Source organism: Tympanuchus pallidicinctus, unplaced genomic scaffold (assembly GCF_026119805.1).
Source record: "Tympanuchus pallidicinctus isolate F22 unplaced genomic scaffold, pur_lepc_1.0 scaffold4, whole genome shotgun sequence".
NCBI lineage: Eukaryota > Metazoa > Chordata > Aves > Galliformes > Phasianidae > Tympanuchus > Tympanuchus pallidicinctus.
The window spans coordinates 30143976-30288154 of NW_026294758.1; the positions used below are offsets into that span (position 1 = coordinate 30143976).

A 144179-nucleotide genomic window follows, 5' to 3' on the forward strand; every position below is an offset into this window, starting at 1 on the left:
ATCAGTCACCAAGAAAGAAGCATATCAATAAAGTGAGCATTTTTGGTTTTATGATGGCATCTCTTAATATGTTGAATGCTTGTGATTTTTTGTCTAGCCCAAAGCTGCAAAAAACAGTATAATTCCTGCTTTCCATCCCTTTTGTAAGAATTTTAGTTGGACGACCTAATAGATGCAGAACAATGTTGGACTTTTTTTAATGTTTTCTTAGAGAACTGTGAAATTACATATGACAATACTGCTTGTGTGTTTATTAAGCCAGAAAGTTATTTGCTATGTATGGCACTTGCTACTTTTTCCTCTTTATCTTAATTTGAAATGCAATTAAAATATACAGCAATACTTATTACACATGGAAACAAGACGCATGAGGGGAAATAAATGTCTTGTAAATTCCCAAGAAGTTGCTCCTTAACTTCATAATTTAACTAAATAAATATAATTAGCAGTGTGCACATTCAGCACAAATGCAAAATAATATACGCTTGCATGTAATAATGTATGTAATAATATATGTATCAAATGCCAGCTCTTCTTTTGGACTCGTTGGCAATAAGAATCTCAGTATTACTCATTCTCAAAGTTGGAACAAATTACAAACTTCTCCTAGTGCTTCTACTTCAAGAGACGAAGTCCTAAACAGGAGCAGAACTGTTGATCCTTCTTTCCCATATCTGGCTTTAAAAAACAACAATAATAATTAAAATTAATTAACCAGCCAGAATTCATAATTCCATTCCAGGCTCTGAAAAGATGAAGCCTGGTTCCTCCACAGATCCACATGTCACAGAGCAGAGACTAGTAGTGCTCCAGGTACACCTGCATGAGCATGGGTCTGGAAAGCAACCAGGAGTGCTGTGGTCCTTACAGGCTCAGGTTGGTGCAAGATGATAGAAAATTAATCTCATTTTTATGCTGTGCTGTCTTGCAGATACTTCTACTTTCATTTATACCAATTAGCACCCAGGCTGGACTTTTCCTGGGCTTACCCAGTCTCCCCAGTTTCCTATTTTCATACTCTGATGAGATTTTAAGGTGGGCAAATTAAGAGAACTGTTAGAATATTAGACAAACTGCCCTGCATTGGTAGCATTTTGCTCACCAATCTGTCTGCAAAAGCAATGTTTAAATGCAGTTCTTTGTACATCCATAAGAAACGGCTGTTGGACTGAGCTTGTGGTACTCCTAGGACCTTCCTGCCTTTCCCATGCACCCATACTGGAGCCAAATTCTTGGTGGAAAGACTGGCAGAACAGGAATTAAGAAGCCGGTTTTCTGAGCAATGAGGTCCTTGGAGTTTTAAAGAAATTGAAGCTCATCTTCCTTCAGGACAGAAACTCACACTTTCATAAGGGCCATTCCTAGAAATAGCAATCCTGGGAGCTTTTCAGCCCTCTGAGGGACCCTGGCTGTCACCAGGTAAAATGCTGGATGCCTTTCAGTGTTTATTTCAGTCAGGAAGGCTGTTCTATGAAAAACTATGGTCATTTTTACCCTACGTTGGAAATGGAGGAGCTCTGCTGTCAGAAGGTGACAACTATATAGACTATACAACTATATAGACTATATTCAGGCTTAGTCTGAGCAAGGTGATTGAGCCCAAGAAATTTTCTGGCATTTAAAAGAGAATAAGGCTGTGTGAATGTGCCAAGAACAAGGTTAAAATGGCCCACAAAACCCGAGGAAAAAATCATGTGAAACTCTATCGCTAATGAAGTTATGAACACAATTTACTTTGTTCTGCCTTCAGTAATATATTGCAGGTATGACTGTGATGTTGGACTTCAAGAATGCAAAAATGCAAGCAGAGCACTACACAGCTGACTTGTAATCCTGTGCAGATAGGGTTTTCTCTTCTCTCCCCCTTAAAAGATATAAAGTGCAAGATAAAAAGAGGGCCCAAGTGATTAATGGTAATAGTGTAGAGCATGACTAGCCTACATCCCTGCATAACATTGCCTTTCCTGTCTTTGGAAGGGGGTCTAGTTTCAAGCCACCCTTCTGTGCAGAAAGCAACTTGTCCATGGCTCCTTTCAGTCTGGGAAGGTCTTCATCAGAGCTTTGTCCTCTACCAAAAGAACAGAAATCCTGAGCTGCAGATTCCCCACTTGTCCATTGCTCTGCATTAATGGACTTGGTAAAGCAACAGGGAGCCGGTCCTTCACATGAAAGCATGGATCTGAAAACCTTGTCATAAACTTGATTTGAGCTGAAGAGGTGGTAATGGTTATCCCAAAAGGGCATAATGAAGAACCAGCTTCTTAGTGCTTGTTTTGGTGGTCTGAATCCTGGCTGCTGGAAGCCTCCCAAAGATGTAATTACTGGGGACTTTTTCACCATTTTGTAAGCTGAATCCTACCTACCCAGAGCAGACAATGTCCCAGATTAGTTCCCACAATTGTAGCACTAGGTCCCACCTGGAATGTTCTTTGATCTTAACTTCTTTCTTGTTGTAGAGGCTTAGAGGGGCTAGGGGAATCAGCATAAGGATGTTCATAACTTCACTTGAACATCCATTCAACGCCTTCAGCTTTCTTCAAGACCAGACCAAATAATTACTGCAATAGGTATTGTACAGTGATAGGTACGAAGATGAGACTAACACAGCAATTCAGAATCTTGGGAGAGCCTGCTAATTGTCTGGGCAAATGGAGAAAGTTACAGCAAAGAATATTAACCGATCACAACAGTGGCCCACATGAAAAACCTTCCTGAAAATAAACCAGTGTGATTCATGCAGATATCATCTCCAACTCACTGTAGCACATATATAGGAACTCACTTGGGAAAGGCATCTACTGACATTTATCACTATGTCCTCTTTGCTTAGCAGCACCATCCCTAGCCAGCAGCAGGGCCTGGTGCCCTTCCCTGGGGACATGGTCAAAGACCCCTGTGTCATGGAAGGGAACAGCACACATAGGCAGTGGGGCTGTGAGCTCAGGGCTCAAACCGAGGAAAGTGGCAGGAGAGAACAGCCCTGGCTGCAGGACTGTAGCTTCTCCAGACAGAGGATCCATGCCTCAGCCCACCTGGGAGAGGAAGAGGGCCCATGCCTCCTGCCTCATCGTGGGGGATGAGGTCTCCCAGAGGGACACTGCTGCTGCTGCTGGCAATAATGGTGGTGACCTTACACTGCTTCGGGTCCAGCACTGCCAGCCTAACAAGGGAAGGAACTGCCTCACTCTGCTCCATGCTGTACAGGCTCCCCTTGAGCACTGGGTCAGTTTGGGCGGCATAATGTAAGAACATGAAACTGTGAGAGAGCACAGAAAGGAAGGTTACAAAGATGGTGAAGGAGAAGATGCTGACCTTTTGTGCACTCAGCTCAGAGCAGAGGAGCTGAGGGGAGCCCTCATGGCGGCTGCAGCTCCTCACAGGGAGCAGAGGGCAGCGCTGAGCTCTGCTCTGCTCTGTGTGACAGCGACAGGGCCCGAGGGAACGGCATGGAGCTGCGTCAGGGGAGGGCAGCTGGGGGTCAGGGAAAGAATCTGCAGCAAAGGGTGGTTGGCATGGAATGGGCTGCACAGGACAGTGGGCACGGCCCTGAGCAACAGACAAGAGGGAATGGCCTCAAGTTGCACCAGGGAAGTTCGAGTAGCATATTAGGAAACATTTCTCCTCAGGAGTAGCGATGCAATGGCACAAGCTGGCCGTGGAGCTGGTGGAGTCACGGTCCCTGGAGGTGTTCAAGAACCGCGTAGATGTGGCAATGAGGGATGTGGTCAGTGGGCATGGTGGGGTGGGCTGACGGTTGGATTCGGCGAGTTAGAGGTCTTTTCCTTAATATTTCTTTGATTCTATAACCCTTATGTCCCCCCCTAATGGCAACATTTTGCGGTGACTGTCACGCTGCAAATGACACTCGCCCCACCCCACTCAGGGTCGGCTCCCTACCGCGACCGCGCTCCTCCCAAAGGCTCGGGCAGCCCCGCCCCGCCCCGCCCTCCCGTCCCCTGCCGCCCCGCCCCGCGCAGCCGCGTCCCCCGCCCCGCTGCGTGCTGAGGTCAGGCCGGGCTGTGGTGCAGGCACGGCGGCGGCGCTCGCGGGAGCGGAGCTGCGGCGCGGCCGGGAGCGGCTGCGTCCCGCGGGGAGCAGGGGCGTCTCGGCGGCGGGGAAGCCGCCGGTGCGCGGAGCGGAGCGGGGCGACCGGCCCGCCCGCCCCGCCGCCCAGCTGCTCCATGCGGGCGGCGGAGGGCGGGGGCGGCGCTAGGCGCTGAGGGGCCGCGGCCGGCGGGGACGATGGCTAAATGGCTGAATAAGTACTTCAGCCTGGGCAACAACAAGACCAAGAGCCCCCCGCAGCCTCCGCGGCCCGACTATCGGGAGAAGCGCAACGGTGCTGGCGGCGCGCCCCGCCCCGACGGGCCGCCGCACCTCCACCGCCACCAGCACCACGCTTCGCCCGGCTTCCCGCACCGCCACCTGCGCGACGACACCAGCGAGCTGCTCCGCGCCTACCGCGCGCAGAAGGACCGCGACTTCGAGGACCCCTACAGCGGGCCCGGCTCCTCCTTGCGCAAGCTGCGCGCCCTGTGCCGGCCCGAGCCCTGCGCGCCAGACGAGCCGGGCCCGGCCGCCCCCCGCGCCTTCTCCTCCGCCTCGTGCGGTGCCGCCGCTTCCGCGCCCGCCGGCTCCCCGCTGCTCGCCCGCAGCCAGAGCGAGCGGCGGCCCGGCACGCCGCCCGAGGTGCGGTACATCTCCCCTCGGCATCGCTTGATCCGCGTGGAGATCGGCGACGGCGGCAAGTTCGGCCGCGGCGGTGAGCAGCTGGCGGCTTCCGCGCCCGCCAAAGAGAAGGTGAGCGCCGGGCCCGGCCCTGCCCTCCGGGGCTGGCTGTGGAAATGGGGCCGGGGAGGCGTTCGTCTGGGTGAGCTGCTGGGATGGAGGAGGCCTTTGTGCGTGGTGCGGATCGTTGTGTGCGGGGCAGGAGCCTCCGTGGCGGTGCCTGTGGATGCCTACCCCGCCGACAAGCTCTGGGGCGTGTCGTGGAGTCATAGAATCGCTGAGTTGGAGAAGACCTCTAGGATAACTGAGTCCAGACATCAGCTCACCCTCCCCATGCTCATTCACCACGTCCCTCAGTGCCATATCCACGTGGGTGTTGAGCACCTCCATAGTTGGTGACTCTACCACCTCTCTGGGCAGCCTTTGCCCTGCATCACCATTCTGAGAAGCAGTTCTTCATAGTATCCAACCCAAAACCTGTCTTTTGCTAGTACTCTGGTATGTCTTAGAGTAGATGTGCTGTGGAGGAACATGGACTGTGTCGCCCGTTCTCAGAGCGTACTGTGATTATAATCACACTGTATCAGCTCAGCTTCTGGGGTGACAGCAGGCCAGGGCCAAAGGCTATTGAGGGCTGCTTGGCCTCCTGGTGCTGCAGTGTGAGTGGCAGGGAGTGTTCCAGGTGTGGTTGTAGTGGTTTTTTCTTCCTCTCTCCTTTCCTACAGTCGCTCACTGCCCCTTGACAATTTTGCACAAGTCAGGCTGTGTACCAGCATCGTGCTTGTTTTGGCATGTGAGGACTAATTAGTTGGTAAGATCTCGAGAGCAGGGTACAGGCTGTTCTAAGGTCTGCATAAGCTGTAACTGTGTACAACATTAGAAGAGGTTTTCTTTATGTGTTACTAATCCTCTGCAAATCTGCGTACTTCAGTGCTTGCTACAGGCTTTGGCTGTAACTGCTGGAGGAGGTCTTTATCTAACATATATTTACAGGAAAAATTTGTGTCAGAAAAAGAGTACTCCTTGCTTTCCTTACTGGGGAAAAAAAAAAAAAAAAAGCCATGCTCTAACTTCTTCACCTCCTTGTTCACTGCTGAAGGTGAGGTTGTTCAAAGTCCTGTGTTACAACAGCACAACACTTCCCTGGACATTTATGTCTCCAGCTGACAGCTGAAGCAAGCTCTGCAGCCACTGGCTTGGCTGCAAATGCTCTCTTGTCTTTCGTAGTGTTCTCTACAAATATTTACAAAAACACTGTAGGAACATTGCTGGGAAGGTTCCAGGTGCAGGAACTCAGGTTACAGGGGAGGCTTAGGAGAGGCTAGAGTAGCTCTGCTGTTGTAAGTACTGTGCCTCTTTCTTTAAGTACATTTTTTTTTGTTGTGGTGTGTGTGTGTGTTGAAAATCAGTTTTTCTGCAGTTTGTAAATTGGCTTGTGAAACTTCAGCATTAGAGTCTCATCACAGGAATTCTAAGTATGTGCTGAACTTACCAATTTAAATTAACTGTGGGTGCATGTTTAAGTATGTAAAAGGATTGAATTGAGTGGTAACACATTTCTGCAACAACGTGATAAATTATATCCTGTCCAGGTGGAATTACCAATGTATCAGTTTGTCATGATGATGACAAGATATTAAAACACTAGCATTTATTACACAGTCTGTCACTTTACAGGTAGCTCCTGACTGGAAGCAACTTCTTTCTCGGAAGTGAACCATCATTAAAGTTACAGTCTCAGTGTATTCACTCTTCTGTCAATTACCTGTGTTCAGACCAAGTGCTCTCAGGCAAATACTTCCAACAGCCTTACGCTGTAGGAAAAATAACTGCTTTGCTTGGGGCAAAACTATTCCAAGTGCAACTGCTGTTCTTATGTAGAACAGGATTTACTACTATTATCTTTATATTTTAGGCCAACTGATTCAATCTGCAAAATGGAAATAACATCTGTTTCAAGTAACCCTCTTTGCCAGCTTCTGTGATTATAAATGTATGCTGCTGGTTCTAAAATTCGCTTTGAATAAGCAGCCTGCACTTCTGTAAGATAGGATGATTCCCCAGAAAAAACAGAGTACTCATACTGCAACCACATTCCTTCTGGTTTTGAGAGAGAGTATACATGCCATGCAGGAAGTCTTAGCTTTCTGAAGAGGCAGATGTGCTTATCCTCACCTTGCCACAAGGTTTTTTTCATGTTCAGATGGAACTTCCTGTGTTCCTGTTTGTGGTCACAATCTGTTGTCCCGTCAATGGGCTGAAAGAGCCTGCCCACCTCTGGCTTCATTCCTGAACATTAGATATTGGTAATCTCGGTCTTCTCCAGACTGAACTGTTCCAGGCCTCTTTGCCTTTCCTCAGAAGAGAGATGCTCCAGGCTCTTAATCATCTTTATAGCCCTCCACTGAACTCTAAGTTCCCTGTCTTGAACATGGGAGTCCAAAAGAAACCTCATCAGGTCAGATCAGAGTAGGAGGATCACCTCTCTTGACCTACTGGCCACGCATTTTGTAATGCGCTCCAGGACACTATTGACCTTGGCCACAGGGGCACAGTGCAGGCTGATGGCCATCCTGTTGTCCACAAGCTGCCCAGGTCCTTCTTTCCAGAGTTCCTTACCTGTACTAATGCATGCAGTCATTTCTTCCTGGCTGTGGTACTCTGTACCTGCCCTTGCTTAACCTTATTAGATTCCTCTCCACCTAACTCACCAGTCTGTCCAGGACTTGTTGAATGGCAACACAGTTTTCTTGTGTGTCAGTCATTCTTCCCAGCTTTGTATCATTGGCAAACTTGCTGAGAGTGCTTTCTTTCCCTTAAACCTGGTCACTGATGAAGATATTGAACAAGGCAGGGCACAGTACTGACCTCTGGGGAGCACCAGTAGTTACAGGCCTCCAGCCAGACTCTGTGCTGCTGAGCTCTACCAGTCAGCCAGTTCTCAATTTACCTCACTGTAGATGTCCACTCATCTATCTCACATTTTCTAAGCTTACCTCACAAGAGTGTTGTGGGAGACATTGTTGAAAGCCTTGCTGAAGTCAAGATATGCAATCTACTGCTCTCCCCTTATCTACCTGGGTAGTTGCAACTTCCTAGAAGGTTGCCAGTTTGGTGAGGCATGATTTTGCCTTGGTGAATCCATGTTGACTACTCCTGATAACCTTCCGTGCTTTCTCTTGCTTGGAGATGATATCCAGAACAAGTTGCTCCATCCCATTCTCAGGGATGGAGATGAGGCTGACTGGTCTGTAGTTTCCCAGGTCCTCATTCTTGCCAATTTCGAAGACTGGAGTAACACTGGCTATTCTCCAGTACTTGGCCACATCTGCTGTTCTCCATGACCTTTGAAATAGAATAGAAAGTGGCTTAAGTCACTTCTGCGAGCTTCTTCAGCACTTGTGAGTGCATCCCATTGGAGTTCATAGATTTGTATGTGTTGAGTTTGCCTAGATGACCTCTGACCAGATCCTCCTTGACCAATGGGAGTAGCATAACTGAAGTACTTATATTATGAATGAAAGAAAATAAAATTGCTGTATAAGGCTCTTCTCACAGAAAGATATTAGTGTTTAATAATCCAGGAGTGTTCATTAAAGTCTTGTGGTCTGTTCCAGCACCTCTAATCTTTGTTTTTCTTCTTTTTGAATATACAATTATAATGCTCTGCTTTCTTTTACAGAGAACTATGGTTTCCCACAAATTCCATGGGTGGTTTTTCAAGCTTTGTTTCTGATGTCTGGGTAGGACTGCTGTGGGTTAAACTTATGAGAGATTCTGGAATGGGTAGTAGATCTAGGAAGATGCCTGTTCAATGTACAGGTTTAGGTTACATGTAAAGGACAAATGGCAAAGTGTAAATAACAGCAAACTAGATAGTATAAATTTCTAGGAAAATGATAAACCAGATAATCTGAGTAGTAGAGGAGATACATACTAAAAGTAATGGCAAGCCTGGCTGCATCTGGCAAGATTGCAGACATAGGCTGTAAAAGTAACCACAGAGGTGTAACTCATCTGGGCTTGAAGAGCCTTAATAAGCAGAGGTAAAGATGCTGACTGAAGCCAGATTGGTAGCAGGCCGTGCACATATAATAGTGAGGTGAACAACCTTCACAAGAAATACACAAGGCAGGGTGTCATCACTGCCAGGTATCTTTGAATTCAGAATGGTTTGTGGACTTATTTACCTAGGTGGTACAATCAGACATATTTGAGGGCTTTAGCAGTGATGTGTAACTGAAAGCAAAGGAGATTGGGCAAGGTTATAATTTGTGGCAGATTTATCTGAATAGCTCTAGTATAGATGATAAGGAATGACTAGCTTCTGTTTTCAGTGTGGGCCTGGGAGAAGTTAAATACTCGGTTCTCCTGGAGCAGAAAAATGAGGTTAGGTGAGTTGGAATGGCGTGTGCATACACAGCAGCTTCCAGGTTCACGCATCTGTGTAAGAATGGATGTGAGACTCAGCTTGCCATCAACTCAGTGGACAAACCTGTTAGTAAAGAGTGAACTGATGTCCTCTAAGTGATCTTTTTTTCTGGTGTTAGTCCATGAAAGTAGTAATACTTAAGCGTATAAAAGGTTGTTTTGTATGTTTTCTTACCTAAATACTTATATGTGTCTTTGGATCTGAAGAGCTATTCAGACAGCAACACTCCATTGCAGTAAGTTCTTAGTGTTTAAGAGGTGGACCTGTAGTGTACTTGTCTTGTAAAAGATGATTATTTCATAATAATGAGCAATATTTTTCCCTCTCTGTGTGCTGCAACTAGAACTGCGTAACCAATCTAGTGTGTGCAGAAAGCATTGCAAATTGTAATATCCATTTCTGCAGAAGAGACTGTGAGAGAACCTATAAATGTCGCGTGGCAGCAGGAAACTATTGAAGGCAGTATAGCTGCTGACTTGATTTCCAGAGGTCTGAAGGCTTATGTGAATCCTGCATTTGTGCAGGAAGGGAAAACTTAGTTTCCATGGAATCCATCTCAGAAGTGTGTGGTGCAGAGATTGAATGCTAGCTAAGTGTGAGGGCTAAAGTTATGTTTTGCATCAAACATCTGCCTTTCTTACATTACAATAGGCTATGGAAAAGCTGTTTGAACTTTCCAGCATTAACATCTGTGTATGATTAAAACCTTTTAGTTTAGAGTTTTACATTGAGAAAATGTAAATGTTGAGAAGATGTTTGTTATATTTTTGTATCCAGGTCTGAGCTGTATTTGGTCTTGCAAGTAGGAATAAGTCAGGTGTATTTAACAGAATCTTTCAGCTGGCATTTCAACATATCTAAGCAGTGTTAGGGTTATTTATTTCAGGTATATACTTCTCAAAGCTTCTAAGTTTCTGATGAGACTCTGCCGTGTTCCTGTGTTCAGTCCATTTCAGCAGATTGTCGGGCTGCCATTCTTTCCAACGGGCTGTACTCTGAAGCTTACCTTCTCCATGTGGTACTTATTGCCATACGGCTCTGACTTTAAGCCACATACCTGAGAAGAAGATACCGGAGGCTGCTGGTCTTGTGAGTCTTCGAGAGTGGCTTGTGCAAGGCTATACAAGCTATATTTTTTCTACGTATCTCACGATGCTATGGCAGTAAGACCCTGCTAGAAATGTGTTCTTCTAGAAATGTGAGCACCATGATCAAGGGATTATCAAGAGTCTTACGGTAAGATACTTAGTTGTTACCTGAACCTGTGGAGTGCTAGAAATTTTAGGTCTGTTACAAATATTGAGGTGGCCTGTTTGGGTAGAAGTGGGCCTGGCTTCTCATTGTATTGCCCAGCTGGGAACCATCTTAGGTCTGGAAATGATCATATTTTCATACTCTCGGACAAAGAGAATTGAAGCAGAAAAAGGCTAGCTGAAGGGAGTTTTGAAGCTGTTGGAAACATGGAGATGGGAGAAGGGTGTGGTGATCTCCTGAAAGAGCATGGTATGTATACCTTTACAGTTAACAGATCCAAAACACTGAAAGCTCCTCAGTTACTTGATTCAAACAAAATGACCAACTTGCCCTTTTTTTGAACTCATTATTGAATCATTTACTGGAAGACTTTTACATGTTCCATGTGGCCTCATTCTGAAAAGGGCTAATGTTACAGCAGTGGACCTTTGTCCAGTTTTAACCCCCTACTGTGCAACATCAGTATCTAATATACATGAACCATGCTCACCTGGTGCTCAAGAAGTAGAAAAATATGCCTGCAGTGCTCTTTTGCATGTTCCTTCTGTTGCTTTATGAGGAAGCAAGCAAGACTCGTGTATATGCTGGGATATTATTCCAGTGGCCACTCTGTTTCTGGTGATGGTAGCTCTGATTTGTCATGTGCTTAATCTCTGCACTCATGAATTGAGGTGAACTGCTTATTCCCTTTGTCTCATCCTATGAGGATGAGACAGAATATTAATTGGGAGGTTGAGGCTGCAGGTTCTAGACAAAAACTCAGACAAAATTGTTTGCTAAAACTGCTTGTGTCTTTCCTAGAATTGCCCAGTGTAAGGTTTTTGATTGCATCTTTAATCATAGACAGTTCTGTCTTGATTTTATGTGCCTGTGCTCTTGCCAGACAACAGGGTGTGTGCTTTTCTGTTTCTCCAGGCTGTATTCTGAACATCCTGTGGCCTAAGAGCTGACCAGTATGTGTGCTGGTAGTCTGTGCTTGGTGCTTTGATTTTTTTTTTTTTTTTTTGTCTCCTCATCTGTATTCATAGTCACATTTTCAAATGGTTACCAAAATACATGAAGTTGGCACCAGGACTTCATCCTTTATTGCAGGCGACAGAGTTATAGAATAGATTAGGTTGGAAAGAATATCTCAAGGATATCTAGTCAAACAGTATTATTGCTGTGGCTCTCCTCTTTGCACTTTCCCTTCAGGTATTTATATAAATTGATAAGATCTTCCCTGAGCCGCCTCTGTTCCAGTCTGAACAGTTCCTTAGTTTTCTTGGTGGCCCTTTGCTAGACTCTCTCCAGTGTGTCTTTGACTGTTCTCTACTGGGGAACAGTGAAACAGTGCTCCAGGAGTGGACTCACCAGGGCTGAGTGGGAAGGAGGGCTCTTCTCCCTTGTCCAGTTGGCAATGCTTTGCTTCATGCAGCCCAGGTTATTATTAGTCTTCTTTGTGTCAAGGACACTTTGTGGTTGGTGTTCAACTTCATGTCCACTAAGATTTCCAGATTCCTCTTTGCCAAGCCTTTTTTCGTCTGTGGGCCCACAGGCAGGTCTTGGCACCTGGTTCCTTCCTAGGAGCAGGACTTGAAGCATCTCCTTGTTAAACTTCACGTTGTTCCTATCAGCCCATTTCTTCAACCTGTTGATGTCCCTCTGGATGGCAGCACAGCTCTCTATTATATCAACCTCTCCTCCCAGTTGAATCTGCAGACTTGCTGAGAATATACTGCCCCATCATCCAGACCATTAATGGAGATGTTAGACAGAGCTGGACCCAGCATTGACCCGTAGAGCGTGGAGCAGAGTGAGGCTAGGCAGATAATATTCACTCTTCTTCTTGTATACGAGGCCAGTCATCTTCACTTCTTGACCATGGTATTTTATTTCTAACTGAAAAAACAGCAGAACTACTCATAGCTGCTGTGGCCTGCAGGTACTTGTGTTGCTTTCTCAGAAGGGATGGAAGCCAGCATAAGGTGAATAACTTGTTAATCTTTAACTCTTTAAAAAATAGTTGTGGTCTGTTTGGCATGAGTGAAGAATACCTGCTGAACTACTTTGTTTTTTTTGTAGCTGAATTCCAGACTTTGAAGTCAAGCAGTAATGCTTGAATTTTTTTGTGTGATTTTGCAAAAATACTGGTTATTGAATTACCAGTGACTACAGTAATCTTGAAAGTATTAAAACATTTAATAGGCTTCATGTATGGGAGGGGTATGATGGTGACCACTGAGGGGCTTCAGCCACTTACAATTTATTATGTGATGGTTATTAAGGATGGTGCACTATATGCTGCTGAGGTACCACAGGAGGAGCATCTTTGAAAGATTACTAAGATCTTTGCTCTTCTGAGATGGTCCAGGATGTATTTTAATTTTGCATGGTTTTTGGTTTTTTGAGGCTTTTTTTTTTTTTAAATAGAGCTACTCTTCAAAGAAAATCACAACAGTGTGACAGACATAGTTTTGAAGATCTGACATGCACTGTCTGAATGAGATATGATGGACCCAGTACTGTGTTACCTACTTACTCTGTGAGTAGTTTCTATGGACTAATATTGTAGAGATTGGTAAGTGCTGCATTGCAGTGGATCCTCCTCAAGTGATGACTTAAAGAAAGAGATACTAAAACAAGTAGAAAGCATTGGTCGAGCTTGCTCCTCTCCTGTCTTCCATCCTCTGACATGTTTGCGTTAAATAACATGGTTAGCCACAATGCTTGCCACAATTGTCCAGCAGTCAGTGTAAGACTTGAAATTCATTTGAGAAGCTGTTCTATGCCTAGCAGACACACAAAAGCAATGCAAAATTGACGAGACAGCAGCAGCAGTGAAGAAGAGAAGCTGAATGATTAGCCAAATAGTGGGGAAAAAAATATATATATATTTTTCCCCACTATTTGGCTAATCCTCCCTATATATATATATATAGGGAGGATTAGACAGCTTGAAGGTGGATAAGGATCAAAAGATATGACCTGCCACATGCTCCAAGATCGTGGTTAAACAGTTGAGAGCTACCCAAAGTACTTACTGCATTCTGTCTTAGGAAGAAAAAATCATCCCCAAAGCACCAGCCAAACGCTTTTGATTTTTCCCACCTACACTCTTGTCATGAAGCTCACGTGGGAAGTTCTAGTAGGGGACTTGGAGCAGTCTCTGGAGGCTGGGCCTCCTGCATAATACAGCACTGAAAATGAATGGATAGCTGATTTGGCCTGTTCATCATTGTGGTTCTATGTGTATTGAAAGGTAAATTGATGAGTCTCATAGTCTGGGTTGTCTGAAGTGCAAGTGCACAGGTGTTGTTGAAAAGTTTCCAGCTGGCTTTCAAGGGTGATGGAGAGCACTGGAGGAAACACAGGTGCTGTTAAATTAGGCTTGCTGTCAGTATATTTTCTAAAAGGGTTCTTTGGATACTGAGCAGTGAAATGATACATGAGGCAATACTGGATTTACAGTGATTTATTGTAGGGGTAAAAGACTAGTTTTGCCTTCAGTAAGCTAAGCGCATAATCAGATAACAAATAGGAAAAGTAAAACATTAAGCAATTGCTAAAGCTCAGATTGATGAGATCTCTCACCCCCCTGGGGTGGACTAACAGCCAAATCCATGCTGCATACCAGCCTCACACATCTCCACCAGGATGTGTCCTTTGCTAGGCAGACCCTCCAGTTCAGCTACCAAAATGAGTGGTCTCTCAAACCAAATATTCTTTGTGTGTTCAGACTGGGAGACCTTTTTGCTCACTGGTTTATTCTGTAATCTGTTTTTACCGAGAGAATGGACATGCTGCCTTGCGAGCCTGCCTTGTTTTGGGTTGCTGCACTGAATTTGAATGAAACAGTGTGAACCTTAAAGAGGAACAAAATGGCACATATTATGGTGTGAACAGGCACACTTGACAATGGCATTTGTTGCCATCATTGTGTTACTGAAAGAATTGGAGGAGAGGATGGCAGCAGGTGGGGCATTATTGTTCACTGACACAAAGTTTGGAGAATGTTATGGCAGTGGGCAACTGTTGCTGGCTTGATGTATTCAGGTTGTGATCTATTGTGCAGGAGACCATGTGCTCCTGATGCTGGAGGGAAGGTGTAGAGGGCCGCATGCTGCTGTGATGGTATATGGCTGTGAGGTGAGATACCCTGTTTGGGAAGTGGCTATCTGCATACAGGGCAGAATGGCATGGCAGAGCACTGGCTGTATTTCCTTGGCAAGGTATTAGACTGGAGCTATACTTGGGCTTCTGCGAGCTGCTGGGAGGACTCAGCTCCCACACTGCTGGAGAAAGAGGAGCCCTGCAGCCCCTTTGCGGCTCAGCAGGTTGCTGCCATATAGCTGAGGAATCAGCAGGATGCAGAGATGTCCCTGCAGGGAGATCACTGCACCAGGGGCCTTCTAGGCCCCAGCACTGGCGTGCCCTTTATGAGCTTGCCTTAGGAGTTTCACGGTTGGTTTGCATTTTACTTCTGCCGCATAAAGCCACCACTTAATCTTTCTGTCTGGTGATTGCTGTGATGATGTGTGCTGAAAAAGCCAGCTGGGGGAAAGAGTGAAGAAACGTATTACTGCTGGATGCCTGTTGCTGATTCAATAGTGATGACTTTGACCTCATTCCAGTAGCTGACAAATGCATGGGGACAGAAGAGAAAGCTGCTGCAAATGCAGTGCTTGTTCTCCCAGTCTCTATAGATTGTTCATGTCAGACAGGGGGCCCTGAAGCATTTGGTTGAAGTTCACCTTGCTTCTGTTACAAGCCTTAGCTTACCAGAAGTTTTAGAGGAACGAATAATGTTAATAGTAGTGGTGAGACTTGTCCCTGTGGTTACACTTCTGTCATTGTGCTTGTGTGTTGAGATATCAACTCTAATTGAATCTGATCAAACTAATAAATGTAGCAGACAAGGGTACATGGAGAAGGCATGCTGTTTGACCTCAGATGTTAGTAACACAGTTTGCATAAGGCTGAACGTGTCTAGTAGATATGAAGGAAAATATTACTAAAAGATAATGCAATACTGGGATTTTGCATGGACAGCAAAAGGCAGATGAAAGGAGATTTATTGTCCTGCAAGTTCCAACTTCAGATAGAAGTGAAAAATAAGCGATAGATGCTATGCATTGCTTGTGAAAAGAGTTCTCTAAACTGAACGAGAGCAGAGTGGGAACTGGGGCAAATATCCAGCACAGTCTATTGGACTGGTGCTTGCATGCCTTCCATCTTCAAGGAAACTGTGAATGGAATCCAAATACACACTTGGTGCTTCATCTGGTGCACACATCTTCTGTCTGATCTAAAACTGTTGCTGCAGTCTGTCAATTACACTTGCATTCTTCATTTGTTTTGTCTCAAATGTAGGTTTCCCTGTTGCTGCATATTTAAATAACTTTTTATGTTTTCATATTTAAAAGAAGGCTCTAGGGAGACCTTGCTGCTCTCTAGGACTCACTGAAGGGAGATTGTAGTGAAATGGGGTTTGGCCTCTTCTCACAGGTAACAGTGACAGGGATTGTTCTTAAGCTGCATCAGTGGAAGTTCAGGTTGGATATTAGGAAAAACTTCTCAGAAAGAGTGATGAGGTATTGGCAGAGGCTGCCCAGGGAGGTGGTGGAGTCACCACCTCTGGAGGTGTTGAATGTGGCACTAAGGCACGTGGTCAGTGGGCATGGTGGGAATGGACTGACAGTTGGACTTGGTGATTTTTGAGAAATTTTTCAGCAGTAATGATTCTGTGATTCTGTCATAGGTATATACACGTAAACATGGTGTATGTATTATGTAGCTATAATCATTATGCTCTATTTTGTATACATAAATGTACATTCTGCTTAAAAAGAGGTTATGAAACTTCCATCTTTAGAACATTTTAAAACTTGTGTGGGCAATACCCTGAACAATGAGCCCCTGCTTTGAGCAGGGGATTGATATAATTGTTTTCAAAGATATCGTACAACCCAAGCCTTTGTTTCTGTGTCTATGCCAGATGCTCAAAACCTGCCCTGCAGTCTGAGTGCTGCGAACATGTTAATGTAGTGCATTCCTGTAAGAAGAGTAGTGTAGGATGCAAGATACTGCTCTGTCAAGCTGGAATGTTTTCACCATTCTGCAGTTCAGTCTTTGCAGCAGGTGAAGGTGGACTTACAGCAACTTTGGTCTCCCTGGTTCAAGCTTACTTTCTTCTGCAGAACATAAAGGAATGAATAGGGTTTTGTTCAGATCAGGTGTGTACAGTTGGGCATGGCAGGGTGAGTCACTGGGGGAGAATGGTATTGTGAGGACACCAAAGCAGGGCTGAATACTGAGCAGCAAGAAGGAAAGCATTGTGCTTGCTTCTGTAAATTGTCCTCTGAACTTCCAGGCGGGTGTGTGCAGGAGTTAAGTACATGTTAGTGCTGAAATACTGAGACATTCAACATCCGCTGAGGCATCAACGTTACACAACTCGGTTTCTACAGTTAGGCCACCATAAATCTGGCATCCTTATTGTTGCCTGGCAGCACAGATACTGTCTTCAGTCTTAAGCTGCTCAGATAAGGAAAGAGGTCTGCAGTACAGTTATTTACACATGCAGCTTTAGGGTGACTTGCAGAGAGTTAGGACTGCTCTACTGCAATGTGGATATGGACAGGGAAGCTTTCTGCAGACTGAAGAAGGTTAGTTTCTTATGATTTAAAGGGCCTCTAATGAGAAAGCAGACACAGTAAGAACATGTGTAGAAATTTAGCTAAGTGGCTTTTAACCCAATTAATGAGAAAGAAAGTCTAGAAAAGTAAGAATTAAATCTGTTTCTTTTTAACCATGAAGCTGTCTAGTAAACTTCTGGTTTGCAATTTGACCTAGTGCTGATGGCCAGCTTGCTGTTGTGTTTGCTCTTATCCCTGTCAAAATGCCTGTTCTGTATCTTTACAAGCTCCTTTTCTCCTCAGGTTCACTGAGACTGTTGGAGGGACTTATGTCTCTGAACGTCTTTGGACAAGTCTTGACCAGCAGCAGTGCTTTTGGTGCCTGGTCCCCGATGTTAGTACAGAACTGTGGTCAGTTTTGCCATGACAAAGAGAAGGGTTTGACTTTTTCTTCTCTTTGCTACATTGTATCAATGTGATTGTATCTTGTAGCTGAGCCTAAGGCACTGCTGTCCTAGTGGCAGAAGAAATGCCAGCCCTGACAGCTGAAAAGGTATGTGGTGGATTCTGGTGACAGACTGGAAAAGGACTGCAATCCACATCTCCCTTAATATTCCATAGGTTACAGCAGGACAGCCCATTAACATGGAAATGGATGCAAGCCATGATTTTGGAACAGTTGTGCATTGTGTATGAAATATGGAGAATTCTTATAAAAATTCTCATAACAGTGGTCCATGAAATATAAGCTTTTTTGGGGGGAGGGGAGGGAGGGTTAGGATTTTGTTTTAACCTGGTATTCCAAAGGAAGCAAGATACATTAAGCTGTATCTGTCCACTCTTCTGTAACTTTTGTAACTTATTGTCTGGAAAGTGTATTTTCAAATTTAAAATAATAGAGAATAGCTCAAGGTTGGGCCCTTTCACTGCTGAAAGAAAAACAGAACTCCTTCTAAGCTTTTAGCAGCAGTTTTTGGGCCTGTGTTGCCCTATGTGAAGTAGGGACACATGGAGTATGAGCAACCTGATGTAGTGGGAGGTGTCCCAGCTAATGGCAGAGGGTTGGAACTAGATGATCTTTAAGGTCCCTTCAAACCCAAGCCATTGTGATCCTGTGCCAGGGAACTACAGGCTGACAAGGGATATGAGCAGACAAGAAGGCAAGAGTTATTGTTAATGTCTCAGATTGTTAGTGGTTGGGTTCTGTTAGTGTGAGGTGGAGGTTAATGCATTTGTTTGAGATTTGGAAACTGCAAACTGCAGTCTCCTGTGAGAATGGAGCCTTACAGATGGGTGAGTGTTACTAAACACTTTTTTTTCAGTGCCTTACCATCCGTCCACCCTCTGTCTAAGGGTAGTATCTGTCTAAATTACTCTGTCTGAATTACTGTCTCAGTAATTTAGGAGCTACCTTCCTGAATTTGTGCTCCAGTCACATTTTAGACCAGAAGTGCATTTCCCTTTTGTGATCATAGCTATGAATAAGGCCTCTTATTCCGGGGCAGAGCTGAAAATGGTCTTTCCAGCATGCAAGATAAGGTGTGGAAGAAATCACCCTGTACCTACACAGAGCCATCTGTGGGGCATTCCCTTAGTATCATGGCCTAAAATTCTGAAGTCCTTCTAGAGCTTATCAGAGACCTTTCTGATGTGTAGCTGCATGGGCATTACTTGAAAGTATTATTTTTAAGGAGACATCTGTCTAGGCCATGTTTGGGTTGTGAGGCCTGGAAGTCTCTTTGGGACAAGGAGAAATCTGGTTATGCCAAAAATATCACATGGTAGTTAAAAGAAGCAAACAAAAAGGAAAGCAGCATGTAACACAGAGTGATTTCTACTGTACTTAATGACTGGTCTTTTGTGACTGTAAATTCTCAGAGAAGATGAAGAATTTTCATTGGGTTCTGTTAAGTGTGTGTTTTCTGATGAAATGTGAGAGGGCTCATTTTAAATGAGAGCTCCTTCTGTATCTGCTGCCAGCTGCATGTTCTTGTCTGTGATATTTGTAGACTTAATTGCCAGTCACAAAAACTGGAAAAGGCAGACTGTGCAGTCTGTTTTTTTCTGCAATTTTTCTACTAGGGGATTTAATTACAAAATAATGGTGAATCTCCCCCCGCCCTCCCTCTCCCCTTTCCCCCCAAAAAGGATCTTTAATAGTAAGTCTTCCAAAGGTTTGGCTACCAGGAGAGGTTTTTAGTGTTTTTAATGAGATAAGGATATTTGCAAAATCATGCATTAGGCTTGCTCTTTGTTTTCTTCCACTGATTTCTTATGCAAGTCATGCTTTTTTCATATAAAAGAACACAATTAAACTTGTATAGAACATAATGACATATGTAGACTTGTACAGTGTTGTAAGACTGTGGGTGAGAAGGACAGTGATGCTTGCAGCTTAGTTAGTACATGCTATAGGATTAAAACTGAATTTCAGCTTTATTTAATTTTCTGAGTTTTGTTTTTGAAAACATCTTGTAATTTCTAATTGGCTTCTTTACTGATGCTGTTGCTTGGAATTTGCTTACCTTGTGACTAAACCACGCTCATTTTCTTTTGCCTTTTAAAAGACTACCTGCCTGGGACAACTCCTGGAAGTGTTCCCTAACTCCTGGTTGATGTCTCTGATGTAGTAAGGTCAAATATAAGATTCACTTAATTTTATATCATTGGACTTCTATTTATATTTCAGAATTTGTCATACTTGTGTTTATTCATACCTTAAGTGTTACTAGATCTATGTAATAGAAAGCCAAATTGTTTTTCTTCTCTTTCTGTTGAGGAATTTTTAAACATGTCTGGAATTTCCGTCATATGATTGATACTTGGTAATCCTAGTTTCTGAAGATGTTGGCTATGCTTCTGGACTTTGTCTTTCAACTGACTTTTTTTTTTTTTTTTCCTGTATACCATTCTTCCAAAGGCAGCATAGATTCACTTTTGTTGAAAAGAAAGATTAATGTAATCAGATAAGTGTAAGTACCTGTAAATGGATTACACTGCAGGAACATTCAGTGGATAAGTAGTTTATTTAAAAGATTGAAAGCAAAAGTTGTTTGTTTGTTTGTTTTGTGGGTTTTTTGTACAGACCAGTAGGAAAGTGAGTTATGTAGCTGGCTTACCTCTTCTGTCTGCCTGCACTCTGCTCAGTTAAATGATAGGATTACACTTAGACAAATTCTTTCTAAATTTATTTCTGAAACTGGAGTTTAAATGGCCTCAGTGTTGAGGTTTGTTCACTGCATAGCATCTGAAATACAGGCTTCCCAGACCCTGGCTTCCTGCAGTAACACAACTCAGCCCAGTTTTCCTACACAGTGTTTACACTGTTAAAATTCATGGTCTTCCTTTGTGGTGGAGGAACCAGTCCATAGTGTATTAGGGTCTGAGCTGTTATACTCAAAACATTACTTCCATTTTAAAGACAAAGACTGTTACTGAGTTAAGTCTGAAATTCATCAGGCATCCTGAATTATGCTGAATGGATGGAATCTCAGCCTTTGGTTTGAGTAGGTGTAATATTTGCCAAGGTTCCTCCTTTTATATGGAGCTGCTTTTGAGCACTCTAGAATGGTTAAGACTTGAAGTGCTCCTCCTTTGCACTAGGAAAACCTGGTTAGATTTTTAGTCACTGATATAGTTAATCATTCTGCTGATGTTTGTAATTTGGGAAAACCAGAAAATGTTGAGACAGGTGAGTACCTTCAAAATAAGGCACATGCCTCAGGATCTCTTGTTGCTGTCTGCTGTGTGTTGGAGTGCTTCTACCTGTTTTGTAGGGTGAGAGTGTAGTTTTATTGATGTTTTTAAGTGTTGTTTTTTTTTTTTTTTTTCTGTATACTTTGGCTTGAAGATGAAGCAGAAAGTTTTTGCTTTAACTCTAGGGAAGGAAAAGGAGAACAATACTGGTGGTGTGACTTGGGGCTGGATGAGCTGGCATGTAGCAGGTTTGGAAAGTGGTCAGCAAAACCTGTTCACTCAGTGTCCTAAGAGCTATGATTTGGCACCCTCTTCCCACTGTACGTGGTATTTGTTTGCTCATCCCTTGATCATGCATTGTGTGTCTAAAGTGGAATTGTCAAATTCCACTTTCATCACATTTTTCTGTCACCGGTGTTGGCCTTGGCCCCTTGAACTACAGAACAGATGACTGAGACCACTTTTCTAGGCAGTAGATGGAAGGTTGTTGAGATAGAAATGCATGACACTATCATCTCCATCTGAAACACTGAAGAGCATTCGTAAATGCGGAGGCGCTTCATTATTGTATGGAAAGGCCTGTTCCCTCGTGCCTATGGTGAGAAGGATGGCAGCATCTTTTCCATGTGGCGTAAAGGTAGAGATTATTTAGATCTCGGTCTGCAGAGCCTCACAGCAAGGCGTTTACGTGGTGAATATCAGCTGGTAAGCAGAACGTGCACCATCAACTGGCAAGATAGTTCTTGGTGAGATTGGTACTATTGGACTAACAAATATATTAATTTAAGGTCTTGATGGCATTTTTGAATTAAACTTTTTTTGGAAAGAAGTGTAAAATTGGTAGCTGTTAACAAGTACGGAAGAAATCAAATGTTGTTACTGGCCAGCTGCCATATCTAGGTTGAGAATTTATACATTTGAATATAAACAGAAACCATAACAGTCACTTGAAGCTTTCTTACAGCTCCTATCTGTAGAGCTATTTTTAATAGAGAAGTACAGGTGCACAGCTTGAGGAGGGGGAGGCAGACTGCTATTTCTGTGCTGTAGAGTGGGTTGGAGATTTATTTGTGTTTTCTTCAGAGGCCTTTTGTAGAGAATTTTGCTCAGTCTGATAACTCTTATAGGTGATCTGATTGAAAACATGATTATAATTTGCTGTACCCAGTTGCTTAGTGCTTTGACGCTACTATTCCTCTGGATGGGAGAAATTGCACCACTGTTCAAGCTAGGGGAGATTTTCACACTGGGGAACACAAGTTCCCTGTTCTGGGACAGATTCATGAATACTATGTTAATTATAAAGAATATAATAATGAAATAATGTGGATTTGGACTTTTTTTTCAACAAATCTTCTAATTGCAAGGAAGCAGATTTTGTTTTATTAATCTCTTCTGAATATCAAGTTAGTTGCTGAAGTCTTTGTGTTCACGTTAGGTATCACGAGGTCTTGACTTTTAACATTATCAATCTAGATTTTTAACTCATTTGACAGCATTTTGTCTGCATAATTTTCCTTCTTCCTAATTTGCCAAAAAATATACTGGGAGAAATATTGAGAAACTGTAAGACTGTTTTCTGCTTCGTGTTCTGGCATAGTTATGCTAAGGATAGGCAGATATTACGTGTTGACATTTGTAATAGGAGAACAGCAGGGAGCCCATATTACAATCAGCTCTTGACAGGATTGCATCAGAAGCGTAAATGGATGGGCATTTTCAGCTGCAGGGCTTTTAGAGATAAATCTCGCCTTTTGAGGAGCAGAAATTAGTGCTGCATGATGCACATTGTTGCCTTTGTCTTAAGTCTGCGCAGCAGCTGACACGTCTCTGATTTGCAGCTGATTTGCTGCTTGGGCATATGTCGCCTGTGATGGGGGGAGGGAGCTTTTCTCCTTGGGGTTTCACAACAATGAGACCATCATTTTGGTTCCTACCAGAGAGATAAGTATTTTTTCCTCCCTCTATTACCTTGTCAGTCTGATGCTTTCATCAAACAGATTTCCAAGCACTTTCAACTCTAAGTGATGGAAACCACACTTGATTTCTAATTAAAATGTCAATCCAGGACTGCTTGGTAACCCAGCTGTGAACCTCTAACTGGAGGACAGCTAAGCCTTGCTCTAACACTTACGCCTTTGTGGTCAGTGGTAATAAATGCATCTTCAAAAATCTCCTGCTGGGACATGCTTGAGAGTAGTGTTTTTCCTCTATCTGGTGGGATATTCTGGCAGGAGGAGTTGGAGCAGATGCAGCTTCAGTCTGAGAGCTGGCACTGAACCCCTGGTTCTTTGTTTAGAAAAATTGGAGTTGTTGGCGTAGCAATCTGCTTTCTGTCCCGCTGTTACTGGTCTTAAAGATGTAAAACTGGTGGGACAGGAGGAGTCGTGGTTGAAAAATCCCTCTGGAGGAGACTTGTCTTCAGGGCAGAATCCTTAAGGCTTTCCCTGCCCTGAACAGAGGACTGGGCAGGGTGGGTTTGATCCCATCAGAACGGTTGCACAGTTCTTTGATTTTTGGCAGTGAGAGATAGTAACGTGCTGCTGCTTTCTCAGCTGCAGACTCATTTTCCTGTCCTGCTTTACACGTGCATGCTCTGCAGTAACTTCCACATGAGGGCTTCTCTCATTGCTCTGGCTCCCTTGTTGGCTTCTGGAAACAATATTGTTTCAGCCCCTTCGGTAACAGGGAGAAATGATTCCTAACATCTGATAAATTGTTTAGTAGTATTGTGAATTGTGTGCTTTTTTTTTTACGAAATAATAGCAAAAATCTTTGTTAAGAGTTATGCTGGATTGGATATGGTGAGTGGTTGGATCCTTCTAGTTTGCCCATCCTAATTGTTCTGTATCTTCCTCTAATTGGATAACTTTTGACACACAGCCTGTTTTTTGTGCACTCTCTGGGATGAAAAGAAGCAAGCATATTTCAGCACCATTTTGTCAATGGTCCACAGCATTTCTATCTGTCCTCTGAACCAAGGTTGTAATTGTAATCTGAAGATGGCATATGATGCATTCGTCTGAATGAAACTTCAGATTTTTTGCTCTTAGGGTGATACTGCATTCTGGTTTGCAAGTCTGCCTAGAGATCTCGTAACAATTACTTTCCTGTCTTTCAGGTCTTGATAGCTGATGACTATTCAGATCCATTTGATGCCAAAAGTGAGTTGAACAAAATGGTTAAAGGAGAGAACACTGGCTATATGGAACCATATGAAGCCCAGAGAATAATGACAGGTAAGAAAAGAAAATTGCACACGGAAGATTTAGCTGCATGACAGTTCACTTGGATATTAGAACTGCTGTGAAACAAAAATGTCTTTTGACATGCAAAACTGTTTTGTTTCTGAAAATGTCAGATAGTAACAGTAACTGCTGTGAAGGCTTTTCATGTGCTTGAACCTGCCTTGATATCTGAAAATACTGCTCTGGAGCTGGCTGTCAAATATAGATAGTTTGTACTGTCATGTAGTGAAGTGAAAAAGTGATCATGGACGCTGGAGTCTGCGTTGCCCTGCTTGGTAATGACAAGGTTATCATCTGTGTACATAGCAAGAATAGCTAAAGCACAGTGTTGAATTAGAAGATTACAATAGGGTGAATTAATGCAACAATTGATCAATTTGCTTATGGCCATTTTTTCCTCCTTCACATTCGGTCTTCTCAGCTTTCTCTGTTGCAGGAAAGCTGCAGAGCTACATCTTTGTTTCCTCCTTCCTTCTCTAGTGGTTTTCTGTGACCATGCATGAAATGAGACACTTTAGGATGCTTGTGAGCATTTTAAGTGATGTTCTTGGTAGTTGTCTTCCTACTGTGTTACGAAGGGAAGTGGTTTGTAATTGCAGAGTTGTAGGAATTTGGAGTGATCCCTTTGTCCTGTCATCATATGCTATCTTGTCTGCATGTTTCTCTGATATTATCTGCATCCATTCCCTATTTGTTGGCTGTGTAGTCTAAAAGTTTCTGAAGTCTGCAGACATAAATTTTTAAACTTACAATGATTTCATGCAGTACATACCTTTGTGCAGATAGGTTGTGCTTTTCTTGTATTTCTGCAGCTGATCCTTTTACTGTCACTGTGAAGTGAAAGTCATACGTGTGCCAGATAAGTTCATTGTATGCTTTCCTTTTCTGTTGAACAGCTCCTGTTTTGGGCATTCAAAACATTAATCCATGGGGAAAGACAAAAGGGTGTTAGATACAGAGATCCATTTTTCGTGCAGATGTTCCCCTTTTTCCCTTCTTAAGTAGATTTTCTGATAGATTTCTCTGATGAAGAAATTTCTTGTTGACTGTATTGCTTGAAATTTCCAATAGACAGACTGGGACATCTTACTCCTTCTTGCTGTACATTTATTCATTCTAGCTGAGTAATCTCAGAAAAACAGATCGGTTGAGATGAATTCTTGCTGCTTGCACACCAGTGCAAGCATCAGTAATTTCAGCTTTGAAGTTTACAGTGCATTGATTTCTCTCTTTCTGTGCTCCTAACAGAAACTTATGCCATCTTCTTTTCCAGGATTAGCCATAATAAATGGATGGTTTATTGTACAATACTGAGTGGCATAGCTATAGTGGATAGTAGATGTGCGTACCCTTGCAAGAAGCTGTCACCCACCCCCTTCACCAACCGTAGTGTTTGTTGCAGCTCATAAACTGTCAAATTTGCTTTGTATTAAAATAAACATTTGTTACAGTCAAACATTATAAGTGCTAAATGCACATTTGAAACTGTGCTCTAACCATGGATAGTGATATAGCAAGTGTTCTAAATATGTTTGATTGATCCAGTAGAAAACGCGTGAAACTTTACTGAAGACATTTAGTGTGTTGAGATCTGGGTGATTAGATTCCAGTCATCTTGCCCAGATGTGGGTAGAAATAAAGTCTCTTTGTAAGTCTCTCTGAGATCAGGTTATATTCCATTGTTTTCAAGCATGTGTTTTTATATTTGTTTATTGGAATTTACATTTGTTTTACTTGACAAAGGAAAAAATAAAGATGTCTTTTTGGGCAGTTCTTGTAGTTTGTATTTCCTGGGTGAATTTTAGTATTTAGTACTTGTAAAGAAATCATTTGGATTATAGTCTGGCCTCAGCGTTTGGTTTGCTGCTTTGTTTGTGGTGTTTGTTAGCCATACTCTCTGATGTGGATGTTTATATGGCTGTCTGTTCAGCTTAACTTACATAGTGAAGTGCTTCTTGACTGTGTTAAGGATGGGCTAATTCCAAATGGGGGCAATCTGCTTACTGCTTCAAAATGCAATTAAAGGGAACCAGTTAAAAGAGTTTGTCTCCATGCTTTGTGGTCGTTAATTGAAAATTTTAAATTGTTCTTGAGATGCAGTATTAAACATGCAGAGGACAGTATAAGGGAAACAACCTGTCTTGTGGCTTGATAGAGAGGAGTATGCCCTAATTGACATGCGCTAGCCTTTCACTATGAGCTAGTTAAAAAGCTGAGAGAAATCTAGGTGATTTCTTTTCCCTATCAAAATTCCATACGACTGTATCACTGCCACGTAAGCTTTGCTGTGGGGAGCTCAAAAGGGGGTAGTGCCTTTCCCCCACCTTATGACAACTACATGTGGTGACTCAGCTCTTCCAGGTATCTGTGCTTCTCAGAAGGAATTAGTCAGATCTTCAGACCATGTGCCACGCTTCTGATCAAATGCCAATTCAAAGCAACACATAGCTATCTTTTTGTTGGACCACACAGCTCATAAGAACCTCACATTATATTGCTTAGATGGAGTGTCAGCCTTTCAAGGTATCACAAGGAATGATGGCAACAAGAATGAGATAAAAGGGCAACAGATAGAGTCTATTTAACTTACTGTTTGGCTTTGGAGGGAGCTTCTTACCTCCAACGTATGATTCGTGACTACTCAGTGCCTGACATGACAAATGCTGTCATACAAAAAAAGAAAAAAAATGTATTTGAATAATTCGAAAACGGAGGATAGTTAGTCTCAAACTGGTTTGGAATCAATTTATCCAAAATGTGTGGATTGTTTTTTTTTTTTTTTTTTACTAGAGAGGAAGAAGTACTATCAATGAGGGTATGGCTGTGTAAAAGCACACTTTGAGAAATGTGTTGGCAGCAGAAAACCACTGTCCTTTCCTGATCAGAAGCACTGTTTTCTCTGTGCTGGAATGGGGAATTAAGGAAGATTTGGGCAAACAAGGCCTTTTAGCATGGATCTTGGTTAGGAAGTTGAGATAAGCATGTAGTAAGTACATCAGTGCTCTCATTTCTTAGAGGTTTTAATAGGGCCTTAAGACTGTGCTGTGCCTTGCAATTTAAATGTGCCCCTTGTTTTTGTTTTGCTTTTTTAGACATCACTTAGTACTCTGCCAGAGGCTTCGGTCTCTGCTTAGGGCTGTGGTCTCTCTTTCATGTATCTACCTCGGGGAGATGCAGTAGACAGGGAGAAAACCCACCTCTTGTATTTCAGACTGCTACAGATTACAGTGGATGGCATTTCTGAAAATAGTCACCTTTTCTGAGATGCAGCTTGCCTTGTGTTCTATGTATAGTAAATGCTATGTTGTGAACAGGCTTCAGAAGTCCGTCACAATGCAATTGGTAAAATACACACTGGGACTGTCTTCTCTGGAGGCATTCAGGCTAGGTTGGATGGGGTGCTAAGCAGCCTGATCTAGTGTGTATTAGCCCTGCCCATTGTAGAGGGTTGGAACTAGGTGATGCTTAAGGTCTCTCCCAACATAAGCCATTTTACAATTCTGTTAGGGATAACTTCAGAGGCAACTCAAGGCTATTTCAGGAAAATTAAAGGCAAATGTTTGATATAGGGCAGTAGGAATTCTGCTTTGTTTTTTGATGTATTTCTTGCAAGAAAGTACTTGCTTAGTTGTCCTTGAACTGGACGTGTTAGATCTTGTAAGTAGGATATGCTGACTCACAAGATGTATGGAGGTGCCAATGTACATGCTTTTGAGTTGGTCCTGAATCAGCACAGCAGCATGCTAGACTCAAGGTGTTGGAAAGACTTCCAGTGAATGCTTTAGAATATTTGATTCAAATGCCTGTTGTCATCTTACAGTCTTGCCTGTGGTTTTCAACAACTTCAAGCTGGGTGATGGCACATAAAATCACTGTCATAGAATGGCCTGGATCAAAAAGGATCTCAAAGATCATTCAACCCCCCTGCCACAGGCAGGATCGCCAGCTGCTAGGCCATGCTGCTCACAGCCACATCCTGCCTGGGATCTACACCATTAGTAAAGCTTTGCAGGTGATACTAATGAGGATTTCAAGTAAAAATTCACTGGTTTGTCCACAGGCTCACAGCATTACCATTCTCCTCTCTTTTCTTTTTTTTTGTATATTTATTGCCTGGTTTCTATCCACGTCATTCTAACTATGCAGCAGAAGAACAGTGAACAAGTTTGACTTTCTGACACCAAGGGTTTTTGTGCAGAAAGCATGCAGCCAGTGCTAGAACAGCAGACACCTTCATACACTTCATTGCTTTCTTTTCTAGGTACTGAGGACTAGGTAGGAGTCCATGCCTGAGTTATGGCAGCATCTCCAATGCATGACAGACAGCCTAGGAAGAACAACCTCATCTGTCTTAACTGGGAGCTCCCCATGGGGCATCCTGGGAGCAGTAGGACTGTCTTCCTTCAGGCTATCACAGAAATGCTGGGAGTGTACAGAAAGCAGCATTCCCATGAACCTGCACCTACTTCAGAAGGCCTTGAGTGTCAGTTTCCCCTGTAACTAAAGAGGCTGTTTTTTTGTTCAGACATGTAGCTTCATCTGAATAGTCACTACAGCGCACTGGTGGTGAGTCAGGTCTTGTAAAATCCTTCTTCCTTCACCAGGTTGCCTCTGGCACGTTGTTTGCTGGCGCCAAGTTTCCAGCTGCAAATAATGCAAAAAAGAACAATGATAATTGCTTTGATAAATACTAGCCTGGATATAGTAGTGTATAGCATGAAATGTTTAGAAAAAAAAATTTCTGGCCTCTTCAAGGTGGCTGAGCTGAGTAAACCAACCAGTGATCTTTCAGCATTATAATGGCCCTGCAGTTTAAGAATTGCTATTTGCTTGCACTCAAATACTGAAATCAGCTCTAGCCAACATGTTAGTGTGCTTATCCACTAAGCTTTACGGTGGATGTAGTTTTGAAAAAATCTTCAAGTTGGTTCTCTTGCACCTACATTTGTGTGTGCTCCAGTTATAGATTCTGCTTGAAAGTTTTATATTGTGCCAGTCATGGTTAGAAGTTGGCCCCAAGTGGGAATTTAATCCGTCATCAATCCGCCTCATATAGTATTGTGGATTTGTCACTAGGACTTACATATATATCGTCCTGTTGCCAAATGGTGTGGCTGCACGCTGGTTGTTCTGGCACAGCAAGATTTGTTTTTCTTCAAGTACAAGGTGGAAAAAATGCAAGGTAACTTAACTCTTGAAATTTGATGTGTATGTTCTCTCAGTTCTTGGTTTACAGTTGCATCTGGTGAAGTTTGAAGTTCAATAGCACACTAACAAGAACTTTTGACTAGTAATGAGGCAGAAGTATTTACGTGTTAGGAGCCCTATAAAGGACTGCACTCGTATATTAAGAAAACTTAATGTAGTTAGACACCTCCTGTGCTTTGGAATCTATTTAAAGATTAAATAATAAAGATTAAAGATTGTTTCTTGCTCTGTTACAAACATCTTAACTATCTTGTTGTTATTGTGTAGTGGAAAGCAATACAGAAGACTCCTTACTTTCCACTAGGCCTGATTTGCCTGAGTTGAGGCAGAGCAGAAATAATGCTGGGGCTGCTTCAATATAAGTCCTCACCTTCTCTCTAAGAAAAGCAGCTGATCTCACATGTGCTGTGAAACTGCATCACTTTAGATTTGTGGCCAGTGGCCACCACGAGCACTTTGCACTCCATGGTGACTGCAGGGAGATAAAGCTAGAAATTCTTTTGTTGGGAGGGAATGTGATGTGTTGTGTTTGCTATAATTGGCTGCATAATGGGGGTGGAGGTGGAAACCAGCTGTACATAAAATGAATAGCATTTCTCTATATTTAACTCTGTCTCCTCCTCTAAAATAATTTCAAGCATTCTTCCTAATGTTTAACATGGTGTTGCTTGCTGCTTAGAGTAGTGTATACCAGCCTACAAATATGTAAAAATAAAAAGAAACAAATCTTCTCTTCTATGTGCAGCTGAGTAAATATAAAATATAAGGCTTGGCCTTTTCCTGAAAGGGTAACCCTTCCCCTCCAGCTTTGGTCTGGAATTGGAACTAGGAAGACAGATCTTATGTATTGATTGCCCATGCATAGGTTTTATAGGCAAGAGCTCAACAGTGGAGTCAGAATTGCAAAGGTACCAATTCTTATGGTAATTTCTGGCTACTAATTTGGAACAAAGAATGTTATGCTGATGCACAGGATTCTGTTGCCTTGCAAAAATGTACTATGCAAAATGGGTTTAAGGTAAGACTGAAAAGTTGTCTTTTTTTCTTGGGATTTTTTTTGGCCCTTTTTTGTTGTCTTTTTCAACACTTTCATCTTGGTAGGACTAGATGCAACCTGGAAATGGACTAAGTGGTAAAATTTGAATCACAAGTCTTCAAAGATGTTAACTGTTGGTTATTTGTTGTTGCTTTTTTTTTTTTTTTTTTTTTTGGTGGGGGTGTTTTGTCATTTCTTATAAAGATGACTTTTTGACTGTTGAAATAAAAAGGAATTTCTATCCTTTGCAAACGGTTCTGAAGAAAAATGTCCTGCTGGAAGTCCTTTGTATTTTCTTCTTTGTTGTTAAAACTGGTGAAGGTTTCTGTTTTCTGAATACTACACAATCACTCTTACCAATTCTCTCTTTTTCCAGTTACTGCTTTTCCACTGTATTATAGTGAAATGGTAAGCTAGCTCAAAGTAAAACAAGTTGTTACACTAAATATTAGCTCAGCATTTGGTGAAAAAAAACACAATAGTTTTTAGAATGAGAAAGTGCTTCTGCAACTGTAATATTTTGTCTAGTTTGCAGGTAAACGGATAGAATTTCTTTGTTTGCTGGCTTTTCAACCAAACCCTGAAAGTCTGTAATGGCAATACATGAGTGAAACCTTAAGTAAATGTTGTCTGTTTCTGAAATCATTATGATAAATTGATAGCTGCAGTTTCTCCTGCATCTTTTTAGGGTTTTTTTTGTGGTCCAAACCAGAGGTTTTCTTTGAAAGTAAAAGAAGACTGAAGATTCAGGCATTTCTGTCTGCTTGTTACAGAGGCATAACCTCTTGCTTTATCAACTTAGCAGCCTTTTACTATGACTTTACAACATTGTCACAGAATGGTTCTTAAACTTCAATGGGAGCTGGTCAGAAACTCAGTTTTTGTGCTCCGTGTGTTTTATGTGGACTGGTAGTGCAGCGTACAGCTTCTTCTCTGGCTTCTGGCTATCAAGAGTTCTGCTTGAAAGAGCTCTTCTGGAGGATCTTAAGTACCTGTACAAACTCAGCTACTTCTTGATTTTATGCTTGCTGACTTTTGAGGTCGTTCTCTGCAGGAACAGCCTGTCCTTTCTTGGTAGGGGCAGATAAGCCTCTTCTGGTTCTGATCTGTGTTGATGTGCTGATAAGAGCATTTGTTTCTGTAGTACTTCCACAGACAAAGATCTAGTAAATGGTTGGTATGTTTATGCTGGGACCATGATGACTGGATTTCTTGAGCTATATCAAAATATCCAAAAAGAACATGGAAGAATTCAAACTTGGTTTGAGTTTTTTGTTGGTTCTGCCTAGCTCAATGTCATAAGTTAGTGAAATTGTGATGAGAAGTTTGTGCACAGCTTGGCATCATGAAGCAGGATGTAGGTATGCAAAACACTCGGTCTTGTAGGCCAGGCTAGTAATTAACAACAAACCAGGCAAACTGCAGGGAAATAAGGGCTTGCCTGTAGGAAACCTGGACTTGTTTCGAATTCTGCATTTATTTTCTGTGTAGTAGATAATTTTGAAAGCTGTGTGAAAAAGCACTGGATCTTGTAGCTCTAGTGCTATACTTCTCTTTCCTATGGTTTGTCAAACCATAGTGCACTTGTCTAGAACTTGCTGCACAGCAGTTAAGTGTGATGGCAGAGCTGAGTCTGCTGGAGATTTCCTAAAGGCCTGGAGAAGATGTTACAGCTGTAATGCAGTCTCTGGTGGGCAAGATGATGTCTGTGTTTCTGTCTCAATTAAAATGAAAAGAGAAGGAGAGAAGTGAAGAAAAATATCTTTCACATCCATCATTACTTTTGTGTATCTTATGTGCTCCTCTCCTTGGGCTACAAGATGCACCACCACCAAGAAAACTTGGAGTTATAGTGGAATATAGAGCAGATTAACAGGCAGTTTGTCCTAATCTCTTTTTGGGGATCTTCGTGTGTCTTTCTTTAAAAGCAGAACGTAACATCTGGAAACAAATACAGTTTTCTACAGTCATCTATTTGGATGCAGCTCTGTGCTCTAGAAATGTTTGCATGCACTCTCGTTGGTTTAAAGGCACATACTGGAAAATAAGTGTAACTGGAGAAATCATCAGAAAGTGTCGATTCAGTAATATGCAGCAGGATTGTGGCTGGAATGAATTTTAAAATATGGTGTTATCTGACCTGACCTCAGTGGAAAATACCAGATGTTACTCTTCATGATTTGTGATGCTTCTGTTGCAAGGAGGAAAGAAAACTGATTAATGGTGTTTGCATGACTGTGGTTTGGTTTTCCTAACAGTAGGGTCTGTTCTTAATGATGCTTTACTGAATGCTAGCCAGATTTACTTGCTGTTGTTAGGTATTTGTGCAAGCACAGATGCTCTTGGATGATAACGTAAAAGACTGTATGCCTTAGTGTGTTTTGTCAATAGCTGCAAACATTCATACAGAACACATCAGGTTCCATACTGTTGTACGAAAGTGTTACCCCTAGGGGGAAAAAAAAATAGCTGCATTACTAACAGATTTCTTTGTAAGAAGGCTTTCAGCTAAAAATTGGCATCTAATCATGGTTTGTCTGAGTATCCTAACAACTACAGTAAGGTTGCAAACAAATGCAAGGTATTGAACAAGAGCAGCTGGATAGTTCCATGTAAAACACTTGAGGCTCATAGATGCTTGTATTCTAAGTCAAACTATCTTTATCTTCAGAACTGAACAGCAAATTTAGCCCTTCCTTCACTGTGTACGTTGATGACTGTTGCTGTATGAACACGTAGGACTGTGCTAGACACTGAGCTTACTGAATCTCCTAACACTCTGAATTGTATCTGATGGCATTTACTTCCAACAGATGATGACTTATCTTTATTACAAGTCCTTGGGTACTGAACTCTTGGGTTGTACTGGTAGCTCAATTTAAATGACAGGACAAAGACTGCAGCTAGGATGGCATTCTCCTTGGAGGAACAAACCAAGTGGGCAAAACTGTAAATAATTTCTGTATCTGATCCACATGTCTTGGCAGTTTTCAAGATCGCAAATAACTGGTGAACAATCACTGTGGCTGTTCCTTGCAGTGAACAAGGTAAAAAATAGACAGTTTAAGATGACTTGAATACTGATAGTGCTTGCTGTTGCTGGAATCCTGCTCAGAAGGAAAGCTCTCTTGCATCATATATCACTCCAAAGCTTTGACTTTTTTGTTTTAATGGTGCTTTTATGAAAAATTGCTAACAAAGAGAAAATAAATTTTAATGGATGTTAGTCATCTGAGAAGCTTCAGGCTATGTGTTTGAGCTTTCAGTTTTGTTGTTTTTAAGTTATAACTGGCAAAATTGTTCACTAGCTAGATATTTCATTTAAAAATATGTTCTAGTCACGTTTCAGTGTAGCTTTTGACTGTGTAGCCACCTGTCTTAGGAAGTAATCAACTCCAGGAGTTTTTGAGCAGAAACCCTTCTCCCTACACTGTATTCTCAACAGGGAATGTTGCTGGGTGGCAGAAATAAAATGAGAGTGTATCTCAACTCTGAGAGCTAACCTTGTTAGGCTTTTCTTAAACCAAAGATGGCAACTGTTTTGGTTAGGTGCATCTACTGCCTCAGTCTGCTATGTGTTTTATTCTTGTAAATGACTTTGTCCTTACTCTGTATGACTGGGCATTCAGGTTTGCAAGGAAGTCTCTGTCCACTTCTCAGTGTTCCCTGAATGAGACTAAGTTTAAAGAAAGAAGATATCAGGGAACAAGATAAATATTGTCATGATTTTAATGAAATAACTTTTTGCACGTGTGTGAAGTCCTGCACCTAGGTCTGAGCAATCCCAAGCACAAATGCAGGCTGAGTGCAAAATGGAGAGCAGCCCTGTGGAGAAGGACTTGGAGGTTTTGGTGGATGGATAGCTGGACATGAGTCGGAAGTGTACTTGCAGCTCAGAAGGCCAACAGTATCCTGGGCTGCATCAACAGAAGGATATCAGCAGGGAGAGGGAGGGAGTTGTTCCTTTGAGGCCTCATCTGATGTACTGTACCCAGGCCTGTGTCCTCCTGAATGGGAAAGACATGGAGCTGTTGGAGCAGGTCCAGAGGCAGCAAAGTGATGAGAAGGCTGGAGCATATCTTCTACAAAGAAATGCTGAGAGAACTGGGCGACCTGTTCAGCCTTCAGAAGAGAAGGTTCTGGGGATGCCTGGGAATATATCTAAAGGGTGCCAACCAGAAAGCCAGAAAATGACTTTACAAAGTCATGCAGTCACAAGTTGTCCAGAGAAGCTGTGGGTACCCCATCCCTGGAAGCATTCAAAGCCAGGTTGGATGGGGGGACCCTGTGCGTGGCAACCCTGTCCTCAGCAAGAGGTTGGCACTGGATGATCCTTAAGGTCCCTTACAATCCAAACCATTCTATGATTCTGTGATCCCTTGCAAAATTGTTTGGAATGTATAAATGTAGATACATATTTATACCTGCTAAAAAGCTCATTGCTCAGTCTCATTCCATGTTTTGAGTAAACTATCTGCTCATCAAAGTGTCTGATTATTTGTGAGTTTCAAGAAGACATTTTAGTTATATGAAAGCAATGAGCTGCGTTTACGTTATGAATGGAACCTCCTTCCACACCCCATGCCTCTCAAGGTGATTTCTGTCAGGGGTGAGATTCTCTGCATGAAGAGAGAGGGCAGGAAGTTGTGAGCATTGGTTGTAGCCATGATTATTAGGGCTGGCTGATCTAAATTCAGGAAATCATAGCCATCTTTGCTCAAACCTTCTCTGTCCTGATTCTGGAGTGTATTAGTTTTTTAAAATACCCCTTGCATTGATATTAAAATGTCATTCAGTGAATTCATTCTGTTTGTGCAGATTGTTTTTTCTGGGGGGAAGATACTGTCATGTATTTAATGAGGCAATGAGAACAATTGTGCTAATGGGTGTCCATGAAAATACTAGTGCTCTGTTCCCAAGAGTTCTTCCATTGCCACTTGACATAAGAAATATATCCTCTTTTGCATGGCTTAGAAGTTTCTGCGTATGGAGTTGACAATACGAGTTTTGATTTAAGCAGTCTCTGTTTTGCTTTATTGCCACTTGAATTGTGCCATTTAACTCATGGAACATTGATTCTTGATTCCTGCAGTTCAGAAAAGGTCAATAAATCCTACAAACACAAATGTAGAGCAGATGATGCAGCTGGCTTTAGCAACATTCAGAGCTGACTTGATCAAACTACCAGTAAATGAAGAGGGGTTTTTTTTTGAGGGGGATTCTTCCCCCTTCCAAAAAATATTAAAAAGAACATCCTTTTTCTTCTTTAAGGTCTCTGAGAAAACTGTAATGAATAACTGCCTAACCAACCTAAAGCATCTCTTATGCAGACAATGTCTGCAGAAATTTTGAACTTTAAAATGTCAGTAATAATGTTAAATCTCTGCTTATTTAGTAGAAATTTTTATGTTTGGAGGAGGACTTCATAGAATAAATTCCTGCCTTCAGAGAACTGAAGAAATTAAACTTCACTGCATCTGCCATAAGAGAAATACAACTCCAAAGGCAGTTTCACATCCTTTGGAAACAGTAGTACTGTTATTCCAGTCCACCAGGATTTAGTCTTCCTATGTGTTTTGTCTTTTAATCAGTATCCTTGTACTACCTTGGGTACCCCCAAAAGAGGAACATGTCTTTTGTGCCATCTTTGACAGGGTGAATTTCCCTATTTTATTTCAATGCATACCTTCTGTGGAAGATAGGAATCTGTTCTGTTGCTTGTTTCTTGATACTGAATCATAAAGGGACTTCTCCCCTACTCCCTTGCTCGCTCTGTTGGCAATTATGCTCTTTATTACAACTGTTGAAATGCAAAGTTGCTTTGTTTCCTGGAGTAATGAGTCATACCTGGAGTTCAGTAGGATATCCGTTACAGTGCAAGCTGTTTCAGGCCAATGCTTTTCACATCAGGAGGTTATGCCAAACTTTCAAACCAAGGATGGACAGTAAAGGTCTGTTGTTCATTCCTGGAAAGTGGCTCACTTGTGAGTCATTTGGCTTGTGTTTAGAAGGGAAAAGGAGGAAAGAGGTTGCAATATCCTGCAGTGCTTTCTGGAACAGTGGGAGTTGGGAGGCAGCTCTTGCAGTCTCAAGCAAAACTATCCTTGCTGTATTGGGATGTTGTTGACGCTCTCTTCTGTCCAGTAGCTGGAGGCACCTGGCTGGTCATGGAAACATGGCAGAAAGCAGTTTGAATTCCAGTGTTCTGAGGTGAAATTTGAGCAGAGGTCAATTTTAGCTTCTGTTGTGTATAGACTCTCTGCTGACATGATGAGAACTCTACGGACTGAGTTCTGGAGTGTTTTCAGATGATCTTACTGAGGTAGCTGTGAAAATAAACATTTACAATGAGGCTTGAAAAAAGTAAGCAGCTGCCTGGCCTGTGTACGGAGAAGAGAACATTCGGTGAGAGCAAACCTTCTCATGGCAAGGTGATCACTGTAGTAGCATCTGATGCCTCTGGGAAACTGGTTGGTTGATCTGTTGCCTGGTGTGAACATATGCCCAATGGAAACAGCTCTGTAACCTCCAGTGGGTTACAGGTCAGTAGCTCTCCATTGGAAAACTCAAAAGCTATGCAAGCAGAGAACAGGAGCTTAGGCTGATTCAGTCAGAACTGTTCCCTAATGAAGAAAAAGAGAGAGACTTCAAATCAGGGATGACTTCCTATGTACAGATCTGGCCCTGATGTGGCATTTCTCTGCCAGAGACAGTCGTGCTTTAAGGATAACGTCAGGTTAAATGCATCAGGTATTCATCAGTACCCTTCATGTGAGCCTGAGCCTTTCTGAGTTTCTTTCTGCTCCCACTGATAACTTTTTAGTGGCAGGTGAGAATACAAGTGGCTATTGTATACAAACAGGCTTGTTCTTCAGTTATGTACTCGGGTACTTTTTCTTTTTTTAAGCATGATGGTCTTCTGCTTATTCCGGGCTTGTTGATAGAAACCAGTGTACTGCACCAAGTCCTCCAAACACCTAACCTAAGTTGCTACTGTGGAGCTCTTAAGTATAAAAAGTTCAAATATGCATTTTAAAATCTGTGCTTCTCTTTGGCTATCCTAGCTGAAGAAAGGTTAGCCTTTTCCCCAACTACTGTAATGTTACCTTGCTTTGTAGTTCACTGTACTTATGCACTGAAAGAACAAGATGTAAACAAGGGACTCTAAGTATTATTTGCTTGTTTTAATTAAACTTTCAGACTATTTTGGTGAATAAATGTTTGGGGTTTTTTTTTCTGTGTTCCTTGAAAACTGGATGCCAGAAAGAAATTACAGAAATTGTAGAAATCTGTAATTTCCAGATACAACTGTTACAATGCTAAGATCCCTGCCACTGGAATTACCTAGCAGATTTAGGTAGTGCAAATATATTAAGCATCACAGCAGTATTCACTGTAGGTTGGTTATGGTTTATTTTATGTAGCTGGTGGTAAGTTGTGTTCTTGATGTGTGTGAGCAGGAAGCCAAATCTAGGTCACTAAGATTGAAGCTATTTAAATGCTGACATTTGGGAAGAGTGGAGCAACTATCCAGAAGAGATTCTGAGCTCACCTGTATGGAGAGAGAAATTTTTAAATATCTTTTCTATAAACAGCCCTGTTCTGTATAGTCCTGCTCCGGCACAGTACTTAAATATTTAATTGTATGTGTAAAGTAAATGAACTTGAAGTACTGCTGTGTTTACGTCAGATGGCCATGTATCTGATGAAAGTTATGTGCATTCACAAATGACTTTAAAAAATCATTGTGCTTTCATTCAACTGACGGCTATTGATTGCAGTAATTCTTTAGGAATAGTGCAAGGCTCTATCCACCAGTCTGATCTACATCGATTTCTACTGTTGAAAGGAGATGGGTGTAACTACAAGTGCTGTTCAGACTCTTGATAACAGCATACTGTCTTTGTCCTGCTCCTAGGTTTGTCAAGTACAAATGATGTTGATAGTCTTTTACTCTGGTTTAAAATTTATTTTCTCTGCTACCTGTTAGAATCTGGCACTGAATATCAATGCCATTTCCAGCATGTTTTCTTCATAGCAGATCTGGCACACCAGGGTAGCACTTCAGTTATAGAGAAAGCAGCTGAGGAGCCATTAGGACTATTATTTTAAATGCTGCATCAGTCCTGACATTGTTAGCTGAGGTGGAGATGCAGTTGTGGCTGATATGTGTGGATCTGTACACTTTGGAATCTGACATAGTAATGAGTCAAAACAGCCTTATTTTACTGCATCTGGTCAGCCCACAAGTTAATGCGCCTGTATCTAATTACGCTATCTCTTTCTTAAAAAAGCATGCAGAAGTGTTATTATCAGAATGATAAGGAAACTCATACATCTATGTTATCACAGATGCTGTGAAGTCCTTGCATATAAGGAATTGAAAATACTCTCTTGTGGAACTTAGGATTGAAAAAATAGGGAGATTCATTTGATTGCCCGCACTGCCTCTTGCAGGCTAGAACTAAGCTGAGCCAGTATGAGGATTTTGTCCAAAGGCAAGAACTCTATGTGCTAGTGCCACTTCTGTCCTTTATTAAATAGCCCTCATAGACTGCAGGAAAGTTATATCTGATTGAACAGCAGCCTCTCTTTTGGCATATTGGATGCAGGTAAGAAAGATATTTCTACTTCAGTACAGTAAATTGGTGTTTTTAGTCTGACCAAGAGTCTTTAGCTCACTGCCTTTTGTGACACAAGAAAGAAAAAAATTTTTCTCAGGTGCTTAATTTCATTTTTCTTTACGCTGTTGCGGGAGGCCTCATTTGCTTTGTTTTTGCTCCAAATAAATGTTACAAAGGAGGGTGGGGGGGTGAAATGGTACATCAGTTTGCTTTGACTTTATTACTGCCTAGTGACACAGGCATAGTTCATTTGGGAAAATAATTCTTTTGTTGCCAGAAATTTTATTTATGAATGCAACAAGATTCTTTCACCGCTTATTAGCAGGCACTTCAAGTTGAGATGCAAGAAATATCCAGTGGCTTCTGTATACTGTAGGAGGATCTGCAGTTTTGTTGCATCCTCTTGGGCAGAGACCTTTGATTCTCTCCTATTGGATTTTGAAAGCAAGAAGTACTGCCTTCAGAATTCACTTTTGTTTTCTGCATAGTTGTTTTCTTGATGGCATATCCAAATTCTCTCCAAATTCACCTCAGGAATACAGCATATCAGTGAGTAGTGCTTATGATGGATTTAAGATTATTAAAAGGTTTACGATGACCTTACCATGAGGATATCCGGTGCAGCTCAAGGTCTGCTCTGTATGTGCATTTTTGCTGAATTTGCTCACCAGCTAGAAGGAAGAATGTCAAATTCGGTCATGTATTACAGAATCTTGTGCTACCAGATGCCTCTGTTGCTGTATTTTACTGGTCAGGTTCTCTGGTTTACAAAAGACTCCAGTCTCCTGAGGCCTTATTCTATTATATCTGCTAATTTGAGAGAGCAAGAGTTACCATGATGTTTTCCACTCTACTACCAAAATTAGTTCTTTCAAACCGTCAGTTGTTTTTCTTCTACTGAGTAACAAAGAACATAATTCTATAGAAATGTACTTTTCTGTATCGGCAGTAATATTTCAAATAATTAGTAAATCGGAATTTCAAAACACTAAAGTGTGAACTGAGAACAGCCTGTAAAATCTGCACTGTGTTTTCAATGTACTTTTTGTTGCCCTTGCTACTTGACCTTTTAAAGGTCCAAAGCCAGTGCAGTAATACAGTTTTGGACTCCCTCGTCACTAACTATGACTATTTTAGTACTTAGAGCTGTCATTGATGGAGATTATGCAGTGCAGTCTTGACTGAGCTATGAGTGTCTAACACTGCTCATATTATAGTATCAACTTCGCTGCCTACAAAGGAACAATTTTTTTTGTGTTCTGCTTTCAGTAGAATTACTTCGTATGTACTTCCAGTATATTATGTAAAAGATAGACTTTCAGACAAGTTTATAGGAAACTGTGAAAAGTATATATCTATATGTACACACATACGTTTTCTCCTTCCACTTCTTTTCTCTCCTGAGTCTTTCCTAGGTAAAATTTTCTGCTTCAGGATCAAAAATTGATGTTTTTTTTTCATTGCGGTTTCTGACCACAAGACATGAAAGGCCTTCTATTATGAGGTTATCTTTTCTGTGCAGACTGATGCTGTAATTCTGTGAGTAAATGAAAAATGTTGATCATGGACTCCTGTTTTCATATAATCTTATATGTGGCAGCTATCGGTGTAGATGTCTTTGGTACTTAAAATGAAGATAAATTATACAATTTGGAATTCTGGTTTCTGTTCGCAGTGATGCAAACTTCCTGGGATAGCCATGGGTGGCTTCGCAGTACTGGAAGACAGACAGGCATGTAAGATTAGTGACTTAGAAGAAATACTATGTTTGTCTTTGATCCAGGGGAGTTCAGGAGAGTGTCAGCCATGTGTTCTTTCTAATGCAGCATACTTTTTTTAATGCAGCATTTTAAAAAGATAGTTGAAACAAGGACTGTGTTCTGCTTCAGGCAGGTTGAAAGCACAGTTCTTTTGAATGCCATTTTCTAGATTTTCCCAGTATTGGACTGTGTTAATGTGGTTTTCGTTTGTAACTAGGAATCATCCTGACCTATCTGATGTTTGTATTTACATCATTGGCTGTGATGTAGGTTTCATCAGGTTTAGTATATTTATAATACACAAAGTTTAGTTGTTTGTTTGTTTTAAGCAAAAAGGGTGTTGTCCTCTTACAGATATTTCACGGTATTTTTTAAATAATCTGGAACAGTTATTCTATCAGTGTTACTGACTGATGAATTGATGAAGTGAGGAGGACTGCTCTATGTCTTGCATCATTTATTAAAAAATTCTCTCCTTTTCTCTGATTCTTTTTTGTTTTTCTGGTCAAGCAGAGTCAGTAGAACAGGTTGCCTGTAATTATGCCTACAATTATACTAATCAGGTCTCTAGTATCTCTATAGTATCTCTCTAGGCCACCTGTTTCATGTTTGACAGTAAAAAACAAAAAATTTTCTTCTGTGTAAGTGAATAAATTTAATGTATTTTGATTTATGCTTTCTGCCTCTTGCCTTGTCACAGAGCTTTGCAAGAAGAGTTTTGCTCTGTCTTCACTCTGTGCCTTTGGGTATTTATGTACCTGAAGACCCTTTCTAAGAGATCCTTTCTTACCTTTGCAGGCTAAACAGCCTCAGCTCTCACAACCTTTTTTTATTGGAGACATGCTCCAGTCTCATCATCATCTTTGTGGTCCTATGCTGGATACTCTGCAGTATGTCTCCTCTTCACCAGATGGCCTACAACTGGACGTAGCTCTCCAGCTATGGCCTCACTAGCTCTTAGCAGGGAGAAGATATCACCACCTTGTGACTGCTGGCAGTACTTTAGGTAATGCAACTAAGAACATACAGCCACTGCTTATCCTCATCTGCCAAGCTACTCATCTTACTGTGAAAGGCTATCAGGCTGTTCAAGCAGTTTTCCTGTTGTAAATCCATGCTGGGTACTCACAATCATTGTTCACATCTCTGGAAATGGCTTCAAAGACTAGATGCTCTGACACCTTTCCTAGAACTGAAGTGGGACTGATTGGTTTACCACATCTTCTTTCTTGAAGACTGGAGTTGCCATTTACTTTCTTACAGTTTCCTTCTTCAGTATCAAGGTTACCACAGCCATTCAATCGACAGTAGAGACTGTTCTCACCAGCACCTGTAGTTTATAGCATCATCTCCCATAGATTTCTACATTTCCGGTTTTTCAAATATTTATGCTCTGATTCTGATAGTTCTCCACCAGGATGGTGCCCTGGTCCATACTCTCCCCTCTATTCTTAGAGGTCTGAGATTCCTGGGTCTGGGGTCTTACCAGTAATGACTGAGGAGAGGGAGGAATTTAATGTTTCTGCCTCTTCTTTGTCTTTTTTATCTAGTTCACCTGCTACATCTAGCTGTGACCCACGTTTATCCTAGCTTTCCCACTGCTGCTGAATTACTTTCTTCTTGACTTCACAGGAGTAAAATCCAAGTGACCTTTGGCATTTCTAACTTCATTCTGGTGCAGTCAGTCACTATCTGTATATTCTTCCCAGGTCACCTGACCCTGCTTCCGCCTCTTGTACACTTCACAAGTGGCTTGATTTGTACATATAAAATTCACCTTAATGCTTAAATGTAATGACACTCCTGAAGACTTGTACTGAAGACATGCATTTTCTAGACAAAACAGATATTCAAGAGGGAATTAAATTTGTTACCAGAGCTTGAAAACCTTCTTTTATGTTGTTTTTACGCAGGGTTGATAGGTCTTCTGAAATGCCCCCACTAGTAGACAGAGTGACTGCAGCTTTGTAATCTCCCAGGAACGGATAAACCAGAATCACAGTGCAATGTTGCTTTCCATGAAGCTTGTCATGCTTATTTTTTAACAAAGTCCATGTTAACTTAAAGGAATACATATTGTTTGAGGCATTTTCCCTAGTGGTCAGTAATGGGTCTTGATTTTCATCAGTGTTCCATCTGAACATGAGGAAAAACTTCTTTACTGGAAGGGTTGCAGAGCATTGGAAGAAGTAACCCAAAGAGCCTTGTTCTGTGGAGATATTCAAAACTCACTTGGATGCTTTCCTATATGACCTACTTCAGAGAACCTGCCTCAGCGGAGGGTTGAAGTTGGTGATCTCCAGAAGTCCCTTTCATCCCCTATGTTTCTGTCAATTTTGTCCCATAATACAATGTAAACTAAGATCTATTTATCACTGCTTTGGTTGCATCTTCTTATTGTAGTTCCAGTTCATTTTTTTGCTGATATTCTGCATTCCCTAGAGAATTTTTTTATCAGCACATTTAATTACACTATGGAATTCATTTTGGTTGGTCTTTGTATCTGAATTATCTCTTCCTGAAGACTTAACCACATACAAAATATCAGTGTTCTTGAGGATTTACATTCAGTTGTTTGTAAATGTACCTTGCACAGACTGACAAGTACTGTGTTTCCTATAATCTGGTTCTACACAAGCTGAGGTGTGTTGGAGGCATAAGACTTTCCGTACTATGATTGTTAGCTAGAGCAAGCTTTTGCTTCCAAACAGTTAACCAAATGCAGAGGTGGAATTCAGAAGTCTTGTAGCAGCTTGCAATATGTGTAATTAAGCAGAAATTAAGGAGTATGTGGAAGCTGAACTCTCTAAAATTAACAGTGATGATAAGGCATTGTGGGTAGTGACACTGATGCAATTCTCTTTCCTGACAACAGAGTTCCAGAAGCAGGAAGGCATGAAGACCCATCAGAAAAACATGCAGCTTTACGACACACCCTATGAACCAGAAGGTAGTGGTGTGGAGTCCGATTCTGAAAGTGTGGTGAGTCAACGTTTACGAGAAAGCAAATTGCCACAGGATGATGACAGGCCTGCAGATGAGTATGATCAGCCGTGGGAGTGGAATAAAGTCACCATCCCAGCTCTGGCAGGTAGGATTCTTAGATTCTGGCCAGAAAATTCTCTCTCACAGTATTTGTTTTTCCCTTTGGGAGAATTAGAATATTTTGTTCTTTTGGGATCAGAGAGAGGGGAGAAATCTCTGAAAAAGAAATATACATAGTCCAAAATCTTCAGAAATGTGCAACATTGCACTTTCCTATTCGGTGCTTCAGCTATTGTGAATTATCTCAGCACTTACTTAATGTTAATAAACATCTCATTTCTCCCACCTCTTAGTCTCACCCCTATTTTAATGAATGTCATGCAGATAGTGTTTATTGTTAGGTGGATCTATGATGAGAGAGTGTCTTTGCAGTGTCCTTAAACAGTGGGCCAATTCTTAAAGGGGCGGGACAAAAAGCCATGTAATGTGCCTGCAATAACATTCTTCTCCTCACCAGTGTTTTTTGATAGCTGTCATTTTCAATTTAATCATTCATCATTTCTCTGGATTTGTAGAACTTGTTTTCAGATTAATCCTTCTGAATTGCAGAACTTCTCAGTCATAGAGATCGTGCAGAAAATGAATTGCTCTCTCTGCAAATGTCTGTGCTTGTTGTTGGTTATGTTCTCCTTTCTCCCTTCTGTTGCTTTGCAGAAAAAGCAGAAGGGGCTTCATTCACTGGTGTGATTCTAAAGGCCAAAAGCTTTTTCATTGGTAGAATCTCTATGTTTGCAGTGAGAAGGAAGGGCAGTAGATATCTGCCTTAGGTTTAGCCTTCAACACATTATACAGTGGCATTCCTGTTACCTAGTTCGAAATGCTATAACCTAGATTGGTATAGTACAAGATGAGTGGAAGTATTTCCAGGCCATTGGACTACCAAAGGGCAGTGACTGATACTCTTCCTGGACTCTGCATAAATGTGATTTTATAGAGGACCAATTCTGGAACCCTCCCTTTTTGATGTCTTTATCAGTAATCTAGTCGAGGGGAGGAAGCGCACATCAAGTTTGGAATTGCTTCAAATGAGAAGAGTACAGAGCTGTCATTCAGGGGAATAAAACAGGCTGGAGAAATGGACTGACAATAAGCTTGTGAAACCCAATTAGAACAAACTTAAAAATCTGCATCTGGAGCAGACTGACCCCCTTCAGTGATACAAAGTAAGGACTGTCTGGCTTCCCATTTTACAGCTTTACTGGAAATGGGCTGGGAATCCTGGGGAAAGTGAGGTAAACATGGCTAGTAGTGTTCCCTAGTCGTGATGAAGGAAAGCAGCATCTTCACTTGTGTGGAGTATAGTCAGTAGCCCTTCAGTTGACATTTCTTGGACAATGTATGGAATGTTAAAATAACAGAATCATAACATTGTTCAGGTTGTGAAAGAGCTTAAGGACATCCAAATGGTTTTTAAACACATCCAGGGATGATGACTCAACCACCTCCCTGGGGAGCCTCTTCCAGTGCTTAACAACCCTTTCTGTAAAGAAGTGTTTCCTGATATCCAACCTAAACCTCCCCTGGCACAACTTGAGGCCATTTCCCCTCATCCCGTCACCAGTGAGAAGAGACCAACTCTGTTCTCTCTGTATGCACCTTTCAGATATTGGAAGAGAGCAATAAGGTCTCCCCTCAGCTGCCTTTTCCTCAGACTAAACAGCCCAGTTCACTCAGCCTCTCCTCATAGAACATATTCTCCAAGCCCTTTACAAGCCTTGTTGCCCTTCTTTGGACCTGCTCCTGCACCTCCATGTCCTTTCTGTACTGAGGTGCCCAAAAGTGAACACAGTACTCGAGATGAGGCCTCACCAGTGCTGAGTACAGGGGCAGGATGACTTCCCTAGTCCTGCTCACCACACCATTCCTGATACAAGCCAGGATGACTTTGTCCTTCTTGGTCACCTAGACACGCTGCTGACTTATATTCAGCCAACTGTCCATCAGTACACTGATGTCCCTTTCCACCAGCCACTCCTCCCCAAGCCTGTAGGGTTGCCTGGGGTTGTTGCATCCAAAATGCAGAATCCAACACTTGGCCCTATTGAAACTCACGCAGTTTACCTTGGCCCATTGATCCAGTCTATCCAGGTCCCTGTGTATTACCTTTCTCCCCTCCAGCATTCCCTCCCATCTTGGTGTCATCTGAAGGCTTACTGAAGGTGCACTCAATCCCCTCATCGAGATCATTAATAAAGATGTTAAATAGAAGTGGCCCCATTACCAAGCCCTAGGGGACACCACTCGTGACCGGCCACCAACTGGATTTAACTCTATTGACTACAACTCTTTGGGCCCAGCAGTCCAGCCAGAGTTTCACCCAGCAGAGCATATGCCCATCCAAACCGTGAGCAGTCAGCTATGCTGTGTTTACTATTCTGATGCCAGGGAGATGTTGATAAGTGTTGATTTCAGCAGAGAGACACCAAAATGGCAGGAAACTGCAGCACGTGACTAGTGAGGAGATGCTGAGGACTGGTCTTAGCCTGCAGAAGAGAAAACTTTGGAGAGCTCAAATAAGTAGTTTTTCAGTGTATCCGAGGAAGTCATTAAGAAGAGAGAGAAGCTCTTCACAGATGAGCAGATGTGTGATGAGAAGGTTAGAGATAACAAGCATTAAGTTCAATAAGGCAAGGTTCTGACTTGATATGCAGAAGAAGTTTTCTCCTCTTTGAGGACAGCCAAGCATTGGAGCTGATTGCCTAAGGAGATTTTGTGGTCTTCATCTTCAGATGTTTTTATCCTATGTGAATGGATGGCTATATAAAGTTCGGAATTACCTGATCACATAGTGGACCCTGCCAAATTGGACTACGCAGCTCCCAAGGCGTCTTTGTACCTGAATTAATCCCTGATATTGCAGATCTGTGTACCATAATATTACCACACTGCATAAATGGGGAGTTACTTGTCTCCACAGATCTACAGGGCTAGTGTTGGATACAGCCTGTTGTGATACTACTCTGCTTGGGTGTTTCTAACCTGATTGCCTGATAAGTAGGTGCAGGTGAATGGCACAAATGCATTTCTTTTGTAGCACAATATAATAAAGCAGTGAAGATGTGATGTGTGAGTGATTCTATTCCTCTGCTTCGTTTATTTGTATGTCTTTATGTTGCAGTTGGTGTTACATTTTTCCAAACCAAGCTGATGTCTGTGAAACCTATAATGAAAAAAGGAGCTAGGAGCAAAAGACCCAGGTGAACCTGAAGCAGTTGCTTAAAAATAAGCTTCTTGCTGGAGTCCTACAGAAGAGAGAAGTAGGATAGAGAAAACTGATTTCTACTTTCTAGCAGCGTGGTGTGCTTCAGCATGCCAAACAAATAACCTTGTGGGATTCCATACTCAGTCACTTTACCTTAAGTATATGCTAATAGTTGTTCAGAACCTGGATGTAAGCCACCATCCAGTTGTGCTGCATGCTGTGCAGTACAGTCTCTCTCCCTACATTGCATGAACTCTTAACTAAATTCTTAACCTGTTTATATGGCTTCAAATAGAATGTACAGCTCTGGTCCTGAGCCCTGCTGTGTTGGCAGCAGGCTTCAGTTCAGGCTTGCCTGAACTGACTCATCCCCTTTGTTAGGCCAATTAAAATGTTTACAAAAATTGTGCTGGGAGACTTGTCTGTCTGTGAGATCCTGGCTACAATTTGAGATATCTGTTGTGTGTCAGGATAGGTTGGTCAGTTTGACCATATTCTGAGGAGATACATATCACTGGGTTTCCAGGACTACAGCAGCAGATTCTGAAAGTCAGTCCTGCATATGTGTGTAAATCCTTTCTTTGTTCTGACCTATTGCAGCCTTTTTATGGCCTACGTATCACTGCCCAACTTACTTAGAGCCTTTTGGTTTCCTTATGATGGCAGCAAAGCTGTCAGTGGCTGCAGCAGATGTACAGCATCAGTCTCCTGATTCAATAACCTTACTACACTGTAGCATGGTCTCTAGTAACTCTGTTGCAGAGGTAGAGTATCTGCTGCTTGGAAGGATCTATAGGCTGCCTGCAAGGGCTGTGCAGTGCCATAGGCAGTGGATTTGTGGTAGTTTTGCACAGTTTCCCAGAGAATTTACTTTATTCCAGAGAGGATTTCCTGTCTTCTCCTCTCTGTTGCTGTGTCTGCATCTTGCATGCTGGTGTGTTGTGTTTTTTTTTTTCATCCCAGCCTTTGTAGACCTCTGGGCTAGCATGGGTATCATGAGAAAGTCTGCAGGGACAACAGATTGCTGTTGAAGAGCTTCTGCAAAGAAACTGTACAGTTACTTTTGGCTGGATGTATTATCTGAGAGACGTCCAAGTTTTTGCCATTCTGTCTAGTATTGGTTTGGCTGTAGGCGTAGCCAGCCATTCTTACCACTTGGGACTAGAGCTACTTTTGAGCAAAGAATGCTTTATTTGAATAAAGACCTTGAATAGTAAAATGATGTTGGAGAGAAACACATGCTTGTGTATGTGACACTTAAATACTTAAATGCAGAATTCTTTGAAGCTGTTTAACTGCAGCTTCTTTCTGCAGCATAGTTTAGTATAGTTTTAGCCTTGTGAACTGAGCTTTTCCTTATGTAGTATTTTTGATAATTTTCCAATGACTAAGAATAATATCAGTCAGTGATCTTCCAGCACAAGGGTAGTAATTGTGTGTACCCAGAGGTCATTTTTCTTTCAATGTATGTACAATAGCTGAGACAGAAACTTCATTGTTTAGCAACATTGAGATACAAGCTAAATATTTACTGTACAACTCTGTGGGGCCAGGGCACATCTGTCTGCAGTGAGATCACACCTCATAGATTTCTCAATTAGTAATACAGCAGACACAGAAGGGAGATTACTGGCTTCAAAAGTTATTGTCCTAAGACCTGTGTGCACATGGAAATCTTAGGCCTTACTCTTCATGTATTGTGCATATCGTATGAAAATGTTGAGTTTTAATTAAATTCAGAGGATAAATGTATTAGTTTCTATTGCATTTCTTATTTTGCGCTACTTGGCATTTGTGAAGTCGCTTAGTCCTGTAATCATTTTTGTGACCAACTTTTTTGATCTTTAATGAGTGAATTCTGAAATAGTCTTTCTTGAGTGTTGATTTTAAAAAGACCTTAGCATTGTCAATTCTTTCTTCATTGTGTACTTCTTAATTTGTATATACATGAATGTAAATTAACAAGGCACAATCTATAGATATTATTACATTTTCTGATTTGTCTGTGTGTAAATATTCTTCTAAAGCATTATATTGTAAACTTTAATGAAAGCATACTAAGTTAAAACATTGCTGTACAAAATTAACAGATTAAGAAGAAATTTAATTAAAAAGTGTTACGATATGGTTGGATTCCCCATGGGCTCATCAACGTGCAGAGTTCTGTTTTACAGTGCTAGGAAAATAAGCTTTTAGATGAATAAGATTTCTGAAATGGGGTGTGTCATTCATTATAGCTCACTATGTCTTAGGCACCTGGTTATTTGTTACAAAGCAGTGTATCAGGAATGTCTGCAGGCTGCTTCATAACCCGTTCTTTCTGTTCTTACTCTAATTCCTTGGATTTATAAATATTTAAAATAAGAAAAGAAGAGATCCAACTCCTAAGTTTGAAACAATGAAATGTTTGCACTGGAGAAGTACTGACCCTATGATGAGGTGTGTGAATTACTTTTCTGCATACCGTGGTTCTGTAATGTAGCTAGCTAAACAGGCTGGATGGGTTTTGCTCAATTTTGAACTCAGGTGGATTTCTCTGAATAGCACATTGGCCTAATGGTATTAGAAATTCTTGCAAGGAGCAAGTCTGGCTTCATAGAGCAGTAGAGGTTGTGAACCTGCAGGCAGCTCCTGCTAAAACCTTCCTTTGTTGAGAGGTTTATTTGCAGGGAACAGCATGCATCTGTGATGTGAAGTGCAGACACAATGAGCTTTATGCAGCAAACGTTTTTGATTTGTTAGGTGATGGATTTAGGAAATAAGCCAAAATGGCAAGAAACACTAGAATTACCATGAAGTCAACTACTCATGCAAGCCTTTTTAGGAAGACGTTTGTACATCTGGCATGACTTCAAGATTTGTTGCGGAAGCATGGAGAGAAGCTGTCTGTCTCCAGCCTGGAGTCTGAGATGTGCCAAACTAAAGGTGTGCGCAGGCTGTGATGGCTGAGCAGCACCGGCTGAGTGCTGCAGCTGTTATGTGCAGCGCTGAAAGATGTGGCAATATGGAATGGAGTGCAGCATTTTGGCTGTCTGCAGCTTGAGTGCTTTCACAAAAAGGTTTAGTTTTATTTCATTGGAGGCAGTACAGACGAGAAAATAGGAAGGAAATAATGGCTTCAGCTGAAATGTGTTTTTCAAGGCCTTTATTAGGTGTGGGGCCTCTCTTGTTAGGCCTCCTGTTGAGCTAGGCAAACTAGTTTGCCCGGAAGAGCTGAGTATGGCAAAATCACAGAGACAGAGTAACTTTCTGGAAAGTAAGTCTGTCTGAAAAAGGAGATAGCAACACCAGAGAGATGGTTTGGTACCTTCAATCTGACATGGGTTCCTCCTTGGGTGTGAGGGAAAACAGGCTTTCCGTATTGCTGTGGGCAGAACAGACCTCTGGGAAAAGGAAATGCACACAAGGTCTGTAGAGCCTATCTCAGTATCGCTTAGTAAAATAAGTGGCCCTCTGTTATGAAGCAGGTAGTAGTTTTCACCACGTAGCACTGATCACAGAGCTCTTGATGGAGGATCTTCAAATTCCAAGCTTAGCCAAATGTGCTGGATGCAACTGTTACTGCCGGGGACCCTGGTCAACACGGACCAGGACAGCTCTGCCACACCAACTCCAGAAGGATGAGCCACCAGCTAAAGGCAGGAGAAGAGAACACATGAGGATGGTGTGCAAAGGCTGGGATGCAGTCAGTTCCATAGCTGACGTCCACATAAACACAAATACCAATGCAGTAACTAACTTTTCACTCCTAGCTGCATGGAGTTTAACATGAATTGTCACAATATGTGTTGCAACTTACATGGAGAGTGGATTTACAGTGCCCTAAAAATTCATCTGATAAGACCATCGTATGGGTTGGTGCTGAACTGAGTTATCACACTTGCCAGTTTTGTCTGCCAGGATATATCCCCTTAGACTGCTTCTTCCCGCCAATTTAGTTCACAAAAAAGAAATAGGGCATGAGTCCAGAGACTGTCTGAACTTTTCAGACAAAAGCATTCAAATCATTTGAAATTTAACTTTGTCTGTGCTATTTTTGCCCAACGAGTCCTATTTTTAACTATCATAATGTTTTAAAGATTCTGCTGCTACTGTTAGGAACTGAATTTCATGTTTGTTTTATGAACTGATTTCTGGCATCTGGAAGATGTTGCTCAATCAGTAGCTGATAACATTAAGATCACCTACTTTCACAGAGTTCCCATATTACAGTACCCAGGTGTTTCTTGAAGTTGAAACAATGTGCTGTTCATGTGTCACTTGCAAATATACACATGCAGTATTTCTCCTTGTTATGCTAGTCAGCTCTCAGTAAGGTTAAATGTGAATGTACATTTCAAAATGTAACCGTATTTCTGCCTGTGTAGTTCGGAATGTGAGTTACTGCATCTGTCCAATTTTGATAATGTTTAGTGCCTAATTTCTCAAAAAAGAGGGGCAATTTGAAAGTGTGCCCAAGACATGTGGAAAGCATATAAAAATAACCGAAGCAAAACCCTCCACAAGATTTTTCCATGTCCAACACATATCTATTCTGTATGAATTGTGTTATTGAAGATTACAGCTTTTTCCTATTGTCCAATTGCTTTAAAGCAGTAAGTACTAGCAGACACATGCCTAGCTGTCTGTGTGTTACAAGCTGAGACCTAAATGCACATGATCTGCAACATGCTGTGATAGTGATTCTCTGTAATTGTCCTTACAATATTTTCATTTTCTCTAATGCTGCTGTTGAAATTCACATAAAAGCTGTTTAAAAGCTGTTCTGTGTGCACTGTGATATTTGCCTGCAGATACAGTGAGGTTTGTTCAACCTGTTCTCCCCTATATGATTTTTAGAACAATAATCTATCTACAGCCGGTTATTTTACAATGAAGAAAGAAACCCCAGAAGGCAGTGTGTGTCTAGAAAGTGTAGATAGCTCCTTTCGCTGCTTCCGTCAGAATTTGATCCTTGAATTCTTTGAAGTTATAGATATGTAAAATCTCTAAGTGTGTCAATTTTTTTAATGGGAATCAGGCTGCAGGCCTTGTTCATATGTGCTTTGATAAATAACCATATTGCTTTTCCTGACATAATACAGTTTGTGAGAGAAACATTACAAATGCAATTTTTTCTTTTCAGCATTTCATGCCCTAGTATTTGAGTAAAAAAAAACTTTGTGGCAGTGTTGTAAAAGAAAACATTTTAAACTGTTTGCTACTTGCTAGCATTTCTGATGCATGTAGATGGGTGTCACCAGTCTGAAATTGCACCAGAATCACTGTGTGGATGATTTCATGTAAGCTGAGGCAAGCTGAGTTTGTGATGTTCTTGAGTGAAAGCCTGTGTTCATAACTGCAAGGAGTATTTCCTCAGCATCATCTACTGAGAAGACAAGACTAGGTGTTAACATAAGCATTGACAATTTTAACAGGATTTAGAAGTGTGTGGATTTTTAGGTCTGTAATTTGCATTGTTACAAACATTTCTGGATGATAAATATAACTTTGAAGGCAAACCATTTTAATGTTAATGGATGCATGCTTATTCTCCTTGGGAAGTGTGAAACTTCTCTAAATACAACCATGTTGCTTCTTGTTAAACTTGCCTAGAGAAGTAACTTTTGTATATCTTGCAGCCCAATTTAATGGAAGTGAGAAACGGCAAGCATCTCCTTCTTCTTCAAATGACCAACGCAGGCAGTTAAGAGCACCTGGAAGAGGCTTTAAACCCATCAAACATGGCAGTCCAGAATTTTGTGGGATTTTAGGAGAAAGAATAGATCCAACTGTTCCACTGGAAAAGCAGATGTAAGTAACACCAGTAATTGCTCTCCAGCAATTTGTTTCCTGCTTACAGCAGCAGCAGATATCCTAGATCCCACTACATCTCCACTTCTTCTGCATCCCCTCTGCTAGTGCACTCAGAACCATTGTTAATTCTTTAAGGTGTAAACTAATTTCTGTGGAAAACAATATAAAGTTAAATAGGAATCTTTCAGGAACAGTCGATTTCATCTAGTAAGTTGTGTGCAGTTATTCTACTTGTTGTGTGGCGTTAAGAAAAGCAAGTACCTTTCATGTACATCCAAATTGTGCTTTAAAGCTGTGTAAATTCTTGTGTTTCTATGACTGCATATTGTGTTTCTAGTAGCTCAGGACATGCCTTGCATTTGGCTATAATGCTGCTGTAGGGAGAATTTTGATGATAAGCAACAACACTTAAATAAAAGAGACTATTTCTGCTCTGTGGTGTCAGATCTGAGGGTGGTATGTAGAAGCAGCCTTGTCAGCTCCAAATTCAAGTTCTGGGAGAATTCCATGGAGTTAATCAATCTATTATCTGCAAGGATGGCCTCTGTCCTGCATCATTACTGTTCCTCAGTTTATTCAGACAGACTGGAGGGCGTGAAGGAGTGACCCAAAAGTGTAGCCCTATGAAAGGAGCCCGAAACTCCTCGTAAATGAAGATTGTGGATTGTGGAGTGATTTACACAGATTATGCTGATATTTGTGAGCAGTGAGTTTTCCTACAGGTTCAAAGGGTAAAGCTAGAGATGTGTGTTTTTAATCCCTTAAGGAGTCCCACTATAGACAGTGTTGTGATAGACACAGAGGTTTTTTTTCAAGTGAAACTGAGGACATGCCTGGATGGTAGTGGTAGTGGTAAGATGAGCACTGAGACCTTTTTGCACTTCCAATTCCTCAGATGGAAAGAATCTCCTTTGTCAATTGAGTCTGAACAATGGTGATTCCAACAGTTCCTTTTCCTTTGATATACTATTTTTACATGCATTACATGATATTAGCATTTGGAACCTTCAGCTTGAAACAGTGAATATTATAATCCACCTCGTATCATTTTCCACCCAGCCAGCCTCAGCCTTTGAGGCACCTGCCTATCAACAAAGGGTAGAATTACCTAGAACAGAAGAAATAGTAATCACTATTGTGAAATCACTTGTTTACAGTACAGAAAAATTACTGATGACTACAAACTTGGCTGTAAAACTTAGTTCTCAAACTTGAATTGTTTCAGTCCACAGTAACACATAAAACAAACTTAAAACATTGTGAAAAGTTGAAATCTTAGTTAACTTTAGACTTGGAAATAGGTTATTGTAGCAGATTTATACAATTGTTACTGCAGTTTAGAACTATAGTCTGCAGAGTTAGTTTTATTTATTTATTTTATTTATTTAGTTTAGTTTTATTTCAGTGTTAAGTTTCCTTTTTAAGTGTTAATCACATGAGATTATTTTTGCCTCTTTGTTTTGCGGGAACTATACTGAAATGATTGACCAGTTAATAATAATTGGTCAAAAAATGGAAGAGTGTGGATTTATTGTACTTTAGATTATTTGTAATAATTCAAAGTGTTCAATTCTTACTGTTGTCAGACTACTTAACAGCACTATTCCATGCTTTCTCCTTATGAGTGGATTTTTTTATTGTAGAGAGGAGCACAAGGAATGAAAACATGCAAATTAACAAGTGAATTTTTAGTATGTAATTTGGGAGTTTCTTAAACAGGCAGAAAGTCCAAGATGTAATAATGCATTAAGAAATTACTTTTAGTTGCTTGTGTCTAAGGAGTCCGTAACCATGAACCGAGTTAACTCACAGACACAGGGGAATTGAATGAATTTGTTCCACTTCCTCAGTGTAACAGTGAAAAAGGAAAGTGTGCATTCCGTGCGTTCTATTGAAAGTGAATTTCTCCTTGCTGTGCACACACTGTCTGACTTCCTGTTTTGCCCTAACCAATTCAGAAACACAATAGTATTGTGCCTTCTGTGAGCTGTAGTAACTGATCACACCTAACGCATGACTGACGCGGCTGTCTTCTCTGCAGTGGAGCTGTGGCCGTATAGTGGCTGTTAGATGATTGTTAACAAAATAAGGCAAATCAGGAAGAACTTGTATAAACCACGGTCAGGATGGTTTCAGTTTGCCTATGTGTGATTGTGTTTGAATTTCGCTTCCAAAGTTGTACTGTATGCTGCTGTTTACCGGGATGCCTTAGGAGATAAACATGTCTTCAGGCTCTCATGTCCTGTGCTTTTGCATTGGTGTGTTTTACAAGTTATTTTACAGTTTTGTTATCAGGTCTTTCACTTCTGAATCTTTGAACTTTCTATACAAATATCAATACGTTGACATCTAAAAAATAGACACACCCAGAGCAAACAGCCACAATACATTTGAAACTGCAGTTTAGGCAGGAACTTTAAACTTATTAGAGCACTATGCTTATCTTTAGCTAGCTGGAACAGGAGCAAGCCAAATGTCCCATTTACATGGGCATGTGATTCACAAGCAATTACACTTCTCAGCACTGCTGTTGACTCTGAGCTGTAGCCAGAACAGCTTCCAGGCATCATTTCTGAATCAGATGCTCTCCCATCAGCAGTTGTCTTCAGATTTTGCTGTAGTTTTTTTTTCTGACTGTTCAAATCACTAGGTTTTGTTGTATGTTTTGTTGTTTTTTTCCCCTGGAACCAGCTCTGTGCTTGCTCTTATTGAACCTCCCTGCCAACTGGGAAACATGCAGCCCAAAGAATGTGTTAAATACTTCCCTCTAAATATCAGACTTCAGTACCTCCCTGATTTGGGCTAGATTACATTTTATTTGGCTGCAATTGGTCCTTCAGGAGAAAAAAAGAAATACAATTTTTAAATAATAGAAGTGGCTTTTATGCTCTCCGAAATGCATTTTGTGATTGACAATATTAGTATTCTTCTTTACATTCAGAAGACAATTTAGTCTTTAAACTGCTTTTTGAGAAGTTTTCTTCAGCAGTAAATAACTGATGAAGTGCCTGAAAACAGAAACATCTTTGTTTCTGTGGTATTTGTGATGAGATTGAGCTGTCTAGGGTATCCCTTGCTACTCCATCTTGAATATGCTGCAGGATAACCTTACTTCTAGCTTCCTTTATCATAGACTTTAGCTGTAGCTAGACACAAGATGAATTTTTTTTTTTAACACCAATTTTCATTTATCACGTTCACAAGATTTGACAGCAGAATTGACATTGGCTCAGTGATTTCTGATAAAAGAGCTTCTGTTTATTCACTTATATTTTAATTGGAGCATCTCTCAGAGTAAGTTAAACGGGGAAATAAATGTAGAACAAACAAAAGGAATCTTTTGCAAGGCCAGTCTTTGTTCCTGGTAAAGACAGAACGGGAGCATTCCTGATGCATGCATTATCTAGCTTGGGAAGACGGGGAAGTGTCGCACTGTAGTGCTTCAGAGTGCACCTTACAGTTGCAGGAAGGGGGAGATCTCTCAGAGAAGCAATCAACCCTGTGGAGGGCAAGGCTTGTTATCTCACTGGAGAACATTTCGGGAAGGGACAAAGCACTTCCGACTGGATTGCAAAATTTTGCTTGCTGATACAGAGCAGCAGGTACTGAAGAGATTGTTTGCAGTGGTCAGTTTAATAAAGGACCCTCCTCTCCCCATTCACTTTATTTCTACATAGAAGATACACCTATTCCACTTACTGTAGAGATTGGTAAGTGTGCCAGTTCTATCACATGCTTTCCTGATCTGACTTTTTTTCCTTCAGCTGAGACAGACTACAAACTTCCACAAGTGGTAATGTTAATTTCAGGTAAAGCAAACATTGTGTTTTTTATCTGCAATATATTAGATCTTAAATGTATCCATATGGTATTGACTGCTATCCACACCTTAAAGAAATAAAGTAGTAAAGTAGTATGAGTTGAGAGATGTGTCTTTATTAATCTCTGATTTTTCCTAGATGGTATCATGGAGCAATCAGTCGGACAGATGCAGAAAACCTTTTACGTTTATGTAAAGAGTGTAGCTACCTTGTAAGAAACAGTCAAACAAGCAAGCACGACTATTCTCTTTCACTGAAGTAAGTACTTGTCAGTAAAACATAGTAAATGTAATTTAAAAGCCATAACTTCTCTGGTGCAAGAAAGCAAAATTATTCAGTCTGTTGCTACGCTAATTCAGCTCTAAAGGGCACCCAGAGGGTTTGAGTCTGTCAGCCTACATGATGTATAGTGACAGTTGCTGAATTAAGACCTTGTAATTTTGGTATGTTAAGAGGTTTTTAGTCTTCTTTTGGTGCCCACTTAACTAAATAAACTTGGATATTTTTTTTTCTGGTGCTGATTTGAAATGCTGTCCTGCTTCTGCTTCAGGTTGAATAAATATTTGGAGAGAAGCGGGGTTATTCCTTTTGTAAAAGGCACTTGGTTTATACATGGAAGGAAGGCATTTTGTTGCAGAGGTCAAATGTAAATTGGTTCAGTCGCTGGAAATAAAAAGCTCCAGATCAAGAATTAGGGAATAAACATTATTCCAATTCCAGTACTGGTTTTTGCATCACCTAACTTGGCTTAGCAGAGTATGTTACAGATCTTTGCCTCAACATATGCTCATTTGCATATCCAGCAGATGTAGTTCTAAGATTCTCAGGTTTTCTACACACGAGAACAGGAAGATCCCTGATCTTCATATTGGCTGTATAGGGGCAAAGAAAATTGTTTACTAGCTTTTCTGCTTCCAAGATAGGCTCTTATGTGGAACTGATTTTCCTAGGTAGGAAAGAAACAGACCTTGTCTCTTTCTTATTGGTTTTGTTTTTTGGTTTTTTGTTTTTTTTTTAGTGGTGGTGGTTTTGTTTTTAAACCAGTGTTACTCCTGACAGTTTATCTTTTAAATGGTTTATTTACAGAGTTGTTGAAGCACATTGTACTGCTGTAATAATGGTAGTACATAATGTTAACACTTTCAGATACATTGCTGAATTTTGTATATCCTTAGGTTAATTAGAAATAAAGGGTCTTTAGCTTTAGCTGGATAGTCTAAGCGGTAGATTTCAAATTTGTTTTCTGTCTCAATTTTAGACATAGTGAAAGTGCATCTGTTAACCTAGTTTTTAGATTCTGTTCAGATATTTTGTAGGATTCATTAAAATCTTAACTCCTTTGTCATAGTTGTGGTCTCTGTATAATAGATGTCTGCCTTAAACTAGAAAAGACTATTTGAGGAATGTAGTTCAGCTCTTGTCGCATTTGTCATTTGATCTGTGCATTCTCTGATGCAGTTTTTCTCTAAATTCGTTCAAACATTGGAAGCTTGCTGCCATATGCTTCAGATATGTAGATATGTAGGACTTAACTTTTCATATTCTGTAAGTCTTAAAATACAACTTTTGTTATTGAAGCATGTCATAGTGTTTCACTTAATTCTTACCTTGGAACAATGCTCTTGTTATTTAACAAGAGGTAAGCTCTGAGAAAAAAAGACAGTTAAGGTCTAGTGAATCAGCTCAAATGCTTAGTTATCCTTACTTTGCCTGGTGTTCTTTATTTTCTTCATATTTCAGAGATTTGATTAATGGCATTTTTGTGTGTTGTATTTTAGAATCTTCTAAACTAGATTTTTCTTGTGACACTTAATTAAAGCTTCCTCAGCATTTGCTTTATGAATGACATCCTCCAACCTATATTTTCTGGAGTATACGATAAGATTTCAATACCTTTCAGCAGCTTTTCTGTACATTTATCAAATCCGCTGTCAATCCTCACCTGTTGATGTAACTCTGTGTACCACTTCCCTGTGGTGATGATCATTCTCCCATGGCATCACTAGAGTCTGTATTATTCTCTCAATCCCGTGGTATTGCACTTTGAATTCATTTGCTATCCATTACCTAGTCATCAGTTTCCTTTTTTTCTAGGAACATCTAGTGACATCCTGCAAATGCCACAATGTTTTCTCTTAAAATATCTAGTTAAAAAAAAATCTTGCTATTTAATCATGTATTAGTTATCGTGCAAACCTCCTTCCTCTTCTAGCAGCCTGCTTCTGTTTTACTTTCCATCTCGCTGACCATTACCATCTGCAAACTACTCACAAAGTTAATATTTGATACTGCTGTTCCCTAACACCTGATCCCTACTCACTGCCATAGAGTTCTTTTCCCCCTCATTCAGTACAGGTTGTATAATTCATTGTTCTTTTTGTGTTCTTTTCCAAATGGAGAGAATTATTATTATTTTTTTTAATCAGCTTGTGGAGGATAAGGCTTCTGAAAGTTTTGTTAATGGAAGAATTCTTGTTCATTAAGCTCAAAAAGTGATATTCTCAGATTTCAGATTTTAGTTAGAGTGTTTGTAAGGAAATCAATTAGGCTTGTGTATGACTACTTTTAGATATAGGAAGCGGGCCTTTCAGAATACCAACAACATGCTGCTGTGTGGGGCTCTGATTCCTTTAGCGGTGACTAATCAGTACATAATGAGGTTATTTTGCGCCAGGTACAGTCAAGAATCTCTTCATTCATTTAATTCTTGTGAGATCTCATACATTTGTCTTGTGGGATTTCCTTCTTCCTTCATTAAAATGTGAAATACAGTGTATGTACTCATTTCTAAACTATGAAATTTTTCACCTTTTCCCACAAATTTCTTCTGAATTTGGCATGTATGTTTCCCTTACAGTATTTGTTGTTATCTCTTTGGGGAGCTTTAGTCTCAAACTCCTTTTACATTCTGGTGAGTTTTTGGCATTTTTTTGGTTTTTTGTTGTTGTTGTTGTTGGTTTGTCTTGTTTTGTTTTCATTTCTCTGTATTTCATTATCAAGTGCATCTTTGCATACTGTTTTTCTGGATATCCTTCCAATTGATAGAATGAAATCTTTTATGAGCATTGAAAGAAGTGACGTCTTGTACTGCTGTTGTACTTTATGTCACAATGGAAGCAACAGCTTAAGGAGTCCTGTGTCTCCCTCTGTGGGATGATAAGAGAGATCTTAAGCTTTTGTCACTCAGTTTTGCGGACTTAACTGAATAAGCTAAGAAGTTTTCCGGTAGGGCTGCCTGTGTTCAGACGGTTTTGCACTCTTCCCAGCACTCCACTTTTCAGTGAGATTTATGAGACAATCTGTTTCACCTCCCATTTTCACCAGGACAGGTGTGTGGCTTGTATGGAAGTGCTCAGAAAAGATGCATGGAGTAATTGGCAGGATTAACCACAGGCATAACGGCAGTCAGCCATCCCCTTCTCAGGCTGTACTGGGGAACTGTATAACCTAGTTCATACTACCACAAATAAAATTACTTCTCTTTGAAGAAAAGAGCCTCTGGAACATTCCAGTGCAAACTGAAGTTGCTGGATGACACTACTGACAGGTAGTTGATTTCCATTGTCATCAACAGAATGTGAGACTGGCTTTCACATCAGAAAGAAAAAAAAAAAGATGAAAGAGCTGCAGGAATGTGGCTGCTGGTGTGATCATGGGTAGGGTTGTGTTTAGGTATCTTATGCCAGTATCTTCGGTAATGCCAACCTCAACTTTGCAATAATGCACCTCTCCTACACAGAACTTGTGTTGCTGTAACAATCCAGTGCCCTCCTCAGTGTGTGAGGCTGGATCAGGACTAGAAAGAGAGGCTTTGCTCACTTTTCATGTACCAGACAGTTTTGGAGGTGCTTGAGGTCTTGTGCGGGAGACCTGTAAGGATTGGGTCTTTTGGATGTTGCTGCTAAATGTGCATAGTGAAATGAACTTTAGAACAGTTTCAGCATCAAAATTCTGTTTTATTTTATGACGTGTTTATGATGAAATGGAAAGCCTTGACTGTCTTGCAATCTGATAGTACACTATGAAGATATGTAGTAGTTAGGAGGGAAACAAGTTAATAAAGCTATAGCACAAAAATAATACTCGCCAGCCATGTGTAATTTGCTCTTGTTACAAAGTTGCAGCCTTGTCATTGTTGCATTTACCTACATTAATTACATTAAGATATGGTTCTTGAAGTCTCTTATATTTCTGGAGTTGATAGATGCCGTGGTGGAAAAAATAAGCTGTACTCTGTAAGCAATTCTGGAGCAATTTCTGGAGCCGATTGGACTCCACTTGTGCTTAAATGTGCACTAGATTCTTGGCCATGTCCTCCTCTGCATGTCTGTGTGGTGATTTTTGCATAAAGAATAAGGCTGGTGTTTCCAGGGAATGACCTATCAGGAAGCAGTATGTGACAGAGACTGAAGTATATGCTAATGCAAAACTACTGGCTTTAAAAATGACTGCAGTTTTAACTATTGCCTGCTGTGTCCAGTAAACTGACTGCTATTTAAGTTGAACACACTTATAGGAGGTTGTGTTAAAATATAAAATATAAAATATAGACAATGTCCTTACGAACCACAGTTTGGTGATTCTACTCTGGTCGTCATGTCTTGTGGGAGAGGCTGCCAGGTGTTTGATGTCTGTTTCTCAGAGGCTTTTTGATCAGAAGTGTAGCATTTCTATTTCCCAAAGACTATGTCAGTGGCATGCCTGTAGTATAATTATAGTGACTTCGGTTCTTTTTGTTTATACATGTATTTATTTTTCTGCATAAGATGCTTGCTGGATAATGTGTTACTTATTCTCTCTTCTTGTCAGAAGAGAGAATTTATTTATTCCCTCTTCTTGTCAGAGCATTTGCTTTACCTTGAAGATTAAGAAGTGTCCTGATTGCCTGCCCTATAATGGTATGTTTTGCAGGAAAGGCTGAAATTTTTATTTCAGGCTGTAGAGGAGATGGCATTTTTCCCTGGCATATGAAGAGAGGAGCTTCCTTCACTTGCCATTGCTAGCATCAGAATTTATTTTGAAAAGTCACTGGAGACATACTCTTTGGAAATGCTTTATAAAACTTTGGGAATATTCCATGAAGTCAGACTACAGCTTGATCTTTTTATTTCAGTATCATCTTGCTCCTGTGAGAGAGAGAGAGAGAATAAGAAATACAAGTTACATTTATGTTTGCCCTGTCAGTGATGTTAAGTAACTGCTCTCTATGTTCAACTAGAACAGATATCCAATAAGAGAATAATCTTGCTGGTAAATTTAAAAGCAGCATTTCTATTTGTGTGATGTTGCCATGGCTGCAGTGAAGTAGTACGTGAAATGTATCTTTTTGCAGATATATCCGTACCGGAATAGGAAACCATGGTAAATAAAAGCTGTAAACAGAGTGAGAGCTCAGTATGTTATTGCTGTTGTCAGCTAAACTCTTCTCTAATTATTCAGTTGTAATTTGATTGAAATTATTGCTGCCTGACTGGCATTGGGCACTGAAACAGTACATTTCAAAAAGCAAATATTGTCGTCTTTTTAAAAACACTGAAAGCCTTTTTTCCAGCAGTAGTGAACTGTGGCATGGTATTGTCATGAGTTGGCATCGGTAGCCTTTTCAGGCCTGTGGGTATGGGTAGCATTCTATTTCACACTTGAATTGAATTTAAGTTGTGAATAGCTCTGTGGCTGCATCTTCTAACATCTACTTGATGGGTCATATGCTTATGCTTGCAATTAGGAGAATGGGTAGCAACTGACACAGATACTGATTTTATGTGGTGAGAATGTCTTTGTTTTTATCCTGTTACCTATGGCCAAACTCCAGATCTAATCTTGGATGCCAAAAAAGCAAGTTGGGTAAGGCAGACTATCATAGAGGCATGTGAAGAGAGGCCAACCTCTCATTAGATAAGGGACCTAGGAGCTTATTCCCATCCACATTCCATCCTATAATATAAAGCCTTGCATACTTTATTTGATTCATTCCCACTAAGCTTGCACCTTAGAAGAACTGGTTATGGACTTGCAATGCCAACCTTTTTTCCCAAAAAGAGAAGATAGAGTACTCTCAGCAATTCCAGAAGTATCCATCTTGGAATAAGAGTGGTTTCTCTGGGGCTTTACAAATGGAGGTGGTGGGGCTGCTTCTGGAAACCCCTGAGGCCTGTGTTTTCAATTGAGCCACACTGGTTCATGCAGCAACAGACTGCTGAAGAAATGCAAATGAGTCTCTGCTGTGACTGTATTTGGAACATGGGAAAGCAGTGCTGAAGACGAGGCTGTGAGGCTGGAGAGATAAGCCCTCCAGGCTTTAGCAATGCATCAGATTAGATTTGTAAAACAAATAATTATTAAATTTGTTCTTGTGATGTCTTGCTGTGACTTTAATAAATTTAATAAATTTGAGGAAAAAATTAAAGCTCTGAGGAGCACTTAGCTATCCATAGTCTGCATCATCCCATTAGAGGATGTTCCATTCATCAACCTGGCTGAGGTTTTTCACACTTCTTACATAGGCTTGGGTAGTACAAGTATGACAGACCTGAGTAGTTGTGGTTAACAAAAGCAGTGGAACAGGTAGGCAGGCACATCACTATGGAGGCTTATGGTGCTCTCCTGAATGGATATGCTGAGTACACTGACAGCTCAGAGGTGATGATCTCTCCAGAACTCCAATTCAGAAGATGATGTGCACATCATGATATGAATCATGATGTCCATGATCCATTAAAATATGAAAGGATAGTTAGAGTCCAACTGGCCTTTAGAGCAAATGAAAGTTGATATACATCATGTCTTCTATTGGGAGGAAGTGAGAAGCAGGCCAGATGTCTGTTTACCCACATGAGTGATTCCATGAAGTGAAGGAATACATATATTGAAGTATCCGTGAGGAAAAAATAGCATCTATAGGGAAAATACTGAATTTATACAAGTGCATGCGCATATGCATGAGTAAACTCACAGTTCATCCATGTTTTGTGTGAAGCACTTCACAGAATCACAGAATCACAGAATTGTACTTGACTATTTAATGCCAACTCCTGGCAAATCCTCTAGTTAGTGTTGAGAGCAAGCTCTTGTGTGAATGTAGATGATTTTTATGTTTATACATATGGAGGTTGACAGTAAAAAAGGACAAACTCCAAGCTTATGGAACTGTGCTACAAGTGTTTTTCTTCAAAATATGTAGAAATTGTTGGCATATTCTGAGACAATAAAATAGTCCTTGTGTAATAACTAATAATTCATAATGTATATAAGTAATAACTAATAATAAATAAATGTAGATCAGTCACATTACAAAGTAGAAAGGTGGAGATTTAGTTTAGCTTTAAGAAAATAAATCAGCCAATGGAAAAAGATTCTCAGAAGTTTGCTGGGACTACTAGCTATACATGGACAAAATTAGAGAACTGAAACAGACCTTTTTAAACTACAGTTCTAAGCCTATTTAAGTGGTACAGGAGCCAAAGGCACTTCTCACATTCAGAAGCACTGTCTTTGCCATTTTAATTCATTATAATGAGGTTTCCAGTATTAGATTAAACTGATACGGAAATCTATTAAGTTACATATGAGTTACTTCTGATTTCTGTGGTTGCATTGCTTCATTGATGACCCTGTGTTTTCTCTATTTTTACTGTTTAGACAACAGTGATTCTACTTAGTCATAAAAACTGGGGAAGTGCCTAATGTGTAGGTGAGTGAGATATGGAATTGCTTTGTGAGGTGAGATAAATTCTAGTAATTCTGTAGCTGTGAGTCTCTAAGATCATTTATTGGCAGAAGTTGCCTATTTAGGTGCTGTGTGCTTTTCCCAGGTAATCATGTTCACCATTGTTCTTTTGGTGTGTTTGTGCTTCTCAGGGACCTTAACCAGCATCTACAAACCAGCATTGTTTTCAGTTCTATCGATACATTTCTGATACTTGAAAAAAGGAAGAGATAACTGAGATGGTGACAGCAATATAAAATCTATCTGTACCTTTATATGATTCTGTAGATTGATTTTATTTTTTTTTAATTAGAAAAAAAAAAACTTTTGATTTTATGTTTTTTTTTTTTTTTAACAGTTTTTGATTTTATGGTATTCTTCTCTCTGACAACAGGAGACAAGCTTTAGGGTTTCTGAAATACAGCAATATCCGGCAAAGGGAATCTACAAAAACATTACCTATATCTGAAAAGATAAAAGACAGCAGCACTTGTTCAATTTCATTTAATGTAACAAATGTACAATGGAGAGGTCCCTAGAGACCATATTTTCTGGTATTAGGAAAGCTTTCTGTGTTCTGTGGTCTTAGAGAAGGTCAGACACATGAGTGGTTTGTCAGCTTCATGTTACGAAAGCGGTTATTCTGCATGTATGAAGCAACCATGGAAGATGCTCCATTTCCAAGTTATAATGCACCTGTAGATAAAACATCTGTTTTATTTTGTTTGTGTAAATGGCTGTAGTTTTAAATAAGTGCTGTTTACCTGGTGAATATTCATTGTGAATATTCATTAAAAATTGGATATCTCTGGAGGCATTAAATGATCTTTAATATGTAGATTCATCCGTTGCTCAGCTCAGTTAGAACAAGGTTTTTTTTTTCTTGATTATGACAAGTGTTTGAGGCAAAAGATATCATTCTGTGGATGATCTGGACAATCCAGAGACATGAGGCAGCTGTGTCTTCTTTGGTAGCTCCTCCAGCAGCCACACATTATAGAATCATAGAATTGCTTGAGTTGGAAGGGGTCCATAAACATCATCTAGCCCAACTCCCTTGCAGTGAACAGGGACACCTACAGCTGGATCAGGTTGCTCACAACCCCATCCAGCCTGGCTTTGAGTGTCTTCAGGAATGGGGCACCCACCACCTCTCTGGGCAACCTGTCCCACTGCCTCACCACCCTTAATGTGAAAAACTTGTTCCTTATATGCAATCTAAATCTCTCCTTCTTTACTTTGAATTCATTTTCCCTTGTCCTATAATAACAGATCCTGCTAAAGCTTCTGTCCCCTTCTTTCTTATATCTCCCCTTTCGTTACTGAAAGGCTGCTATTAGGTCCCACCAGAGCTTTCTCTTTACCAGATTCAGACTCTCAGACTGTCCTCACAGGGCTCTAATCCCAGGGTCATTTTTGCGGCCCTCCTCTGGATGCACTCCAACAGGTCCACATCTATCCTGTACGGAGGACTCCACCTCTGGATTCAGTACTCCAGATGAGACCTCACCAGTGCAGAGCAAAGGGGCGGGGTCACCTCCCTTACCTTGCTGTCCGTACTGTTTTTGGTGCAGCCCAAGATGCAGTTGGCTTTCTGGGCTCTTAGGGCACACTGCTGGCTCAGGTCCAGCTGCCATCCATCAGTCCCTCCAGGTCCTTTTCAGCAGGGCTGTTTAAGTCTCTCTGAATGGCATCCCCCTTCAGATGTGTCCACAACCTTGCTGAGGGTGCACTCAGTCCCATTTTGATGAAGATGTTAAATGGCACTGGTTCCACTACTGACTGATGAGCACCATTTGTCATTGTTCCTTGTGTTTTCTGTGTATTCTTTCATGGTTGTAAGTGCTTGGCCCTCTCATACTCCCTCACTCTTTCATTAAACTCAGTTTTAATTGCATAAGGCTTAGTGAAAACTTGAAGTCCATACTCCTGGTAACTGTGTCACTGCTGCCAATGAAATGCCCAGTTGCAAGCTTCTTTATGTAAGGTCTGCTTTTTACTAGCAATTAGAGTGGTAGAATAAGTGCAGGAAGAGGTATAGAAGCAAGAGGAGAGCCATCATACTTGTGTTTCAGGTGTTCAGCCATGACTTCAGTGCACATCGAGCTCTTGTAGGTGCACTGTGAAACGTAACAGTAGGAAATCTCAATTTACATGCTGCCTTAAGTTTCAGTCTTTTTCAATGAAATCCAGCCACCTGCTGGACTGTAATAGCTAAAGCACAAGCAAAAGGACAAAAAATGGACTGTGTGTACGTTAGTGTGCACACTTATGAAGCTGTATCTGTTGTGAGACCAGTCAAAACTGGAGCAGGTCCAGAGACAGAGTCACTGGAAGAGTCGGTAGATTTAGCTCATGGCACTGAGCCTGGCTGCCCTGCAGAAGAGAAAGTGAGGTGGTGAGCTTTGGAATGCCTTACCAGGAATGTTCCTAAGAATATGGCTGTTTGTTGGATAGTGAGTCACAAGCTTCAGTAAGGAGTTCTCATTGCATGTAGGGAAGAACTTCTTCCCTGTGAGAACAGTGCAGCCCTGAGACTTGGGTTGGAGAGTTCAGGAAATGTTTATCCTCACAGGTTTTATGAAACTGCCTGTTCAAAACACTCAACAACCTGATGGGCAGGTCCTGCTGCAGACAGGGAGTTGGACTGGCTGGAAGCACACATCTGGAGGTGTATAGATGTGCTGTAAGCCTTAGCTGAAATAGAATTGAAGTTACAACAATTAACAGCTATTGTAATTCTTAATTTAACAGTCATCTTTTAATGACGCTGTAGTGGTGAAAAACATTTCCTGGTATTTGAGCATTGGTTTGCGTTAGGAAGTAAAGGTTACAAACTTGACATTGAGCAGTGTGTGCTGACAGAGATGAAAGGTGACTACTTTCTCTAAAAATGGAAGAGGGAAGATCCTGTATGGTTTGGTTTGCCTAGTGCCTTTGTTACTGTGCATTTCTACAGACTTCCACAGAGCTACTCAGAATGCATGAAAACAGCCAGCAGATTTAGATGGCTGATTACTGTCCAGATAATAGTAAGTATGTTGGAAAAGGGTGATCTAGAGATCTGAAAGTGGTTGAAGTATGCTTGCCTGACAGGTGGTGAGGACTCATTTTCTCTGGAATAAATGGTAGGTAATTTCAAAATTAATAGTACAGCTGAGTATGCTTATTCACTGTAATAAAGGTTTCCAGCTTGATATCCTGAAGAGGTTAACGTAAGCTTTTGATCCTCCTAAAATCTATTCCAGTATTTAAATTCATCTCAAAACCCTAAGTACAGTTGCCTCTAACATTGTTTATTTGCTGGCTTTGAGACTGTTGTGGCCACAGGAAATATATGATTCTCAACTCTGGTTTCATCAGAACCTTCAAGATGCTCTGCCATTTTTTTGAGTGATTTTTTAATTGCTTGGCTTTTGTCAGCTTTTTGAGGTTCCTAGGGTTGTTTAACTCCTTCAGTCGGGGTCTCCTTTTGCCAAGGCCCTTTGCAGTGGTGTGCACCTTCCTTACACTTTTTCTTTTCAGTTTGGAGAAATGTGACTACTTCTAAATTTTAGATTATTATAGAAATGAACTGAATGTGCATAGTGTCAGTAAAACCAGGAATGATCTTTACTTTCTCTCTTGTCAAATAATTTCTGTGCAATCATTGCCTTCAGTGGGAGAGAAGAGCTGAATTCAGCCTTTTTGTCATCCATGGAGGATGTTGTTTACTAAAACCCTAATCCTATGAGCTTACAGATGTACTTGTGGTTTTCCTTAAATGGCTTAGGAGAGTGAAAGCAGAGTTTTTGTTGCATGTGAAAATGTAAGACTGATTTGTAGAAGAGGTCCTGTTTTTCAAGACTGATTACATAAGCTCTACAGTAGGTTCTGGTTTTTGTATTAACCTGGGCTCTATACATTTTAGTTAATTTAAAACACATAACATCTTCTTGAAAAGCAGTAGTTGTAATAACATAAGAAAATCCTGATTCTTATCCCTCTATGCATTTCTAGTCTGATTTCAGCCTAAACAGAAATTACAAGGAGGTGGCTGTTAGCAGATGAGGATTTTGCCACTTCTACAGAAGTCCAGCAGGCTAAACATTATTCCTGCTTTCTTAGCAGCAGATTAGCATTGCTATAGAGAATAGAGCCTGGGCACAACAGAGCACTCTTCTGCAGAGTACTGGTTTGCATGGTGCTGTTCTGCATGGTGCTGCAAACCCTTTTTACAGAGGAAGTGACACATGCTTGTACAGTGGAGATAATGGCTGTTAGACACAGGATGACAATGCTGTGTGTTCCGTGTTTGAAAAAGCAGAGCTGAGCCACAGGAACAGTAGTCAGGTCGGAAATTTGATTTCTCCAGTAAGTGACTTGCTCAATTGATCACTTATATACGGGGGAAAACAACAGGTTTGTTTTTTGTTTGTCCAGAAAAGACTTGAATTCATTTCTTTGTTTCTCTAAGTTGCAGTGAAACATTGTCAGTTTTGTTCAAAGTGACAACATGAAACAGCATTCATTTCCAGCATTGCTAGAATGCTTTTCCTGATGCTGCTGCAATGTTGTTGCCTTTTTCCTTGCCCGAGTGGCATTTCACTATAAATGCCCTGATGCAGAAAATCTGTTCTGACAAGACACCACTTTCTACAGCAAAACCTGTATTCAGAAGGCTTGACCAATTTTCCTGATTGTGAACATGAATAATATTTCATAGTTGTTAGCATTTTCTGGAAAAAAAATGCTAGGTTTAGTGCCTAATTAATATTTCCTGAAGGTTCTTTTACCAGAGTTCAGGCATAGGATCAAACAAAGCGCGATCTGATGAGCAGTCTGCACAATCCATTTTCCCATCCTCTCTGGATTTTGAAAACCTGAGGTAAAATGTGTGGGAAAGCTCTAATTCAAAGTCGCTTGGTTTTATGGTTGAGTTGTGAAACATTTTAAACAAGGTGTGACTATTAGTCATGTATCATGTATTGTGTCTGTATAAACACCTGCCCCAGAGAGTCCAAAGCAGTTTGGTACAGGGATCAGTATCCAAGAGTTCTCCAGTTCTGCATTTGAAACTCATGAGAATGGTTGAAATAAGGTAGGAATTATTGTTTTCCTTAGTGTCACTGTGTTGACACTATCTTTGTTTTGTCACTCTCAGCTGAACAAAAACTTGGAAGAAACACTGTGAAATCATAGCAACATTTGGAAGTCACACAGTAACCATTTGTTACATTAATTAAATAAGGTTCCAGCATATTTTCTTGCAAAGTGATTATGTCAGATCTACATAAGACACTGGCTTTCATCAATGTTCATGTATTCAATTCGGGGTTTCCTTTTAGGTTCTACTTCTACTTCTGGAAGCCCAGGAAGTTTCTAGCAACTATTGTTGCTGAAATAATTGAGTAATCCAGATTCCAAAAACATGACAATACATTGTCAAGGGCATGTTTTGCTTGTGCTTGTAAAATTCAAGTGAACACAAATGACACTGCAGAAAACTAAGCAGAAACTGATTTACAGCCACTTCAATCATAGAGCTTTTCCTTCATCTCTACCTTACATTTCAGTAACCTCTGTATTTACTAAGATCAAGGCATGAATTGAAAGGGTTTGGAGGAGATGATGATGGAGGAATATTACTTTCAAGTTTCTTTCTGAACTATATTCCTGTAATTCCTAGTCACTGGTCTAACAGAAGTCGTGTTGTAAAACAAGTGTAGACATATTTTGTCCATGCCAGTTACTAATGGGCCTTAATTTTCTTTGAGTTGAGGCATGTCAGAAGAGGGGAGCCTGTAAGGCAGACTTGGGAAACAAAAAGGGAAGGGTTTACAGCACAGTATCCCAATCCTGTGATCTCTGAATGGAGATCTTTCAAACCATGTTTGAAATCCTCGGCACTTGGAAGAGCTAAATTCAAGGGCGTGGTTCCAACAAGGAATTAAGTGGCTCAGCTGGAAAGAACCTACAGAGGTCTTTCAGCCCACCTGCCACACCACTTCCTTCCGAGTGAATTTGTTCTTCATTCTAGAAGACTGGAAATGTCTATCTTGGTATTTCTGGCTGCAACAAATGATGTCTCAGTTAGTTTACTCGGAGCAAGGAAAGCAGATAACAGATTCACAATGTAATTTTTGGAAACTTAAAAGAAAGCAAGAAGGGAGGGAGGAAAATACTGAAAACAGAAAATTCAGCTTCTAATGATCTTTGCTTTCATCTGCCAGTAATCTTGGAAGAGCGCTCAGCTTAAAGAGTTCTGGACAGCTGGGATAAAAATTAGAACTCACTCCATCGTTAAAAATGTGGTGGTTACTGTTGCGTACAAACACTAGCAATCAGCAAAATCTGTTCATTGTTTGAATGCTGATCTTTCCTCTTAGTCTTTTTTCTTTTGTGAACGTGCATTCTTGTTATTGCAAAGCTTTGAGATCAGCTTCATGTGGCTGCTAGCACCTCTGCTCCTTAGCTACTCATAGAGAAGGACATCAGAAATCTACTTCTGAGGGCTGTGCATTCAAATAGGGTTTTACTGAGTAAAAATAATGCTATTTTGGGGAGAACTCAAAACCACAGAAGTGCAAGGGAGGAAATACAATGGATGTGAGGGGGGTTTTCTTGTTTTGGTTTTCTGCTTGTTTGTTTTTTGGGAGGTTGGTATTTATTTCACAAGAAACTACAATAAGATCTACCCCCATTTCAAACCTATTCAGGGAAAACCTGCGGAGGGGAAACTCTGGGTTTGGGGCTGTCTAAACACCAGACTTCTTTATATCTTCTTCAGCAGGGGAGGGAGCGGGGACAAATATGTAGGTGCAGAATCCCAAATTTTCAACAGTCAGAACACTAGGTTAGCATTTCCTACTAGTTTTCTAATAAATACCTTTGAAAGAAAACTAGCTTTCATTGAGAACTGTCAGAGGTCTTGCTGAATAATTAGTGGAGATAGCTAAGAATGAAAATAATGGAAGATAACAATGAATACAGTTTTTCATCTCCATGCGACCAGTTGAAAGTTGAATCACCTGGGAAGTTTCACAAAGGTCTTCAATTGCAATTGGTTTTAATAGAAGAGCCTTGGGCAAATAAAATCCCTGGGTGTGTTAGCCTTGTGGAATTCATCTTTCAATGGCTAAGTGAGGCCAGCGTCCAAGAGGGCTACAGTGATTAAGTGGTGACATAAATGGTGATATAGTGACTGCAGGGAAAGGTTCTTTGATAATCAGTTTAATCCTTCTACTCCCAATAGTTCATTTTGCTTCATTACTGAGTTTTAACAATTGCAGGTCTACACCTCTCAAAAATTATAGTGCAGTCTGATTGAAAAGAGAGTATATGTGTTGAGATACTGATGAGTTAGAATAGAAGACTTGGAAAACAGTGATGGATTTTTGATCCTATAAATATGAATTGCATGTAGTTGACATTAAGGGGACTACCGTTTCTGTGGGATGAAAGTGGTCCCTCTACCTCCGGTCATATCAGTTTTGTATGAAAGATTTTTCAGTCATTCTGCTATGAAATGAATTGATCTAGGGTGAGTGTGGCTTGTATTTTTCATGAAAAATTCATCAAGCAATTACCAGAAAAAGTAAGAGCTGTGAGAGGTACATATTAGCTGCAGGCAGTATGTACCAGCAGCTGCAAAATTACATCATGTATTATTAAATATCTTGCTTTTTAGAAGCAGATTGGTTTTGTTACTAGGGTCAATTTCATTAGCAGTATTTCATAGCCCTTTTGATCAAAAATTGCTTTTTGTTATGGTAATGAATGGTATCCAGCATTGGCATGAATTGCATGTTTCCTTTCAAACACTGCATACACTAATGAGATGCACCAGTGCTGGGGAGTTCTCTGTGATTGCAGTTTGCTCCGCAAACACGTTTTACCTAAAGAAAGAGAAATTGCCGAGAAAATTATTCTTCTGATGAGAAATGGGACCACTAGAGCTTCTCTGAGCAACATCTCTGAGCTTTGATGGAGTAACATAATAACAGAAGTATTTGTTCTTGCCATACCTCTCTGCTTTGCAGTGAAGGGAAAAACCAGCAGCACAAATGTTCCCTTGTTTGTAAGAAATGGTCTGAAGCTATGACCACTGGACCAGAGCACTGCTCAAGTCAGTTCAGGACGTGCATCTTTGCAGACTCCTTGTAGAACTGCCTATGGTGGTAGAATTTTGCCTCGTGCATTGATAGTTAACTATTATTACGTTTAAGCTAAAACATGTATTTAGTTTGCCTTAAGAATGTAAAAAAAAAAAAAATCCTCAACAAAATCTCATACCGACTTGCACCTGCGGGAAGGCGGCAGGCCAACAGCCAGAACTAAGCACAATGCAGATGGAATTTTTTAAGCCCTAGATCTCTGTAAAGGGCTGATCTGAGGAATTTTCCCCAGCTGAAGGCAGCAGGTCTGCCTGCACAAGGCCACACTCTGGGCAATTGCTGTAGGGTAGGAAAGGTGTACCGTGCATAGAGGTCTCCCTAGGACAAGATGTGTATCATCTGAATGGGACTTACATACACCTGCATAGACCCAATACAACAAAAAAGTGACACCTTTTGTTGAGAAATGATGGGTGGTTTTGTGAAAAGTAAATGCTCACAGCAAAATGGAAGGGAAGGAGAAAGAGGCTGTCCTCTTGCATGCCTCTAGGTAAGCTCTAGGGTAAAACAAACTTGCTTTGCCTTTGTGCTGGACTGCCTCTGAAGGTTTGCAACTAACAATCACTGTGTTGGAGTAGTTTAGACCTGTCACTTAGAAAATGTCTTGTTCTCTGACATTCCCCTGCATTGTGAATGAGTCTGTTGTGGTGCTGTCCTCCTCCTGTACAAAATCATGAACTAATACTTTGTTTTTCTTGTAGGAGCAGTCAAGGTTTTATGCACATGAAACTGACGAAAACCAAAGAAAAATACATCCTGGGTCAGAATAGCCCTCCCTTCGACAGTGTTCCTGAAGTCATCCATTACTACACTACAAAAAAGCTTCCTATCAAAGGAGCAGAACACTTGTCACTGCTCTACCCTGTGGCTGTGCGGACCCTCTAATATCCTAGTCTCACCCCTTCCTGTGGATGGGAGGTGAGAGGTAAGCAGGGTTGCACTAAATCCATTGTTGGAATCCAGCGCTCAAGTCTATGATGCAGAGCAACTGCCTTTAGACTGGGGCATGTGGGTCATCTACAGAACTGCGTATGGGACTTTGTGTATGGGAATATTATGCTGCAGCATGCCCCTAAAACTGTGCTTCTGTGTAAGAGAAAGAAATCTTACCTTAGTACAGAGAGAACAGATAGCCTTCCCAGAGCTTCTCTGTGAATGCAAATACTTCCCAACAAAACATTCTTTCTCCGGGGTTTAAACTGAATCAAGTTCTTCTCAACAGTAAAGCACCAGCAACATTTATTCTCTTCCTACCCTTAGAAGCTTTTCCATGTGCAAAAGTAACCTGCCTGTGAGGTTCTTGGTATACCTGAGAAGGAGCTGATAGCAGGCAAATCCTTGCAGCTCAGTGTGGTCACTTAGCTTGGTGCATTTTGTTTTCTTAATGCCCAGAGTTTAAACCCCAGTGTTTCTTGGGGTAGTCAAATGTGGAAACGTTATTAGGCACATCAAACTTAATGAATAGTTTTGTGAGAGCACGTCATGGTCAATTATTTATGAATAAGGGGATATAATAAAAAAAAGTAGTCTATTCTATATTTTTATCCTTTTTTTTTTTTTTCTTTTTTGGTACAATAATAAATCTATGAGGGTTACTGTCTTCATTTGCAAGTTTCATTCCTAGATGCAGGTGGCTAATATCGTTTGGGGAAGTTGCACCCTAATGTTTTAAGTAGTTGAGAATGAGTCATTTTAATATGTGGGTTAGTATTTATGCATGAGGGTGGTCAAAGGCTTCTAAAAGGCTTTTGTAGGCAAAATCTTCACTTGCTTATTTCATCTGAAACAAACAGTTGTCACACTGAGGTAGCAGACTCAGAAGTGTGTGTTACACTGCCATTACACAAGCTGGCTTTCACAGCTGTGCAGATGAGAACAGTGGTATGTAGCAGAGCAGAAATTCAATTTTCCAGTGTGCAAGATATTCTTAAAACATGGTGCCTCTACACACACCTTCTGGCCAGTGTTCATTTTCCCCATGAGCAGAACTCCCCTTGCTGTATTTCATACACTGCCAGCAAGAAGCACTGCAGAAGCTGCTCTCTACCTCAGTCCTGCCAACTCGGTGCCCATTCACTTGAGAGATATTTGGTACATGCTCTGTGTGCTCGTTGAATGCGATAAGTGAAATACTGTAATTGTGCAGCAATTGGAACTGGGGATTCAATAGCCTGGTAGTCCTCACTTTGTGCCATCTCCCACCTATATCTAGAGTGTTGTGCATTAACCTATCAGATGTTTTAGTAGCAAACTGGTTTCATGCAGTTTAGGTATTTTACAGACTGCAAAAGGACTGTGAAATTGTGTGTTATTTAATTCAGCTTTTCTTTCCTTTCTTCTCTTTTATGTATGTGTAGAAGTGCAAATCTGAAAAAAAATGTAATGAAATAATCACTTACTGCCTGTAAAAGTAGTGCTTCACTGTATTGTCTAATCTGATAAGAACCTGAAGGAAGTCACATATAATGTCATCAGTGGTGAATGTTCTGCTGCCTGTCTTTTAAACCTGCCTTGTTCTGTTTATTGACATCCAACACAGTCTGAGCAGGAGCGGACCATATGTACATGAGGAGCCTAGTGTCATTCTGTATATTAACAGTCATGAGTCAAGCTGTCCCAGTCTCACATGGAATTCAAAGGCAGAGGTTCTTACTGGTTTTCTGAGAGAAGGGTTGTACAATGAAGTTTACAAAGAGACAACATTCCTCTCCAAGAAACAACTACTCCAGTTTTTGTGTTCTCACCTTGCACCCTTTGCATTTCCCTACTGCCTTCATTCTTCTCATAAAAATCACCCAATTGGCAGGAGCATAAAAGCACTTTAACATCAGCATGTTTTTGCTGGTGCAGGACTACATGAAGGCAGATCTCTCACAGATTAGGAATCAGATTGCTTGCATCTGCTGCTGTCTCTTTTTTTTCTTTTTTGCTTGTGTGACTCTGGCAATGCCCACATGCCTCCTGGGTGAAAGGGATGTGATACTGCCTTTTTCCCATGGCAGAGTGTGTTTTTTAGAATCTGCCATTGTTGCTGTCCTACAACTGTTTTTCTTCTCTTATGGAAAAGCAAGCCCCTACACTCTCTAACAATTAGGAGCAGAAAGCAAAATAATTGTAAACCAACACCTTGCCCTTTCTTACCTATACTTCTTTAGTTCATGGAGAGGACTGTTGTACTGAATTTTTCTTGACACAGGCTGATAAAAAGTCTGTTGAAGCCAGCAGTGCCACTTTATTGCTGTCTGCAGGTTTGGGGTTGGGATCCCAAGCCTGGCACAAATCAGGTCAATGTGCAACATACAGATCTGTATACAGTTTACTACAGCTTCAAGGATCAGACCATGATTGAGCAAAAGGAAATCATCTCAGAAAATGTTGGTTGTCAGTGGGTAGGTTTTTTAATTATTTTTTAAAAAAAACTTTTAGAAAGAAAATATTCAGTAATTGCAGAATAAATAAAGCCAGGATTTTGTTTGCACTGTAATGTTGTCTTTGTTTATTTAAGTGATTGTATGATATTTTTTCCAGTGAAGGAATATTCTTCCCAGACGTTTTAATGTACATTGAAAATGCAGTGTGTTGCGGTGTGTAGTATTGAATATGGGTGGACGATCTCGTAGTGATCATGCCTATATAGCACATTAAAAGTTTATTTTAAAAAAATCATAAACATCTCCAATTTCTTCCTGTAATTGTCAATGTGTACTCAGATTGTTTTGAACAGAACAGTTGAATTGGCTTTTCAAAACATCTTGTATTTGCATGTCTTAACGGTGTACTAAATATTATTGCTGGGCTATAGAAAATCAGATGCCTTGGTTCTGCCCTGACTAATTCTTTGGACAGTGTGTATCTTTGCAAGGATGCAACAAAAGCAGCACAGGTGCATGTATGAATGATGTTGCTGTCTAATTGCTGGAGATGCTCACAGAATCCAGTTTATTATTGCTTATTCTGTGTAAATACTGCTGAATCATCTTTTGCAGTCTTTAAAAGAGGTGCTCATTAGGCCTCTGTTTTGGTGAGTATTTCAGCACGGTGAAGACGCCTGAGCATCTGTACGTTGGGAATGGAAGTTTTGTTGGCCAGTACTGCACCTTGCGTTTCCTTCCATAACTGGGAAAATTTTTAAGATTTGTCTGAGTACAGCCTTCTGTGGAGGCTGTAGTTACCCAGAGATACAAAACACACAGTTTCTCAAAGAACTTGGCCTGTGTCCATGTTCTGAGGAAAAACAGTTGGAGAATGACATATTTATGTACTGTTTATCTATATTGCAATGAGGTTCAGGGTTTGCCCTTTCTCTTGCTGTCATTCTGCAGGTTGTCAATGCAAATACTGTTTGCATACTGATGGCAACATCAGTAGTAGCTGCAAATGCCACCTTTCATCCAAAGTGTGACTCCATGTTCACCTTTCTGATTACTCTCTGGGGAAACCCTTCCTCAATAGCTGGATGGCAGGGGAGAGCCTGCCTTAATCCTCCACTGCTGCTGCCATTTATTCATGCTGACCTTGAGTTGGGGCGTTTCAAAGCTGTGCCACAGAAATGATACAGGTCTGTCTGAGCAAGAGGAGAGCAGACTGAGCAGTAGAGCATCTCCTGTTTTTATGTGGTGTTTCTCTTTTAATAATGTGGAACGATCACACTACTAAATACTACAGATTGCTTCTTTTTCATTATTCTGGGTTTAGTCTCTTGTGAGAAGGGAAGGATATCACAGCAGAATAGTTGCTGGACCCTGTAGTTAGTTCAGTTCTTTCTCACGTGTCTTACACTGTCTTTGTGTTTCACTTACTAATACTAGCAATTCCAAGACAGAAGCACAGTAGCTTAATTGCAGCTTTGCAGAGCAGCTTTGGGAGATTGATAATGATTTAGAGATGACACCTCCCTGTCATCATTTTGTCAGCAGAAAGTTGTTGCTAGCATGTCAGCTAGAAGTCAACATCCACAAAGCCTGTAGATAAAGAGTTTATTTAAGGTAAATCCAGTGACTCTCTTAGGTCTGTCTGCCAGACATCCTGGACTAGTTCTCTTTCTCTTCCAATCATAGAATGACAGAATGGCTTGGGTTGGAACAGACGTCAGGGATTATCGAGTTCCAACACCCTCACACAGGCAGGCTTGACAACCACTAGATCAAGTACTTATCAGGCTGCCCAGCGCCCCATTCAGTCTGGCCTTAAACATCTCCAGGAATGGGACATCCACAACCTCTCTGGATAACATATTCCAGCACCTCACCACTCTCTAAGCAAAAAACTTCCTCCTAAATCTTCCTTCTTGTAGTTTAAAGCAATTTTTCTTTGTCCTACCCGTGTGTTTGAGAGGACCATAATTGTTAGTAAACTGGAGGGAAATTTAGAGGGAGTTTGACAGTAAGGAATGGGCCAGCATAAGCCTCCTGAAGTTCAGAAGAGACAGTTCCATGTTTTGATGCAGTTACCTCTTGCAAGAGGACAGACTGGAGGATGATCAGTGGGAAAAGAGTGAACAAGGAGCTGAACAGGAAGGAGGTGCAGAGCACTGGTGAGAATGTATCTCAAGACGAAGTCTCAAGCTGAAGCAAGTCTATAGTCTATGTTAGTCCACAAAAGTAGTCTAGGGTTCAGACCTCATAATGTAAGAGGACAGGCTGAAGGAACCAGGTATGTTGAGTTGGAAGAAGAGAAGGTGGAAGGGTTCAGGGGTCTAGGTTCTGGGCCTACATGGAGAGGAATGTTGCTGCTACATCTTATTTGGTACTATGTGTCCTCTCAAGCTGCTGATGGATTGAGCCTTCTCACCTGCATTGCTGTCCAGTTTTCTCGGGAAACAGCAGAAGTTTCCATGGAGTCCTCTGATGATGTTCCCAAGTATTGCAAAGTCTTTGAGAGGGACTGGGTGTAAAACGGGTGCAATTTGAGGGTGACTAAAATATTAAATGCTATGAAAGTCAGAAATGTGTCATGGGGAAGGTGTGAGGCACCTTTAAAAAGGACACACAGAGTTCAGTGAGGCAAGATGTAATTGTTAGATGCTGAGAGAGTTTGGGTGCACTGATCAGGTATTCTCCACCCAGTCTGTTACAGGTATTGTCCAGAGTCACTCAAGAGAGACTTGGGAGAGACCCCAAATGTACCTCAAAAAGCCCCTACGGAGAAATGAAGGGGACCCTCATGTGCCCATGATGTAGTTCCAGCATGGATGCACCTGTAATCTTTCCCATGTGGTTTCCCCTATGGGGAAAGAAAATTGTCTCTGTGAGACAGATCCTGGTTGCTGACTCAACATCCTTGCTTCTTGCAGCCTGTCTTGGTATCACTCAGCTCCCATTTCATTTTCTCTTGTTGCCTTCTCTTGTTGCTCCTTGACATCTGCAATATGCATTTATGTGACCAAGACAAGAATATCACTGAGAAATCACCTGCAAACCAACTGCACACAGCTGCACACAGAAATACTTACTGCCTCAGTCATCTCAGTATTTCATATAGCTGGGATACCAGAGACTTTCCAGCACCATTCAAAACTATTACAACATAATATTTAGCTTCTATAAAGGTTTGCACAGCTCTTCATTATAGTGGTTGTGACAGAGACATCTGGGATAGTGTAGATTAATCTGATGGAGAAATAATTAATTCCTAATTACTAGTATCAATTAGACTTTTGATTAAACAAGAAGTAACCACTGATGACCCATAAAGGGACAATCTGCAGAAGCATGACATCACTAAAACTCAAGATTTTAAAGTAGATGATCTACAGAAAATTCAAGGAACATATAAAAAACAACCCACAAAGTCAATAGCTCAATGGTTTTGCCAACATTGGCATAAAAGGGTGTGAAGAGTATCCCTATTTACAAAAGCAAGAGATGATTTCAATCTTAGTCAGTCTTAACACAAGAAATGCCTCAGAAAGCAAGCTTTAAGCCAAATACAAAGAAGGGTTCAAACATCGTGGTACCTCACCCTCCAAACCTTATGGACTTTAGCTATCAAAGGGGTGAAAAGGGATCCTTTATTAATATTATTAAGATCAGGGCAATGAACATACAGTTTGTTGGTGAGGCCCAAATGAATTGCAGGATGCATTGTAACAAGCACCAATAATAAACCACTGCATCAGGATGAAGTCCAAGGTGATGAGCTGATGAGCCTATTCCATAGGACATTCCTGCTGCATCCCCATTTGCGAATTGTATGGTAAGAAGCCACAGGGATATATGCAACTACACCAGAATTTACCTGTGAGAACCCTCTTTTGCAAGAGCTCTGACAGACCATTGTAGACAGTCGCATGAGAACTAAATCCTGACCCTCCCATTCACAGGGAGTAGGTGGTTTACCTTAATCTAAATCAGTGGTTTAACAAAAGTCAGCAAAGTCAGTGGGCTAATTTAAACATCAAAAAATGATACCGCTAAATAATAATCTCTTAATCAAAGTGAGAATGAATGAGACAAGTAGAACAAATCATAGTGGAATCATAGAATGGCTTTAGGTTGAAGGGGACTTAAAGATCATGAAGTTCCAACCCCATGCCATGAGCACGGCTGCCCCCCACCAGCTCAGCTGCCCAGGGCCCCATCCAACCTGGCCTTGAGCACCTCCAGGATGGAGTACCCACAGCTTCTCTGGGCAGCTGTGCCATGGCCTCACTGCCCTTTAAGGAAAGAACATCCTCCTAACTCCCCATTTTCAATCTAAAGCCATTCCCCCATGTACAGTCACTATCTGTTTCTACCTGTAAAAAGTTGGTCCCCCTCCTGCTTAAAATCTCCCTTTAAATACTGGAAGGCTGCAAGAGAAGGACTTTGTCCCACCCTCTGAGTCATACTGAACAATAAATTAACAACTGATTTCTTCATAGATAGTGGAGAAAACCATTCATGATTAAGATAGAATAATGTCCTGTATTTAGGGCTTCAAAACAACACATTTAGTGCTCAACCGAAATATCAAATGTTATTAGGAGACCTAAATATACTGGATGTGAATATTTGAAAAACAAAAGTGGGATAAAGAGAAGTACGAAATGGGCTATCAGAATTACTGATAAAAAAAACCGTGCCAGTGTTGTCCATAATAAATCTTTTACAAGCTGCCTTGATTCACAGAATCATAGAATGGCCTGGGTTGAAAAGGACCACAATGATCATCCAATTTCAATCCCCTGCTGTGTGCAGGGTCGCCAACCACCAGACTAGGCTGCCCAGAGTCACATCCAGCCCAACCTTGAATGCCTCCAGGCCAGGATGCAGTGCTGCAAATGGAGCCTTACAACACTGAGTAGAGGAGGACAATCACCTCCCTCTCCCTGCTGGCCACCCCTTTTTTAATGCAACCCAGAACACAGTTGACCTTCTGGGCTGCAAGAGCACACTGCTGGCTCATGTCCAGCTTCTCATCTGTCAGGACCCCCAAGTCTTTCTCTGCGGGGCTGCTCTCAAGGGGTTCTTCCCCCAGCCTGTATAAACACCTGGGACTGCCTCTGTCCAAGTGCAGCACCTTGCTTTTGGCCTTGTGAACTTCATTACCTTCTGGTAAAACTTTATTGTGATATATTGCTAATATTTTAACAGGAGGTTTCACTGAAGAATTAGTCTACAAAGTCTATAAAGTCACACACAAAGTTGGGAATATTTAACCAGATTAGGACTGGGAATATCACATGAAAAATATTAGGGCTCTATCCAGGAAGTTACTTACCTAAGAAACCAATGGAAGGTGAAGAAAAATCAGTCCTAGCTGTGACACTCAATATCCTGTTATATATGTCTTTTTCAATAGATGAAAAATCTCTTGCAATTGTTCTAAGGACTAATCTCATTATTTTCATAACTGTCTTGGCCTCTACAATTTATTTAAGAAGAAATGAATCTGAGAATGGGCTTCCAGTCACAAAACCATGATTCACATTTAATAGAATTAATGTAAATAATAATAATTCCATCTCATTCCACTATCCTATTCTACCTACATCTCATAATGAGATAACAGTGTTTATGGTAAGAATGTAATGCTTAGCACTCCTATCTTATCTGACTTTGTTCACATTTCAGCAGTCAGTGGCTGCCAAGTTCCCCAAAATAAACACATCCCTTTTGCAGAAGGGTGCTTAGGGCAATTTATACCAACCTCAGGGAGATGGTAAATCTCAGTATAAATCATTCTTTGCATATCCCTCTGCCTATTTTTGAAGATCATGTAGAAGGCCAAGAGCTACCCCTAGGGGTAGCCCAAAAGTCTACAATACAGCAGTGTGCACTTAAAATTTGTCATTGCACTGCCCCTTGGGAAAATTATTGTTCAGGAAGGACTCTCATTTGAATGTGACTGTCTCAAGAGCATAAGAGACATGCCATCTTCTATTCAAGATGCTCCCTTTTAATACTAATGATACTTTAGAAGTACAGTTCAAAGATGGAAGTGTCTATGTAAGAAAACATGTTTTGTTCAACAAAGCTATAGACATTTCTGCTGATGGAAAAGCAAAGATAACTTGGGCTGAATTACTGCCCATTACCCAAGTTTTTGAAGCTGGAGCCAGCACTGTTCGTACTGATTCTAGTGATGTACACAGCCACCCAGTGGCTTGGCAATCATAAATGGTAGTGAAAAGATAAGTTAAGCAATGCTTGTACTGGGAAAAACTACATCCTTTAGCTGTACTCTAGCATATCTTGCTCCCTATGCTTTTCAATCAAAAATTTTATCGTAGAATTGGTCCTAGCACTGGTCCCAGGATGTACCTCTGGGGACAGTACTCATCACTGGGCTCCACATGAACACAGAGACACTGACCACAATACTCTGACTGACCATCCAACCAATACTTTAAACATGGAATAGTCTACCCTTCAACTCCACATCATCTGACCAATCTGGAGATCAGGGTACTGTGTGGAACTATGCCCAAGGCCTTGTATAAGTTCAGGGAGATGACGTTGGTTGCCCTTCCTTTGTCCACTAAGGCCATCACTGCATCACAGAAGGCCATCAGATTGGTCAGGCGCAATCTGCCCTTGGTGAAGCCATGCTGGCTGTCTGGGATGACCTTGTCTTGTATGTGCCACAACACATCTTCCAAGAAGTTCTGCTCCATAATCTTCCCAGGCACAAACATGAGCCTAGTTCCCTGAATCTTTCTTTTTCCCTTTCTTAAAAAAAGAATGATGTTTCCCTTTTTCCAGTCACCAGGACTTTGCCAGACAGCTGTGACTTTTCAAACATGATGGAGAGTGGCTTGGCAAATTCATCAGCCAGTTCCCTCAGAACCCTGTGATGCATGTTGTCTGGCTCCATAGACTTGTACACATTCAGTCTCAAACAGTTTCTTACAGTGTATGGGATTTTGTTCCCCAAGTCTCTGCCTAAAGATTCAGGGACACGAGAGCTATAGGATTCCTGATTGTTACTGAAGATTGAGGCAAAGTACTTGTTGAGTACCTCAGCCTTCTCCACATCTGTAAAAACCAGTTCTTCCCTCTCATTTATCAGAGGGGTACAACTTCCTCAGCCTGTCTCTTCTGACCAGCATACCTGTAGAATTCCTTCCTGTCATTTTTCACATCCCTTGCCAAGCTCAGTTCCATCTTCACCTTGGTTTTCCTGACCCTATCCTTGCACATCCAGACAGCATCCCTATATACTTTGAGGCCACCCATCCCTGCTTCTACTGCTTATACTTCACCTTTTTGTTCCTCAGTCTGACCAGCAGTCCTTGCTCAGCTGTGCTGTTTTTCTGCCTTCTGTGTGAGATTTCTTATCCTGGGGAATGGAGAGTTCTTGTGCTCTCAGAAAAGTACCCTTAAAGTTCTGCCAGCTCTGTTCTGTTCCTCAGATCCTAAGAACATTTCCCAAGAACATTTCTCATCCAACAATTCCTTACACAGCTGGAATTTCATTCTGCTGAAGTTCAAGGTTCTGATTTCCCTCTTTGCCAGGCTGAAGTTTCTCAAGATTACAAAGTAAACCAGCGAATTGTGGCTGTAGCACAGACTGCCTCCAGTCTTAACCTCTTTAATGTTCTCCTGTGCACTGATGAGCTCCAAATCTAGTAATGCTTTGCCTCTGATTAGTTTGTTCCAATTCCTGGACCAGGAATTTATCCTCATCAGATTCCTGACGACTCCTGGAATCTGTTATCCTTTTATCTTTTTCAACAGCCATTACTCTGCAAGAAAGAAGTGTAATATAATTAATCCCTTGGTAGACAGATAAATAGAATTCAATCAATTTATACTTGCATTGTTGTCAGGTTTAGCTACTGTAAATATTTCTGCTATGTTTGATGTTATTTAAAATGCTTTAAAATATTCACGATCTAACATTTACCGGCTTTCATGATTAACCATTCAAAACTGTTGGACTCCAGGTTATCTTTTTGCATAACAAGGAGGCATACTTGTACTCTCGTTACAGCTTGTTATAGCTTCTGGAAATACTGGAAATACATTGTTTTATTTTATATCATGTTTCAAATCTTTTTGTATGTCAGCTACTCAAATCAATGCTTTGTACACTATTCTCCTCTCAAGTAAACAGCTTTGGCCAACATATGGCCCACTGTGACCAGTAAGTCTTTTCTATGACCCCATTGCTAAGCTGTAGGTGTGATAAAGAGAGAGACTTATCACCAGGGTTCTTCACAGTTAAGGGTTGGTTTGTGATACGTACACCCTGCTCCGGACTTCTGGTAATATCACTGGCATAATAATAAGGCAAATGGCTACTCTATGTAAGCAAGCTGATCATGTATCACTCATGTCCTTTCTTTACGTTCTTGGCATTGTGAACAGCATTTGCCCAATCAATATTGACATCAGGATGTGGTGACACCCATCACAGAACAAGAAAGCTTCCTGACAGCAGTGTGATAAGAAGCTTTACCCAACTGTCGTTTTGAAAATCTGGTTTGCCAGGTTGCTGTGACACCAGGGGATGTGTAGCAGCACATGAGATGTGAGATACTGCCTATAACATCAAGCAGCTGCATGTCTCTGTGGGACTCGGATTGGAACTGCTGCTGAATGGCAAACTGTGATACCCTGAAGACCAGGAACAATTCCACTATTGTCTGCTTCTCCCAAGGAGTGAGTGACTCATGCTCTTTTAGGTAAGTTCTGAGCCTAGGTTATGATTACTGTACTGTAATTAGGAGGTGGCTGATTTGCAGCAGATTAAAAATTCAAAGTGACTAAAAATTCTAAATAAGAAAGTTATATTAATGAATTAAAAATCAATGTAACAATAAGCTACGCTGACAAAGATTCTAGATAATACTGAGCTCTGTTGATTACTAGAGTGTGTATGTAATCAGAAAGCTATAGTTACAGCCACAAATCAACGGCCAGACCTGATTCCAGCAGGGATGCCTAGAAGAACCTGCCTATCTCTGTTACACCCAGTGAGGACGAGTCACTCTATACAGAATCTGGAGTAATCCAAGAACTCTGGGGCCAGCGGGTGCTCAAGATGGTGCTGTGAGGTCAGTGGAGTTGCAAAGTAATGTTCATATTGAACAGCTTAGTTCACTGATGAAAGAAGGAAAGACCCAATGTGCAAGAGAAGGCCCTGCAATGCCCTGCAGTGCCTTTCTTGTATGCGTAGGAAAGCTCTAGGGCTGTTACCACATGTGCATCTGTGGCCATTCTGTGCAAAGGTAGCAGTCAATAAGAGCGTCTCACTGTGGTATTCTGGATATTGAAGATACATTTTCTTTTCACTGGGCTTCCAAGTGCCTCTCTTTGGGCCTCTGAGTATGACTCAGGTGGCTTCAGACTGGCTTTCTGTTGCCTTAGTTTGAGTTGGAAGGGACCTTAATGCCCATCCAGTTCCAACTCACTGCCATGAGCAGGGCTGCCCATCACCAGCTGAGACCCAGGGCCCATCCAACCTGGCCTTGAGTACTTCCAGGGATGGGGCACCACAGCTTCTATGGGCAAACGTAGAGATGAGTGGCTGACACCCACCTAACCACAACTGGAAAAGTCCTCCTGAGTTTCACCATGAAAAGTAAGCATCTGAAAAAGAACGTGTTCTCAATCCGTGAAGTCTTTTATGTACTGCAGCAGGACAGAGGATGATTATTCACTATTTTTCACAACATTAAATCTGGAGAATAGGTGATGAATTATCACAGAGGAGATTTACAAGTATGAATGGACAAGAAAGCACACTTTTAAATTCACATCTGTTGGCCATAGAGTAATGTAGGAGCTAAGAGGATCAACAGACACAGAAACATCAGAGTACTGTAAGTAAGGGAGAACTGTAAGACAAAACACAACCTTGGAGCACCTCCAGCAGTGCTGATAGACAAGACCTGGAGCAAAGTGCAAGCTATATGATCACTATGTATTTTTCCTTCTTGTAACGTATGTCAGTGAGGCATTGGTTCAATTCACCAACCTGTGAACATTCTTCTTATATTTTTAATCCTAAAGCCATTGGGATAGATTTTCTTACAGGCCATTCAAACCTGTATTACCTTCATGATTACAGATGTTGCTGTTCTGCTCTGTTCTTTCAAATCTTCATTTGCCAGGTTTCTTCTGTCTTTTCATTTATTTCTTTATTTGAATTGCTTGAGTCAGCAGCCAGCACTTCCTTACAACATTCAAAGAAAAATATCTCATTTGTCATCCTGGCAAATCCTGACATCCTGTAAAGTGAGATGTTATTGCTTTCTAAGGAAGCTTTAATTTAGTCTTAATTTTCTGGAAGACAGGATTTAATGTTCAATCAAATAATTTCCAGTTAAGTCCTGCTTGGAACTGAAGTGGTTCTCAAACAGACACCATTTTGACTGAGACTCCAGGGAACACTCGATTTCATTGTCACCAAAGAAGCAGTTCCCAGTGACTTCCTGCACAACTACATCTTTATCTGAAGTTATGGCTCTTGTTTGGTCACCTCATTAAATAACAATTCTTGTTCTTTTTTTTTTTTTTTTTTTTTCTGCTTTTTATTTCTAGAATTACATCTTGTTCTGCCTGTGTTTGGTAAACAAGTTTATGAAACAGTAAGAGATTATGATCACATTTCCTTTTTTCCTTTGTGATCATTTTTTATGATCACATTTTCCTTTTAGAATTCCATGGTGTTCCTGTTCCCACTATCCTTTGATTTTTGTTTATTTTCACTGAAGGCCAAGTTTTATTCCTACCCTCTCCTTTTCTGTTCTTGCTCCCAATTTGTCAGAACATTTCATCTCTCCACCAGAAATTATTTGCTCTTTACCTGTGTGCTTCGCTCTCATGTCTCCAAGGCATCTGCAGTTCTTCCCTGTTGCCGATGGAGAGGTGCTGCCAGTTGCTGCTAGCTCAAAAACCACTTAGTCCTTCTAACTTGCCCTTTAACTGTACGTTCATTTTAGAAGAAGCAAAATTTTCTCCAAGGAAGGAGGTACAAATCTATTTGTGCAAATCAGGGCAGATCTACACAAATTGCAGGTTGGCAGAAAGATTCTGGTAGCCTTTAGGTGCTTTGTGCCATAGCCATTCTTCTTAGCCGTGCACAATTTGTGTAACTCCATGAACACTCCTGAGAGGTGATTGTAAGAGCAAGAAAAGGAATATTAGAATTCAGGTTTGTGTTTCTTCGCTAGACTTACCTTGAGATCCTTCTCCTAGTAAATCATTATAATCAGAATTTAAATTTTGTCTGGATTAATTTGTTAATTTGATGTAGATTACTTTATCTTTTTCATTTGCAGTAGTAACTAAAAAATCCAGCAAGAGTTGGAAGTTTCCTAAACTTGTGCTGTGCATAAAGCACAAATAGTCCTGACCACAGAAATCCGTAAGTTTCAGATACACACAAAAGGAGACAGTATTGACACTTTTGTATTACGCAGTGCTTTGCATGACAGAAAGTTGAAGGCACAAGGTACTTGTATTTAGTCAGGACTTGTATTTAGGCATCCACAAGAGAACCTAAGAATCTTAATCTAAACCTCACATATAGAATCTTTCTGCATTTCTATAAAGAGGCACTGTTTGGAGAATCACTCACCCTGCCAGCTATTTCACTTACATGCCTGTCTCTACTAAGTAGCTTGAAAATAGAATCTTAATTCCAGCATTTAAATTATCTGCAGCAGGTTAGGCTGTGCAACTCTGCATGAAATAGTGCTGACTTGTGATAGAACTGTTCTATCCAGAACCAAGTAAACTCTGGAATGAGAATGTGGATATTTATTTGATGAAGATAGAAGTTAGTACCAAGGCATAAGAACAGATCTTGGGGCACTAATTGCTCATGCAGTCTCATAAATAAATTACGAATGATAATGATAAAAAGCTGCAACTGATTAAAACGAAATGATCTAGAGAAATATGGTGTAACAAAAATCAAAGAGGCTCAGTTTTGCATTCCAGCAATCACTGGTGCTTAGTGATAGTAACTAACCAACCATAGTAAATGGACCAACTATAGTAAATGGAACTCAAGATCAAGACCCAAGATCCATAGTAAATGGAACCCAAGTCTGACTACATAGAGCACTGAATCATGGCCTAGACTTTTCAGAGAGCTGGTTCACAAAGTGCCTGGTGTATCTTTAACCTCCACCAAAATAAGCTTGCCACATCCATGCATACTTCACTTCTTTTCCTCTGGTTTGGATAAATCTGTAGTTGCTGCTATTTATTATAGGTCAGAAGTCACTAGTATTACAGTATTATGTAAGAGATTCATTAACTCTTATTCTAAAAGTCCACAAAGTCCAATTAAGAGGGATTTAGAAGGTTTGCTAGAAAATCTTATTCACAGGACAAGCAGAATAATGCCAGGATAAACAGTATAAGCAGCAAAACACCTAACTAAGGAAATCAGCTTACATGTGCTGATATCACTGTCAGTGAACTGAGATTAAAACGCATGTTACAAACACTTCTGGGATACTTTGTGCTGATAAACCTATGGAGGAGAAACATGAGTCGTTATTAAAAAAAGGCATGCTAACAAAGAAGCCTCAACCCACTTTATCGGGTTTTTTTGCACTGGCACAGCTTGCATCATCTTTAGAAGCAGTATTTTTTATCTGCAGATAATTTTTGTTCAAACAGATATCCATAAAGAGCACATTGCTTTCATTGCGCAAAGGACAAAAACATGTGCTCAGTGTTGTGTTTGGTTCACAACTGCGGATCCAGCTCTAATTACCTCTTTCCAGAGCTACAGTTCATTAGTGATGATAAGCAGCATTTCAGCTGATTTTGCACCACACTGTGAATACATATACAGCTTTGAAAGAGCCTGGGTCCTTCCTTTTGCCAAAATTGTGTAGGAGTACCTTTTAGAAAAACACAGAGAGCACTGGCTAGAGAGCGAAATGAGCTGAGTTGAATCAACTGGGCAGCCAAAAACAAGTGAGTGACCCGCTGTCTGATTTCACTACTGGTGCAGCAGAAGGATTTTCTTTTAAGTGCTGGGGTTAGAGTGTGCAAACTGAGAGAAAGCAAGGTCTTTTTCAGGGCATGTGCAATCTTTTCAGACCTAATCCAAAAGTTTTGGTTACTGGAAGTCTGGTGAGTTAAAGAGCTGAATGTTTCCTTATATAGAGAGCAGACTTTATACCTGACTTCCAACAGTTCAGAGAATTGGAACATTTAGAAATGAAAAAGAGCATTCCTGGAATGTTTGCCTCAAGCCTGAACCTTTAGGTTAGAGATATCTTGGTGACCTTTCTGTAGTTACATCATTAGATTCACAGTTCCCTTGGTAGACTGAATTCAGCATTGGCACCTCATTAAAGCTCTGATATGTTCATCCGTTTAAAGCCAGCACCTTGCTCTTTGTTTTATTCTTGATAGTTTAGAGTCATTTAGCCTTGCTCGACTCTCACAAAGGTTTCAGGAACATCCATGTACACATACAATAACATATATTTATGTACATAACTACGAAATTTGCTTTCCTTGTCTGTATTATATACGCATGTGTACTTAGATATTTGCCTTCTTTATTTCCTCTATCTCTGATGTCTTGTTCTAAAGTGAGGACATGACTACTCATCTCATAGATGGCACACTAAGTACTATTGAAGACAAATACTATTGCAAAGGCCATACTTCTCACTTGTCTGAGTGGCAGGAAACCAGACAGTGACAGGAAATGTTAAGTCCCATCTCTAGAATATCTTATTATCCCATTGGAATCCTATGGAAATTCTCCCAAATGTGATTCTGTGAAATCTGAAAGAGGGCTGTACAACAGTTAAAAGGAGAAAAATTGGAAAAGTTGTTGAATGAAGTGCTCAGTCCTGTCTGTTGTGCACTACCTTTTGTCTCACCCAAGAAGATGACATGCAAATCGGTGAGCATATGCTTGCTTCTCATAGACCAGAACTCTCTACAGAGGACCATGGGTTCTCGGTAATGTATCTGATCTCTATGGCATATGCAGGAATTGTGGATTCCTTGCAAAGATAGTTGTATTTTGTGTGGGAGACAATACTGAGGCTGGTTGTCAGTAGGAATTGTAGCAGATGGCCAGCTACCTAAAATGTTCTGCAGTTATGTCCATATTAAACTCCTAAAACTTTGCAGTCTTACTACCATCAAAGCGTTGCCTTTGATCATCTGGTTTTCCTCTTAGTTTAAAGGTATGCATACCTTTTGAGAGAAGACATCATGCTATGTTAGAAACAGCTTCATTTCTGTTTCTTTTTATGGCCACAGTTTATGGCAGTTTCTGAGAACCATCTGGATGCCAACCTGCACAACCTATTATAGAGTACCTGCTTTGACAGGGGGGTTGGACTCAACAATCTCCTATGGACCCCGCCAACCCCAGCCATCTTGTGCTTCTGTAATGGTCACAGTGTGTTGCCTCTCTGTCTGAGCATTATCTTTAGCCCTGCTGACTTTCTGGTCCTGGTACAACTCCCTGGCTTCATTCTCTGCTTATATAAACTCCAGCTCTACTCATTTTGCGGCACATAAGCCTTCTCCCCCCCTACTTCCAACCTCTCAACAAGACAAGTGGAAAACCCTCCCCAGACAAGAAAGACAGTATGATGTCTAATGATACAGAGAGAAAAATCAGGAGCTATATTCATTAAATTGGAAAAACAAACAAACAAACAAGCAAACAAAAATGCAGAGCAGAAATGGAGCAGTTGTTTGAGCAGTGATGAGGGGAGTTCACAACTGCCTAAGTTTCCTGCATTGTAGGACTTGCATATTATAGAGAATGGCAGTGGACTCAATCTTGCTTTAGTAAGAAAAATATACACCTGGTTGCGGTACATACTCAAAATCTGACATCTTTCATTAAGTGTATTGTAAGAAACAAATCCTGACCATAGATCTGTGCTGGAAAACTACAGTTGAGTACTGAAGGCATAAAAATGTTGTCATTGATAAGCTACCTTGAGTAATTTCTGCTGTTGTGGATGAAGGACAACTTCCAACATGTATTGTCACCCATACTGAGTTGTTTGTCTATCCAGATATATGCAGCTTCAAATAGCATTTGAAACCAGGACATTAAGGCATGCGCAGCTCCTGTTTCTGCAGATAGTCTTTTTCCTTGTAAGAATGCTGAGTAGGTCTTCCCATGCAAAGGATTTACTGTGTCTCTAGACATTACCACAGTTCCCCAACGTAACAACTCAACTATTTGCCTCTTTAAGGTCTTTTTACACCTTCCATCTCAAAATATGTGCTGCCTTAGAACCTCTACTGTGCTCCATGACCTATTCAGTCTGCAAATTGCTGTGTAGCCCTTAATCCAGGCCCTCACTGCTGCCCTCAAGGCACCTGGATAGATAGTTCTGTCTTTTCCTTCCCTGTTATTGCATGATGCTGAGAACTTAGTGTAATTGGAGGTAAAAGACATTGGGAGGAAAATTCAGGGTTATAAAATAAGGTAAGGTACAAATAAGGTATAATTTAAGCAAGTTCTTTTTTTCTCACAAAGGCTACAAACCCAGGAATGTGATAATTATGCTTTACCTTGTGACAGATGCCCAGCAAAATATGTACCTGGAACAAAAGCCATGGATTTTAGCTCCTTTGTTTGAAGAGGGCGTCAACGGATGACATTTGACAAAGTAGGGAGCTGGTGGGGCTAACAACACCCCTTTCCCCTGAGGGAATGGACAAGAAGAGACCTCAGACCAGCAGAGGCACTGGGAATCAGCTCTCTCCAGGAATCAGCCTGCTCCAATCTACTCAGTAGCCCATAGCATAATTGTTTCCATCTGGAATAGTCCACATTTTACAAATTTTCCCCTTGTCCATTTTGCAAATGCATTAAACAGAGAGAGGGAACTACTAGTTAATCAGAGATCCAAGGCTTGGCTTTGTGATTTATAGAAAATGGTTGCATAAATATTCCTGAAATCTTCCTATCTTATGCATTCATGTAACAAATCAGATGAGACTTCCACACAGGAGGGAGAGTCTGAGCCTTTAATATCTGATGTTTAGCTTACTTTGCTGATCAGGAGAGGGGTGGTCAGCAGGGAGAGGGAGGTGATTGTCCCTCTCTACTCGGCTCTTGTGAGGCCCCACCTGGAGTACTGTGTCCAGGTGTGGAGCCCTCAGTACAAGAAAGACATAGAGATCTTGGAAAGGGTCCAGAGGAGGGCGACTAAGATGATCAGGGGGCTGGAGCACCTCCCCTATGAGGACAGGCTGAGGGAGTTGGGCTTGTTCAGCCTGGAGAAGAGAAGGCTGCGGGGCGACCTCATTGCAGCCTATCAATACCTGAAGGGAACCTACACCCAGGAGGGGAGTAAACTCTTCAGAAGGGCTGACAACAGCAGGACTAGGGGAAATGGATCAAAGTTGAAGGAGGAAAGATTTAGGTTGGATGTTAGGGGGAAGTTCTTCACAAGGAGAGTGGTTAGGCCCTGGAACGGGCTGCCCAGGGAGGTTGTGGATGCCCCGTCCTTGGACGTGTTCAAGGCCAGGTTGGACGGGGTCCTGGGCAACCTGATCTGAATGTGGATGTTTGGTGGCCCTGCTAGGCAGGGGGGTTGGAACTACATGATCCTTGAGGTCCCTTCCAACCCAGGTGATTCTGTGATTCTGTGATTCTGTGATAGTAAGACTGAAAAAGGACAAAGCAGGCTTCGGCTACCTTGTTAGATAAGCAGGATAACAAGAGATTGTAAAGTCTGCATGTGAAGAGGCAGGCCAATGCAGTGCCATTAATACAAATAAGCAGGGAGGAAACTGAAAAACAAAGAATAAATAAAAGAGGCTGAGGAGCTGTGAGTATGAGAGCTAGTACATGTCCTCCCAGGATAATCAGTGAGCTATGACTGTGTTTGGACAAAGAGACTTCTTATGGAAAAGCATGCCAAAGAAAATTAGTCATCAAAGGAACCATTTGTGAGACAGCACGGCTGCAGCAGAAAAACAAAATTTTTACTTCCAGAAAGACAGAAGCATTGTGCAAGTAGAGTACCACCTGGTAACACAGACTGCAGGGGAGTCATGGCCCTGAAGACGAAACTTTCCAGAATTTCTTCCAGAAAACAAGCTTCCCCTAAGTGTGAAAAGGGACTTCATAACTAACAGGGTTACTCTGTTCACAGAGATGGAAGGACTGTGTATATCTGAAATGCCTCAGGCTGAATACAAAGATAGCTACTTCTTAGAAGACAAATGTAGGAATAAAATGAAGCACCAAGGATGGGCTGAACTAAACCTTTAAAACTGTATTAAAACACACTTTAATCACTAAAAGAGGAAAATAAAGATGGAAAGAAAGGAAGAGACCTCAGTAATGAGAATAAGAATTCAGTAATTCAAAGAGAAGACACTCAGCATCAGATATTTGGAAATTGAAGGATCCTTCTGCTCTTCTTGGCGTGGGATCACCCTCCCTACATCAGCACAGTACTGAATCCCTTACCCTCTGAGTCTCTTGACTTTATATTTCAATGCTTGAACAATTTAATTTCTGCAGAAGTGGCATCCTAACCCTCATTGACAATGATCATACCTTATCTCCACTACTTTCTTCTTTGTAATCAAATCCTTTTCAGAAAGGAACTCCTTTCTGAAAACATGAACAAATTGGTAGTTCTTGAATGTCTGATGGTGAACCACCAAGGTTTGATCTCAAGAAAACATTCCCGCTTAAAGAGAATAAAAGACAAGCTAGATAACATTTTCCTGAATAATTTTCAGAGTCCTGGAGGACTGAATTTTTGGAAGATATAGCCTCAAAGTAATTTATCTTCAATTGTCTTCTGGCTTGCGTTGTATTTTATATACTCTGTGGTAAACCATAAATGTCCTACATCTAATGGTCAGTACTTTCAGTTTGTACAATTTTCATGGGTTAAGTAACTAATCACTGAAAGAGAAAGAAATGTCAGGATATAAGTATACCCCAGTTGGCATGTGCTAAGAAACTGGCCCTCACATTTTTGCATGAGAAATCTGAATGTAGAAAGACTGTACTCTAGGACATTCATGTTTCATTTGAAGTTTTATATATCCTTGTGGATAAGCTGTTCTTTCAGTGATCCAGTTCCATTAGACCTCTGAATTCAAGGTGCAGTTTTACTTTGTCCAGAGGACACTATCATCAATCACAGCCCTAGTAGCTGCTGTGGTGTAACTTAAAATATGGAATTATGACAGAGAGATTTTTCAGAGTAAAGGGAAGCTAGATATAAAACACAGATTACCAGCTTTCTTCTCCTAGGAATTATTCTCCTGGAAATACTGGTATTAGTAGTTCTGCTCCCAGCAAACCCAAAAATGGACAGAATCCAATTATTCTAGTAGAGTAAGTGGGGAATATTTCATTTTATGAGAGTACATTGATAAATACTGCCCAAAACTTTTTTTTATCATGGACTAAGTAAGTTGAAACATAGGAATGCTAAGAAAAATCAAATTGCAGAGATGGTATTATTAGAAATCTAAGAATGTCAAGAGGTGTTTGCAAATACTTTGCTTTTAGAGATGTGAAAGAGGTATGCCCACCTCCACAGATGCTGTGTTTTGCTGACTGGTGTGCTGTCATACAAGCAAATTGAACATCAAAACCTTGTGATGCAGTAGGCTGTGCTTTACATTTGCATATGGAAATCAGGAAAGTGCAATGGCAGAAAATGATGCAAAGCAATTTTCTCATTATTGGTAACCTTAGGAGAGTTCCCTGATGTCTCCATCTACACCTGGGTCATCAGTGTTACGACACTGACCACACAGAGCTGCATGGTATTAAGGGTGTACTGATAATGGCAAGCTGAACCTCTATACGCATCTCAAATCTGAAGTTTATTTCTGCAGCCTGGGTTGCAGTGTTCATCCATTTGAAGGTTTTTCCATCCCCCTTCCTCCTCCCTTTATAAATGCATGGTTCCTCATATCCTAGTGAAATAGTCTTCCCCTCACCTGCTAATTTTCATGAAAGGATTAAGCTGAATTCAGCACAGAACATGAGACTGCTCAGAATAAAATGAACATCTGGGTGCCCTTGGTGAGGTGAAGCATTATGTCTCCACTGTAGCTCATTTTCATGAGGCGTCTGTAGAGGTCTCCATTTCCTACCAAATGATATTCACCAGTGACTAACGCATTCAGAATTAATAGGCATTCTGAAATGTTTCCTCCTTATGTTTTTCAACAGAGAGGCCTAGATACTTGCTTTCTCTTTCTACACTATTCAAGCAGCTCTCACAGGAAACTTTTCGTATTGCTCCGTTTGGATGTTATTCACCACTTCTTGTCCCTTACCAACATCTGCCATCCCCTCCTTACAAGCAGTACACCTCAGCCACATCTGTCCTGCCTGAGGGTGTAGGGGGAACTGCCATGCAAAGGCAAGGACAGGCCCGATCACATTCACTATGTGCACACTGTACACCTCCAGTGAACTGTGCAGCTTTTGTTCATGGTCAGAAGACAATGACAGCCCATTAGGAGCACCTGAACAGCTCAGTTTGTGGGAGAGATGGCCAGCAGCAGCCATGGAATTTATATACCTTAATACACCTTACTGATGTTACTGTGCAGAAAATCATCACCTTATAAGGAAAAAAAACAACCCCCCCCATTAAGTAGCAGTCTACTGTGGCTTTATTATTATTATTATTATTACTATTATTCTACTTGTTTTTATTATGCGCTAATTGTTATCATTTAATTATTATCCATGGTGTCATTCAGCACTGATTCTTTTAAGCAGTTTATCCACAAGAACCCAACAGAGCTATATCCAGTTGTCAACACACGACAGATCCCAGCTTCTCATTGCCTCTCAGTCGGGAGTGATTTGCTTCCCAGTGACCAAATATCGTTACCTCTAACTGTTTCCACACCTTCCCTGCAAAGGTGTGACTTCACAAGGCAAGAGACCTGCCACAAGATCTGTGAAGCATATTATGCCTTCAGTTTGCAGCTCATGAGCAGTCTCAATGGAAAACATGAAGTTTTAAGTTTCTTGGAAAATGGAAAATGGAACAGATTCCATTTTAAGTCACTACATATTCCTCAGTCTCTATGAACAACAACAATAATAAACAAACAAACAAACAAAAAAAAGCAAACAAACAAAAAAAACACCCCTCAAACTACAACCATGATTTCTGGATACTGAAAAATGAATTAGTCACATATGTGATATTGCTTCTCTGTCAGGCACAAGGTCTTGGTGAGAAACTGTGACAATAACCTGTAAGCCACAGTATTTACTACTGTCTCCACCTACTTTAGTATCAGCAAACAACTGCTGGGGAAAGACAGCCCAACTGGGAGAGAAAGACAGAAAGTAGGAGTAGGGATTCTGTCACAAAGAAGGAACTGAGGCTGACTCACCTATAGATTGTCAATCTTTACTAACAGGACATCTTCTTATGACCTATCTTGACAAGAGTATTAGCAGACCTGAACATTATCAGTGTGCTCATCTGATACCAGATCTGCTTCTTATCCAGAAAACTGTCTTAGGTGGTTCAGAACCCACTAAAGAAGGCAGCACTGAGATTTCTGCTTAGCATTACTTTGTCATTTTTGCTCTGGCAGCTTAAGGTGCTATTTCAGATTTTAACTTTCATTCTCTCTGTTCTGTTGCAAGACAGTTACAACCCTGGGCAGATGGAATGGTGAGGCATTAGGATAGGCATCCTGCAGTGATCTGGCAGAGCCATTTGGCTCGGGAGCAGCATTACCTATTGTAACCCAGAATAGGTGATAGCCTCTAAAACTACAACTCCAGGTGTATAAGTTCATCCCCTAATCTTGCACTAAAAGCAAGGTTCTGCATTTTCAGTCTTTCCCACATTAATTTACAGCTTAGATTTTTTTTTACTTTCTATTCAACCAAAACAGAAGGTTTAGTTACACAAGTTCACTTCCCACTCAGGTTATTTACTGTGAGCATGAGGTTAAGCCCACTAAGTTAGCATACCACTTTCTTAAAGGGTTGGTTGTGTCTTCATGTATGGACTCATAAAATTGCTTTCAGCAGGAGCTATGTCACTGCTGGGACAGCAAACATCTCATACGCATGGAGTCTAGTGCCAGAGCTGATTTATCCTGTCACTTATCACACTCACTTCTGTGAGTTCTCCATGAGGAAAAATAGCCTTGCACACAAATCAGCAAATCCCGAGATAGATTCAGACAATTGGATTTCACTGTGTAGGTGAGTTTTCTTCCCTAGGGCATAATGAATTTAGCGGGTATCTACCCTGTAGATAAGAATTTAGTGGAATCAGCTAAGTGCTCACCCCGTCAGAGAGCAAGAGGCTGTGAAGAGCCCATTGATCACTACCCTGGTCCCAAATGAGGCTACAAGAAATTAAAAGAACTCAACCATTTGTGCAACAGGATGTCAGCTGCACCTAAAAGTTAGCAATACAGAAGTAATGTGACCTGTGAGGAAAAGCTGGAAAGAGAGACTGGGCATTTACTGCAGGCAGGCAGGCAGAAAGAGCTTCTCACCCAGCAGGAACTGTTGAGGGGAGCAGATTTGGGCAGACTAGGGGCAAGCACACATGCATTCACATAAAGATCTATCTCTGTATATCTTGTGCCATTTTAATCGTTCCAGCTCAATTGGTTCTGCAGAATTGGTGCAACTCAGGGGAAAAGACATAAAATAACATAGAATCTAGGAAAAAGCTTCTTTAGCAGATGTCAAGAAGCATACAACTGTTTAAGCTAGACGAGTACAGTAAGGTAAGTATCACAGAAACTCATAAAGTGCTGGAAGTCTAGAACATTGTGCTCCTTGCTGGAGTTCACAGTCACAGCAGACAACAGGAGGCAGGCAAATACAACAGCAAAGTGATGAGAAATCATTGCACCTTGTCACATGAACATTCAAGAGAGGAAAAAATAAATTGGAAAAAATAAAATTAAAAATTAAAATTACTAGTTGAAAAATACTCTAGTAATGCAGGACATGAAGTTCTGTCCTAGAATTTTTTCTCCCATTAAAAATTAAGAGATCATTGATTTGTTTACTTGTTAGGAATTATGAGATCCTTCATTTAAAAGAATGATGAGCAATACCCGTTCTCATGTCTTTTCATATACATTTTGGTGGCATTCAGAAAAATGTTGATAAAATAATCACCAATAGCCTTGGTGATTCTGTGATTCTATTAATGATGAAACAGAGAGAAAAACACAATAAACAAAGATAAAAATAAATGCTTCCTTTGACATTGTCTAATTGGCCTATGAAGAGGCAGCAAAGATTACTGAGACGAAGAGCTGGAGAAAATTCTAAGGTTTTTATGAAAAAAAAAAAAGATATTGTCTAGTTAGCACAGTTAACTATACTACAAAATGCAAAGCAATATAAGAAGGGTGAGAGCTTCATCATTGTGGCGGCAGATCACACCACAGTGCTGATGCTGGGACAAAATGATGGGTTAGATGAATAGAGTCTGAGCAAGCACAGCAATTCCACTATTCCTGTGTCATCCAAACTGTGCTGAACAGTCAGTTTATGGATTACAGCTGGGGGTTAGGTTAGTTCAACAGAGTGGCAGAAGTAGTAACAAGGCTGGAAGATGGAAGTGCAGAAGCAAGAAGTATTTTCATGACCATTGCTTAATTCTGCCTGGTGATCTACAGATACTTCATTTCATTCACTTAATTCTGAACAGATGATATTTTTCAAGAAACATCAGCTTGAAAAATCACTGTGTATGTGGAGTTGCTTTCAGAGAATCATAGAATCGCCAAGGCATTTCTAGGTATTCTGTCACCAAGGATGATCCAAGATCAACCAGTCCAACTGCCCACCTACCACCAGCATTTCCTACTAAGCCAGGTCCAGTACCACAGCTAAATGTTTCTTGAGGACCTCCAGGGAGGATGATTCAACCACTTTCCTGGGCAGCCCTTTCCAGCACCTGACCACTCTTCTGGAGAAAAAATTCTTCCTAATATCCAATATGAATCTGCCATAGTGCAATTTGAGGGCATTGCCTTTCATCCTGTTATTAGTTTTGCCTAAGAGGCTGACCCTCACCCTCACAACCTCCTTCCAGCAGTTGTAAAAAGCAGTTAGGTCTCCTCCCCTGAGTCTCCTCTTCTCCAGACTGAACAATCTCAGCTCCCTCAGCTGCTCTCCATAATAATTGTGCTCCAGACCCCTCACAGCTTCGCAGCCCTTCTCTGGACATACTCGAGGACCTCAATGTCTTTCTTGCAGTGAGGGGCCCAAAACTGAACTCATGGCAGGGGCTCACCAAAACTGAGTTTGGAGTGGTGATCACCTGCCTGCTCCTGCTGGCAACGCTGTTTCTGATACAAGCCAGGATGCCATCGGCCTTCTTTGCACTGTGGGCACACTGCTGCCTCGTGTTCAGACAGCTGTCAGCTAGCACCCCCAAGTCCTATCCTGCCATGCTGCTTGCCAGCCTCTCTACCCCAACCTTGTAGTGTTGTCTGGGGTTGTTTGCGTCAAAGTGCAGGACCCATCACTTGATCTTATTGAACTTGAGTCCACTGGCCTCAACACAGTTATCCAGCTTGTCCTGATCCCTCTGAAAGCCCTTACTACTTTCAGACAGATCAACTCTTCCCGCAAATGTGGTATCATTTGCAAACTTACTGAGGGTGCATTCAATTCCCTTTTCCAGGTCATCAATAAAGATAGTAAACAGATGGGCCCAGTTCTGACCCCTGGGAGGCAGAGGTTATCCTTTCCATGTTGAACGATTTTGTTGTTGTTGTTGTTGTTGTTGTGTGCCATGAGGATTTTTGGTTTTCTCTTCGTTTCCCCTTTCCTATTCTCAGTGGTAGTGAGGATAAGCAAAACAGCGGCTGTGAGGCAGTGAGTTGTCTACCCAGGTAAACTTGCAACATCTCCCAATTTTGACTGAGTTGATAATGGTATGTTTCATAATAATCTCATGAAGTGTTTTCTTTGTTTTTCTGACAAATCTCTCTCTCTCTCTTTGAAGACACAGGAATTCTATTAGTAATAGTTTATTCCCTCTGATTTTTTTTTTCTATTCTGATCGAAGAAATGTCCACAGACTGGGAATCATATCTCTAAGTATTACTGCTATTTTAGCTTTAGCTTTATGATATTTCAAAAGTGTGTGACTATGTGAGTGAGTCTTTCAGAATGTTTTAAAGCTAGCAGGAAGGGTGGACATGGCTCCCATGCTGTGAAAGGCAGGAATGAGAATAGATGAGATTCAGTTCCGAACATCCCTCTTGTGTGTGTGTTCTCATTGCCGCATTCTGCTTTACAGATGTTAATTACGGAACATTTTAAAGACAACAGAAAAGTTTGTAAAATAACATATCTGAGGCTAATGCAATGTTTTGTCCAGAGCTTTCCAGTAGTACTTGTATCATGTTATTCTCTGTATGATAAAATGAAACTCAGAAAATTGTACAATTCCTTCCCTTAAAGGTTCAGCCACCCAGAGTTTTAGGAAGGAATTCCGAGGTACTTGTTAATATGGGTGACCCAGGAATGTGATGCGATCCCTCTGGTCCCCCAGTTCTCTGTTGTTTTCAGAACTATTTTGTGAGGTGTTTTTCTAGTACTATGTTATTTATTCCCTTCAATAGCACAGAATTCCAAATTCCTGTCTGGATTTATGGTCACAGAACTTCTACAGACATATAGGAAATGGGTTTCCACTGTGTTTTGTGCGCTTCCTCAGCTCAATAGGATGAATGCCTTGTCTCATCAACTTGGCTTTTTGTTCATTTGGATTTATATGATTAGTGGCACTATTTGAAATTTTCAAATGCTTTGGACGTGAACAAAGAAGAGTATATTTTCATCCTCTACTTGTGTCAGCGCTGACATATCACTGAATGTTTTTTGGACAGTACACCCACACCCCATGCTCACTTGGAATGCTCACTTGATTGATGCATTGAGCTGGGCAAAAGGCTAATGGTGTAATGCTTTAGAATTCACTGGCTGTTGCCTGGAAATATTCTCTCAGATGTTTCTTTAAGCTAGCAGCTCCTGGCTCCAGAGCTATTCAGCAGCTTACCTGATGAAGGGCTCATACAAGAGTCCATGTTCTGGTAAAACACCTTTTGTTCCTTGAAGGGAATGGTTTGTTGACAAAGCAACATACTCTGCTGCCCAAGATGGCATCTATATTGAGATGTTAACTGTGTAAGAAGTGTTTTCCTCTTCCCAGACATCAGTTAACAGAACTCATACTTGTTAATGGCATCCCAAGAGCCTCCTCAGTAATTGAAGGTGACTGAAGTTGTACAGCCAGAAGAGGCCAGGAACGAGTCCGACAGTGCTGCTTTGGGTTCTGCAGCATTATCTCACTTATCTCACATCAAGCTCAGTCCTTCCCTTCTCTGCAATGCATGATGTTGTAATCCTGGACAACACAGTGTCCAGGCTCTCTACTGAATGTTCCATGTGCTTGCTGGCTGATAAGGAGCAAAACATTTACAAACATAAGTATGTATGTGAATCTGCAATCACTAGTTAGATTAGTTGAGTTGTTTAGGTTATTAGCAGCTGAGGATATGACCTTTTATGCCCTGCAGTATCAGTGGGAGGTCTGTAAACATGCCTGAAATCATTTCTTTGCTACTAGCAACTCCCTGACCTGGATTTCTGTTTAGTAATAACAGCCCTTCAGGTCAGAGGGAGCCAACCAATACTACAGGGCTCTAGCATTACAAGAACAGCTGGTATAGCTTTAAATAACTTAGCAAGTCTCCAGAGTCCCTAACTATGCTCTCTGTTTCAGAAACAGCCTGCAATAATGCAGAGCAACAAAATGCATATGCAACTCGCCATCCTTCTTTGAGTGCACCTGCTAAACATCTGTGTTACATTTCACTAGATATGAGACATACTGTTCATGGACAAGAACTTTCGTGTCTTTGTGACCAGGATTAAACAGCTCCATCTTTTGTAAGATTTTGTCAACATGGATTCAGTGTGGCCTGGAAAGGCATGGGATTCTGCTCCTGCGGGACACAACATAGAATCATAGAGTCATGGACTGGCTAAGGTTGAAAAGGACTTTAAAGATCCACTAAATCCAACCCCTTTGCCATGAACAGGCTTGCCAGTCATCGCAGAATGGCCAGTGTTGGGAGGGACCTCAAGGATTATGAATTTCCAACCCCCTGCTTTGTGCAGGGCCACTAACCTCCCCATTTAATATTAGACCAGGCAGCCCAAGGCCCCATCCAATCTGGCCTTGAACACCTCCAGGGATGGGGCAACCACAATCTCTCTGGGCAGCCTGTTCCAGTACCTCACCACTCTCATAATGAAGAACTACCCCCTAACATCCAACCTAAATCTTTCCTCCCTCAACTTAAAACCATTTCCCTTTGTCCTGCATTTATCTATCGATTCAAGGAGTTGATTCTCCTCCTGTTTGTATGCTCCCTTTAGGTACTGAAAGGCTGCAGTGAGGTCCCGCCTCAGCCTTCTTTCCTCCATGCTGAACAAGCCCAGTTCCCTCAGCCTGTTTTCTTAGGGGACGTGCTGCAGTCCCCTGATCATTTTTGTGGCTCTCCTCTGGATTCTCTCCAACAGCTCTCTGTCCTTCTGTACATCAGATTAGGCTGTCCAGGGTCCCATCCTTCCTGGTCCTGAATGTCTTCAGAGATCATCTGATAAACTCTTTATCCTCTGAATAGGCCTTCGAATCTTAATCTGTCCAATTTGGAGGTACATATGTGGTGTAGGACCATATCAAAGCCCTTACACAAATCCATCAGCTGCCCTTCCTTTGTCCACTAATGCCATCATTTCATCATAGAAGGCCATCAGATGGATCAGACATGATCTGCCCTTGGTGAAACCATGCTCGCTGTCCTGGAGCACCACCTCATTTATTACGTGTCTTAACATCTCTTCCTCAAGTATCTGCTCCATGATCTTATCAGGTACAGAGGTGAAGTTCACTGGCCTGTAGTTCCCCAGGTCTTCACTTTTTCTTCAATAAGGGAACAATGTTTCCTTTTTTCCAGTCACTGGGGACTTTGAGTGACAGACATGATTTTTCAAAAAAGGATGGAGAGCAGCTTGGCAACCACATCAGCCAGTTCCTTCAGAACCCTATCATGCATGTGGTCTGGCCCCATAAGCTGGTACATATTTGGTCTCATGAGGCAATCTTGAAGTTGCTCTTTTCTTACAGTGTGCGGAGTTTTGTTCCCCTGAGCCCTTCTTAGAAGATCAGGGACATGAGAGGCATGGGATGCCTGACTGTCACTGAAGACTGAGGCAAAGAGCACACTGAGTACAAACTTCTCTATGTCTGTAGAAGCAATTCTCTTCCCATTTAGCAGAGGAGGTACACTGTCCTTTGTCTCTTCTGATCAGTGTATCTAAAGAAACCTCTTCTGTAGGATCCCTTCTTGTTATTTTTCACATCCTTCACTGTGTTCAGTTCATTTGCCCCCTGAATTTCCTGATTCCATCTCTGCATGCCCAGACTGCATTCCCATATTCTTCCCAGGCCTCCCATCCCTCCTTTAACTGCCTGTGCATTTCCCTTTTAATCCTGTTTGACCAGCAGGTTCTTATTCAGCCATGCCATTTTCCCATCTCCTCTGCTTGATTAGATAATCTCCTTACAGCCTGGGAGAGACAATGCTGTCTTTGATGGCAGCACAGTACTTGGGCCTCAGTGGTAGAGAATAGAGTGAATTTAGTTGTCACAGAGCTGGTGCTACGTGATTTACTGATTGTCCCTGTCTACACTCTGATGATGGGTAAGGCAGAAAACATTACTACATTAAAGATTTCAAAATTTGGATTAAATTTTGCAGCTTTGTGAATTGCTTTTATATGCCTCGTCTAATGTTGAACTGCATGCTTAGGTAAAATAGATCAGTTGTGGGATTATTTATTGACATTAGAGCAGCCCAAAATTTCACAGGCTCTGAATTTCAGAGATCTTGAGTGTTCCTAACTCAAGAATGAAAGCAGGACAAGAAGAACAGATTGCATTTGTATTGTATACAGATTGTATTTTTTTTTTTTTCTTTGAAGATGCTCAGTTGTACAATATCCAGCCATAGATACATACAATATCAGCCATGACATAGGAAAAGAACTGATCTGCCTTTCTAGGTGACCCTTTGTATTTCTATCAGCTAGGTATTTCAAATGCTGATCATGTACATCTGCTGTCAGTAACAAATTCCTGGCTAACATGAAAATCTGCCGGCACACTGAAACTATTTTCCATAAAACAAACAAACAAAAAAAGAAACAAAGAAACTAGGGACAAAAAAAAAGGGTGCTTGTACTTCCAAATGCCAGATTTTTGTATTGGTTGAAAAGCCAGCCTGGCAAAACAAGTTATTAAGTTATTTTTCCTTTTAAAAATGTCTCCACTAAAAATAAAAAATACTCTATGACCAACCTGTAGTTGCTTTTTAAATTGTAAAGCAAGCAGGAAAATTTCCATTAGCAAAAATGATTTTGTACACGATTGGCCATGATTCTTGTCTCCTGAAGCGACTAAACATCTACATATTCAATTAATTTAAACTTCATACTGGTTGCAGAATGTGAGCCACTTCTTTCCTATACTGACAAAAACTCTGTTGTTCTTCATTTACCCTCTTTCAACCTCTATCTACCTTATTGCTTGCTTCTGAAGAAGTAATAGGGCATGTTTGCAAAATAGATCTTTCAATATCCAAGAAAAGATCCTCCCAATCTCTGAGAAGTACTTGCTTCAAACTATTTCAAAGGCTATTTGAGTATCAAGTGCATCCACCAGCGGTGTGTCAATAGTTTGGAACTACTTCACATACAACACCTCTAATTAACATTCAGCAGAGGTAGCTGTCCATAGTATGGCAAATTAAAACAGTGAACAGTGTTGGCTTTCATGGACTAGAGCTTACCCATCTCTGATCTGGAGGAAACAAAAGATATCAACAAAAAGAAGTACCTTATGATTCCCTTAAGTATGGCATTGTTATGATTTTACTTGCTGAGATTTTCTGCTTTCTCATGACCAATTATCACTAAGGTAACAGAGTCCCATCTTGCCTAGGCAGTGCTTTTTATGTGTTCTTGCTGTGGTGGGAGAAAGGGTGGAAAGTAAGGAATGTATAACAATTACTTTTGAAGTACAGTTGGTCATTTGAAGAGAGAAAGAATAATTATTAGGGAGTAAATTTTAGTTTGCACTCTGGAAAATGACAGAGGTGGCCTTTCAGAATTCCTGCCATAGTCCAACATTTGTTTAAGTCAAATATTTTTTGCTGGTCTCAATACAGGGAGAGAAAATCTGTGTCCTATTAAAGAAATTCACGCTTGAAGAAATCAATGTTCCTTCCAAGATGAATCCATGAATGTTGAAATTTTCCCAAGCACTAAAGTGTTTTACACTGTAAAATGAGTTCAGTAGAATCATTTCATTATAGTGCTGTGAACACTGGGCATTTTTTCTCAACCACAATATGCATACATCATCAAACAATGAAAGTTTTAATTATTTTCAACAGCTGAAATGACGGTTTGTATAATAATAAGACTTTGAAAATATGAGTTGTTTGTACTTTAAAAAATAGCATTTTTTACTTTTTAATTGTGTTCTCTTTTACTAGAATCACCATAAGTAACATTAACAATCAGTAGGCAATTTGTTTGAGTGGTAAGAAAAGGTTTTCACATACTGTGATGCCAAACAGTCTTTGTGTTGTCAAAAGATTAAATAAATCAGTCCTGTTTAACTCAGATAGATATCTATTGCTTTTTAGACCATGGGATTAGTGGCAGTAGCATCTGGCTGAGTGTTCTAACAAAAGAGGGTAATTTCATTAACAAAAAGCAAAAAATAATAATCAGTAACAGAAAAAAAAAAAAAAAAAAAAAAAAAAAACCCTGAAAAAAACCCACAAAACTAACCGAGATTAAGGGACTGCCAGTCATTAATATTTGGATTAAACATGGTCAGAAAATAGAAAAGAACTGCAAAAAGTGGGTTTTTAAGACAATCCCAGAAAAATACCATACTGTTTCATGAGGAAGTGAGGGAAAAGAGAAAGTAACATCTATAATATTTTACATCCATGCTCATTGGAAAAACAGCAAGTGATTTTCAAGTGTTTACTTACAGGAAATTCAACAGAAGTATAAAATTTGAATCTGATTCTATCTGAAGTGTTTTCTGGTCTGGAGAAAATCCAGACACCTTTAGTAGTGAGTACATTCATAAACTGATGATGCAAAATAGATTCTCAGGTTCCTCAGAGGGCTTGGCATGACTCATTTCTCAAATTTCAGGAAGAACGTAGTTTAAAAGAAACTCACTGTAAGTGAGTAAGTGATCAAGTAATTATGAGAAATTTGGGAAGTATTCAAAGGAAAGTGAACCTGGGAGGAAATTTTCATTCAAAATTTCTTATTGATGCTTTCATTAAACCAAAAATTTTGTCACGTCTTTGTCAGTTGTATTGAAAGTGTCAACAAATCCTTACAGACACTTTGCTGGAAAACCGAATTATCTTGGTTTTATTTTTTCCACTTCTATTGTAGAATAAGTTGAAAAAGTAAAAATTAATTCTAGTGGCTTACCTAAAAAAAAATTAAAAATTATTAGGAGATAAACACTAAGGTAAAAAATAGGTGGGTGAGTGGGGTTCTAGTTGCCATTTTAGGATAAGAAAACATTTTAAAATGTCTGCCTTTCCTATGATAGAGCACTTCCAAATTTCTCAGTGTTTAATGGAAATTTTAATGTATTGATAACAACACCTTCTTGAGCCAGTCTCAGTGCAAACAGGAACTTTTTTTTTCTCTAGATTTTGGAATATGCATGGAGGCAGAGCATTGGTACCCACAAATAATCTGCTCCCTCTGTGCTTTTGTCGCTGAAGCAGAGCATGCATAAATGAGGGTTCTATAAAGATAATGTAATACAGACTGTATTTGTTGAACTCCTACCTAGAAAATAAACATGGATTTATTTCCTACAAGGAAAGCAACCTACTTGTCAAACACAGAAAATACAAAAAGATCAAGAGAAAAGGATACATATAGGAAGATTTCATTTCACAAATTAAGATCTTTTCTGCACAATTAATATTGAAAGCTGTAGTCAGAAAAGTTGCAGTTTTCACAGTCGTACAGTTTACTACAGAGAGCAGACAAACTTTTTTCCTCCTTACATATTATCACTTGCACACAATGTTTTTTTTTCTGGTCTGTCTCTCGTCACCTTAGGTTTGCAATGTGCAGCACATCACAAAACGGGCTCACATTGTTTCTGGAGGACCAGGATTAATGTGAGTTTAACAGTAAGATTTGAACAGCTTGAAGACAATGCATGGCCAGTGGACTTTTTGATATATATTCTGTACTGAAGACTCCAATGTGCTGGCTTTGAGTACATCTTTTCACATCTGTTTCTCTTTGTCTATGCTCCCCATGTATGTGATGTAAAAGTATATGCCCTTTGTAAATCTTTCACAATATCTTTTTATACATATTTAATCACTGGACTACTACCCTAACAATTAGGTACCCAAACTGGCCTACTAATTGGGACCCTAACTGGCGTACAATTATTCAATTGAAGACAGGGAAGATATCCGCCTGTGAAGAAAGATTGAGGGAGATGGGTTTCTTCAGCTTGGAAAAGAGAAAGCTTCAGGGAGACCTGATTATGATGTTCCAGTACTTGAGGGGACCTTATAAGCAAGAGAAGGATTGACTTTTTACACAATCTGAAAGTGACAGAACAAGCGGCAATGGCTTTAAACTAAAAGAGGGGAAATTCACGTTTGTTCCTAGGAAGACATCAGAGATCAATAAAGTGCAGGCACAGGCTGCCCAGAGAGGTTGTGGATGCCCCATCTCTAAAAGCATTCAAGGCCAGGCTGGATGGAGCCCCAGGCAACCTGGCCTGGTGGGAGGCAGCTCTGCCTATGGCAGGGAACTGGAACTGGGTGATCTTTAATGTCTCCTCCAACCTAAGCTATTGTGTATTATATGGGGCCCTGATTTCCCAGATGCCCATACTCTCTGGTATCTCATCTGCTCTGACAGCCATATCCAGCCTTATTTCTGCCTTAATTCATCTATATTTCTTTCCCTTCTTCAGTGTCAGGGAATTTCATTCTGTTTCTTCAGGAGGAGAAAGAAGTTCAATTGCATTCATGTAAGCATCTAATAACTTTCCGTTTACATATAATGACTTCTTGTTCAGATACTTCAGCTGTTGCTATGAAATGTGGGAAACACTTACAGATCTTGATCTTGCCTGCCTACTCTTTGTTCACACCTCAGATTCCTCAAAGCACTGAAAAACAGCTCTACATTAATGTAAAAAGAATCACTGTTGTTGACATTACAATGTCCTACCTGTGAGTCATTTCCCTTTTCCTTCACACTCCTCACCTCCCTGCCACTTGCTCAGGGGTGTGTTTTGCAGCACTGGCAGATTGGTACAGTTTCCAACAGGATCAGAGTTGATCTCTGTCTGCAGATCATAATCTCCTACTCATCAGCCTTCCTCTTCCTGCTCCCTGTCCAGTGATAGCTTGAGGAAGAAGTCCATCTCAAATAAATGTAGGTAAAAGCCCAAGTAATATGGCCTAAAGCTCCCCTGGCAGAGTTCATAACAAACTTGGTTCTTTACATTCTTAATTATCCACAACACTGAGCATGAATTTCAGTTTTCAATGCACTCAGCACAGATTCATTGACTCTAGGACCTTTTAAATCAAGCTCTGAGTAACTTATCTGTCAGCTTCTGTTTCTCCTAATAATACAAAGAAAAGAGTGGATACTCTGATGGTTTTCGTTTAACTCAATCATAACAGCCCAGTTAGTTTAGTATGGTGCCAGAAATACTCTTGTCTGTTTTTCCAGAGTTGAACAATCTGCAATGACACTTGAGTTCACAGAATACATATAATCATTGAGGCATTACTTAATTGAGCTTCAAGTACAATACACCATAATTGCTTGCCTCTGCGAATTTTACAAATCAACTTCACAATTATAATTGACATTACCATGGAAAACAAAGAGTGTTTGCTGTGAATATGGTGATTCTCAAATCACATAATGCTCTACTTTAGAGAAAGCAGTAACATAAAAAGGCCTACGTTCTGAATGCATAGCAATAATGTATAGCAAGCAACATAATTTCAAAGAGATCTATCAATTCTACGGAGAATAAGCTCTTAGCCAGGGTAAATATTTAATATAATAAATATTTACAAGGCATGCTTCAAATCTCATTGATGCCAATGACTCTCAGACTGTTAATGTATGAAACTGGAACCATCCTGCACCTGAGTCAAATACAATTACTGTTCAGAAATGTTTGACCAGAACATTTATTCTCTAACTTCTTAATGTGTCAAATGTCTTTATTTTCTGAATTGCTACAACACAAACAAAAGTACAAAAGTGCACTCACAAATGCACTTTCCGTTCTAACACCTCATATAAATAATCCTGTCTGTTCAGTAGAATGTATCGACCAAATTTTCAGATTTTGCAAGTAAAATACGTGTATTTATGTATGCACCTATATCTCAGCCTGTGCTTCCATGTGTAACACATTACACATTTTTTATATGGAAGTCTTAGAAATACACACATTTATTTTGCAGAAAACGTTTCTGATTTGTGATAAATCCTTCATGTACAAAAACTAGCACAAATATATAAACTCATCAGCCTGCACTGCTCATGAAGCGTATGTTTCATTAAACAGTGCTTGTTTCACTAAGATACACAAACTGAAAACTGCTGAAGTTTTCTTTTCAGAGAAGTATGTGTTTTGTAAATATGATTTACAAGGAATAAAGTTTAAAAAGGCCACACAGAGAGTATCAACTCAACAGAATCTTTTGCTTTCATTACTAAGAGGGCACACCTTCCCCCTCCCAACTATGGTACGAGAAGATCTTTAGCAATTTTTGACAATTTTCTCAAATCAAGATGGAAGTATGATCATGATTTCAAAATACTTCTTGAGAGAGAGAGGAAAGATGTTTCCTACAAATCCTTCCAAGCAGTGAAGAAACCCATTTGTATGTTTGAGAAAAACTAATACCCAAAAAATGTTTCTTTACTAGTCCTTCTAGTGGGACCTCAGAAATAACACAGCCCTCTCCCAAGCTAAGTTGTAAATGGGGTGGAAGTGGATTTTCTGGCCAGCCCTGGTACTTAACGAGCACAGGTAGCAATGTGCATCAGTCAGGAGCAAAGCAGCAACTGTGATCCAGTATTAAAATTAAGTGCACAGATGTGTGCTGAATTTCATAAATCAATTTCATAAAGTTTATCCTGAATTTCATTGTTTGCTCTGAAAGGTAGTTAGCTACTGTGGTGTTTTACCTGCAAGATCCCTAAAAAGCAGGAATTCAGTGTAATATATAAAAGATAGGAAGCATGAATTAGCTTAGTAGTGTATACTTGATGGTGTACACATTTCAGTGAAATCCTCAAACTCCTGTGTTTTCTGTTAACATTATGAAGGATGAAGAGCATTCCAAAGCACATCTCTGCTCCTATTCCCTCTAAAGTGAAGTGGAAAAGCATGCCTTTTACTCATTAAGAGATGTAATTAATGTTTAAGATACATTATTATCCTCTAGTCTAGAAAACCAATAAGGAGACTGCTTGAATTAAAATAATTTGCTATTCTATTCTTAATGATTTGATTAAATACTGTGATTAATTTCTCTTTTTCTTTTCTGAGAAGACATTTGGTCTTGAAATATTCTCAGTAAACAGTTGAAGTTCTTCTGCTTTTGTTTGGCTTCCCTTACTGTACCTGTATGACTGTTTGAGAAGATTAAGGGAATGTTTGGAGATAGAAAGTTATTGCCTATAACCAGTAGTTCCACTAGTAGCATCAGAAAAGCACTGCCCTGTGAAATTGTTTTAATGAGAAAAGCATTGTGTTCAGATCATATTCCTTTTATTTCAACTTGATGGAGAGTTGATCTCCATCTGATGAAAACTCAGCAAGAGATAGAACAATTATTGGTTTGATTAACACCATGAGTTAAGATCAATCAGAAGTAATTATAAACCTAGCTAATATTGGCTTTTCTAATAAAAAACTAGGTCTAGGTTTAGGTTTATGATACATCAGCCAACAGTCATTCCATTCCTACTTGTAGGTATGACCTCAGTCTCTAAGCTTGTGAGGTTCACCCATAGCTGCTGCTGAAAAGATGTTGGGCTGGCAGCAAACCTGAAGGCAAGGGCTTGCCTACAAAAGGCTAGAAAATATGTATTTGGTAATCTTTTACTTCTATTTCCCACCAGCTCTGAATTGTCTCTCCTAAAAAAAACCTCTCTATATGTCTGTATAAACCCTGGTTTGTGAGACTCTGTCAGGATATTGCTTCCTGGAGAAAAGGCAGGCAGATCCGCAGGTGAGATCTCCTTTAATTCTGATCCCTATTACTGCAGTGGTTTCTCACAGCTGCTACATGACTCCCCATGTGCAAGATCCTGTAATGGACACAGCTGTGCATCAGAATGCCCTGCTCTGAAGACTACATGCCTGGCGTGTTAATCCTTGCTTCTGTGCAGATGTGGAGATAACGCAGTAGTAATAAGCAGCTATGCAGTGAGTATGCAGTGTTTTCTGAGTTCCTATTTAATGAATGCAGGGAAAAAATAATCTGAAACAAGTCTCAGTCAGGAGAACAAATCAAAACAGACTTACAGGCAGAAAGTTGAAGAGATGATGTTTAGCACGGTTCTGCATTCCCAAACCAGCTGTCTTTGCCTTACTCCAGTCTCTATCTTACAGCTTATTGTCTTTGCAAAAAGCTGCTTAATGTGTGCCAACATTCAGCTAAGCTGACCAGTCTTGTTCTACCAGTTGGCACTCCTGTAGTGTAAAACAGACCCTGATCTGATGAGTTGTTTTTTTTCCTCTCCAGATATTCTTTTTTCTTTCAGCTTACTAATGACTCTTGGGTAGTCAGGAGGCTTTCTCCTGAGCACAGAGTCCATTTTATCACAGAATCACAGAATCACAGAATCACAGAATCACCTGGGTTGGAAGGGACCTCAAGGATCATGTAGTTCCAACCCCCCTGCCTAGCAGGGCCACCAAACATCCACATTCAGATCAGGTTGCCCAGGACCCCGTCCAACCTGGCCTTGAACACATCCAAGGATGGGGCATCCACAACCTCCCTGGGCAGCCCGTTCCAGGGCCTAACCACTCTCCTTGTGAAGAACTTCCCCCTAACATCCAACCTAAATCTTTCCTCCTTCAACTTTGATCCATTTCCCCTAGTCCTGCTGTTGTCAGCCCTTCTGAAGAGTTTACTCCCCTCCTGGGTGTAGGTTCCCTTCAGGTATTGATAGGCTGCAATGAGGTCACCCCGCAGCCTTCTCTTCTCCAGGCTGAACAAGCCCAACTCCCTCAGCCTGTCCTCATAGGGGAGGTGCTCCAGCCCCCTGATCATCTTAGTCGCCCTCCTCTGGACCCTTTCCAAGATCTCTATGTCTTTCTTGTACTGAGGGCTCCACACCTGGACACAGTACTCCAGGTGGGGCCTCACAAGAGCCGAGTAGAGAGGGACAATCACCTCCCTCTCCCTGCTGACCACCCCTCTCCTGATGGAGCCCAGGATCCCATTTGCCTTTCGAGCTGCCAGAGCGCACTGCTGGCTCATGTTAAGTCTCTCGTCCATCAGGACCCCGAGGTCCTTCTCTGCCGAGCTGCTCTCAAGGACCACTCCTCCCAGCCTGTACGGGTGCCTGGGGTTCTTCCGGCCCAAATGCAAAACCTTGCACTTTGCCGTGTTGAACCTCATTAGGTTCACCCGAGCCCAGCCCTCCAGCCTGTTGAGGTCCCTCTGAATGGCATCCCTTCCTTCCGCCGTATCAACCGCACCACTCAGCTTGGTGTCGTCAGCAAACTTGCTGAGGGTGCACTCAATTCCCTCATCGATGTCATTAATAAAGATGTTAAAGAGCACCGGTCCCAAGACAGACCCTTGGGGGACACCACTTGTTACCGGCCTCCACCTGGACATAGAGCCATTGACCACCACCCTCTGTCTGCGGCCTTTCAACCAATTGCTTATCCATCGGGTCGTCCACCCATCAAATCCACTTCCCTCCAATTTGGAGATGAGGATGTGGTGGGGGACCATGTCAAAGGCCTTGCTCAGGTCCAGGTAAATGACATCGGTCGCCTTCCCTTCGTCCACCAATGCCGTCACTCCATCATAGAAGGCCACAAGATTAGTTAGGCATGACCTTCCTTTGGTGAAGCCGTGCTGGCTGTCTCGGATCACATGCTCATTCTTTATGTGATCGAGCATGTTGTCCAGGAAGATCTGTTCTATGATCTTCCCAGGCACGGAGGTGAGACTCACCGGCCTGTAGTTCCCCGGGTCCTCCCTGCTCCCCTTCTTGTATATGGGAGTGATGTGACCCTTCCTCCAGTCATCCGGGACCTCACCTGACAGCCACGACTTCTCAAATATGATGGAGAGCGGCTCGGCAACCACCTCAGCCAGCTCCTTCAGGACCCTAGGATGCACGCCATCTGGCCCCATAGACTTGTACACATTCAGTCTAAGGAGGTACTCTCGGACTTGCTCTGCCCTTACAGTGGGGAGGGATTTACCTCCTTGGTCCCCACATAGAGGTTTGGGGATGCAGGGTTCATGGACGTGAAGAAGACTAGAATCCTGGCCACCAGTGAAGACCGAGGTGAAGAACTCATTCAGCACCTCAGCTTTCTCTTCATCTGTTGAAGCCAGTTCTCCTTTTAAATTTACCAAAGTAGGTACGCCCGTTTTGGCCTGTCTCTTCTGACCAATGTACCTGTAGAAGGTTTTCTTATTGTTTTTCACGTCCCTTGCCAAGTTCAGTTCTGCCTGCGCCTTGGCTTCCCTGATCCCACGTCTGCAAGTCCGGACGGCATCCCTGTACTCTTCCCAGGTGACACAGCCTTGTTTCCAGAGCTTGTACACCCCTTTCTTCGCCCTCAGTTCTCTCAGCAGGTCCTTGCTGAGCCATGCCGGTTTCCTACCTCGCCTGCCCACTTTCTTATTCAGAGGAATGGAGACCTCTTGTGCTTCCAGGAGGGCATCCTTGAAGAGCCGCCAGCTCTCCTCAACATCCCTGTCTTTGAGGGCAGCGCGCCAGGGGATCTTGGCCAGCAATCCATTGAGTAGCTTGAAGTCTGCTTTTCTAAAGTTCAGTGTCCTGATCCTGCTCTTTGCCAAGCCCACATCGCTTGAGATCACAAACTCAACCAGGGCGTGGTCGCTGGAGCCCAGGCAGCCTCCAACCTTGACGCCTTTGATGATCTCCTCGGCGTTGGTAAGCAGCAGGTCTAGCAGCGCTTCACCTCTGGTCGGTCTGTCCAATACCTGAACCAGAAAGCTATCGTCAATGGATTCCAAGAGCCTTCTGGAGCTCTTGCAGCTCGCCGTGTGGTTTTTCCAACAGATGTCCGGATGGTTGAAGTCCCCCACCAGGACAAGAGCCCGTGAGCCAGACATCTCACGCATCTGGAGCAAGAAAGCCTCATCAACAGCCTCCCCTTGATCAGGTGGTCTGTAGTATACCCCTAAGACTAGCTGACCTATATTAGTCCCATCTCTAATCCTAACCCACAGGCTCTCAACCTGTTCCTGACTGTTTCTCGTAGGGAGCTCCTCACAGTTTATCCAATCTCTGACATAGAGAGCAACTCCCCCACCCCTCCTACCTCGCCTATCTTTCCTAAAGAGTCTATAGCCGTCGATGGCAGTATCCCAATTGTGGGAGTCATCCCACCATGTTTCTGTGATAGCAACAAGGTCATAACTTTCCGAGTGCATCACAGTTTCGAGTTCCTCCTGCTTGTTACTCAGGCTGCGTGCATTGGTATAAAGGCACTTCAGCCGGGCTATCCGTCTCGCCACCTTTATAAGGGATCTAGGATCCCCTAGAACAGCAGCATCCCCAGCATCCCCCTGCCCTAGTCCTTCCCTATGCACTCTGCCGTCATTGCCCATGGAGTTTGGTACAAGCCCTCGAATGACCCATTCAACTCCAGTAGCCCTTATTTTGTCCCCTTCCCCCTTCATTCCTAGTTTAAAGACCTGTCAATGAGTCCAGCTAATTCTTCAGCTAAGATCCTCTTACCCCTCAGGGACAGGCTGCATGCGTCAGCAGCCATCATGCCAGGTGCAGTGTAAATTGCCCCATGGTCAAAAAAGCCGAAATTCTTGCGCCTGCACCAGCTCTTAAGCCATCTATTGAAGAGTTGGGTATTTTGGATCCTCCCTGTACCTTTCCCTGACACCACGGGGATAGAAGAAAAGACCACTTGCACCCCAGCTCCTTCAAGTATTCGCCCCATTCCCCTGAAGTCTTTCTTGATAGACCTCAGGCTTTCCTTATCAACTTCCTCGCCGCCAGCCTGAATTACTAAAAGTGGGTAATAATCCGAAGACCGAATCAACCCAGGAATTTTCTTTGAAATGTCCCTGACCCGTGCCCCAGGAAGGCAGCACACCTCTCTGCGGGTAGGGTCGGGCCGGCATATTGGGCCTTCTGTTCCTTGCAGAAGGGAGTCGCCTATGACAATCACCCTCCTGTCCTTGCGGGTAGAAGCAGTCTTGAGGGTTGGGGGCGACCGCTTCGCCTGAGGCAACCTCACAGGTGAACCTGTCTCCGCACTCTCACTCGTCCCCCCTTCAACTTCCAGGGCCTCAAACCTGTTACGCAGAGGCACCTGGGGAGCCGGGGATGATCGGGATGGGGGATGCCCCCTCCGCCGAGCAGGTACCCGTTTCCACTCCTCCTCCCTTCTCAAATTGCTGTTAGGGGGAAGAGAGGACAGGGGGCTCGCTGAAACGCTGTCAGCTGGCTGGTTCCCCTTTACCAGGTGTTTGTAAGGTGGCAGGGGCTGATGTGCTCCATGAGGAGCCTCGTCAGTGTGCCGAGAACCTGAGGTTGAGAGGGACTGACACCACCAGTCAATCTCCCTTTCACACTCTTTTATAGTCCTCAGCCTCTCCACTTCCTCCTTCAGGCTAATCACAAGGCTGAGCAAGTCATTCAATTGCTCACACCTTGTACAAGTGCTGCCTCCTTCGTGTGGCATTGCAAAGGCCAGGCTGTGGCACTCCTCACAGTCAGTGACCTGCACACTAGCATCTCGTGATAGTAACTCTGTCTGAGTCGCCACACACTTCATACCATTTTTCTCCCCTCTATGCATGCACCAGACCTCAGTCTGGCTTTGGACCGTCTTCTTGGCTACCGTCTTTCTGCTGCGTGTGCTTGGGACCTCTACATGGGTCTTCACAGTTTTTGTGTTTGAAGCCTTCTGCCGGGGTGCACCCATGGCAATCAGCAGGCTCACTAACTCAACAAGAAAGTCCCAAAGGGGTGCAAGTGATCAGCCCTGCCCTGCTGCCCCCTACCCTCACACTATTGCCGGGTTCGCTAAGTGCCCTGGCACTTACCACCAATAGAAATAACAAGACTCCTTGCAGGGGAGTGCAGACAGGGGTACCTTAGAAAAGCACCACGTTAAGGCAGCCTGGGAGATAGCTGTACTACCCCCTCTGATGTGCCTCAGGTGGGCAGCGACACGTCGCTGCCCTCTCGAGGGCTTTTTATAGCGGTTTATAGCAGGTTATGGCAAGAAAGCTGTTTTAAGAAGACCTCTAGTGCTGAGGTTTGTAACAACTGCTTTTTTTTAATACATCTGAATCATCATCTTCCTCTCCTCAGCTAAAGAGTAACAATGAGACTGAAATTACGTAGGAACACTCATCAAAGCTTGCTTTCCCACGGAAACGTTCCTCAGTTCCTGTCTTTCCGTACAAGCAGATGAACCTCTTGCATTTCCATGTTCTCTGTTGACTAATACTCCAGAGCACAAGGCTCACTTAGGAAAAAACAAACAGAAAGTAGAATTCAAGTCAGAGCCATAACATCAACAGAAGAATTTGTCAAATATTACATTACCCTATCCAGACAGACAGAGAAAATAGCATACTTTAGGTACCATACTCAGGGCTGGACCCAACATGCCAAAATCACAATGAACTGGTGTCCTGAGAAAGAGTTTAATTCATTAGTGACTTTGCGGGTGATAGGTACCTGAGAATCTTCTGTTGTTACCCTCAATTGTGTTTTAGCTGAAGTAGCCTGAGAAAGTCTCTCTCATAAAAGTTTCAGGAGATTCTGGCTTAACAAGTTCACCATACTACAGGATCTGAAGCTCCTTTTTTCCTTTTAGTAGCAAAGAAAATTCAAACCACAATATTTTAGCAATGCTTGTTTGTGTCCAGGGGATGATCTGGCATGGAGAACAAGAAGGCCTGGCTGTAGGTTAAGCAGCAATGCCAGAAGCAAAGCAGTCACAACAGGGAATGAAGTTTCACTTGCTGCTGAGATGAAAAATGATGCAGCTCAGTCCTGTGGAGCTGATGCAGTGCCAGAATTTGTGGCCACCTCTGGGGAGCAGAGCTGATGCTGGGGAACAAATCCAATGCCAAGTGAAGACATCCCAAGCCAGTGCTCATTGGTACTGGCACAAGCTTATGTAAGGAATTGTCTCGTAACATAACTTCACAGCTTCCTTGTAGATCTGTTTACAGTAGTAGGACTCTGTCCAATACCTATTCATTAAATTTTATTTTATAATTGAGTATACACTTACATTTAGTTTGTCTTGAAGTATATTATAAAATTTCCCTAACAAAAACATTCCTGGAGGCATATAATAAGTACAGTCTTGGGTTTCAAAATTAACTTTCCAAGGCAAGTGATTTACGATGTGCACAGCTCCTGAGGACACAAATTTCTCCACATTTTCACTTCAGAAGCCTCTCTGTGTTTCAGCTCATCCTTCACCTAGCTGCAAACAATACAAATATGAATATTGGTGTTAACCTACCATTAGCATATGCAGCAATTTGCAAATATCTCTTTCTGCTTTTCTCAGGAACTGCTAAAGTCTTTCCTTGAGATGCATAAACTGTCTGACTTCACTTTGATGTAATTTCATGTTTGGGGGATTTGGAATAGAAAAAAAACCACAAAATATTTAGTGTAATATTATTAATTCTTCAGTTAACATTTCTCCTTCAATATCCCTTACAAAGGGGACTCATCTACGTTACAGATTCATTATGAAAGTAGTGCCCTTTGTAGTGGTATCAAAGAATCATAGAATCACTAAGGTTGAAAGAGCCTTCTAAGACAATTTAGTCTGACTATCTAGCCATTTCTTCCATGCCCACAAACCTATGTTCCTCAGTGCCACATCCACGCGGTTCTTGAACACCTCCTGGAAGGTGATTCCACCACCTCCCTGCCACTGCCTCACCGCCCTTTCTGAGAAGATATTTTTCCTGAAGTACAACCTGAACCATTCCCTCTCATCTTATCCTCTGTTACTCGGGAGAAAAACCCTCCCTTCAGAGACTTCTAGATAGCAAAAGCATCTCCCCTTAGCCTCCTCTTATTCCAGTTCCCTCATCAACTGCTGATAAGATTTTTGCTCCACATCCATTACAGTTTCATTGCACTTCTCTGGACATACTTGAATGCCTCAGTGCCTTTCACTAGTGCTGAGCCCAGAGGGACAATCACCTTCCTGCTCCTTCTGACTATGTTATTTCTGATACAAGCCAGAATGTCAGTGGCCCTCTTGGCCCACTGGACACAATGCTGGCTCACATGCAGCCAAGCATTGACCAACATTCCCAGATTCTTTTCTGCCAAGTAATTGCGTGCTCCAAGCCTGTAGAATCACATGGAGTTGCCGTGACCGAAATACAGTACCTGGCACTTGGTCTTGTTGTAGATCATACAGTTGGCTTCAGCCCACCCAACTCATCTATCCAGATCCCTCTGAAGGGCCTTTCTACTCTCAGGCAGGTCAACATTTCCTTCCAGTTTGGTGTCATCTGAAGACTTGTTGAGAGTACACTTCATATCCTCATCCAGATCATTAATATGGATATTAAACAGGCCTGACCCCAGTACTTACCCCTTGAGAACACACTTGTTACCGATCACCAGCTGGATTTAACTCTATCACTACCATTCTCTGGGCCCAGCACCGCAGCCAGTTTTTCATTTAGTGAAAATACACTGGTCCAAGCCATGGGCTGCCAACTACTCCTAAGAGAATGTTATGGCAAACAGTGTCAAAGGCTTTGCTGAAGTCTAGGTAGACTATATCAACAGGCTTTCCATCTCCACCAGGCAGGTCACCTGGCCATAGAAGGAAATCAAATTGGTTAAGCAGGACCTGACTTTTGTGAACTCATGCTGGCCAGACCTGATCCCCAGACTGTCCTGCACATGTGCTGCGATCTCATTCAAGGTTATCTGCACCACTGCCTTCCCCAGTACTGCAGTCAGGCTGACAGGCCTGTAATTCCTCGGATCTTCCTTCCAACCCTTCTTGTAGATGGATGTCATATTGATAAGTCTCCAGTCATCTGGTACCACTCTGGCTGACCAGGACTAATGATAAATACTGGGAAGTGGCTTGGTTTCTTGTGCTTAGAAATACTACATGTAGGAAGAGTCATAGCAAGGAATATTGTCATGATTTTACAATTTTTGGTTATCAGTATTCCACCTCATAACATCATGTAGTGCACCAGGAATTAAAGAGTTAATGCTCCAGTTTTGGGTATCTGTCCCAAGAGAGAAGAACTACATACCCCAGAGGACTTCATGTTCAGAGAGGAGATATAACCCCTGGCAAGGTCATGAGACCAGGCTCTCTTCCCTTCTGCTTACTCCAACCACACACCAGGACGTCATCAGTTCTAGTTATATTGTGTTATATTGTATTATATTTATCTTGCATTCCAATTCCTTATTTAGTAAATTAGTTTGTTCTCTCCTCTCCACTATTTTGTTTTGAGGTGCATCTCTCTAACCTTTTTCCCTTTTCCCTTTCCAGGGTGCAGATCAGCGGATTCTTCCACCCTGCTAGTCAAGGAACTGGACCAATTAGATGATCATTGTGGCACTTTTCAACCCAGGCCATTCTATAATTCTATGGTTCTATGATAAACTGTTGACAAATACACGTTTCTCCTTCCAGACAGAAAAAATCATACTTAGCCACTCATAGAACTGTTGAAAAAGAGTGTGCTGGGAAGCAATAGTGGAACTGGTTTAATAAAGCCAAAAAATGCAGCAGGCTTTCCACATTCTTTCTTGTACTCTATAGGTTGTATTACAGGAAAGCAAAACAGAAGAGAAGATAAAAGCTTAGATTCCAGAAAATAAATAGAGTACTTCTGGAAATAAACAGCTCATGTAAGTGAGGGAAACTTCATGATACACGCAGATTTCTTACAGTTAGAAACATTTCCAGTCACAGAAGACTCTAATGTAACCTCTTTAAAAACCCTCAGATCCTCTCTGCTATCTGCCACTTACCTTAGAATTCCTTGCATCACTGGCAAACTGAACTGCCATATTGTACACTGCAATAACATTTCTTCTTGAAATCTGATTTACCTTTTTTTTTTTTTCTTTTTTTTTTTTTTTTTTTTTTTTCGGATTCTGACTCAAGATTCTGAATTAAGAAAAATTTGGACTGCAAATTGCCCCACGTTCTCAGCCACTGGAAGTACTTTGGTATCTGAAATTAAAATTCAGCGTAATTCAGTGAAAATTTAAGTGAGTCAAAAATCCATCAAAATGAATAAATATTAGAAAAATGTGAACGTGAGCAATAAAAGCCAGTAAATCTTTGGGTTTCCTCTAGTTGGTAAATAAAGGATTGCAGATACTGAGACCAACATTCAGAGGTAAAAGTGGTTGGTGGGTTATAAAAGTGGTGCAGAGAGACTTTGAATAGCTTCATTAGGAGGCTATGCAAGGATTCAGTTTATTTTAATAGGGGCTTACTGGGACACAAGTGGACTCTAACTTTGCATTGCTCAAATGCTAACTTAAAGGAGGAATTTATTTTGCATCTAGTAAAAGAATTCAGATGAGAATCGATCTACTAGCTGCTAATGGCAAATGTCCCAGTCATGTTTCAGTGCCCCTCATGAAGTGAAATCCTAAAAAATCACAGCTGTCTTCTCGCATTGCAGTATGAACAGCAGCCCCAGCAGAGTTCTTTAAGGATGATGAGTGAGGTGTTTTCTCCAGCAGAAATCGAGAGAAGAAGAAACTGGAGAGCTCACACTTCTTTAGGTGTAGTCTCTGACTAGTTGGCTTCTTCTCTTATTACATACTAGCTTTCTCTCCACGAGTACACAGCAAGCCATCCTCTGTTGAGCAGCTGATGGCTGCATGTGACATGATGGGGACATTGGTAAATCTGTCTGCTGTCATCTCTTTCTAGCTTTAATCTCTAAGCAGGGCTCTAAGGGAAATGCAACTTTGTTTCTCCTGCATGATCAAGTACCTGCATCCGAGAAGCTGCAGAAAGCAGAACAGTTGAAAACAGAGCTTGAAGAAATTAGTGAGAGTACACCGGAGAGAAGTCATCAACTGTATCAATGTGATCACTGTTCAGAGTATGAAGCTCAGGAAGCTTTCTTTTTCTTTCCTGGTCCTCTAATCTGTGTGATCTCTGATCTTTCCTTAGCTACAACACTGCTGATAGTGTCTGCTAACTTTGATGCTCAGCTACATGTTTCAAACCTCAGAGAAAGAAAAACTCTTTCTGAGGGTAGTCCAGTGATTAAAAAAAAGCACCTCTTTGATTTCAAACACTTTTCTGAGCCTTGTGGAAAAGTCAAGAAAATTTTGTCTTGCAGCTTTTCTCTTCCTCGTGAAGCTAAGGGAAAAAAATGTTGCGTGCAATATGAAATCCCAGACTCATCAATGCAGGCCATGTATTGACAATGGTGCAATCAATTGTTCTTGGAGCCACAGGTTTGAAAGATTTGTCTCAGCAAGTGTGGAGAAGGACTTGAGTAAACTTGGCCCAAACTCTTCATTCAGAGCTCAGTATCACACTAAGCCATATTTGCCCAATAATGCATATAAGCCCTCAGGCACTTTCTGTGAAGCCAGTCCCTGTGAACCAAGGCATTGATGTAGTGCTTTCTTCAGGTTGCTCTTCTCTGATTTGGACACAGAGCAACTATATTCACCATATCACTATATATTCACTATATTCACCATATCACCATGCCAGATATGCCTGGCATGGGAGATTGGACAGAAATCATAACAACTTTGACTAGTTGGACAATCATGTACATATTTATTTGAAGGAGAGAAAATGTAGGACTGCACAGTCTTCTGAGAGAGAAGAATGTCCCCAAAGCACGTCTAGGCCTTGCTCTCTATGATGAGGAAGGTGACAGAAGCAAAGTTGGTATCTGCAGGCCCTTAACAAGGTACTTAAAAAGGTACCAGATTCAGACATGGGCAGGATATTCTGTTTGGCTTTATACAGCTCTGCAGGAACAGTCTTCACTTGGATCAGAGTCTGGGCAATCACTGAGCTGAACAGCACCAGAAATTCTTCTGGCTGTTTTTTAAAAGTACTACAATCTGCCTCAGTTCTTCCTAATTTATTCCAGGGATTTCTTGATTCAGATTCTCACCTGAACTGCTGCGTAGTGTTCCACAAGACTTCATTCAAGCATTCATGTGAATGGGCCTGCAAAATTGATGGGAAATCACATCAAGGGCTGTGGTGAAATTCTTGAAACAAAGAAAGGAGTATAGCAGAACAGTCAGAGGGAGTTGCTGCTTGCCAAGAGGGATGCAAATGTCTCCTGTGGTTGGCATTGTTTTGGACTGAGGTGAAGATGCTGAGAACATATAAAACCTTAATGGCAAACAGTTATTTACGTGCAGGGAAAGTGATTAAAGTCAGCAAGAGACGTATTATTAGAGCAAGGAGAGCCCTTTAAATATTTACAACACTACTCCACAACAACTTGTTACAAAGACTGCAGAAACACCAAAGAAAAGGAGGTATACTTCTTAGAGCTGTGCAGATTCCTTAGCATAGTATAAAAGACAGACTTGCCCTCCCTGTACTGCAGAGCACTTCAACGAAATTTAGTACCTAAAGTATTGCTCTTTTGCCATCAAAGCCATTGAGTGATTCAGTGAATTTGCTCACATTTCACATCAGTGAAACAAAGACAGTGAGAAACCAACACTATCCTCTTATTTATTTCAGTTTGATTAATGAACATTTATCAAACACTATGCAAAGTTTTTTGATTGAAGAATATCCTGCTAGCAGTTAAGAATGCATGATTATATATAGGTATATGTAAGTAATTTATGCCACATCAAAATGCGACGTAGGAGGAGCAGCTTTGAAGTTCCATTTATTTCTGTCATCAAATATTTGTATCTTCCTTTCAGAAATAGAGCTTTCCCCTGCAAAAATGAAAAAGACCTATAGATACATATATTATCTCAGCTAAGGACAGAATGAATATTTTGCAAAGGTGAAGGAGAATCATCTGAAAATCACACACCCAGTTAAATCACCAACGCTGTGTGAATAGTCATCATAAAAACAGAATGTACTTTGGCAGTGAGTCAAAGGTAAGAAGGCAGGCAGTGGGAAAGCTTTCTTCTCCTAGAATAGAAGAAGCTCAGTCCAGAAGTTTCATCATGCTGGGAATATAATGAGAGTTGACACCAAACCAGCCCTCTTCCAATCTGACATTTCTGTTTGTTAAACAGTGGTCAGTGACAGATTATACCTTGTTAGCATTGAAGTTTGATGCTAGTAAGGATACTATTAAGAGGAAATGCAAAATTTAGCTTGTAGCAAGGAACAACCCAAACAGAGAGTGAGAATTTCCTGTTATCTCTGACAGACTGCTTTTCTTCTGAGCTTGGGGAAACTCAGGCTTGCACACGGTCTTCACATTTACAAGTGTGCTTGTTTTCTCCTCAATCTTTTCTTTTGTGACAGATAGAGTCTGTGATGCCAGTACATGGAACAAATACCTTAAGATTTCCCTAACACTCATGACAGTCAACAAATCATACCAATTATTTCCATAGAGGCACTGCTAAACTCAACAAGAGCTGAATATGAAGCCAAGACAAAACTGTAAAGAAGATTGCTTTATGTTGACTGCAATAGATTTTAAGTTAGATACTATTCAGAAATCAGGACATTAGCACTTTTGTTGAAAAAACTGCAGAGAAAAATTGTACATTTGCATCTCTACTTACAAATGATGCAGACAATTCTTTCTTAGACACATGCAATCTGAGTTCATTAATACTAACCAGGCTTTTTCATGCATCATAAAAAGGTAGAAACTTAACTCTAGAGTTAAGATTAAAGTACATAGCGAGGATTCAAAAGAGTATAAATATTCTAATAAGACAAAAACAGAGACTCACAGGCAAGCAGTTTTGTTAAGTCTTGCAATTCTACTGACTCACACTCACAGCTTTTTTTGAAGTGGCTGTTCTTACAGACTTGAGAAGAAGGAAAGAAACTTCAGTCGTCTTTTAGAAGATATAGCTTTCAGAATGCTGTTAATCATCTAAGTGCACGGCTTTAACTGCTAGCTATCTGGCCTGCAAATAAATTCACATGCTACAATTGTTATTACTGTTATTACACATTACCATTTTAAAACCTATCTGAGAGTTTCATGTGGCTAAAGACCACAAATACCACAAAAAGTATATTTGAATTAGTGTTGTAATATTAATCTTAACTTTGTACTGTTGCTTTTGGATGCTATGCCTAAAAATCTTTGAGATCAGGTGTTCCCAGAAAGCATCCAGAACTTCCAGAATTTATCACTCTGAAATTCCACAAAAAATTTAGATTGATTTTTATCCTCAGTATTCTTTGAGAGGAGGTGAGCTACGATGTTTAAATATGGAAAATCTCCCTTAAACATCTGATTCTATCTGATTCCATCTAAAAGCTGTTACTTCTTGTTCATTTTCTCTTACAATACTTATACCAGTTTTAAGTCTTGTTATCAGTATGGGAAAAAAGAAGCATGGACAACATTGCTGTTCACAGAAAAATATAAGATTTTTCTCTCTTTTGAGATGAGTCGAGTTTCACTCAATACTGATCTGCCTGTTTCTAAAGTTGGGAAGATACTATGAAAGGAAAGAACTTATCTGAAAGAGGTTAGTAGAAGGAAGAAGAGAAGCAGCTCGGGGAAGGTTTGTAGCAAATCTCACATTTGGGCAGAAATCTCTGTAATCCAACATGACGATGCTTTTAAAAAACAATCTCTAGAACTTATCTGGAAAATTCCAGTATCATTAGTGAGCCAGAAAATCGTTAACGGTGCAAATGGGAATAAAGTGCAAAAATAGGATTTAATAAAGAATGAACTGTATGACTTCCTAAGAGCAGGTACTGCAGGTACTGCCAATGATGCAGTACAAAGTACAAAGTACAAATTATGGTGTCATTAGATTTTGTGAGAGCTTCTCAGGAGTACATGCTTGGAAGGAAATGCAAAGGGAAATGTAAGGGAAAAGTATATGCTAGGAGGGCAAAGTTAAAAAAGATTGGAAATGACAGTATAAAAAAAAAACAAAAAACCTACACAGTAGCCAAAAGAGAGTATTTCCATGTTGTACTGGTATTTTCCTCATGGCAACATGGCTAACACCCTGATTTGAAGGGAATCTTATCTAATTATTTCCATCTTAGAAAGGCACAACCATGGAACTGTGTGACTACCTTATTAACAGTATATGCCTTCAAACACAAAAGGAACTCTGAAACTCTCCCATGAAAGAGAACCAGAAGATGTAAAGCAATGAACCAGTGAAGAAAGACAAAGAGGCATATCTACTAGTGAAAGCACTGCTATATTTTGGGCAAGGACAATATCACCTGTCATGCAGTTAACAATAAAGCAATATAGGAGAATAGGTTAGATATCTAAGGAGGATGGGCGTGGTATAAATCAGAGCAATGGAGATACTGTGGCAGTATAATTATATACCCTTTTTTTCTGGGTTTCTCACTTCTTCCTATTTGCATGGCTAAGCAAGTCAGGAAAGCTCATAAAATCAGCTGCTTCCCACACATGGGCATAATTGTCAAATGAACTTCGGTGTAGTTTCTTCAAACCTCACTGCACTGCTGAAACTGCACATATAAGCAGATGCTCACAGAGAAGCCAAGTAAGCCCTCTAGCTATTAAACTCAGCTGTTCTTGCAGGACCTTATGTCAGGAAGAGAAGATAGCTGGATCTGCCTAATGCATATGTAATTCGGCAGGGAAAGCCCCCTAATCAGCTTTAAGCTGAGTCTTTCAGCTTGCTCAAACCACCTTTCTTGCAAGCAGTGTCCCATAAAGAGCAGCAAACAGACAAGTGCTGCCACAGACACCTTCTGAGAGTGCCATGGCAGGGGCAGTCTTAAGGATATGGAGGCAGAGGAACAAGACTGGAAACAAAAAATGTTATCAGCTGATATTTCTGGCAAATGTCTGACCACAGCCTCACAGCCTGTTTGATGTCAAATCAAAACAATTGAGTAAGAACAACGTCAGTTCTATTCCTATATCTGAGTAAAGAATCTCTGGTGGTCTTATCTATGCATCTATTTAATGCCCTGAGGAATAATTAGTGTCCTTGATGCAGACTATACAGAAAATCTGTAACAGAGATAAAAATTACAGTCTGGTGTTCTGTTTGTTGGGAGAAGCAAGAACAGTGATGGATCAAACCTCTGCCTAGCTGGAAGCAACTGCCATGGATACATAGAGAACTCATGGAAATATGAACCAAGAAATCTCATTTCCATGAGAGAATAAAGTGAAGTATATCAGTGCAAATTAAAGCCCCAGAGGCTTCACATAATGTGAACATGGCCCCAGCTCAGAAGATGCAGCAGGAGATGGCTGGAGTTTAGGGGGGACAGGTGTCAGAGCAAACATCCCAATTGCAGTGCCAAAGTTCTTGGGCTTGCTAAGGTCCTGTTTCTGCCCTAGGAGTTTGGCCCAAGTGAGGGAGTACTGTGACAGGGTAACAGGGACAGAAGAATCTGAATGATGCCATTTGTAAGCAGAGCTCACAATTGTGCATCAGGCATTACAATAACACCCCAGGGAGCCAGCACCACTATGGAAATTCTCATAAATTTTGATTATCTTTGGCCAGATTAAACACGTCTCATTTTGAGACAAATTCCCCAGCATCTGGTAATATCAGAGGAGTGTTTCAGTTTACAACAGCAAGTCTAGGCCAGTAGGAAAAAATGGGTATTTTGTTAGGGCAATTCACAAGCAATCAAAGATTTTTTTCCTTCCACTACACATAATTATTCTCCAATTTATTTGTTGTTTGAATGCGGACCCTTACTCTTTATAGCATGAGTTTCATATTTCACTGAGGATCCAGCTGCAAGGGGCATGAAGGAAAGGCCTCACTCGAGGACTTCAGAAATAAAATAAAATATTCTTATTTCCTTGAGCTATCTGTGTGCCAGGACTCAATTTTTTTCACAAGGATCTGGATCTAAGTAGTATAAATGCAAGATAAAATCCATTTCCACAAGGCCCAAAGGCCAGCTCCATCTAATTATCCTGCAAATTCACTAACATTTCCACTGTCTCTTGTGTTTCTTGTTGTTTTTTTTCTTCTATCCTAGTGATAGCAAAATAATACGTAGAATGATGTCTTGTCAGAAACAGTTATCCTTTTATTAACTACCACAAAAAGTACTTCGCAACACCCACTTTGCCCTCACTGCTCCGCAAAGGGTTATGAAACTCATTGACGCTGTACAACATTTAAATGTTCCCACAAATAGAAACATAATCAGCCCTGTGAGAGGTGCCTGTATGCAGACCTGATCTTCTACCTTGCTACATCCACAGTGGTTTTCAATCACAATTCATAATCTTGGTCTTCCAATTTACCACTTTCTGTCTCCCAAGATGCTGTTCTATCATTAGAAATTTTTTTCAGTGAGTCATCATCAGTACTCGTATCAACTGAGAATAGGACATGCAGTAGTCATGTCAACTTACATTAAGAACTGTTTGACAGCCAAGCGTCGTTTTTCTGTTTTTAGTGACATAAAATCACACTGAGATAAAACCACAGATAGGGCTGGAAAAGACATGTTTTTTCATTCCAGGATGATAGTTGAGTGGCCCATTATGTTTTTCCCATGAAAATTAAGTCATGCTCATGCTGAATTTCAGCACAAGATCTCTGTTTCAGATTATTCATTTTCCTTTGTTTTCTTACATCATATTATGCAGCCAGTCTAAATGGCTATAGAACAGACTGGAGTAGGTGCAGATGCATGCAGACACACTGTGTCTTTACAAAGGAGAGAAAAGATACGTCTTCATCTGGAGGAGATTCTGAACAATATTATGAGATATTATGAGAGATATTCTCAATATTATTGAATAAAGTTTTCCCAAATCCACTAGAGGTGAAATGTTCATGTTCTATTAAATGCATGAAAGCTAAAAAAGAAATGAACTTCCAGGTAAAATTTGTCATTTTTTATAGTGGATTCAGTGACTCTGCCAAGTGTCCTCGTTTACATGTCCCTCAGCTTCCAGCAGTGACAGCTGTGAGAAATGATGGCTTCAGGAAGTTCAAGGTTGACTGTTTGAGTTAATAACATTTCCTGAAGTCATTCTAGCAAAAGTGTCTAAATGTCTTGGTCAACCTGTTTTCTCCAGGAGAGATCCTCTGAACCTCACAGCCTACAAACTATGTGCAACAGTGTTAAAGCAATAACAAACACAGCTAGGAACAAAGAGTGCAAATGGATATGCCACCAACGACTCAGCAGCTACTGCTATCCAAAACACCTTCTGCATAGCTTTTGATCTGTGTTTCACAGCATGATTTTTGTATAAAGCAAATCTAATCCTTACTGTGTGGGTTTTAGAATTGAATACTGACTATGCATTCTGCAGAAGAGGGACCTGGTTATGAGTTTGCAGAGTCATTTGTTTGATATGTGGCTTTATTTTGTGTGTTACTGTTGAAAAAGTTTTGAGAAATCTAACCCATACAACTGCTCCCATCAAGCTCACCATCAAGCAGACAACAGTGATGAGAATTTTAAAATATGTCATATTTCTTACCCAGGAATGGATGGAATAGATACTTTTAATCCAGAAATTACATAAGGGATGTATTTATGTGTCATTTTTCTGGATTTCCTGGAGGAACTGTTGCTTTCCTGGTTTATTGGCTTTCTTCAGAGGTAAATATTTCCTGTTTATTTCTAAGTACATCTGATCGCTAGGTTGTTTACTGGATTACTTCTTCAAAAGTTAATTCTGGATGTCTAAATATGCAAATAAGTTATTTCAATACATCCTGAATATTTCAGAAAATATTTTTTGTCAAATTTGTAAGTCTACTGATAACAGTAATAGTAGCTCTCTTCCACACTGTGGTATTTTGCCTTGCATACCTGTTAATGGGAGAGTCAAGGGGACTCGTGCTCCTAGTTCCTCATTCCCTGCATGCTTCTGTCTCTGCCTAACAAGGTTCAACAGTTGACCACAACCATATCTGCTGCATACACTTGGTATGTCTGTAATGAAACAATTTAATGAGCCAGATGCAATGCCGGTGTAAGGATGGCATGCTGCCTTGCTCTTTGGAGGGGAAGACCCATTGTTATAGAAAGGATGTTATTGTAGGCTAGTTAAAGACACCTCTGTACTTGCATGACCATCTTTTTTGTTCTGATGAATGAACTGAGAAGTACAGCAGCCGTTCTCTTTCATTAGACAACAAATAATTCTTTCCAAGATGATAAAAATCAGCTCATTTTCATCCACATGCAGTATATTCTTTGCATTTCCAGATTCTTTTTTTTTTATCCTTTTTTTTAAATTCATAAATTATTATTTCTTTATGGAAACACTCTTTGGTGTCTAAACGTAAAAATTTGAGCGATTGTGCACTCACAAGTAAGCATTAGAGAATTAGATACTGCAGTCACTCAGGATAGTTCTGCTTCATCTTTGTCATAAACACTCTCCTCAGTTGCTCAGAGAGCTTCTGCTGCAGTAAACAGAACATTGGTATATTTGAGGAGCATTGAGTTTCAATTATTAGGGAGCTTGTCTAAAGAAGATATTTGGTGCCTTTATTCTCTCTTCTTGATAAAGGAACTAAGAATATCATACTGCTTGAAGACTAATTGTGAATTTTGGCACTTAGCTTCATAATAAAGTCCTTGGTTCACTGTATTTCACTCCAATGCAGAAATTTTAGTGCAGCACGGGAAAGCGTTGTAAGGCACACTTTGTATTATACATTAACAAGCACTGGGTACTCACTGTGTGTATTGCAATATTCTGTGCATGTACTCTTCACAAAAGCTTTTTTCACAGAAATCTGCCATTGCAGCCATCTGATGTTAATTATTTTTCACATCAAAACAAACAGAACACCTTATAGCAAAGATTTCAGCACTTGAGCTTGCCCTCCATTGTGAACCTTCTTATGGCAGGCAGGCCAAACCTGGGAATAGATCAGGTCTTCAGCAGAATTTTGAATAAAAAACCAAAATATTCCTCCTGATGAGTCTCTATTTCCTCTACATCATAGGCTGATGCTGATTTTTTTGAAGGGATAAAGGTCAAAGGAGGGACATTCTTTGAAAGGGATAGCTAATGCAAAAGCAAGGCTTTGACTTCCTGAAAAAAATGAAAGCATGTGAAGTATTCCTGGTGTTATTTCCACTTGAATGACAGGTGTCATAATCAGTTGTATAGTTCATACAGTTTTAAATCAGTGAAAACCTTTGTTACCCATGCTTCTGCATTCTTTTCCCCGTACAGCTTTCTATATTGTTTGCTTTGTTTACTTCTAAAATACACTCACACAAATCAAGAAAACAAGTTGAAATGTCCATTCACTTTTTTATCTTTGTTGGTTTCATTGCAGCAGTGTCTAACATGAAGAATCAACCTGAGAAACATGTTCCACTGAGAAAGCGAAATAAAATGTATACATTTACTCCAAGACCTCTGCAAATAATCTGTTTTGGCAAGCAAAGACCTTCGTCTCCCAAAGAAATGTACGAATGATAAGTGCCCAAAGTACGCAACAGAAAATGCGAAGAGAAATTTTGATCCTGGAAGCTCTTCTGGAACTCCTGGGCAAAGAAGCACATAGAAAGCTGTTACCTTAAACTTCTTACCTGTTATTGAAAAAAAGGAGGCACATAATGTTGTCATTCATGAGATATGCTATCCTAAGCAAGTTCTTCTCTGCGTAGTGTTTCCCCTTCAAATTCCTCACCAAAACGGATGTCATGTTCCTTGTAAGGAACGCATGGTAGTGATCCCAACCAGCAGGGGCCACCTGAGTATGCTTAGGTCTGCCCTGTGTGTGCTGCCCATTAAGTGCAACCCTCTGCTGGACTGCACAAATCCCTTGGACTGGGTTTAATCTCTTAATCTCAAACCAGTTTCTTGTAACAAAGGAACATTCAGGCAGCACCCACACTGTATTGGTAATTATGCCTGTGGGGTCTTTTCTTCACTCAAGAAGGTCTCAAGAGAACAATGTTTCCATTTTTACTGTAGCAACGATACAGCTTTTTACTCATCAGAAAATCTTGAAGGACCAAATTGATTGAATACAATCTTGAAGGACCAAAAGGGAGAATTTCTGCAAGCCATCTCTGCACAGCAGGCTCTGCATGAGTCAGAATCCTGTTGGATGCAAAGCCATTCAGGGTTCCAGTATCTGAGGGATGAAAGACTATCCTTGCTATTTTTTTCTTATGTTAGCTCTAATAAACAGCATTTTAAATGAAACCTTACAAAGTCTAAGTGCTTTTCTTGCTGGGATCATAACAAGCCAGCACTTCTCAATGTAAAATATATACTTACCCCTGCTTGTTATGAGTGTGCATTGCAGGCTAACGCAATTCTACCCGAAACAACTTCCTAATAAGTTGTTGTTGACAACTCTGAAGTACTCAGACATGCTCAGAGTACTGGAAAAATCTTCCACCAATGTCAGTGAAGTGAATTAGAAAGAAAACAGGCTGATGAAGGCAGGCTTGTTCAGCCTGGAGAAGAATAGGCTCTAGATAGTTGTCATTGTGGGCTTCCTGTTCTTGAGTGGAGTTTATAAACAGAAGGGGGATCAGCTTCTTACATGGTCTGATAATTACAGAACAAGTGATAGTGGCTTTAAACTAAAAGCTGTTGGAAGGAGAGGTTTTACTTCGATGTTAGTGAGGCCCTGGTGCAGCTGCCCAGAGCTGTGGTGCCCTATCCTCGGAAGCCCTCAAAGGCCAGGTATGATGGGGCCCTGGGCAGCTGAGCTGGTGGGGGCAGCCCTGCCCACCTCTAGGGGTGTGAACTGTATGTATGGTTTTCCAGAAAATTACAAATATATTTGGAAAATTAAGAACATTACAGGGTGGAAATGAAGTTTCCCTCTGTCACTGTACTGTCATGCCAGAAGAATATGTGCATGCTGCAAAAGCAACCCTCGTGCCTACTTGCATTTCTCATGAAATGCTGCATATGATCCCTGACAATATGAACCATGACAAGAGCAGCTGGCTATGTGCACTGCAAGTACATGGTTATAGGACAGAGCCGCAGTGTCTGATTTAGACTGCAGGAGGACAGTGTATAGATGAAATTATGGCTGTGTAGTATCTTGTTTTGCCATCGTCATGAATTTAAAAACAATGTCTTTGTAACATTTTCGTAAAATACACAAGAGGCATAGAAGCAACATAAAAATTCTGTTGCAGACTGTAGTTGAGAGTAGGCCACTTTTCTTCCTGTGCTGTTTGTTGTTCTCTGATATATGAGAAAAACAAGACACCACTGCTTAAACTTTCCAAGTCAGATGATGTACTTGAAGATACCAATCTAAGGAAACATATGGGGAAAAAAGGAATTAAACAAGTGTTTTCTGTCACCTTGGCAAAGTAATAAAGGTTTCAAAATGAAAATACAAAGGAAGAAGCAACATTTTTCAGATGTTCTGTGGAGAAGACCTCTTTGTACATGAGCCTATCTCAGGATTTGTCATGCTGTAACAACTGAAAAGTTCGGTTATTTATGTGTTGGTTTTCTGGCTTACAGGTTCTCACTTAATCAAATCTGTACTGCATGCAATCTGCCTCCTGAACCCAGGGCACATACTCAGCTTGTTGAGAGAACACAGCTTTGATATAATGGCTGATATTACATTGGCCACGTCAATCTCTACCGGTTTTCCCATACCGCTGTGTTCTGTGCACAGACTGAATATTGGACTTTTCTTGAGACTTTGCCAAAATTCTCAAAGCATGTACATGTCAACACCCATCTGCTAACGGCATTTGGAGTAATTCCACAGGGAAGAACACTGAGTAATTCAACAAAAAGGCCAAATTACCGAAATGGTAAGCAGTTGATTGCACTCTTCTATTAACCTCCTACAGAAGCAGGTTGGTCCTCATGGTATCCCGGCAACAATCTGTCTGGTTTAAACTTATTAATACAAGAGAAAAAATATTTAAAATATGCCACAATGAATGGATGAGTAATACATTTTTGATAATCAAATGTTGATGCAATCTTCTTTCATTGTTAGCTTTAAAAATTCATTTTTACTTGTTTAAGATGCCATTTTAAGATTATGTTCTACTTATTCTTTGATCTTGGTGAGAAAAAGGTCGGAATCAGATGTAGGTAATTATGTACACTCGTTTTGATGCATCTGTGATTTCAAAAACTGTAAGAAATTTATATTAATTGAGAATGTTAATCAGAAAACAGCTATTCAGGTTTATGTTCAGAGGCATGGTAAAGAGCAAGGTCAGATGGTTGGCATTATATGGAGAATTTATTGGAAAAAAATATTCATAAAAACATGGAACTACCATCTCTTAAGGTATTTTTTCTCTGAACTGTTATCATTTAAAATAAGCTTCAAATAATTTGAACATTTTTTGGTATGTTTCGTTTCCTGCATGCTGAGAGATGCTCTTTTTCTGCTGCTTTTCTTTCTCTGACTCCTATTTCCTTCTTTTTGCATGTCTCCATTAGAAAATGGAGGGGCAAAAGGAAGAAAAGTGAAAGGGAGAGAAAGAAGAGCAAGAGAGAGAAAAGGAGGAAAATTTCCAGTGGCTGTAAAGCTTCAGATCAACAGGATTAATCAAAACAATTTGAAAGTGAGCACAAATAGCAGAAGTCCTGACAGTGCCTGCTCAAGCCATGCAAGCAGGGGCCATGTGCACACTTTGCACTCACCCAAGCCAAAGTCAGGCTCTGGAGATTGGTTTGTGCTCTAGACCTGATGTCTGGCTCTGGAGCAACATGTCATGCAGCACAGCTGATACCACCAGATGTCATTGTTGTGGGCAGCACTGGTTCTAGAGGGACTCTCCTTAGACTTTCCACCACTCATAAAAAGTCGTCCCGCAATGGGACAAAACATGGCCAAAAACACAGGATGATCAGGACTCAGGGCAAAATCTGACCAGAGGAGATAAGCAACGCTTGACAATGGAACATGCTTTGGGCAAAAGAGAAATAAGGGAAACAAAAGGATTTCCCTTTCCTAAATAAGGAAAGAAATAAATGTAAACTACTCATTCAGAATTTCCTTGATACTAGAACTTCGGCTTATCGTATATTTAAGTAATAAGTACCAGGTTTCCATTTGTTTTCTTACTGATATATGTTGCAATAATCTCTCTGCTGTAGTCTCATGTTTTCACTACAGCACTTTTTAGTTGCCATAAACAAAAGCTGCTACAAAATTAAAATACACATGTGACATTAGCACAGTGCAAGAACATGCCTATCTGCAACCTATTTGGATTAGATCACATCCTTAAAACCTGGTTTTATTTCAGGGTTTTTTTTTAATTTCTTTTTTCAGACTCAAATGAAAACACTAAATGCTAGCAAAGAATTTTGTTTTGTTTTGTTTCTTTGGTAATCTCTATCCTGTCACCCCATGTTTGTAAGCCTCGGCTGTCCCACCCAGAGGGATGTAAAGTGATGCCTCTGTTATGAGCCAGGGCAGAGAAAACTCTCAAGAGTTTTCTGGAAAGAGGCTGTGCTTCCTCTACACCAAAGTCAGTACTGAAGGAGAGTAAGAAACTGTTTTGGGAAGGACGGGGCTCCTTGATCAGACTTCTAGCAATTTCAATTTCTTACGTCCACATGTGCTTCTTGTTCTTAGTGGAAAGAGGGAAATAATTTGGTGTTAATATTAGCATGTCTTTCTAAGGACACCATGGCTGAGTGGAAGATAGCTTGGTGGAGATGCTAACCTCCTGCAGCTCTTAAAAGTGAGCAACAGAACACATCCCTGATGCCTGAGCAGCCTGCACAAGGGGATTCTGACCACTGATCCACACTTACAGGAGCAGCACAGCATAGATCACTTCTGTGGCGTTGGTAATATCTTAACATGAATGTCATTTGTTGAAAGGTTGCTGTTACATTATCCTGAAATACACAACCGTCATTTTATATTCTCAGCCTTGAAAAGCTTGTTAACATTGGTTCATTGCCAGCTTTCTGCCTGGCACAACTTTAGCAACATTGATTGCTGTGTTGTTGGCAGTGCCTTCATAATCACACATCCACTGCATCCTTCACAGTGAAGGTGCACATGGTTATGTCAGACCATTATCTCTCAGGCAACAAAATTCTGAGGGAGAAGAATCATGGACAAGGAGAGGAAGCAGATTCCCTCAAGAACCTGAGTGCCTATTGAGCCTTCTGCCCTTCTTTTCTTTCCCAGCCTTCATGGTTGTCTCTTTTGTTTTGTTTTGTTTTGCCTCATTTAATTTTTTTCTAACCTATGTGAAACTACGTTATTTTCAACTGCAGGTAGAGAAATATCCTGATAAAGATGTCAAAAACAGCTGTGGGAAAGAGCCTCCTCAAAATGAGGTCCTAGAAACTTTTCTGTGGCTTAGTATCACTCCTTCTACTGCAGCAGAAGTCCCTCCCATCCTCCCAGAGTTGATCCACACCACAGGAGACCTTCTCTTGGAAGGACCCATCTGTTTTTCAATTTGGTCTCATTTAACCTCCCCTCTTCTATTCCCATTTGTGTTGTTTTGTTTGTTTGTTCATTTGTTTTCTGAGAAGGATCAGTCCCATGATACAATCATTCAACTCTTCTGGGTGCAAGTCATTTATTGGACATGGTAATGGATTATTTTTATTTAATTTTAATACTTTTATTTTATTTATTTTTTGTGAAATGCTGCAAATAAGAAATGGGTCTGAGTTATACATCTCTGTGGAAATCATGAGAGTATGGTCAAACGGAGTGCTTGAAACATTTTAGGCACTCTGTTGACTAAAAGACAGCATTTGCTTTCAGCTGACATAAGCAAGTCTACTGCCACTGAAGTTACCTGGAATGTGTGGGCTAAAGCTCTAGACCAACATGGTCTGCTCTCCAACAACAGAGGCTCTCCTCAGATGGGCATTCTGTGTTCTTATGTTCCTCGTTTAATTTTTTGCTGTCATCCGTTTTTCTGTAGTATAGGAATAATGCCTCTTGGAAAGAAAAAAAACAAAGAGGAAATTCTAACCAGAGTGATCATATGAAAAATGGGGCAGGTCAGCCTAACCTTATCTTTTGAGACACCGCTTTAAGATCTTATGGTTTTAATTATTTCTTTTTTAATTTCAAAGCCAGATGCTTAATGTTAACCTCTGTAAATCTTCAAGCCACAGAAGAAGGGAGGCAAGACAGAGGGAGGCAAGGCAGCCACCGCTTCCAATTTCAACACTGTAATGGCATGTATTTGACTGGATTTAACTGATTAACTGGATTGAACTGGATTTAAGAAAAATGAACTACATTCTTTTTCCTTAAAAAAGCCTGTCAGGGACACAGCTTGACTCTTCTTGGTACAATAGGTGTGTCTCAAAGTGGAGAAAGTTGGAAAAAAACGTGTATTCAATGCTAAGATCTCAGTGTACAATCTCTATATGCAAGTCAAATTGGCCTCCCATGCACAGGCCCTGAGAGTTGTGAAAGAAATACAGTAGATAAGTACAAGGTGTTTGTTAACTTCTCCTGGACCTGCAGGACAAAACTCAGTGACACAAGGGGAGATTACCATATTACAAACCAAACTGTTGTAATTTAGCCCTCATTTTTTCTGTGGTTAGGAATCCCTGACCTAATCTTGCCATAACATCTCCCTCAGTCACATGAATCATCTGATCCAATGCACAGCAATTACATTAGCAAAAGCACTTAAAAAATATTGAACTAACGGTTCAAACCACTAGCAACTACAGTCCTTGTGCCTAGTCAGACTAAAGTTAATGCCTTCAATGTCAACTTACCAGGTGTCAAATGGCTTCAGATGATGACTGGTGAGAAACATACAGGGTTAGGATGTCCTGATGTGCTGACTATTCAGTTGCTTCTTAAACTGAAGGGAACTGAATTAGGTAGTAATCCTTTGAAAAACTTTGTGCCTATTCCTTCCCCACACACTTTAGCAGGATTTAGGGAGCCTACAAACAGGAGGGGAATCAACTCTTTGAAAGAGTTGATAACTGCAGGACAAGGGGAAATGGGTTTCAGTTGAGGGAGGGGAGATTTAGTTTGGATGTCAGGGAGAAATTCTTCCCAGAGACAGTGGTGAGGTGCTGGAACAGGCTGCCCAGAGAGGCTGTGGATGCCCCTTCCCTGGAGGTGTTCAAGACCAGATTGGATGGGGCCCTGGGCAGCCTGGTCTAGTATTAAACCAATCTAGGGAGGTTAGTGGCCCTGCATGTGGCAGGGGGGTTGGAGATTCATGATCCTTGAGTTCCTTTCCAACCCTGGCCATTCAGCGTGATTCTGTGTGATTCTATGTGATTTCAAGTGGATAGTGATTGAACAAGAGAGAATGGTTTTAAACTAGTGGAGAGAAGATTTAGACTGGATGTCAGGGGGAAGTTTTTTCACTGGGAGAGTGGTGAGGTGCTGGCACAGGGTGCCTAAAGAAGTTGTAAATGCTCCACCTCCAGAGGTGTTTAAAGTCAGGTTGGATGGGGCCCTGGGCAGCCTGATCTAGTACTTGATTAGTGGATGGCAGCCTGTGGCAGGAGGGGTGGAACTTGGTGATCCTTGAGGTCCCGTCCAACACAAGCCATTCTGTGATTCTACAATTCAGTGATTCAGTGATTCTATGATTTTATGATTCTATGATTCTGTGATTCTAGGAAGTGGTCTTTTAAGATCATTTTAAAAGACATATCAAACCAAAGGAAAGTTTTGTGCTAAATTGCACAAAATATCTGCCAATTCCACACCCAAGAATCCTTGCAGTTATAGAATCATAGAATCATAGAATCAGCAAGGTTGGAAAAGACCTAAAAGATCATCCAGTCCAACTGTTCACCTATTCCCAATAGCTCCTACTAAACCATGTGCCTCAACACAACATCCAGTCTTTCCTTGAACACCCCCAGGCTCGGTGACTTCACCACCTCCCTGGGCAGTCCATTCCAGTGCCTGGCCACCCTTTCTGAAAAGTAATACTTCCTCACGTCCAGATGTTATGTTAGTTGCAACAGTGTTACTAATTAAAATACTTGGCAGAGAATGAAAAATTGGTTGTTCTCTAACAATTTTAGAAAAAATGTAGTTGAGAATTCAGCAGATTGTTCTGCAAGTCTATCTATAAAGATGCCTTTGAAAATGGAGATGGATGCCAGTATGTGAGTTAAATTTGATGCACTGTTAAAAGAATCACACTTGCAAGTTAAGATGTCAATATAATTAAAAGAGAAGTGTCTAGATAATCCATTGTGCAACATCTTTCTCTGAAGCTACAGCAGCTTCCTGGAGAACAGTTATGTGTTCTTACATCAGTGCTGCGTTGCATGTGAATAGCAGTAAGATTAACTTCCTACAGTGATGCAGAGCTGAAAACCATGGATGGATCCGTATTGTATTTAATACAAGTTATGACATTTACACTAGCTACAAGTTCAGTTCTTCTAGATGTTCTGTCGAATATTTTTACTTACGTCTTAATAGTTAAAATCTTTTAAAATGTAGGCTGTAGAGAAATGGGTTTCAGAAAATGTACCTGAAAATGATACCAGAAAGGGTATTTTTTCATAGTAAATACCCCTCACAGTACTATGTCCTTCTTTTTTTAGTCTGTGTTCTGGCATGAAACCCCTAAACTGTAGAGAACAGACAGTATCACAATGTTAAGGCTTTTGTTTTAACTATACATGCTCATATTTCCTGCAGACCTCTGTATCTTGGCCCATGGATGTATGTTTGTGTGCACTGATATGAGTGTATAGATACAAGTATAATGAAAAAGACATAGTAGAAAACCTTGAAAGTTACTGTACTATGTGGGAAGGTGAGAAGCATGTTTCCAATAAAATGTAAAAACACAACTGAAATAGAAGTCTACAGTTTGAATTTATGAATCTGGAAAAATCATATTTCATCGGTCGAGGCAGCACCTCACAGCTCCATATGTGTTTTAGACTCTTTTCTGTTCCTTTTTTTACATTACAGCTGTATGTTTGTCCATTGTTTCATTCTCCACCAATGGTGTTGTCTAGGTATTGGCCATGTGGATGTGTTGTAGAACCTTCCATGCTTTCCAATGTGGTCATCAAGTACTCATAGAATCATAGAATCACACAGTCACAAGATTGGAAACTACCTGTAAGATCATCTAGTCCAACTGTCTTCTCATTACCATTGCTACCACAAACCAAACCATATTTCATAGCTCTTCATCCAGATGCCTCTTGAACACTGCCAGGAACGGTGACTCCACCATCTCTCTGTGCAGCCATTCCAGTGCCTGACCACTCTCTGAGAGAAGAAGTTTTTCCTCATGTCTAACCTAAGCTTCCTCCGGTACAACTTTCAGCCATTTCCCCAGGTTCTTTTCGCTGCCTGGAAGAAGAAGCCAAACCCCTCCTTGTCACTGCCTCCCTTCAGGAAGTTGAAGAGTGCAGTGAGGTCTCCCCTGAGCCTCCTCTTCTCCAGACTGAACAATCCCAGCTCCCTCAGCCACTCCTCATAAGACTTGTGCTCCAGACCCCTCACCAGTTTCATTGTCCTTCTCTGGACACTAGGTAGACTACATCAACAGCTTTTCCCTCGTCTACCAGGCTGGTCACCCAGTCATAGAAGGAGATGAGGTTGGTCAAGCATGACCTGCCTTTTGTGAACCCGTGCTGGCTGAGCCTGATCCCCTGGATGCCACACACATGCCTTGTGATCTCACCCAAAATGATTTGTTCCATAACATTCCCTGGTACCGAGGTCAGGCTGACAGGCCTGTAGTTCCTGGGTCTTCCTTACAGCCCTTCTTGAAGATGGGAGTCACATCAGCAAGCCTCCAATTCTCTGGGACCTCTCCAGTTAACCAGGAGTGCAGTCTTATAGATGGCTGAGTGCCTCAGCAATCACCCCCACCAGCTCCTTCAGCACCAGAGGGTGCAGCCCATCCAGTCCCATGGACTTGTGACAGTCCAGATGGAGGAGGAGCTCTCTGTCTCCACCTGTATCACTGGGGGTATATTCTGAGTAGCATCCCAGACTTCCAGATCAAGGCATAAAATGCCTAGAGAATAACTAGTCTGGCTATTAAAGGCAGATGTAAAGAAGGCGTTATGGACCTCAGCCTTCTCCTTATCCTCAGTGGCTACATTTTCTGCTGCATCAAGTATAGGATGAAAATTCTCCTTGGTTGCTCTTTTGCCGTTGATATATTTATAAAGGGATTTTTTATTGTCTTTTACTGCAGAGGCCAACCTGAGTTCAAGTTTGGCTTTCGCCTTCCTAATTTCCTCCCTGCATACCTTCTTTGTAATCTCCCCGAGTAGTCTGTCCCTTCTTCCAGAGGACATAGACTCTCTTTTTCTTCCCGAGCCTCAACAGTAGTTCCTGGTTCATCCACACTGGTCATCTTCCCCTACAGCTCGCTCTATGGCAGCCAGGGGCAGCCTGTTTTTGCACCTTTAAGATTTCCATCTTGAAGAGTGTCCAGGCTTCCTGGACCCCTTTACCGTTAAGAATCAACTCCCAAGGGATCCATGCTATAAGTGTCCTGAACAGATCAAAGTCCACCCTCTGAAAGTTCAAGAATGTAGTTTTGCTGGTCACTCTTGACATCTCCAAGAATAGAGATGTCCATTTCCAGAATTTCCAGAATTCTACATTCCATGTAAACACCTCTTCATTTTCTATGGAATGTTTCGTGATAGTAAAAAACAAAGATGATATTATTGGAATAATATTATGCCTGTTGCTATAGAAAGCTGTTACACTGTAATAATATTGCCAAAATGTGTATATACCTTTTGCATCTACCTTTTTAGCTCTGTAAACTGTATTATGCAGGAATTATCACAAGATAAGATTGTGTGTTTTTTTTTAACTAAGCCACACTGTGAATGTGACTTCAATAATATGTTGAAAATAGATTATTTCATTTGGGAACAGGGCTTTTTCATCCCTTAATTTTATGTGGCTTTAAACTTAACAATTTAGGGATCAAGGCTCCATTTGACTGAAGCCCTGTAAGAGGTTATTCCAATACACACAGAGCTTAGTTAATAGATTACAGACTGTGAAATCAAACACCTATAATTGTGAAATCAAACATTAGTAACCAATCAAATAGAAGGCTAGATTCAGTAACCACTGATGTGAATTGACAAGTTCTCTATTAATTCAGTGGCCTCTGGGCTGGTCCCACATAAACAAAATGACTTAACCTCAGTGGGCTAATTTGACCAATTGTGATACATCTTGCTTCAATTTATTCACCTGCAGATAATCAATATGACTAATTTGATACAGCAACATCAGTTACTGTTTAACATTACACATAATAGAGTAAAAAAGAATCCAGTGGTGACTGCCATTTAAAGTACCATTGCCTCTGACAGAGTTCACAGTTGTAGAGACCTACTGATATTATTCTACAGTCTATTGGACTAGAATACATGCCATTGAATTGATTCATCCCTTAGTCTCTAAGGTTGAATATTGTGCATTAACTGTAAAATTCACTTTCTTGGAATAAAAGCTGTGCACTCTGTACTATTTGCTATAAAATTTTGTAGGAGCTTTCTGTGTGAGCAAAACTGGAAACAGTGAAGTTAAAAAATGACAGTCTCAAGAAAAACTGTATAAATAATAGAACCTGAAAGTATACAGACCAAATTTATGTTGTGAACTGTAACTTCAGTTCTCCTTGGTCTGGATGGCAGCATTTATACAAGGACAAAAAGATTGGCACATTACGACCTCAGACCAAATTTAACTTGCCAGACACATCTAAGATAGGATTAAAAAAATTTCCAGGAAGTGAACTGATTATGTAAACTATCCATAACCGGCTATTTTATGTTCTATTTCATAGAAAAATAAGTGAACTGCACTGCATATTTTTATCTCTTCATATCTAGATATCTTCATATCTTCATATAGTATCAGATTCTGACTTTCTCTTTTCCATAAGTTTTAGGGAGGCTTGGAAATACATTTAGAAAAGTATAAGGGCTTTGTGATTCGGAGTTTCTTCCAGTAAATGGCCATGGCATGAAAGGAGAGGCAGAGCTGTAAAAAGCAGAGATTTGTGGAGAACAGAAAGTGTGTACAGAATGTTTAGGGTTGGCAGGAATCTCTGGAGGTCACCTGTTCCAACCTTGCTGCTCAAGTAGGAGCACCTGCAGTAGGTTTTTCAGAACCATGTCCAGATGACTTTTGAGTATGTCCAAGGAGGAGACTCCAAAAATTCCATAGGAACACTTCTGCCTGTGTTCCAGTTTGTATCCATTGCTTTTCTGTCACTGGGCACCACTGAAAAAAGCCTGGTTCCATCCTCTTTATGTCTTCCGCTTCACATGTTTGTATACATTAATGGGATTCCCTTTGAGCTTTCTCTTCTCCCCACTCAGCAGTCCCTTTTCTCTCAGCCCTTCCTTACTAGAAAGATTCTGCTGCCTTTTCACTATCTCTTAGACCTTTCACTGGATTCTGAGTCCAATGGAACGAGACATATTCTTTGATACATCACAAGAGTTTACTCTTGTGTTATTCCCAAAGCCGCACCATGCAATAAAACTAACTGCCTGATTTGTACCCACACTGAACGAAGAGTGATTTTCCCTGGCAGCAAAAGTCATGGGACAATTCTTAGTTCAGCTCCTGCATTCCTGATCTCAAGTTTCCTTTCATTAAAAAGGAATGAGTTTCCATGTGTGATGTCTTGTCTAGGAACATTAGAAACCTGCCACATCCTTATCAGAAACACCAGAGACAGCTAACAGAAGTGTGAGCCAGTCTCTGTCCCCATGCCGTGGAGAACTGTGAGAGCCAGTGGGACAGTCTGTGGTAGTGCTGGACACATTCCTCTGCCTTTCCAGTAGATGTGAATTTACTTCACGTAAGAAGCTTGAATAGGAGCTACAGAAAAGTACAAGCAAAAGTTCTTTCCAGGACAGTATCAAGACAACTCTTTTCTTGCCCAATGCTCTTTGTCTGTAGTGAAATTTTTCTGATCATTTTCTGTTTCCTGAGTATATCAGAGAGTGAGTGGGTAACTGAGCAAGTATACACTCCTGCAGAGAAATGCAGAACCAGGTTTTTCAAAGCAAATCAACTTGTACATCTAAATGAGATTCTTAGCTTTCACAGAATGTGGCACAAACTGCAGGGTCTAGCTAACAGACTAGGACCTCCTGCTGAGCACCAGGAATCGTTCTCTGACTGCCCCATCCTGAGGAGAACAAATGGGACAGGGTGGTTGCTGAGGTTTAGTATTATTTTTCTACTTTTATTGCAGATGTACAAAAGAGATGTTACTATTCTGCACATCAAGACCTGATGTTTAAAGAAGGGACTATAATACCAGCGAATTTGTATTTTAGTGATAAATTATTTTATTATTTTTTTCCACATTTTCATTCTATTTATTCCACTACAATGTTACAGGCAGTATAAAAACAGAGCTTAGATAAGGGTATTAACAGCTACACCAGTGTACTAAGTAGCATAATATTTTAATCCAGGTGAGAATATGGCTCCTTTCAGCCTTTCAGACTGCTTTCAAATGAGCTCATCTGTAGCTAGCTGATCACTCATTTAAAGAGCCTGCTTCTGGAAAACCTATGGCACACTTCTCTACTACAGTTTGCCTCTTCTGCTTCTTCACAACTGTTTTGCAATCACACACAGTTTGCAAAGTGCAAAAATGCAAATAATGAAAACTCAGAGGAAATAACTTGGTTGTCAGTAAGGACGTATTTTTCTCCTCCCTGAATGGTAGAATTTGCAGCATGTGTGCTTTCAGTGGTGGATATGCCATTCAGATTGCCAGTGTTTCCCACTGATGCGAGCTATAAGTACTTGGCCATGACTTTCTTACCAGTGACTCCTAATAGTCTCTGTATGGCTTCACAATCAATTGGGTTAGAGAGTGGGCTAGAGAGCTTGTAGTTTTTCACTTTGAGTTGTTTGCCCCCACCCAGCATCT

At 40.9% G+C, this 144179-nt stretch overlaps 1 protein-coding gene across 1 annotated transcript; it reads left to right on the top strand.

Moving 5' to 3' along the window:
• Positions 1–4183: 4183 nt before the first annotated feature.
• SHB (SH2 domain containing adaptor protein B) lies at positions 4184–75998 on the top strand. Its single transcript, XM_052701203.1, has 6 exons — positions 4184–4800; positions 23849–23966; positions 43479–43694; positions 52472–52643; positions 56606–56725; positions 73030–75998. The coding sequence occupies exons 1-6, from the start codon at positions 4243–4245 to the stop codon at positions 73211–73213; spliced, it is 1368 nt and encodes a 455-aa protein (XP_052557163.1). The 5' UTR covers positions 4184–4242; the 3' UTR covers positions 73214–75998.
• The last annotated feature ends 68181 nt before the right edge of the window (positions 75999–144179 follow it).

What these genes read in the sequence shown, in the direction of transcription:
- SHB (XM_052701203.1), top strand. Translation starts at nt 4,243, where the DNA reads ATGGCTAAATGGCTGAATAAGTACTTCAGCCTGGGCAACAACAAGACC. An exon ending in CCGCGCCCGCCAAAGAGAAG is followed by an intron (nt 4,801 to 23,848) that starts GTGAGCGCCGGG and finishes CCTGTCTTTCAG; the next exon opens with GTCTTGATAGCTGATGACTA. An exon ending in GACTATTCTCTTTCACTGAA is followed by an intron (nt 56,726 to 73,029) that starts GTAAGTACTTGT and finishes TTTTTCTTGTAG; the next exon opens with GAGCAGTCAAGGTTTTATGC.